The sequence below is a fragment of the Sitophilus oryzae genome, unplaced genomic scaffold, assembly GCF_002938485.1.
Source record: "Sitophilus oryzae breed Bouriz unplaced genomic scaffold, Soryzae_2.0 scaffold_1420_pilon_pilon, whole genome shotgun sequence".
In the NCBI taxonomy this organism is placed as follows: domain Eukaryota; kingdom Metazoa; phylum Arthropoda; class Insecta; order Coleoptera; family Curculionidae; genus Sitophilus; species Sitophilus oryzae.
Genome location: NW_022146083.1, coordinates 62,213 through 206,391, shown reverse-complemented (window position 1 = coordinate 206,391; position 144,179 = coordinate 62,213). Strand labels below are relative to the sequence as shown.

At 31.6% G+C, this 144,179-nt stretch overlaps 1 protein-coding gene across 1 annotated transcript; it reads right to left on the bottom strand.

The window, feature by feature from the left end:
* Nucleotides 1-31,389: 31,389 nt before the first annotated feature.
* On the bottom strand, nt 31,390-137,250 carry LOC115876212. The gene is made up of 33 exons (XM_030891911.1): nt 137,047-137,250; nt 124,788-124,915; nt 115,117-115,247; nt 113,874-114,012; nt 111,578-111,749; nt 110,190-110,300; nt 108,012-108,090; nt 105,473-105,618; nt 103,430-103,554; nt 100,865-101,029; nt 100,544-100,710; nt 88,788-88,933; nt 86,911-87,050; nt 86,689-86,824; nt 84,644-84,791; nt 83,173-83,274; nt 82,908-82,992; nt 82,220-82,332; nt 81,981-82,112; nt 81,696-81,842; nt 78,603-78,766; nt 76,513-76,747; nt 74,262-74,435; nt 73,977-74,123; nt 70,196-70,359; nt 68,092-68,315; nt 59,568-59,685; nt 59,343-59,469; nt 55,288-55,442; nt 49,895-50,122; nt 38,745-38,956; nt 35,858-35,956; nt 31,390-31,426 (listed from the first exon to the last, which is right to left on the bottom strand). Exons 2-33 carry the CDS (start codon nt 124,894-124,896, stop codon nt 31,410-31,412), a joined length of 4,557 nt encoding a protein of 1,518 aa, XP_030747771.1. The 5' UTR covers nt 124,897-124,915; nt 137,047-137,250; the 3' UTR covers nt 31,390-31,409.
* Nucleotides 137,251-144,179: the final 6,929 nt, after the last annotated feature.

Here is a 144,179-nt window from a genome sequence, read left to right as displayed (position 1 = left end):
AACATCATAAGAGCTAGTATCCCAGTTGGTTGTTTTACATAAGTGGCTGAACTTTTGAGCATTCTTTTCTGAAAAAATACGGCATAATTTACGAGGGGCATTTTTGATTTTGGACTTCATCGAAAATTCAGTTAAAACTGCTTCATGATCAGAGAGACCCGAGCTAAAGACGTTGGTCTTTCCCCAAATGCTCTAGCTCCTATTCCTTTAGCGGTCTTTGACCCATCTGTATACCAGGTTAGTCCATCCTGAAGGAATGTTATATCTGTCCACATTCCTCGATCCATTTTGTTCACCTCGAATGGTTTGTGGTAATGATAAAAAGGGGTCATTTGGTCCGATCTCATTTGGAGTAGAGATCCCCGATACAATCTCCCATCTTTAAGTGTCCTGTTTCTGTCCCATTCTTGCCTCCGTCTGGATCACTATGTGAAGAGGCGGAAGGTCCAGAAGCGCCTCCATTGATGCAGTGGGCGTTGATTTCATCGCCCCAGTTATGCTCAGACAAGCCAGTCTTTGCACCTTGCTGAGGCTGAGCATTATTGTTTGTTGCATTACCTTAGGCCACCATACCAAGGGTGCATATCAAGAAATACTTACTTTCTACCTTAAAAGCTTTTCTCGTAGTGCTGAAAGAAAACACTCTCACCGTGGTCACAAAGCCCTTTTGAACGACAAGGCAAAACCTGCACGTGAGTATAATGATGGAAAGTGATTAAAATCCATAGATTTAGGAAGAACAGATATCACATTATGCATTTTAACCCGATCAAACATTCGGAGGTTGACTACGTACTGTAAAAATCAACTGAGATAGAGAAGGCGACATTGCCACATATCAAATTTGCGCCTATCTACTTAGTTTGATTTGCAGAAAAGGTGACTTTAAAACCTTCACCGGATATCAATAAATCTCAATTTCTTAATTAAATTAATAGTTTATTTTTAAAGAAGTATGCGTAATAATATGTTATTAACGAGAGGATATATGCGTTACTATTTAAAGACATGTTTACTGTTTAATGTGCTGAAACGTCTAGAACTACTGGCAACGTCGCTGCTAGTCTTCCAGAATGAAATGAGCCGTCCGTCCCACCACCCCTCGCAACGGCCCATGGTCCGTTATAGCGTACTACGTTTAGCTTACGGTGTGTTTGAAGTCGGAATCAAGTCCGAAGTGAACTTTTCAGTGTTTTTCAGTAGTTTTTGTTTTTGTTTAATATACTTTTGAATCTGCGAATTTTCAATATGGTACGACGGTGTCAAATGTGTGGACAAATAAGCTCAAATTACCCGAATTTGACTTTTCACAGGTAGGTATTGTTTCCGCCGCGCCGTAATCGTACATAGGCGTCCCACAAGGGAGCCTCTCACAATTAAAATAATTTCTAATTATATTTGTTGAATTTTGATCTATTAAAACAAGAACGTAGTAGCCGGTAATTGAATTATAATTCGTCTCAATTACTACTTAACTGTTGTAGATCATAACAAATTTGAATATAAGCGTTACATTTGAAACTTTATTATAAGCCAGAAAGTGACATTTTTTTCTTAAAATTGCGTCCTATCGATGCTTCGGCCTTGTTTAGACAATTTTTTACCACCGTACAAATACATCTTCCTAGAGTTATTTGTACGGTGTGTTTAACTTTTTTTAGAATGGGACAAACTGTAAATAATTCTTAGGCTACTAGTTTTATGCATACCTATATAGAGAGCGACCCAGGCCTCCAAAAAAGCTTTTTACCTATTACGTTTTTGGTTTGTGATTTTTATTTCAATTTTTTACATAAGAGCCATTGTAACGCACAGTTTCAAAATATTTTTGTCAACATACAGGGTGATTCAAACCGCAATACATATGCTTAATACAGTTCATGAAGATTAGGACATTTAACTAAAATTTGATTATCTGATGAAGCTACCTTTAAAAGTAATGGAGTTGTAAATAAACATAATAGGTATTCATTATTATGCGACAGAAATCCCATACTGTAGCACACAGTTTTTATACTTTTAATGATAAATGCCTTCTATTGCGAGACTAAAAGGCAATTGCCTCGTATCAGAGCCATCATAATACAAGAAGAAGACCGAAAGTCAAATCTTGTCTTATATTTTCAAAAAAAAACACAATTTTCTCATTAAATATTGATTTTAGGTATAGGAAGTTATTAATAATACAAGATTAAACAACTTTTACACAGTACTTCACAGGAAGCTATCGATTGCGAACTAACTAAATCGTTACTAATTAGGTACTAATTTTGAAAAGTTCTTTTTAAGATAAAAAAAGGTAAAACTAAAACCTAAACTATCATTTGAGATTAAACGGAAAGTTCTAAATAATGTTGCCTATTCTAAACAAGAAAAATTTATTTATAAGTTAAGTTTTATAACATTCCTAATTAAATTTGGACGAAAAGAATATCTCTGTTTGCTGTAGGTAATTTTCTCAGGGAAAATACGTAAATAAAAATGACTTTTTAAGTCAAAAAGACAAGTTATTCCAAAAAAGGACAAGTGGCAACCCTAGGTATTTCTGGAATGGAAATTTAATGGCAAATCTACAACTTTGGTTTGAAAATATGTTCCGGCCACCTATGTTTACAAAAATGTCTAAAATGTGCCTAAATGCCTCCATATTCTGAAAAAAAAACTGAAAGAAAAGTCACCAACCACAAACCTAATAAAGAACTGTTTCGGAAGCCTGAGTCACAAGTCAAGTAACTGAAAGTTTAAATTGAAAATCGACGTTGGAGTGATTTTCGAAAACTACTAACGTTTCAACATAAGTATATGTGGGATATTAATTGTATTATTATATTAGACCTTATAACAAAACTCATCTGACGAAAAAGTGTTAATGTAGTATATTAATATGGAGTAAAAATTTTACTAATTACTTTACTTTTACTTTACTAATTAAATTCGTTCCAAAAAACGATACGCCACTGGCCATTAGAACAATCCCAAATGCGCCTAGTTGCCGGGGTCGGAAATTTTAGACTTCTCTGTCTCTTCTGTCCTTGTTTGACACATTGGAATGTTTGATACACTACCAACGAGCATTTATGAATGAGATGTTCGGTCTATCTTTATAATATCTTTGTTAAAATCACTTTTAGTTCATGTACCGGCGGGCGGTACGGCATCCAGGTTTCGCCTCCATATAACGTGGCGATTATTATTGGCTCGGTACACTGCAAGTCTCGTTTTTGTGCTCCAGTCGTGATTGTAGAAAACCATGTCTTTTAATTTCCAGAATGTTCTTGAGGCGCTGTAAATTTGTGCTGAATTTCAGAGTCAATATTGGCCTTTTCCGAAAACAAACTGCCGAGGTAATTGAATTCCGCTACATATTTCAATACTCCGATTTGTATAGTATTGTTGTGATCTCCCGAGGTAGTGTACATGATTTTAGTTCTATCGATGTTCAGGTTAAGGTCCGGAGCCTCGTATGCCCATGTATAATGTGTTAAGCATTTCATGTAATTGCTGCATCGTTTTTGCCAGTTCTGCGATAACTTTTGTACGTGTTTTTTCCCTGAGTTTTTTTATGTTGAATAGACGGCCGTCGTTTCTGTATCTAATGCCCAATCCTCTTTCTTGCAGTTTGCTGTCCACTATAATAGAGAGCGCTGCCATGATTACATTGAAAGTTTCTTCAATGGCGTCTGTGAGACAGACCTAACTGACTATATTAGCCAGAATTAACGAAAATAAAATCTAATAAATGTCAGAAAAGAACTTTTATTTGTTAATTCAACAACTTTTGTTTAACTTCAATTTATTTACGTTTCAGAACTTATCCAAGGTGCCCATCTTATTTAGTTTTTTCGCCAGAACTTCAAGTGCCACACTTTTACTTTTTCTACAGCAATTCTACTTTCGGAAAGTTTCTAACGAGGTTTCTAGGTCGTTCGAGTTTTTGCTAAGTAACACACGCAATAGTTTTTTGCCTCTCCTAAGAGCCGTAATTTGATCAAAACTAACGTTATTACGACTTTTTCACTACTTTTTCGGCCATTTATTTCTAAATCTACTTTTTGAGTTACCAATATTTGTCACGTCGCACGGTGGAGTATTAGCATGAAAAAGGTGATCGAAATTCGAAAAAGCAAGTGTGTTTAAGATTTCCCAAAAAAAGATAAATGATAAGTTAAATCATGTCTGCCATGAATGGCATTGCTTTGGGTGTGTTAAGTTGCATTCATTTGTTTCAACGAAATGTCAAAGTTGTTACTTTTCAGAGATAAGAGGTAAATGGCTAAATTTTATGTTTAAAATTATAAATTGTTGTTGTTCTTGTGCTCCTTTTACGTTTATATTATTGTTTTGAATGAAAATGGCTCAGCAAGCTGCAGGTATGTATCCTACAAAAGCATATTATTTATTTTGAAAATATATTGAAAGACGATCGGTATATACAAATACACGGGTTTAAAACAGCGCACCAATGTATACGTACCATAACACTGACGAAGGCTGTATTGTGGGCCGAAACGTTTGTCTATAGAATAAATTTAGTTTTTTTTAACAAGATGAAAACATAATTTCAGTGTTTTCGGAACCTAAATGTCCCAAGAAAATTAATTTAAGAACTAAAATACTTAAATAACATGACAAAACCACGATTTTAATATTATTTCAATGCGATCAATATTGGAACTGTGTGAAATACCGAGCGAGAACTTCTAATTTCTGCCATACCGAGCGCTGCGATAGGAATTTTTAAAATCAACCGAAATTTTCAGTTGCACTCTCAGAAAATGTTTATGTCAATTTTTCAAAGTAAATGACGTCTCGAGATCGACTTGTCGCCTCTTTTTTTGTTCATACGGTATATTTAGTACAGGTACAGTAATTGTTAGTAGGTATACATTGAATCTACGAAGTAATCGAATAAAACGTGTTATACGGATAATCAGAAAAATATTGGATTCCAATTTAAACAAGAACTAACCCAATTTATTTGGATTGTGTTGCAGTTCGTACAAACTTAATTAAATTAAGGGACCGGAGGTTTAATTATCGGGAAGATCCAGAAGGAAACGCGATAGGAGTCTGGCCAAGGTGTCATAAAAAAACCGTCGTTTCCTTGTTCAATTAGAGCGGCACAGTCTTTAATTGATTTCGATTCAGATGGAGAAAAATTCATTATGAACGGTAATTTGTAAAATTAGGCAAAAATAAAATGGTATTATATTTTTAGTAAAATTCATGTTTTATGGTTCTGTGCCTTAAAAGGAACTTTTTCCTTTCTCCCATCACTTACCCCCGGTGTTTTCAGGTTCGGATAGCGTGTTATAATCTGCCAGATATATCTTATTAGACGGATAGCAGAAAAATGCGTATCTTCACTTATAGATAACGGTATCTATTAGATAAATTAAACTTATCTCCCAGATACCCTATCTGGCGCCCGAACTGCCAAACAGTGCTTTATTTGTCGGATAAAAATTTGACGCATGAGCACAGGCATGAGGAGATATTGATTTTATTTGATATTTGACAAAATTGCTTAACATAACCAAGACATTGTTATTATTGAAGATTTCGTTTATTCCAATAAATTCGATTTTAGATTATTTGGAAAAGACTTACCTATACTGTATGTAGGCTATAATCATTTTAGAACGTATGGGGTATAAACACCAATAAACACATTGAAATGGTGCAAAAAACTATTGTTGCTAGTGCCGGACTTTATAAGGACTGTTACAAAATAAAGAGAGTCTCTGTTCTGTTAGAGCATCAGAACGAAGAGAATGCATTAAGTTAGGATAATAGTGATAAAACAGTAATTTATAAATTATTTTATTTAAATCCTTTCAATTATAAACCATTACTACATATTATATAAAATGCTAATGTTTATCTGTGTCGTCTCTACTGATGTAACGACTTGCTCTAGAAAGTTGCTTTTTTACTAAAAGATACCTAAATGGCTCTTCTAAAACTGTCGTCGCCGGATTTTTGGTTTTTCGTTTAATTAAAAAAAATAAAAAAGTATTTTTTTCCTGATCTCGTGGCGGATGCGCCAGGCTTCAACTAGTTTTTTAATAAAGCTCTAAAGTAGGTAAAAATAAAAAAACTTTTTAAATCAAACTATTTATTTCATTTTTAATTCGCATATCTTAATTCATTAATATTATAACAGGAACCTTATAAAACCTGTTATTCAATTCACATTTGCTTTTATTTCTTTTGTGTTACAATTTTAGTTTAATTTCTTGCACTATGTACCTTATACCGAATGATCGAAAAAAAAACGGCATCCAGTTGGCTGGGAAATGATGTTCGATGATATTTCCCATATAAATTTACATATGAAATGACAGCAATCTTTATTTCATAGCCATTGCTGACGCCGAATTTTTTTCGATCATACGGTACATCTCTTCTCCATGCTGTTTTTTAAGTAACTCTCTAGCTAAACCTTGCTAAAACATCTGTATTGTGGTCCTTTGAATTCCAGTTAATTCAACTTTGTTTAGACAAGATTTTTCCTTTATTTTTTCTTTTTTTTCTGAAGTTCCATCACTTTGAGTTCTTAAAAATAAAAGTAATATGACAAAATTGTTTTTATTTAATTTTTTTTATTAAATAATTTGTACATATAATGTGTAAATGTAGCAATTATTATAGGTACTATTCATTTATTATTATTAAGACAAAAGTATAAGTGCATTTATCTATTTTATAAAATAAAAACTCAACTTAATTACTATCATTGATGCTATCCTACCTATTTCTTTACTATGAGAAGCCCTAGAACAACATATTTGTTATTACTAACAGTCTTATGCTATTTTTAATTTTCAATATTAATAACTTACCAGATGGCGGTTTTAGGATTGGTTTATAAATCTCTGCTTGCACTTTACCTGCTTCTTCCATATTTTCTATTATCAATTGTACTAAAATGTTAATATAATAAATATAACAGAATATCATGTAATTAAACTATAAATTACTTACAGATTATTTTTTCTTGTTTTAATTTCTTATAAATCGCATTCCATCAATAGATCTATTGCACCACCACCACTGCTGAAATTGAATTATCTTTCCCTTTTTCCATAAAGGTAAATTTAAATAGCCTATACCATAATAGGACTAGTTGGAGTTGAACACAAAATATATTTTAGTTGAATTTTATTGTTTTTATTTTCATTTTGACGATCTTTTGACAACTGAACAATAACCTCACTTTTTAATCTAACGATTTGAAATTCCGAGTTTCTGTCTCTGTCTGTTGTATCGACTTTTCATATATAACCATCTCAATTTCATATATCTTATATTGGCAACACTTTCTCTACGGAGTGTCTACCGGTCCGTAGGCGGCCGTCCTCCAAATTGTTATCTATTGGATTATTTTGTATGAAAATACCTAAATGTTATATCCTATAGATATCAGGCTCTAGATTGTTTATCTTTTAGATGGTTATTTGTTAGATAAAAGTTATTTATTTATAACTGAAGAGACCGCGCCTAAGGAACAAATGAAAACTTAAAAAATATGTCAGGTATTTTCAATACATTGGAAGCTTTCGTAAGGTGCGAGATCTGCGAATTTTAAATTATTATTTGTCTTCTTCTTCTTCTTCTTTTAGAAGGCGTATAGTTCCGGTTTCCTCCTCGTCTAAGCAACTCTTGCGAGATTGACTGCCAACTGTCTTGCCAACGTTTAGGTGGTCGTCCAGTAGGTCTTCTGCCATGGGGTACGTTGTTGCGAATTATTATGGCCATTCTGTCGGGGCCCATTCTATTGACATGCTGGTTCCATTCTCTTCTTCTCTGCCTTATCCATCTGACAACGTCGTGTGTTTTGCACTTTTCTCTTATGTCTACATTTCTTTGTCTGTCCCTCAATGTGTATCCAGTTATCATTCTTAAGGTCTTCATTTCAGTAGTTCGTAGGATTCTCTTTGTTACTGATGTTTCAGCTCTGGTTTCCGCACCATATGTCATCACTGGTCGTATGCAGGCTTTGTATATTCTTGACTTACATTCTGTACTCAAATGTTTGTTTTTCCATATGGGATATTTAAGATGTCCTGATATTGCGGCAGCTTTATTGGCTTGTTTCCTTACTTCTTCTTCCAGGAATCCTGAGCTTGTAATTTTGCATCCGAGGTATTCGAACGACATTATCTGATCAATGGTTTTGTTTTTTATTACCAATTTGCACCGGAGAGGCTCCTTTGTAATGGTCATGCATTTGGTCTTATTTGTGGAAATTTGCATGTTAAGTTTTTCTGCCTGTCTGTTAAAAGCTTTTAGCATTCTTTGGAGGTCGTCCTCTGACTCTGCAATAAGTACTGCGTCATCGGCATAGCATAATATGTTTACTTTATGCATTCCCATTCGATATCCTAATCCAGTATACTTGACGGTTTTTATTACTTGATCCATGATTGTGTTGAATAACAGAGGGCTGAGACTGTCGCTTTGGCGAATACCAGTTGTAGTTCGAAGATGCTGCGTTAAGGTAAAATTTGTTCTTATTTGGGTTGTTGTGTTTGTGTTTAAGTCCTTGATAAGTTCTGTGAGTTCTTTCGAGACATTACTGCTTTCCAAGATGGTGATGATGTCTTTTAGTTGGACTCTATCAAAGTTAAATCTATAAAACATAGATAGGCTGGAGAGTTATATTCTAAGGATTTTTCAACTAGCTGCCTGAGTATGAATAGTGCATCGGTAGTTGATCGGTTTCTTCGGAATCCTTGTTGTTCCTCGCTTATTGGCACTATTGAGGAGATTTTGTCCGCAATGATCTTAGTCAGAAGTTTTAGCGAGGTGCTCAGTAATGTTATTCCTCTATAGTTTGCTGGGTCTGTTTTATCTCCCTTTTTAAAAATGGGTATTGTTATACTTTGTTTCCATTCTTCTTCTTTAATAGAAGAAAGAAATTATTATTTGATGGTTTATAATTTTACTTTTTTCATGTCTGCCTTTTATAGTAAAAATTATTTAAATAAAAAAAAGTTGCTTGCACCTCTAGATACAACTGACTAATGCAAGCTGTTGCTAAGATATTCTATTAATTTTAATTCTGTTTTTTAAATATTGTAAACTAAAAAGTATAAAGTGTAATAATTGAAACCACTAATGTATTCCTTCCACCAATTGCGCCGAATGAATCTTTAATCATTGATAACAAGTAATAATACTTGTAGAAAATACGGATTAATAATTTGGTCCATATGGTGTGATTGGCATATAGCACATACTTTCATAGTAAAACCAACCAAAGCATTATCTTGTTTGATTTATGTAGAAATATATAAACATATATTTCTACACAATTCCCTGAATAAAAAAGAAACGTAGAACGTATTAAGCCGTGATTGCGATAAAAAATCCCTATTTATATTTACTCATTTCACCATAAATATATTCAATTAGTATATCCTGATAAACTTGCAGACTAATTCAATCAGATTTATTGAAGTATTACAAGCAATATATACTGGAATCGACGACCATATACCCCCATCTGTCAATAATTTTAATAATAATGATAATATCTTCTTTGCACAACGTTAACAGGCCTTTTGCCTACCAAGTCAATTTGCGACTTGTCAATTGAAAGCATTTTATAAAAAATATATAGAGTTCTACAGGGTGTCCTAAAAAACGTTAAGCATCAAAGTTGTGTTTTTGATAATGGAACACTCTCTATACTAATTGATGTTTGTAACATGCATTTATAAACTAATCCAATTTATTGATCTCATATAAAGACACTGAATACCACTAGACAAACGTCAGAAGCCTACTTACAATCACGTTTGACATGGTAATCCCGTTAGCTTTAACGAAAGTCTTATCTATGACACAGACTTAATAATTAATTAGGGAAGTTAGGTGAGATTCCAGTCTAATATGCTCCGCATAGATATCTAATATATCCTCTAGTCAGATAGTTAGCGCGTGCAAGTCTGTCCTAAAATATGTTTTAATCTATTAATACTATAGTGTCTTCTAAGATGATTTGTTGACATTAATTTTAATAAAAAATGTCTATACCGATGTGGCGGATTCGTCTCTCCAATAAAACTTAATATATGGGTATTAGCGTGTACCCGCGACTTCGTTCGCGTCGAATAAATCATTTGTAATGGTGATGATAAAGCAAAGCAAGCATTTCCATTAACATACAAACTGGATAAAATTTTCTCACATTTATATCACCATGAGAAAAAACAATATGGCGATATTATTATCATATAACTCGGTAATATTTGAGGGGTAGTTTCATCTCGTTGGAATTTGACTTTCGAAAAAATCCGTTTGCCAAAAATAAGCTTTTTACGTCAAGCAGTTTAAGCAGAATCGTGCTTAAGAAATTACCCACCTATTTGGAACACTGTGTATGATTTTTTAAAAAATTTCAAAATATGAAAAAAAAAACTAAATAAATTATGCTTGTCCAAGCATTTTCCCGAAAGACTAACCGTTTTTTAAATAACAAATATTGTAATATTTGAGGGGCGTTTTCACCCTCTTGGAATTTGATATTCGAGAAACCCCTCCATATCGAACCTCTACACCCCACAGTCAATCCATTTGCCAAAAATCAGCTTTAAACGTCAAGCAGTTTAGGCAGAATCGTGATTACTCAATGGTCATATTTTATGAAACGCCCTGTATAAAAATTCTTAAAATATGTAAAACAACAAAATAAAATATACGTGTTTAAGAGTTTTTCCGAAAAACTCACCGGTTTTTAAATTAAAAAATATTTTAGTATTTGAGGGATAGTTTCACCCCCTTAGAATTCGAGTTTCGAAAAATTCCCTCTTATCGAACCTCTACACCCTAAAGTCAATCCGTTTTCCAAAAATCAGCTTTTTACGTCAAGCGCTTTAAGCAGGATCGTGATTAATCAATGACCAGATTTTTCGAAATACCCTGTATACATTTTTAAAAAATCTTAAAATATGTAGAAAAACAAAATAAAATATACGTGTTTAAGCGTTTTTTTGGAAACTTGACCGTTTTTTAAATTAAATATATTGTAATATTTGAGGGGTGGTTTCACCCTCTTGGAACTGGAATTTCGAAAAATCCCTTCTTATCGAACCTCTATACCCTACTAACCTGTATGCCAAAATTGAGCTTCTTACGTTGAGTGGTTTGAGCAGGATCGTGATTAATCAGTATGTCAGTCACTTAAGGATTTTATTATTGCAAATCTCTCATAGCAAATATATATTTTTTAAATAAATATAAATACAATACTACATATCGTATTCTGCTAACATAAACCTAGAAATCGTTAAACTATTTTAACGACTTTCAAGATAAAGCCTATTTGTTTGGCTAATAAACATACATTTGTATCTTGCTTGGAATACTCGACGGGTTTGTAATCTGTAAATGCCAATATCCGGCGTAACGACATGGCAGTTAACACCTTGTTTTCAACATTCCCATTGATCGGAACGACATTTTAAGACGTTTAAATGAAAATGGAATGTCTTGTGTTTGTTTTCTTGGGTTAAATAAACCACTATTTGTTTTTGTTCGTCAGTATACAAGATGAGTCTTAAATAAGTGCAAAAAATATATTTAGCAGTAGTATATTTCGACCCCGAAACACGATTACGAGGTTTTTTTCGAGAGAAAAAAATTGAAAATTTGGAATTTTTTGGAGGGGCAGCGAGGGATGAATTTGTTTACATGGACGATAATGCTCCTTCCCCCCCGCCGCACTTTAGCGGTTCGCGAATTTTGTGAGGAAGAGGGTATAAGAAAACTGTGGTGGCCACCGATATGTCTCCAGATATGAATGTGATCGAGCATGTTTGGGACATGCTAAAACGCCATATTGCCAAAAGGAATACTCGCTCAGTGGGCACCGAGTGGGCGTGGCAAAATCTAGCCAACCGAGTCAGAGCCTACTGAGCGTAACAGTTAGATTTCCGCCACTAGAGTAGTAGGAACAAAGAACTTGAAGGAATTGGACCGTTGTCTCTGTTCATACTATCTTTACATTTATTAATTCTGACGGTTTCTTATGCATCTAATTGCCTGTAATTTGAGACTTGTTTAATTAATTTTAAATTATTAAGATCTATACAATGTTCTTTATCAACAATATGGTCGGCAACGCAAGATTTATCCGGTCGGTCTACCATATTTTATCTGAGCTAAATGTTCTTTAAATCGAGTTAATATTGATCTTCTAGTTTGCCCAACATATTTCTGATTACAATCTTTACAAGAAATTTCATAAATACCCGACCTTTCCAGTGGAGGTGTTTTATCCTTTGGATTACCTAATAATTGTTGTAATTTATTATTAGCACTATACACAAGTTTATAATTGACATTCTTAAAAATTCCTTTTAGACCACGGGATAACTCTCTATCAAACGGTATCGAAAAATATTTAGACGTATCTTTCTCCACTTGAAAAGTCGAAAGTGGGAAACTAAGTAATCTATGAACTAAGAAATTTAAACTAGCCATTTTATGTTCAACACTATGATGTGATTCATTAGGAATATATCTGCGTGTGGTCGTATTTTTCCTATAGATATCAAATTCCAGGCAATTATTAGTATTTCTAATAACTAATACATCTAGAAATGGTAATCTGTCGTTGTTCTCAATTTCATGCGTAAATTTAATGGAAGGAAAACGATTATTTAACTTAGAAATAAAATTATCTATGGTGTCTGAATGTGTGTCAAAAACAGCAAAAATATCATCCACATACCTAAACCATACTCTTGGAAAATACTCAAACTGATTCTTAGCCTCCACTTCAAACCTGCTCATGAATAAATTAGCCAAAAATGGAGACAATGGATTACCCATTGCTGTACTTTCCCGCTATCCAAAAAAGTTGTTATTAAATTGAAAATAATTTTGTTTCGTACATAACGATGTAAGCTCAATATATTCAATCACAGTTTTGTTGTCGAGACCATTTGCGTTCAGTAATTCCTTCAAGTAGCCTAAAGTAAAGCCATATTAGGTCCAAAATAAAATAAAAATACCGTTATATGCAATAATTTCGGCCATTCTATATATAAAATATCCGAAAATTCAACGCTCGAAAAAGATATGAAATTTGTTCAAAAATTTTAACGCAAAAATATTAATTTAAACAGTCTTTTCTTATGCATAGGCACATCGTTCGATTAAAACTTATAATTGACTTGTTTAAAATTATCCGCGCCTTGTTTTCCTTACCAAAGGTTTTAATTAATACCGGAGTTACTAAAATTGTTCTCATAGTTACACATCAATTGCACGCCAGCCTAAACTTATACTTATAATAATTCATCCCTTAGGGCCCAAAATGGAGTAACTAAGTCACAGGAAACTTGTCGAGATAAACTAGGAGTTTAAGAAACAACATCTATTTGCCTATTGTCTACGAGCTGTGGTCTTGTCCTGGGGTAAAAGATGAATATTACTAGATTATCATACTATTTCCGAGCTAAAAAGAACAGTAAAGATAAAGTGAACTGTCTGGAAGGAATGTGCCCCAACTGTCATACCCTTCTCTATTTTGTCTGTCTGGCATTGAATGTGCTCTGTCAGATTTGTATTTATTTATATTTCATTTTCATATCCTCGAGGAATACAAAGTATCTATTATTTGGGGTCTCTCAAAAAGATATGTACAAGATGTCTTAAGATATTTAGTAGAATGTACAGGGTGAGTCAAATTCGACGCTTCTAAATGGAAACACCCTTTTCTATAGGAGATAGACGAAAACTAATATCGGTGTCTGGAGCTCAATTTTCATCAAAAACATGATGGTGAAAACCGCACATCAATATCTGTTAAGGTTTCAGAGTTACGGGGTGTTTTTCAAAAATGTGCATTTTTAACAAATCGCTGTAACTTTTTTGCTATGGAAAATTTTGTATTTCTATGAAAACATTTCCAAAGCACCTTTTTACGTAGAATTTAATGATTTAAGTATAATTTTTTTAAAATTAATTATTTAAGAGTTATCAACAGAAAAACTGATTTTTTGTTTGGGACACCCTCTATATTTTTAATTAACTGTAAATAATTTAAAATTACCTTTCCAAAAATATAGCACACTTGATATTTTCTTATAATCCCCTTCGAAATACAGCATTTTTAAAAGTTCGTCACTTTTAACTAGTAGGCTTTGGACCCCTTATTGATGATATGCCCTTAATGGAACCCGAAAACATATTTTTCCAGCAAGAAGAGGCACCGCCTCAGAACGCTGAAGTGAAATTTATATCTCCGAAACTAAAGTTCCAAAAAAATTCGTAATATATCTAGAAATTCAAATACCCACTAGTAGTTATAAAAAGCATTTTTGGTAAACTCTGTCTCAAATAATTTCTGAAAAATAAAATTAATTTTTTTAAAAAGGTCCGATTAAATTAATATCTCCGAAACTAAAGTTCCAAGAAATGTCGTAATATATCTACAAATTCATTTACCCACTAGTATAAAAAGCATTTTAATATATCCGAAACTAAAGTTCCAAGAAATGTCGTTATATATCTACAAATTCATTTACCCACTAGTAGATATAAAAAGCATTTTTGGTAAACTCTGTCTCAAATAGTTTCTGAAAAATAAAATTATTTTTTTTTAAAAGGTCCGATTAAATGAATATCTCCGAAACTAAAGTTCCAAAAAAATTCGTAATATATCTAGAAATTCATTTACCCACTAGTAGTTATAAAAAGCATTTTTGGTAAACTCTGTCTCAAATAGTTTCTGAAATATAATTTTTTTTTTTTAAAAGGTCCGATTAAATTTATATCTCCGAAACTAAAGTTCCATAAAAATTCGTAATATATCTAGAAATTCATTTACCCACTAGTAGTTATAAAAAGCATTTTTGGTAAACTCTGTCTCAAATAGTTTCTGAAAAATAAAATTATTTTTTTTAAAAAGGTCCGATTAAATTAATATCTCCGAAACTAAAGTTCCAAGAAATGTCGTAATATATCTACAAATTCATTTACCCACTAGTAGATATAAAAAGCATTTTTGGTAAACTCTGTCTCAAATAGTTTCTGAAAAATAAAATTAATTTTTTTAAAAAGGTCCGATTAAATTAATATCTCCGAAACTAAAGTTCCAAGAAATGTCGTAATATATCTACAAATTCATTTACCCACTAGTAGATATAAAAAGCATTTTTGGTATAAATGAATATCTCCGAAACTAAAGTTCCAAAAAAATTCGTAATATATCTAGAAATTCATTTACCCACTAGTAGTAATAAAAAGCATTTTTGGTAAACTCTGTCTCTAATAGTTTCTTTTCCCTGTACAGGGTGGGTCAAATTCGACGCTTTGGGGTGGGCCAAACCCACATCAATATCTGTTACCGTTTTGAAGTGACGGGGTGTTTTTCAAAAATGTGCATTTTTAACAAAACGCTGTAACTTTTTTGGCATGGAAAATTTTGAATTTTTGTGAAAACATTTCCAAAGCCATCTTTTAACGTAGAATTTAATGATATTTTTTAAAATTAATATTTTTAAGCCAATTTCCAGAAGAATAATTGAATAGCTAACCAAGATCTCAGCCGTCGAGGCCGCCGGACTTAGTGCCTGTTATTCTTAGTGGATTTTTATCTTTGGGGAAGAATAAAAGTTCTTAATATTATATTGCCCGTATAATCTAAACTTTCACTTCCACTGAGTTAATGATTTTCACGAGAAAAAACGGTCCCGTCTGTTCATAACAGATGTCAAACACCTGTAGCAAAATCTCACGTCTCGGTTTGCTATTAATTTTTATTGTTATTGGGTATAGTTTAAATGTGTTGATGTTGTTAAATATAGTTTAAATAATTGTTATAAAATTCTGCATCTCTCATTGCAAATATTATTTTCTTTTTAATTGCTGCTCACAGCTAGAATTCTTTTGCATTACAGCCAGCGCCGTTCAAAGCCTACTTATTCAATGTAGGCGAATTTTTAAAATATTCTATATCTCGAAGAAGACTTGAGCAAAATATCAAGTGTGCTATATTTTTGGAAAGGTAATTTTAAATGATTTTCAATGAATTAAAAATATACAAGATATCCCATATGAAAAATCAAATTTTCTGTGGATAATTCTTAAATTATTAGTTAAAAAAAAATATACTTAAACCATTAAATTCTACGTAAAAAGATGCTTTGGAAGTGTTTTCACAAAATTACAAAATACCATCGGAAAAAAGTTACGGCGATTTGTTAAAAATGCAAATTTTTGAAAAACACCCCGTAACTCCGAATAATTAAATAAACCAATAATTTCTTTAAATATTTTTTGTTAATGTCGATATTCCTAAAAAAATATAAATTATTATCTGATTTGGAATTAATTAAACATTTTTTAACAATTTTTCAGAAATGTCGTACTTTATTTCTTAAAAAGTATAATTAATTATATTTTCAAATAAAATAAAAATATTAGAAAATAGCTATTATCAACAAACTCCTCAATAAATTAGTATCAATACCTTTAATCTTGCTATAGCCAATTTATAGCACTGCAGTTTTCATAAATATCTATTATAACAAGCTTAAAAAGCAATTCAGAGTTATTACATAGCCCTGGAATAATTTCTAATAAATTTAAGTATTAGGCCTTATAAAATTTATACAGGGGATTTAGGCAACTCAGACGCGTAATTTACATTTAGCTTCCCTGATAAACTGTCATATACAGGGTCTATGATATGTATGGGAACGGTCGATTATTATTATTAGGTAAAATATAAGAGGCACCGCAAAAAGGGAAAAAGCGGGATATAAATTTAAGTATACAGGTTCGGTCATAAAGTCGTGGCACATCAAAGTTTCATATTTTTTAAATGGAACCCCCTGTATATTAATTATTGCCGTATTTGAGTTCTTCCTTCAATTCTAAGCAAAAATCGAGATGCACACAATGTACCTCAAATCAACCGTTTCCGAGTTTTTGATTTTTGAAAATATCACTTAAACAACAACAAAATATTATGTGTATTACGATTATGTACAGGGTGAGTCAAATTGGACAATTTTAAATGCAAACATTCTTATCTAGACGAAAACTAATAACGGTGTCAAGAGCTCAATTTTTTAAAAAACATGATGGTGAAAACCGCACATCGATATCTGTTGCTGTTTCGGAGTCCGAGAAATGTGCATTTTTAACAAATCGCTGTAACTATTTTGCTATGGAAACATTTCCAAAGTACCCTTTTACGTAGAATTTAATGGTTTAAATGTAATTTTTTTTGAGTTATCAGCAGAAAATTTGATTTTTTATTTGGAACACCATGCATACAGTGGTGGCCAAAAGCATGGAAACTTTTTTAATTTGTCATTTATGCTGGGAAATTAAAATATGAAATAAAACGACTTATATAATCGTGACCTACAAATAATTTCCTACAAAACCTAATACATTTAAATAAAAAATTACAGCTATCAAAAAATATATAAAAAATTATGAATATTTTCTTGGTCAAAAGTATGGAAACTTAAGAAGAATGTTTATTAAAATTCAAGATAATATAAAAATTACTAATATTTAGTGGAATATCCCTTTGAATTAATTACTTCTCTACACCTTCGTATCTTCGTGGCATCGAATCGATCAATCTCGTACAATCTTTACTGGAAATGGCCGCCCATTCAGTTTTTAGCACTTTCCTTAACTCATTTTTATTTGAAATAGAATGGCTTCGAATTTTGCTATCCAAATGGTCCCATAAATTTTCTATGGGGTTAAAATCCGCAGACTGTGAGGGTCAATCCATTAGTGGAACATTATGTTCATTTAACCAATTTTGGAACAAACCGAGATTTGTGCTTGGGATCATTGTCTTGCTGGAACAACCATCTGAGTGGCATTTCTTCATCAGCATTTTATTCTCCAATATGTCTTTGTACAAAAAACGGTCCATTATCCCATCAATTTTAACAAGAGGACCAACACCTGAGCGAGAAAAACACCCCCATACCATTATACTCCCACCCCCATGCTTTACTGTGGGCATCTGGTACTTATGGCTGTACCGTGTACCTTTTGGTCTTCGGACATAACGTCTCCCGTCACTACCAAACAGTTGAAACTTGCTTTCGTCGCTAAACAGTATAGTATTCTATTTCTGATAAGATCAGGTGAGATGATCTTGAGCAAATTTAAAGCGGGCCATCCTATTTTTCTTTGATATTAGTGGATTCTTCACCGCAACTCTTCCAAAAAGTCCCATGTCATCCAACCTTCTTCTCACCGTGCTTGCAGACACCGATATTCCCCTTTCACCATTTCTCGAGAAATGTCTGTGGATGTTTTTCTTGGATCTCCCATTGATATTCTCTTCATTACTTTCATTGTCCTGTTGCACAACTTTCTTGGTCTTCCTGACTTAAAAGCTGTTGAAACGTTCCCTGTTTTATTAAATTTACGAATTATTTTCGAAACGGTGCTTCTTAAAATGTTTAAATTTTTACTTATTTGAATTTGTTTATAACCGCTCTTGTATAATTCAACTATTTTATTTTTTAAATCCGTAGAGAAATATTTAGACTTGGGCATGATGTTTATATTTATCTGAAGTAAGTCGTACCGTTTATCAGCTTAAACTAAATAATTTTAATGTATTTATTTATGGTTTCCATACTTTTAGCCACAAGAAATCTATTGTTCTCCTACAAAAACTGCTAAACAGATTTTTTTCGCTGTGTAATTTTTGGAATACTTCTATTTGCTGATAAGCTGTTCATTTATATTCCTGAGAGTTTAAGCATAGCAATATTTTCTGTGATATTTTAAAAAGTAAAAAGTTTCCATACTTTTGGCCACCACTTTATTTTTAATTAACTGGAAAGAACTTAAAATTACCTTTCCAAAAATATAGCACACTTGATATTTTGTTATAGTTTCCTTCGAAATACAGAATTTTTAAAAGTTCGCCTATTTTAACTAGTAGGCTTTGGACCCCTTATTGATGATATGCCCCTAATGGATCTCGAAAACATATTTTTCCAGCAAGACGAGGCACCGCCTCAGAACGCTGAAGTTATCAGCAAATTTTTGCAGCCAATTTAAAGAAATTGAATAGCTAAGCAAGATCCCAGCCGTTGGCCGTCGAGGCCGCCGGACTTAGTGCCTACGGGTCTAATCCTATGGATATCTTTGCAGAAGAATAAAGGTTCTTATTTTTAAATTGTCTCTATAATCTAGACAAGAGATAGAAATACTTAGCAGTTATGCAAGGGTATCTTTCACCCCTACTTTGTTAATGAATTCCGCGAGAAATGTTCAAAAACGGCTCCGTCTGTCCATAACAGAAGACGGTCGATATGTTCCCTTCATAAAAAAATTATTATATATTAAATATTCGAGTTGACTAGTGGGACTTAGAAGCAGTGAAAGCTAACCTACTAGCCTCTGTAAAACCGTCTCAGATAGAGGCTTTTAAGACAATAGATCTATAAGTCTCCATACAATCTACAAACTAGAGAAATACTATTGTATTCTATTCAGTTTAAACAATCAGTATAATTCTATTTGAAATGTTCTTTTTATTGAAAAGTCCTCTATTTTAAATTAGAGTTTCAATCAGAGAATATAGTCGATTGTTTCAAGGAGAAGGAAATAAATTGGATAGTTGTTTGTTCAAAATGCCGTCTATTCTGTGGTCTTTATCGAAAATGCGTCGTTAGTTTCTATTATTTTACGATTTAATTCCCTGAATATCGTCGTTGTCGTTAAGACTTGAGTCGAAATCATTGATATTGAAAGTTATAGACTGAATGGACTCACACAAAAAAAATGTTCCTCTTGTAAAGACAATCCGGGGTTATGTTGTATATTTTTTATATGATTTAATATCTGATTTAATTACAAATGTACAGGTGGGTCAAATTTGACGATTTTAGATGGAAACACCCTTTTCTATAGGAGATAGACGAAAACTAATATCGGTGTCTGGAGCTCAATTTTCATCAAAAACATGATGGTGAAAACCGCACATCAATATCTGTTACCGTTTCGGAATTACAGGGTGTTTTCAAAAATGTGCATTTTAACAAATCGCTGTAACTTTTTGCTATGGAAAATTTTGTATTTTTATGAGCATTTCAAAGCACCTTTTTATGTAAGAATTTAATGGTTTAAAGTATAATTTTTTTAAATTAATAATTTAAGAGTTATCAACCGAAAAATTGATTTTTATTTGGGACACCCTCTATATATTTTAATTAACTGAAAAGATTTAAAATTACCTTTCCAAAAATATACACACTTGATATTTTGTTATAATCCCCTTCGAAATACAGAATTTTAAAAGTTCGCCACTTTTTAACTAGTAGGCTTTGGACCCCCTTATTGAGGATATGCCCTTAATGGAACTGGAAGATATTTTTCCAACAAAACGATGTACCGCCTAAGAACGCTGAAGTTATCAGCAAATTTTTTGCAGCCAATTTTCGAGAATAATTGAATTGCGTAACCAAGATCCCAGCCGTTGGCCGTCGAGGCCGCCTGACTTAGTGCCCATGGATCTAATCCTATGGATATATTTGCGGAAGAATAAAAAGGTTCCTTATTCTTCCGTATAATCTAGACAAGAATTAGAAATACTTAGCAGTTATGAGAGGGTATCTTTCACCCCTACTGAGTTAATGAATTCCGCGAGAAATGTTCAAAAACTGCCCCGTCTGTCAATAACAGAAAACGGTCGACTCATATCTTGGTTTGCTATTTATTTTTATTGTTATTAGATATAGTTTAAATGCGTTGATGTTGGTTAAATATATTTTAAATTGTTATAAAATCCTACATCTCTCATAGCAAATATTATTTTCGTTTTAATTGATGCTCACAGCTAGATTTTTTTTTGCATTACAGCCGGAGCCGTTCAAAGCCTACTTATTTAAAGCGGGCGAATTTTTATATACTCTATATCTCGAAGAGGAATCGAGCAAAATATCAAGTATGTTATATTTTTGGAAAGGCAATTTTAAATTCTTTTCAATAAATTAAAAATATACAGGGTGTCCCGTATAAAAAATCAAATTTTCTAGTGATAATTCTTAAATTATTAATTTTAAAAAAATTATACTTAAACCATTAAATTCTATGTAAAAAGGTGCTTTGGAAATGTTTTTATAAAAATACAAAATTTTCCATAGCAAAAAAGTTACAGCGATTTGTTAAAAATGCATATTTTTGAAAAACTTTTTTTGTAACTCCGAAACGGTAACAGATATCGATATGCGGTTTTCACCATCATGTTTTTGACAAAAATTGAGCTACAGACACCGATATTAGTTTTTGTCTATCTCCTATAGAAAAGGGTGTTTCTATTTAAAAGCGTCGAATTTGACCCATCCAGTACAGTTTGCAGATTTTTCGCTATACTTGTAGTTTGTAGTCTTCTTCTTTTACTTATTTAAGATCTAGTCGATCTGTTAATTTTAAGGTTGCCTCTGTATGAGTTCTTGGAAGATGGACTGGCCAACTGTCTTTACATCTTTTTGGAGGTCTTCCCGGCTGTCTTTTACACATGGGTTTCCCTTCAAAAGCTATGCGTGGTAACCTGTTTTTTTCCATGCGTTTTACGTGTGCGAACCAGTGCCTTTTTCTTTGCCTACCCCATCTCACTACGTCTCACTACCCTGTACACATTTTCAATAATTAAAATTAATTATTCATAAATTAATGAGCGAATTAATGATACGCCACTGTTTCATGACAAAATTGAAGAAACTAAACTAAAACTAGTTTTAGGGAACCCTAATCGACATTTGATTTCGGAAAATCGACTATAATTGTAAAATTTCCAGGGATTTTGTGCCTAAACGGTTGACTGTAGCGAAAATTTTTATAAAACCTTTTTTATAGGAAATTTTATTCGCTTTAAATTTGCTCTTCACAAATTTTCGCGAAAAACATATAGTTTTCGAGATATTCACAAAATACCGATTTTGGTCGCCATCTTGGCAAGATGGCGGCGCCGGTGGCAAATCTGGAAATGTGCATTTTATGGATTTGAGTTAGGGACCCCAAAACCTTCCAAGCAAAAATCCCCAATGACTGAACTATGGTACCCACGAGGAATTAAAGGACCAAGAAGAAGACCAAATCTAAGATGGGACTTGGAATATCAGGAAATGAACAGAGATAACTTGGACACGCATAGATAATGTGTTTTCGAGACTTTGTATCTTTTACATTTTATGTTTTTGTCGGGATCTATTTAAATTCAAGTCATATTTGTTTTGCTTAAAACGCTTTTATACGCGCATACGAGATATTCTAATATTGATTAATTAAATTATGATATTAGAAATTCCTAGAGAACTATTTCTAATTATCGTGAGAAACAGAAATACACCCCAGCATACCGGAACATTCCATAGGTGAATAAAACCGACAAATACAGCTTTTCCTTCTTTAATATTAGCATCATATGGACCGTTTATTTTGAAAGTGGTGTAAGTCCATTTTTTTAAAAAAATAGATGTGACATAATTTAAGCTTAATTTAGTCATTTAGTGTAAACTTTTTTTTAACTAGTTAGTATTTTGAGTATCTTAAAAAAATTGGACAAGTGCAATACAACATTAGACACTATATTATTACAAACTTTTTTTCCGATTTGGCTGAAATTTTGAATGCTCGTATAAGTAATTTAAAAAAAAAATGAAGAAACACATTACTAAAAATTGTATTAATCAATAATAAATATGTAAAAAGTAAAAATAAATATGTAAAAATATATAAAAATTAAAAAAAAAACGATTAAAAAAATGTCGCCTTGACTAGGATTCGAACCTGCCTTACTACGGCTCCAACATCATAGCAGCGTAAAGTCCTAACGCTTTAACCACGCGGCCACAGAGGACTTGAAAGATTCTATGTAAAATTCTTACTTAAAAGATAACAAGCTTTTTCCCGCGACTACGTTCGCGTTACACCTCGAATCGTTCTTGCATTGATTTAAATGATTGTTTACTTCTTTATAGATAGAGCTAGTGTGAGCCTTACAAATGCAATATTTAAACTATGTTTTTAAGAGTTTTAGAGCTACTCGTATTTTATTGGAAAGTTAGCAATTGTCGAATTTGTTATTTTAATTTAAAAATTTCAAAAAAAAATTTGCTTAAATTTTGAGAACCACTGGAGTTTTTCGTTTTTTTCTGTCTGGTAAATATAAACTACTACCTATGCTTACTGATTTATTGATTTATTGATTTATTGATTTATTGATTTATTGATTTATTGATTTATTGATTTATTGATTTATTGATTTATTGATTTATTGATTTATTGATTTATTGATTTATTGATTTATTGATTTATTGATTTATTGATTTATTGATTTATTGATTTATTGATTTATTGATTTATTGATTTATTGATTTATTGATTTATTGATTTATTGATTTATTGATTTATTGATTTATTGATTTATTGATTTATTGATTTATTGATTTATTGATTTATTGATTTATTGATTTATTGATTTATTGGTTTATTGATTTTATTGATTTATTGATTTATTGATTTATTGATTTATTGATTTATTGATTTATTGATTTATTGATTTATTGATTTATTGATTTATTGATTTATTGATTTATTGATTTATTGATTTATTGATTTATTGATTTATTGATTTATTGATTTATTGATTTATTGATTTATTGATTTATTGATTTATTGATTTATTGATTTATTGATTTATTGATTTATTGATTTATTGATTTATTGGTTTATTGGTTTATTGATTTATTGATTTATTGATTTATTGATTTATTGATTTATTGATTTATTGATTTATTGATTTATTGATTTATTGATTTATTGATTTATTGATTTATTGATTTATTGATTTATTGATTTATTGATTTATTGATTTATTGATTTATTATTGATTTATTGATTTATTGATTTATTGATTTATTGATTTATTGATTTATTGATTTATTGATTTATTGATTTATTGATTTATTGATTTATTGATTTATTGATTTATTGATTTATTGATTTATTGATTTATTGATTTATTGATTTATTGATTTATTGATTTATTGATTTATTGATTTATTGATTTATTGATTTATTGATTTATTGATTTATTGATTTATTGATTTATTGATTTATTGATTTATCGATTTATTGATTTATTGATTTATTGATTTATTGATTTATTGATTTATTGATTTATTGATTCATCGATTTTTTGATTTATTGATTTATTGATTCATCGATTTATTGATTTATTGATTCATCGATTTATTGATTTATTGATTTATTGATTCATCGATTTATTGATTTATTGATTTATTGATTTATTGATTCATCGATTTATTGATTTATTGATTTATTGATTTATTGATTTATTGATTTATTGATTTATTGATTTATTGATTTATTGATTTATTGATTTATTGATTTATTGATTTATTGATTTATTGATTTATTGATTTATTGATTTATTGATTTATTGATTTATTGATTTATCGATTTATTGACTTATTGATTTATTGATTTATTGATTTATTGATTTATTGATTTATTGATTTATTGATTTATTGATTTATTGATTTATTGATTTATTGATTTATTGATTTATTGATTTATTGATTTATTGATTTATTGATTTATTGATTTATTGATTTATTGATTTATTGATTTATTGATTTATTGATTTATTGATTTATTGATTTATTGATTTATTGATTTATTGATTTATTGATTTATTGATTTATAGATTTATTGATTTATTGATTTATTGATTTATTGATTTATTGATTTATTGATTTATTGATTTATCGATTTGTATTGATTTATTGATTTATGGATTTATGGATTTATGGATTTATGGATTTATGGATTTATGGATTTATTGATTTTTTTTATTAGGAACCTTTATTCTTCCGCAAATATATCCATAGGATTAGATCCATGAGCACTAAGTCAGGCGGCCTCGACGGACAACGGCTGGGATCTTGGTTAGCTATTTAATTATTCTTGAAATTAGCTGCAAAAATTTGCTGATAACTTCAGCGTTGAGAGGCGTTGCGTCGTCTTGCTAGAAAAAATGTGTTTCCGAGTTCCATTAAGGGCATGTCATCAATAAGGGGTCCAAAGCCTACTAGTTAAAAGTGGCGAACTTTTAAAAATTCTGTATTTCGAAGGGAATTATAACAAAATTTCAAGTGTGCTATATTTTTGGAAAGGTAATTTTAAATTCTTTTCAGTTAATTAAAAATATAGAGGGTGTCCCAAATAAAAAATCAATTTTTCTGTTGATAACTCTTAAATTATTAATTTTAAAACAATTATACTTAAACCATTAAATTCTACGTAAAAAGGTGCTTTGGAAATGTTTTCATAAAAATACAAAATTTTCAATAGCAAAAAAGTTAAAGAGATTTGTTAAAAATGCATATTTTTGAAAAACACCCCGTAACTCCGAAACGGTAACAGATATCGATATGCGGTTTTCACCATCATCTTTTTGATAAAAATTGAGCTCCAGACACCGATATTAGTTTTTGCCTATCTCCTATAGAAAAGGGTGTTTCTATTTAAAAGCGTCGAATTTGACCCATCCAGTACAGTTTGCAGATTTTTCGCTATACTTGTAGTTTGTAGTCTTCTTCTTTTACTTATTTAAGATCTAGTCGATCTGTTAATTTTAAGGTTGCCTCTGTATGAGTTCTTGGAAGATGGACTGGCCAACTGTCTTTCCATCTTTTTGGAGGTCTTCCCGGCTGTCTTTTACACATGGGTTTCCCTTCAAAAGCTATGCGTGGTAACCTGTTTTTTTCCATGCGTTTTACGTGTGCGAACCAGTGCCTTTTTCTTTACCTACCCCATCTCACTACGTCCTGTATTCGACATTGTTATCTGATATTCGTGTTTCTAATTCTGTCTCTTCTAGTCTTCCCCATTATGGTTCTAAGTTCTTCATTTCAGCGACTCTTAACATGCTTTTGTTCTTGTTTGTTTCGTCTCGTATTTCTATGCCATATGTCATTATTGATCTGATGCAGGTTTTATAAATTATAATTTTGCTGCCTGTTCGCACGAAGGAGTTTATCCACACTATTTGCCTCAGACATTCTGACATGGCCGTTGCTCTGTTTATCTGGCTTCTTAGATCTTTCTCTGGATCATGGTAGTGCGACATATCTATTCCTACGTATCTGAACTCTGATACTTGCTCAATAATTTTGTTTTCTACTACCAGTTTGCATCTTACCGAAAGTTAGAGTACAAAAACATTTCAAATTTATAACTTCAGTCTAATAACTATTTAGTCAATGTTCAATTTATGACAATGATGACAGGTATTGACAATTTCGATTCCAAATATCTCGAGAACCATTACTCATAGCGATTTTTACCAAGAGACTTTTTGTACGTGGAAAACGTCATAAATGTATATTTTTTTACTCAGTTGTTTTATACAGGTACGGACGAAAAGTTATTAGTCATCAAACCATTTAAAAATATATATAGGTGGCGCCCTCTGCAATTAGAAGACATATTGACATCAAAATCAAATTTCTCATGTCAAAAACACCAGTTTTCATCCAAATATTAATGTTACTTCAGAAATTATTTGGAAAAAATCGAAATAAAAATGAAATTTCTACACCCTGTATATCCGAAACGCACCATTTTAGGATATACATTTATACGAACTTTTTACTTATTTTTATCTGCAGAATATGCTTCTGAAGTTTTCGGAATACAGTTGGGACCACCCTGTAGAATAAAAATTCAATGGAAAATTAGAAGGTAAGTAAAAAAAATCGGTAAAAAAACTTTTAAGTTAAACGGTTTTATCTTATGTGCACTGAAAACTAGAAAATAATAATAACAATTAGGTATTTTGAACTTCTAGTTTAAAAATATTTTAGTACTAGGCAGAATAGCTTTTAGGCATATTAGACTAAAATAAAAACGTGGGGCCCATTAACTATTATTGTAATACTTTCTTCTATACTAAGTGTGGATTGCATCGACTTACTATAATCGTAACTGGAGATTTTGACATATTGATTGTCAAGCTGTGGCGGCTTCACCAGCGAACGCCGAGCTCATGATCTACCAAAGTATAAAGATATGCTTTGCCATAGGAAGGAGTTCAGGAGGGCCCACGTTTTTATTGCAGTCTAATATGCCTAAAAGCTAAAATATTTCAAAACTCATATTTCTGAACTAGAAGTTTAAAATACCTAATTGTTATTATTATTTTCTAGTTTTCAGTGCACATAAGATAAAACCGTTTAACTTAAATGTTTTTTTACCGATTTTTTATTTTCTAGTTTTTAGTATTTAACGGAAATGCCTACCGAATATTCCTCATTCTATTTAATTAATTTAGTGCATCATTATTACATGGTTTTTTACCTGATAGTTTATTACAATCTGACGCTCAGGTGTTTCTGACGCTAACAACTCTCTCTGTCTGTCGCGTTCTGATGCTAGCCTAGACTCATGACGCTCAGGTGTTTCTGGCGCTAACAACTCTCCTTGTCTCTCTCGTTATGATGCCAGCCTAGACTCATGACGCTCAGGTGTTTCTGCCGCTAACAACTCTCTCTGTCTGTCACGTTGTGATGCTAGCCTGGACTCATGACGCTCAGGTGTTTGTGACTCTACCAGCTGCCTTTGTCTCTCACGTTGTGCTATTAACCTGGCATCATGTTGCTCAGGTGTTTCTGTTGCTAACCGTTCTCTTCGCTTCTGTAGTCGACTATAGATTTCATTTTCACTTTCTTTTGCACGTTTCGTTCTATACTTTTCTTTCGCCTTTTCGAGCCTTCTTTTTCGTTGTGTAGCAGTTTCGTTTTTATTTTTGTTTGTTTTTTTTTTATTGTTTCCATGTTGTTCCCACGAGTAATGGACATTTTAACGGTCGACCCCAGAGGTCCAGTAGAGGGGCAAAGCTATAATATACAACAAGAGGCGCCCAATCTTGAGGGGAAACGCTTGCGACATTACATTTTTAGCCACCCTAATGCCATACAGTCCTCAGCACATTTTAACCTATTACCTTAACTTGGGTGGTAAAGCTACCGCTAACTACGTAGATACATCTAATCACCTATTTTTTTTATCTGTCCTTCTAACGTCACACAATCTTGGACACAACTGTTCTGGACACGACTGCTCATGCCCTCACCTAATACGCCATTTTGTAACGACGTCCATCTTGGATTTTAAATTTTGTCATAATCACAGTATTCTACTTGTGTAGCCCTTTCATTTGATACCCATATTGAGGGGGTTGTGGAAAAATATGAAATCCGCCATTTTGTATCGGCGGCCATCTTAGATTTACAATGTTATTGATATTACTATATTGTATTGTCATCGGAACTAAAGGTGTGTACCAAATTTCAGATCAATCTGACAACAGGAAGGTACTTAAATTTCAATTTCTAATTTTACCCAAATAAACAAACATATAAATAAATACCGTACGGGTCGAGCTAAATAAAACCGTTTAAAAATAAAAAAATGTAACCTTCACCTAAGAATCACAACACGTCTGGTAGAAATAAACTAAAAAATAAAACTAACAAAAACCTACTATACCTAAAAACTGCTGTTTCAACGCTGTATTATATTATTATCTAGATCAATTAATTTGAGTGTGGCGCGACTTAAATTGTTCGAAATAAGGCTTCGTTAAGTAAAATTAGATGTTATTAGTCACATTAAGGGCTAGTTTGTTAAACTAAATGACCCGAAAGTAATCAAAATTGCCTGCCCAGTATTCTATATAGGCTGGTTTAGAGTGTATTAGCTAAATTTGTTTTGTTCCAAACTCTAAGTACAGCCAACAAAATATTCTCAGATTAAAGATAACTATGTTAACTATGTGTTAAGGAGAAATATGTTTCGAAAATAAAGTTTACTATGTATCTATACAGGTTGATTCTAGGGTTTAGAGTAGTAGTGGGAACTATCGAATGAATACTATCAAAACATTCGATAGTTGCAATTCATTCGAATAATTCGATAGTTAGTAAGAAAACATTCGTTGAAAACTATTCGAATAAAAATTATCGAATAGATCCGTCATCTGCCTTGAACTATTGTATTCTAGTAATTCGGCAGCAAAAACCATTCATTTATACAATTCATTCATTTATGAAATTCATTTATTCGTCAGGATCGATTATAATAAAATATTAACTGAATTTTAGTTGTCGCCCGGCGACGTAGGTTTCTTTCCGAGAAACCCGACAGCAGTCGGTGGCAATGCTATGAAAGAAGCCGGCATCTTTGATTTTTTGCGGAGTCAGATATAGATAAGGACACATTATTTTTTTTATTGAGGTGCTAGTATTTACACAGAAAATACATTATGAAGGGCGCTGTTGCCATATTTTGGCATTAGTTGATATTAGCAAAGAATATTATTGTTTGGCTTTAGTTAGTTAGGGATAGTATGTCTATATATTCTGCATTTTTTTTTATTAATATTCTGTTGTTACACTGCAATAATACTTGTTATTTTGGATGTAAGAACATGAAAGTGATTTTTAATGTTTTTAAGCAAAGACTGGTTTAATAAATAATAATAACAGTAATAATTTGTTATACCTATTAACAACAAAATTTAAAATGATTTAATATCAATATTTTTTTAAGTAGTAGCAAAATATAAACAACAAATTAGATGTCAAAATTATTTATATTAGATCCTATTTAAAAATAATATAGTCTTTAAATTTTTTGGCAACGTTGGTTTGTTAAATAATAATAATTACAGAACTAATTTGTTATATTAACAACAAATTTTAAAATCATGAAATATAAACATTTATTAATTTTCTAAGCATGCAGTGTAATGGAACGAAAATATAAATAAAAAATTAGAAATCAAAATTATTTATATTAGGTGCTTTATATTACTGTTTAAAAATTATATTTACTTTTACTGGCATTTACTTTAAAAAACAAATGAAATATTTCTTCGCAAAAAACTACATGTAAGAGAATTAGCATAAACAAAATACAAACATCGTTAACTTTTTTTTTAAATTGGCACTGGTAAAACTTTCATTTTAATTTTCTCACCTCATAGTTTGAGTTCGATAACCATTTACTTAACCACATTACTTAAATATGATTATTAAGTTCAACTAATTCATATTATTAAAACATCTAAAATACAAATCTGTATTTTTAAAATTAATTGTAAGTTCATCTCATCTCTCTTAAAAATTGTTACTTCTTAAAATTTCCCATTAAAAAATAGACCATATATCATATAAAATTAAATAATTGAAAGATCGGACTACGGAAAACCACACAAATTTTCTGCACATGCACACAATCGTCAATAAATACAATTAAAAAATAACAACTATTTTAGTATTTTAACTATTTTAATAAACGCAAAAATAGCACAGTATTTTACGGCGAAGTTATAAAAATTTGGAAGAACTAATAATGCACTGACGCATACAAAAATCAAACGAATACTAAATTTCATTTATCAAAAGCATTCGATAGTCGTGGCTCAACGATAACCATTTAGTCGCACGGCGAGGTTGTCACATATGCTTTAGTATACAAATAAATGAATGATTTTATTCGAATAAAACCATTCGATAGTTGAAATCATTCATTCATTAAACATTCGATAGTCTATTCATTCGATAGTTCCCATCCTTTAGTTTAGAGGGTTCGATAAGAAGGGATTTTCGAAATTCCAGTTTCAAGAGGTGAAACCACCCCTCAAATATTACAATATTTTTTATTTAAAAAACGGTCAGAGTTTCCGAAAAAAAACACCTAAACACGTATATTTTATTTTGATTTTTACATATTTTAAGATTTTTAAAAATGTATGCAGGGTGTTTCGAAAAAATCTGGTCATTGATTAATCACGATCCTGCTTAAAGCGCTTGACGTAAAAAGCTGATTTTTGGAAAACAGATTGACTTTAGGGTCTAAAACTCTTAATCACGTATATTTTATGTTGTCGTTTTACATATTTTAAAATTTTTTTTAAAAATTTATACAGGGGTGTTTCATAAAAATATGACCATTAATGCTTAACGTTTCGGGAACATTTTTTTTAATTATTTTGTGTTATTCAAAATACTAGTAAGACAGATAGATATATTAATATTAGAAATAAACATACATTTGTATATATTTTAACTTGTAACGTAGGTTTATTAAACAATCTCAATAATATAAAACAAGTCATATACAATATTTAATAAGTTTAAAAAATATCACAAGCTTGTTGCAAACATTACAAATAAAATGTAACTTTTAATACTGTTCTTCTACTTTTCCCAGTTCTCCAGTTTTCCCATTAAAAACACTATATCGCCGGTTTTAAACATTTTTCGTAAGGTTTTTCCTCCCACATAAAGGGTAGTCCGTATTCTCTAGGCCACGACAGCACCTAAGGAAAAATTGTGCATTGTTTTCCGAATGAAGAAGAAAAAAATCAAGAATTCAATTTGAATTTTACTGTGTACCTATATTGCTGAAACTCCTGACAGTGATTCTAACAGATGATGAGTTTACAGATGATTACTTTAACCCACGAAATCCACAATAATAAATGTAAAGATAGTATGAACAGAAGACAACGGTCCTATTCCTTCCGGTTCTCTGTTCCTACTGCTCTAGTTTTAGAAATTAATTGTTACGCTCAGTTTGGCTAGATCTTGTCACGCCCACTCGGCACTCAGTGCCCACTGAGCCAGTATACAGGGTTGTTCACCACATACGACACGGAGTATTGTAGCTAAACGATGAGATTTTTACAAATTGTAAGTTTTGGGTTCGATGAAGGACTATTAGAGGTACAATTTAAAAATAATTTTACAGGATACAGAGTGTCCCAAATAAGTAAAAAATATCAAAGTTGTATTTTTTAAATGGAACACCCTGTATATTATTACATTTTTAGTTTCTACGATTAAAATAAAGGTAAATTTGATTAAGGTTTATTATACTTAAACCTTACCGGTTTTGAAATATTTTCAATTTTGTGAAATTGCAGTTAAAATTTTAAGGCTTCATTTCTCCAAGGGTATCAAAGTTTTTAATACTAAATGTTTACTGAAGTTTATTTACTGATCAGTTATTGTGTTGCAATAATAAAAATAATACTACCTTATACAGAGTGTCTAAAAATTTATTTTAAATAATTATTTGCTTCAAACGGCAATAACTTGTTTAATTTAAATGGAACACCCTGTATATTTTACGAGAATCAGATGCACAATTTAATTCTCTATCAACTTATATTATACCATTTTTTACCTATCTCTTTAAGTTTCCGTAGAAAATGCATTTTCTTGTAATTTAGAACTTATTTATCAATATACCCATGGACTATTGACATTTTAGATTATTTTTACAGATGTACCAAATTTTTAAAGAGTACAGATACTAATATTGTCGGTATAATTCATTTATTTCATTAAAAAAATAAAAAAAAACTGTTTAAATATTTGTCGAAGGGGACCAATTAATATGATTCCAGTATTCAAACTACATTAACTGACTGTTTGCGTTGATTAATAATAACAATTGCTCCAAATACTAAAAAACTGAATTTTGTATGGGCATTAGACAGTGTGATAAAAAGTAACACCTTAAAAATGATATTTCATTTTTTAATAAATGCTTATTTATAACAACAAAGACTTTAATTTGATAACTTATTATTATATTGATTTCTGACTCCACTGAAAAATCCACATTTATTTATAATAATTTATTAACGAACACAATTAAGTATGTCATTAATTAGTATATGGGCGGAAATAATGGTGTTATATTTAATTAATGGTATACTCTTTTATAAAGATTTAAATAGTTTTCGTTTTGCATACAAATCGGCTAGTAATATTATCGTTTTGCTAAAATATTAACATGTTATCGTTTTGCTAAAAACGATAATATTACTAGTCTGTACATTTTGTACATTTTTTGCTTTAAAAACAATCTAAAATGTCAATATTCCATGGATATATTGATAAATGAGGTCTAAATTATAAGAAAATGCATTTTCTACAAAAAACTTGAAGGGATAGGTAAAAAATAGTATAATACAATTTGATAGACAATTTAATTGTGCATCTGATTCTCCTAAAATATACAGAACATTCCATTTAAATTAAAGAAGTTATTGCCGTTTGAAGCTAATAATTATTTAAAATAAATTTTTAGACACTCTGTATAAGGTAGTATTATTTTTATTAATGCAACACAATAACTGATCAATAAATAAACTTCATTAAATATTAGTATTAAAACTTGATGATATCCTTGGAGAAATAAGCTTTAAAATTTTACTGCAATTCACAAAATTAATATTTCAAAAACAGTAGTTTAGAGTATAATAAACACTTAATCAAATTTACCTTTGCAATCGTAGAAACTAATGTAATAATATGCAGGGTGTTCCATTTAAAAAATACAACTTTGTTATTTTTTATTTATTTGGGACACTCTGTATCTTGTAAAAATATTTTTAAATTGTAGCTCTAATAGTCCTTCAACGAACCCCAAACTTACAATTTGTAAAAATCTCATCGTTTAGCTACAATACTCCGTGTCGTATGTGGTGAACAACCCTGTATAAACGCTCAAATTGTAGATATTAGTTTAGTTTTAATCATCTGCTGGTGATGCTAACATGGTTCTCGAAACGCGCGTTCAGTGTAAAAGTAAAAGTGTTTTGGTGTATTGTGGTGATTTAGTGTTTTATTTTGATGTGTAATACCAAAGGTTCTAACCCCTATCTGTGATATGAGAGCAATGAATGACAATGAGAATAATGAATGCCATCCCTCAAGTGACAATGTGCAGGACCACAAAAATTACTGTATGGAACCCATGAGGAATTGAGAGACCTAGAAGAAGACCAAACCTGAGATGGGACCATGATATTAGGAACACAACCTAACCGAGAAACGGCTTATTAGATGCGGAAATGTGTTGGTACACGGACGGATCCAAAAACGATAAAGGATCTGGCGCAGGAATTTACTGCAGCACTCCAAAGACTGAGATCTACCACAGTCTTGGAAAACATACCACAATTTTCCAAGCTGAACTATATGCTATTGAAACCTGTGTGCAACTGCTGGTAGAACAGCAATACACCGGGAAAACAATAAGCATATTTTCGGATAGTCAAGCCGCGTTGAAAGCACTTGAGGCAACGAAAAGCACGTCTATGACGATTCTTCATTGTAAGAAAGTACTCAATAGATTAGGAGATAGGAACAAAGTATCGCTAATATGGATACCGGGACATGTCGGCCCAGAGGGAAATGAACTCGCTGATTCCCTCGCCAAAACTGGTGCAGGCTCGCCATTCGTGGGCCCAGAACGGACTCATAGCGTACCAAAAAACCTCGCAAGAGACAGGCTCTGTGAATGGGTTAGAGTTGCAACGTTTCGGGACTGGTATGACAGTCCCGGACTGGAACATACCAAGACAATCCCTAGCAGGGCCATCCAAACATAGAACAGATGAACTCCTAAAGGCTGGTAGGAACGGAGCGCATACGCTTACTGCAGTATACACGGGCCACTGCCGGCTGAGATCACATCTACAGAGGATGGGACCGGTGGAAGACGCCGAATGCCGACTCTGTATGGAAGATGACGAAAAATGAAGCACGTTATGTGTACCTGCCCCGCTGGGGGCAGGGCCAGGTTTGAGGTGTTTGGCAAACCCACGCTAGATCTATCAAACCTAGAAGACATATCACCCTCGGACATAACGGCCTATGTCAAAAGGCTGTGACTTGAGGGTGAACTTTAATGCTCTTTTTTTTATTAAAAAGCTTGTAGAAACTGAGCCACAATAGGCCCTCGCGGCCGCAGTGAAGGGTCCCACCTAGGACCCACTCTTAGAAATTTAGAATTTAGAATAAGTGGGAGGGGGTTAATCTCTGCCACCTTAGAGATCTATTGTGTCAACCTTTCTTGAGTTATAACTCATCATACAGTCCCAGGACTTCCTACGGAGACCCGTGTCCCTCACAGTCGAGGAGCTACGACCCAGGCCGGGTAGACAAAACGGTAGTTTGTGTCGCCTGTTGGGTTTAGAGGTAGGAGGTAGGCTCCCGACCCTTGGAGGAGGTGGTAGCTTGTATGCCACTTGCGGAGGATGGTCTCACCCAAGTGTCAGCCACCTTTCCTGTAGTTCTCTTTGGGTTTGGCCCCTTGGAACTTTCATTGTTACTGTTCCCAGTGTCGCTAGGGGGTTTCCCCACAGCTTCACCGGTGATGTTTTTATTACTATTATTACCAGATCTCATAGTGTTCCTATGAGTCGCTAGGGACAGTCGGTCCACTTCTACAGAGCCCCGCATGTAGAAGTAAGGGGTAAAATACAATGGGGTGCCCCCCGGTGCCCCAAGGTTGAGGCTGTCCGTAGCCCCGCCCGGTATCGTTATATGTCTTGGTGCAATTCCCTGGATCCACCAAACCAAACCATGACACTACAGTCAGGGACAAGACGATGAGTAAGATGCTTCTTAGACCAAGCCAAGTGCTAGGGGGGATTCCCCCCAGCACCTGACCAGGAGCTTCCCCACCAACGACAAGGTCTTGCATCTCCTAGGGGAAGAGGACCCACTCTTAGTCAAATACAATTATGAATTAGTCAAATATTTAGTCAAATATAATTATGAATTACGAATATTAGGAAATTAGCGGGGATAACTTGGGCCCGCATAGTCAACAATAGACAGCAATGGGCCCAACTACAAAGAGAGTCTCAAAATATGCGAGGGAAGCTACACCATAATTGGAAATGGTTGAATAAGCTGAAAATGATGATGATGATGATAGAATTACCTACCGTGTGATACTAGCCCACCTAATTCAGTAACAACACCAGATAGCATGGGAAAATATGGAGACCAACCAATATCTGTAGAGTATGTAATCAGTATATCACCTGAAATAAAAAAAATCCATTTAAAATCGAATTATTCATCATTATTTCCTTAAAACTGTGGAAAATTAAACAAAAAATTGGTCAAATGCGAGTCGGACGAAGGGTTCCGTACCATTCATTATCTATACAACATTAGATACTATATTATTATAAACTTTTTTCCGATTTAGCTAAAATTTTGAATGCGCGTATAAGTAATTTAAAAAAAATGAAGAAACACATTACTAAAATTTGTATTAATCAATAATAAACATGTAAAAAGTAAAAATAAATATGTAAAAATATGTAAAATTTAAACAAAACGATTAAAAAAAAGTCGCCTTGACTAGGATTCGAACCTGCCTTACTACGGCTCCAAAGTCATAGTAGCGTAAAGTCCTAACGTTTTAACCATGCGGCCATCCAGGACTTGAAAGATTCTATGTAAAATTCTTACTTAAAAGATAATGTTTAGTGAAAGTACTTTTTTATTTATAAACGTTTATTTAATTCTGTTTTTAGTATTTGAGGTTATAGGGGCAACATAGATACACTATCTGTGAAAATTTCAACTGTCTAGCTATAACGGTTCATAAGATAGACTTATTAATAGGGTTCTTAGTAATAGGGTTCCCGTTTTTACCCTTTGGGTACGGAACCCTAAAAAAGAAACTCACACTACAGACTGAAGAAAAGTATACAGGGTTGTTTACCACATACGACACGGAGTATTGTAGCTAAACGATGAGATTTTTACAAACTGTAAGTTTTGGGTTCGATGAAGGACTATTAGAGGTACAATTTAAAAATAATTTTACAAGATACAGAGTGTCCCAAATAAGTAAAAAATATCAAAGTTGTATTTTTTTAAATGGAACACCCTGTATATTATTACATTTTTAGTTTCTACGATTAAAATAAAGGTAAATTTGATTAAGGTTTATTATACTTAAACCTTACCGTTTTTGAAATATTTTCAATGTTGTGAAATTGCAGTAAAAATTTTAAGGCTTCATTTCTCCAAGGGTATCAAAGTTTTTAATACTAAATATTTACTGAAGTTTATTTATTGATCAGTTATTTTGTTGCAATAATAAAAATAATACTACCTTATACAGAGTGCCTAAAAATTAATTTTAAATAATTATTAGCTTCAAACGGCAATAACTTGTTTAATTTAAACGGAACACCTTGTATATTTTACGAGAATCAGATGCACAATTTAATTGTCTATCAAATTATATTATACCATTTTTTACCTATCTCTTTAAGTTTCCATAGAAAATGCATTTTCTTGTAATTTAGAACTTATTTATCAATATACCCATGGAATATTGACATTTTAGATTATTTTTAAAGATGTACCAAATTTTTAAAGAGTACAGATACTAAAATTGTCGATATAATTTGTTTATTTTATTAAAAAATAAAAAAAAAATGTTTAAATATTTGTTAAAGGGGACCAATTAATATGATTCCAGTATTCAAACTACATTAACTGACTGTTTGCGTTGATTAATAATAATTGCTCCAAATACTAAAAAACTGAATTTTGTATGGGTATTAGACAGTCTGATAAAAAGAAACACCTTAAAAATGACATTTCATTTTTTAATAAATACTTATTTAAACAACAGAGACTTTAATTTATAACTTATTATTATATTGATTTCTGACTCAAATCCACATTTATTTATAATAATTTATTAACAAACGCTACAATTAAGTATGTAATTAATTAGTATATGAGCGGAAATAATGGTGTTATATTTAATTAATGGTATACTCTTTTATAAAGATTTAAATAGTTTTTCTTTTTTGCATACAAATGGGCTAGTAATATTATCGTTTTGCTAAAAACGATAATATTACTAGTCTGTACATTTTGTACATTTGTTGCTTTAAAAACAATCTAAAATGTCAATATTCCATGGATATATTGATAAATGAGGTCTAAATTATAAGAAAATGCATTTTCTACTAAAACTTGAAGGGATAGGTAAAAAATGGTATAATGCAATTTGATAGACAATTTAATTGTGCATCTGATTCTCCTAAAATATACAGGGCATTCTATTTAAATTAAAGAAGTTGTTGCCGTTTGAAGTTAATAATTATTTAAAGTAAATTTTTAGACACTCTCTATAAAGTAGTATTATTTTTATTATTGCAACACAATAACTGATCAATAAATAAACTTCATTAAATATTTAGTATTAAAAACATTGATACCCTTGGAGAAATAAAGCTTTAAAATTTTTACTGCAATTTCACAAAATTGAAAATATTTCAAAAACGTAATGTTTAAGTATAATAAACCTTAATCAAATTTACCTTTATTTTAATCGTAGAAACTAAAAATGCAATAATATACAGGGTGTTCCATTTAAAAAAATACAACTTTGATATTTTTTACTTATTTGGGACACTCTGTATCTTGTAAAAATATTTTTAAATTGTTGCTCTAATAGTCCTTCAACGAACCCAAAACTTACAATTTGTAAAAATCTCATCGTTTAGCTACAATACTCCGTGTCGTATGTGGTGAACAACCCTGTATATGAATATAGTGATAATTTTTACTAAAAATGTATACTGACCTTCATCATTCGTTCAGTAATACTGAATAATTCAGACAGCATCAAGCTCTCGAAAACTGTCAAGATTTAATCTTTTCTAATAAGCAAGAGCAAGATGACACATATTTGTAATCAAATTGGGACACTCTGTACAACGGATAGCACCAAATAATACAGGATGTAACAAAAACTCACAGTTTAGAATAAAATTACTTCTTTTCTGGAATTACCTTTTTGTAACTGGCCAATTTCATCCAAGTGTGTGATGACGCAGGCCCTCGCTTGGACGTTGCCCATACATGCAGTGGTACCAACGCATTTGGTGCCAGACTTCAACTCGATGGGTATATCGATTTCGTTGATCGGCTGTGGAACACCGTAAATCACTTCTGGGAACTTCAGTTCGGTCCATTTAGGGTACAACCTTTGCCGTTGGATTGCTCTGAGAAAAAAAAAGGAAAAAATGTCTATACCTATGCGGCGTCTAAACAGATACGTCTACAAGAAATCGTACCACAGAACGTCAACGATTTCTTGTAGACGTATCTGTTTTAAAAAGTAAGGTGTTCTCGAATAGTTCAATTTAAATATCTTAAATAGTTTTTTTCTTGATTCTTTATATTTTTTTTGCTTCCGACGACGGAAAGAAAACTTTCCGAAACGTTAAGCATTTTTTTCTTTGTTAGGCAAATTTTTATTACTGTAAACACAACTTCTGACAAGCAGCGTCCGTTTAGGTTTAACGCAGAAGTGTTTACAAAAAATAACTATTTTATTTTGTAGATTTTTCTTGCAGTGCAGTGGCGAAAAACCCATAAGGATTTTTTTGGATAAAAAAAAGGACTTTTTTATTAATGCAATGTTAAAAATATTGTTTCTAAAATCTATACTAATATATAAAATCCTAAAGTGACTGATTAATCACGATCCTGCTCAAACCACTCAACGTAAGAAGCTCAATTTTGGCATACAGGTTGATTCTAGGGTGTAGAGGTTCGATAAGAAGGGATGTTTCGAAATTCCAGTTCCAAGGAGGTGAAACCACCCCTCAAATATTACAACATTTTTTATTTATAAAACGGTCAAGTTTCCGAAAAAACGCTTAAACACGTATATTTTATTTTGTTTTTTTACATATTTTAAGATTTTTTAAAAATTTATACAGGATGTTTCATAAAATATGACCATTGAGTAACCACGATTCTGCTTATTCAGCTTGACGTTTAAAGCTGATTTTTGGCAAACGGATTGGCTGTGGGGTATAGAGGTTCGATAAGGAGAGGTTTTTTGAATCTCAAATTCCAAGAGGGTGAAAACGCCCCTCAAATATTACAATCCCAAGTAGCAAAAAGAAATTCTAAAAGGATTGAATTATTTTATAACAGTCGAATAGCGTTGTTTTAAGGACTGCTTGATTTTATTAAGCGTTTGGTTTCGACCATTCTGTTTTTTAATTAAAGTTGTCATATTAAACTATTTTCTAGTAAAAAAGTAGAAAAAAGACTCAAAGTCTCGGTATGCCTTATATGATAAAATTGTGATTAACAAAATAAATTCGCTGTAATATCTGCATTATAAAACTGGTAATTTATAATATAACCTCATTTTAAATTAAATGGTATACGTAGTTATTTATTTTGTTATTGTTGTTGTTGTAAAAGTAATATCTACGTACGAGTATAATCAATCACAGCTATTATGAATTCTGGACAAAGTTGGAAAAAAGTTAACAAACGCAGTGGTAGTTATAAAGGGCATGTCAGAAAAAACTCCTCGAAATTACGGTAAATAATCCCCAGACTTCCCTGGGTTCTCAAAAGCCAAAATCTCTCGGGTTGTCTGGTTTCTTCAAAGCATTGTTGCCACGTTGATGTAAAAGTTTTACTGTAGTAATGTTTGTATTGTTTTATTGTTGTTTGCATGCAATGCATGAAATGCATTGCGTGCACGAATCCATGAAAATCTGATCATGTTTGTTAGTTTAAATACTAATCAAATGAGATTTGGCCACATCTATTTGTCACAAATCTCAATATGTCCAAAATAGTTCTATAGTGCCTGGAAATTCTGCGTAATGATAGATATTTATCCTATACCGTTTTATTTTACAACAAAGACTTATTTAAGGGATTCATTTATAATAAAATGGTTGCATTATAATTCGCCATGTTTAAGGCAGAATTTTTGTATGGCCTATGGCCGCCATTATATGAGCAAAATTAAAAACACCAGAATAAATTGTAAAATGTTATTTTTGAGAACTATTTTGTGATAAGATTCCCACAGACAGTAAGAAAGCGGTTAATTAAATTAAAAACAAAAATTTTTGAAAATTTTATTTTATTTTATTGTTTAAATTTATACGTAAACCTTAATCGAAATTAAAGCGCTTTAATTTTTTGCCAAATACATACTATAATCTACCAGTAAAATTTTCTGCGCAACAAAAATTGTCCCTACTTTTCAAACCCTATTAATGATTTTTTATATTACATATTTGTTGTACCTTCTGGCTCTACCCGCCATTTTCATTGTCGAGTAAAGTCTCCTTTTTAACAATCCACATCCTCTAGATTCATTTTACGATACGCTTAAAATATAATTTGCTCCTAATATTCTTCGGTAAAAAATAATATACTCTTTTACCTCGCTAAATGATCAAATGTTTTTATTGTTCTGTTTCTTAGATATGACCACGTAATACACAATAAAACAAGTTTTATAATAGTTATATAACGCTGTGTAAAATAGTTGCATAAGAGTTGTATACCCTTTTTATAGAACTTTTATACTACTAAACGGTTGTATAAAAATGGGCCTTTTTTGGTTGTAAAGCTGTCATATTACGGTCTTATAGCACGTTATATGAATTGAGGTATCCTATAAAAATTATCACATAGCTGTTTATACAGCCTTTATAAAATAAAATTTGCTACTTGGGATATTTGTTATTTAAAAAACGGTTAGTCTTTCGTGAAAACGCTTGGACAAGTATAATTTATTTTGTTTTTTACATATTCAAAATAAAAAATCATACAGGGTGTTCCTAAAAGTGGGGTAGTTGATTAACCACGATTCTGCTTAAACTGCTTGACGCAAAACGCTTATTTTTGGCAAACGGATTTTTCAAAAGTCAAATTCCAACGAGACGTAACTACCCCTCAAATATTACCAAGTTATACAGGGTGTCCCAGAAATAAGTGCAAGTATATTAAGGGGTGGTAGATCTCGATAAAAGAAACATATTTTCTCTTTATCGTTTTTCAAATAAGTCCAAAATAACGGAGTTATTTTACTTTGAAAGTTTCAAAATAAAATTATTTTTTGCTAAAATTTTCAGAATCACTGGATCTTTTCTGGATTTTCTTTCTTGTAAATTTAATCTAATACCTATGTTGCCATATTATCAAGAAATTATGTTTTTTAACTAAAAACTAAAAAAATTTCAAAAAAATTTCGAATTTTCACTTTTTTTTTGCGAAAGAAACTCATAGGCGTGTTTCTGGGGTTGAACTATCCTACCAGTTAAAATACTTGCACTTATTTCTGGGACACCCTGTATAATAATATCGCCATATTGTTTTTTTTCTCATGCTGACATAAATGTGAGAAAATTTTATCCAGTTTGTATGTTAATGGAAATTCCTGCTTTGCTTTATCATCACCGTTACAAATGATTAATTCGACGCGAACGAAGTCGCGGGTACACGCTAGTATATTATATTAACGTTATGAAGTTTAGCTTTTTTAATATAAACTTAAAACAAAACATTTTCATAACCCAGTGCATGCTTATTTGAAATATACTGTAATAATATATTGCAAAAATAGTTAATTTACTTTACTAGCCTATTCGAATTACTGTCCGAGTTTACTTTAGTTATAACATTATTGTCTTCTTGTTTCTATAAATAAATTAGTTTCGCCATGTATACTTGATGTATTGTTTCAAATAACATTTCTAAATCGATTATAGTGGAAATATTCGAATTTCAAATTTATGCGACGTTCAATTGGTTAGGTTATATATTCGGAACCAATAGCCAGAACAATATTCTTCATTAAGTAAAATATGCAGAATTAATTTATTTAACTACACTATAACAGAATGATCTAATATTTCATGGGAATAGAACTACCACGTACTATATCTACCTACTCGATTTTGACGTTTGATTGGGCAAAAATATTTTTCGTTGGTCAGCTTTTCAGAAGCTAGGCGAGCTGGCGTCTTTTTATAATAGACAAAAATGTAGTAAGTACTAGAATAGTGTTTTTACAATAATTATATCATGTCATCCTGGAATAGAATTGTCAGAAAGCTGTTGTCAATTCCATAGACGATCTTCTGTTTTAACTGTGGTTAGCAAAAGGTAAAGTAAATTACAGTTGAGGGTTGGAAATGGCAAGTATCCAATCCCTCATTACCAAAATTGTATGCTTTGCCAAAAATTCATAAACCGGACAAGTCTATGCGTCGAATTGTTTCGGCTGTAGGTTCTCCGACTTATAATTTGGCAAAATGGTTATCAAGGGAGTTCGAAAATTTACCTGATCATGAACCTTCTTTCTCAGTTAAAAATAATATTGAATTCATTAACAAAATTAAAGATATAACATTCCATGAAGGTGAAATTTTGGTCTACTTTGATGTATCTTCGTTGTTCCCAAGTGTTCCAATTCCACATATTTTAGGCTACTTAAAGGAATTACTGAACGCAAATGGTCTCGACAACAAAACTGTGAGTGAATATATTGAGCTTACATCGTTATGTATGAAACAAAATTGTTTTCAATTTAATAACAACTTTTTTGAACAGCGGGAAGGTACAGAAATGGGTAATCCATTGTCTCCATTTTTGGCTAATTTATTCATGAGCAGGTTTGAAGTGGAGGCTAAGAATCAGTTTGGGTATTTTCCAAGAGTATGGTTTAGGTATGTGGATGATATTTTTGCTGTTTTTGACACACATTCAGACACTATAGATAATTTTATTTCTAAGTTAAATAATCGTTTTCCTTCCATTAAATTTACGCATGAAATTGAGAACAACGACAGATTACCATTTCTAGTTATTAGAAATACTAATAATTGCCTGGAATTTGATATCTATAGGAAAAATACGACCACACGCAGATATATTCCAAATGAATCACATCATAGTGTTGAACATAAAATGGCTAGTTTAAATTTCTTAGTTCATAGATTACTTAGTTTCCCACTTTCCAACGAAAGATATGAAATAGAAAGATATTACATTAGGAATGTAGCTGAGTGTAATGGATATTCTCCTTCACTAGTTGATAAATTAATTAGAAAACGTAGGTATAGGTTAATGATTTCTGAAAATTCGACTTTTCAAGCGGAGAAAGATACGTCTAAATATTTTTCGATACCGTTTGATAGAGAGTTACCCCGTGGTCTAAAAGGAATTTTTAAGAATGTCAATTATAAACTTGTGTTTAGTGCTAAGAATAAATTACAACAATTATTAGGTAATCCAAAAGATAAAACACCTCCACTGGAAAGGTCGGGTATTTATGAAATTTCGTGTAAAGATTGTAATCAGAAATATGTTGGGCAAACTAGAAGATCAATATTAACTAGATTTAAAGAACATTTAGCTCAGATAAGATATGGTAGACCGGATAAATCTTGCGTTGCCGAACATATTGTTGATAATGAACATTGTATAGATCTTAATAATTTAAAATTAATTAAACAAGTCTCAAATTACAGGCAATTAGATGCATATATACCATTGAATGTATTGATTTATATAGTTTTACATGCTTCTGGGAAATTAAATCTCTATCATACAGGGTAAATAAAAACGAGGTCTGTAACAAATTGTTAGGAAAATTCCAAGATACAAACTCTCTGGCAAATAAGGAAGATGAAAAAAAGAAAATTGACCCTTAAGGGAAGGCTTCAACAACAAAAATAGAAGTAATTTCTAGGGAAAGCTCGATTAATAATTTAATATGCGGAACTTGGTGCCGTTTAATTAACTAACTTTTGCAACATTTTTCTCTATTCCCTTTTTGAATTTTCTTTTTTAAAGCAATTAGTGCCGTCCCTGCTAGCAAGTTCTTGTAACAGTCAAATTTCCTCGCTACGACCTCTGTCGTATATACAAATAACTATTATTTTTGCATCATGTTTACTATAATTTTATTGTTAAATATTATTTTATTTAAATTTTACGATTATGCAACCCGATATACACCGCGATATTATACAGCTACAGCTACACAATATTGTCACTTGATACGGCCAGCAGCAGTAGGATTTTTGTCTCTTTATCTTTGATCATCGCCTGTCCGTCACCTGTCACTGTCAGATTAAATCAGATGTTTTTAGATTTATTTATCCTTTGTTTTGGTTATTAAAATTTTATAATTATCAGATAAAATTTCGTAGTTAAATTGGTTATTTTTGATGTGGATCACAGTGTGCAATTCGTTCATTTAATTGTGGGAATTTTTGAGTTAAGTTCGTTCATTGACCGGATATGGAATATGGTATGTAGAAAATATTCTAGAACATCGTTTGTTATTTATGCCTTTTTGTGAGTTGGACTAGAGTAGGTATATAGTTCGCTATGTATATCCTGGAGGGAGATTTCCGGTTGAAATCTGATTTTGTGAAGGAAATCGAATCCTTGCATCACTTCTTGTGTATCCACCGACCGGGTATCGTCGTGAAGAACTGGCTACCGTTTCGTGAAGCATTCCCTGTTGGTAGTTAGCAGGTCTTCCTAGAGAAGGATTAAGTCTTCCGGAACATATTTGGTCAGAGATGTATTTTGTGATTTGATGGACCGCCGACCAATTTCCGTAATGGGATTAAAATTGCCTTTTTCCGACCGATATTCCGATTCCACGTGCCCAAGAAGTCCCCGAATAGTTCCAAGGTATGCTATAATTCTTCTGCCTATTCTAAGTCAATGCTCAACTGATTTTTGTTCATATTGTTGTCTGGTTTCCGACTTTTCCACGCCCACGTGGTGTAGAAAGATAAGTTGAGTGTTATCTTTCTTAAATCTTATTTGGTTGTTCGTAATTATAGAGCAAGAAGTCCGATACAGATCGTAGAGCACAGAACAGTCCACAATTCCATCCGTTCCTGATTGCCCGTGTAGAGGTACCCGTTGGACATCATAAACCCTCGTTGAGGTAAAGTTCAGATCTAATTAGTCCTTCTTTATTACCTTTACTAACTCCTGCACGTTGTGCTAGTCCTTGTTCTATAATTGTGGCCCTTTTCTAAGACAACCAATATTATTTAGGGTTTTTATGTTCATCATTTGAAACACCTGCCTTGCATCTGTACCTTTGCTGACATCGGTGGGCTCCAGTGACAGTACACCGAGCTGCTGTACCCTGCTGTAGCCACCCCATAGCTATACACCGTAGCTCAGCCGGAGGAACTTCCGAGTAGTTTCAAGACTTAGAGTAAGGATTCGGTTTGCTATTTGTAATCCACCCAGGATATTGTACTTAACTTAAGTAAGGGGGATTATGACGTCATACTTTTAGTTAGTTCTTATTGATTTAAATTTCATTTCTCACACATTATTTCATTCTTTTCCTTATACGTTTAACTTTTGATATTTCAATAAATTGCTTAAATCTTTTTAGTAGTATTATTTGCAGTCTAGTCTCATAGTTAAGTTACAGTCACTCAACAGTTCGAGCTTAGTGTTGAAGTCTACTAATAGTAACATCTTTCATGCCGAGTTCATTAGAGTATAATCCCGTGGCTCCCTTATATTAAGATCTTTGTGGCCTCTATGCAACTCATCCCGATTAAATAAACTTTGTGTTTTATTGAACTTCAATTTAGAAAAGTACGCGGCATTCTTTCTTGAATACATCGTTCCTAATACAAGGTATAAAACAGCCATCTAGATTTTATCAAATAGTAACTATCTACTGACATAAAACTAATCATCATAAAAATGGAAATCAAACTACAAATCATATAAAAAATCGGTAAAAAACTTTTAAGTTAAACGGTTTTATCTTATGTGCACTGAAAACTAGAAAATAATAATAACAATTAGGTATTTTGAACTTCTAGTTCAGAAATATTTTAGTACTAGGCAGAATAGCTTTTAGGCATATTAGACTAAAATAAAAACGTGGGGCCCCTCTGAAATCCTACCTATGGCACTTTACTTTACTTTTTCGTATCCGGACCATATAGGTACATAATGTACAATTATAATTTAAAATTCTTTAGCCCAGTACCGGGCGACGTCTAAAGCATTTTCATCGGCGTTCCATAAATTTTCAAGGGTACATGTATGAGGGCATCTTATGCATGACAGCACATGCTCCATATTTTGGATTTCGCCGCATTCACATTTTGTGTCTTCATCCGTGATAAGTCCCCATTTCGCTTTGTTGGTTTTAACAGGCGCTACTCCTGTTCTGATGCGGTTTAGGGACTTCCACGTGACCCAATCAAGATGTTGGCCTGCAGAATCTTCTTCTCTAAGAGGATAATCAAGCGGTGGATCTTCTTGAACAGTTTTTAAAAGTTTTTTCCGAGATCGGAGTCTGCTTGATCCTTGGAACTCGCCAAAAAGCGGATGGCGCTCGTCGAACATCTGTTTAAACTTTTCAGTGTGTTCAGCCGCTTTGCGCCGCTGTGAGGGAGCTGCAAATCCGGAGGCTCTGTAAAGTTGAAATAAGCTTGTTGCTTTCATACACCCTGTTGTTATTCGGCACGTTTCATTTAAAGCAACATCAACTTGTTTGGCATGGCTCGATCTATTCCATACAGGACAGGCATATTCTCCCGTTGAAAAACATAAAGCCCGTGCAGTTGTTTTTAAGACAGATGGATTTGCGCCCCACTTGCTTCCAGTAGCCTTCTCAAAATGTTATTTCTAGCGCTGACTTTCTTGCGAGTTTTCTGACAGTGGTACCTATATGTTAAGGTCCTGTGTAGTATCACTCCGAGATACTTCGGCTTTTCTGTATGCTCCAGTAAACTATCTCTCCACCAGATATTAAGTTTTGTTGCAGCGTCTCTATTGCGTAGTTGGAAAGCGGAAACCTGCGTCTTGGAAGGGTTGGGTTTAAGTGAGTTCCGGTCGTAGTAACTAGCCATTGTGTTAAGTCCACCTTCCAGTTTTTGTTCGACGCTGGGAAAGCTGGTATCTTGTACAGCTATTGCCAGGTCGTCAGCATAAAGAAAATGTTTTGAGTAGGCAGGGAGAGGTTGATCGTTGGTATATATATTAAATAGCATTGGCGCCAAGACGCTTCCTTGGGGCAGCCCATTCCTTTGAGTTCTCCATCTGCTCTTACTATTGTTCAGAGTGACATAAAAGCGTCGGTTCTGCATCATTGTCTCGATCACTTTTACCAGGTTATAATCCTTAATTGTAGCATATATTTTAGTTAGGAGGTGTTTATGAATGATGGTATCATATGCGGCGGTTAAATCGACAAGAGCGACTCCAGTGATCAGCTTCTCCTCGTATCCCCTCTCGATATGCTCTGTAAGAGCCAAGACCTGCCCAGTGCATGATTTTCCCGGCCTAAAGCCCGCTTGCTGAGGAATAAGTTTCGATTCTACGATTTTCTCCATGCGTCTGAGAATCATTCGCTCGTAAACTTTGTACAAATGACACAACAGGGAGATCGGTCTGTAGCTACTAGCCAGTCCTGGATCTTTAGCCGGTTTCAGCAGTGCTACCAACTGTTTTTTACTTGATAATTTATTACAATCTGACGCTCAGGTGTTTCTGACGCTAACAACTCTCTCTGTCTGTCGCGTTCTGATGCTAGCCTAGACTCATGACGCTCAGGTGTTTCTGACGCTAACAACTCTCTTTGTCTCTCTCGTTGTGATGCCAGCCTAGACTCATGACGCTCAGGTGTTTCTGCCGCTAACAACTCTCTCTGTCTGTCACGTTGTGATGCTAGCCTGGACTCATGACGCTCAGGTGTTTGTGACTCTACCAGCTGCCTTTGTCTCTCACGTTGTGCTATTAACCTGGCATCATGTTGCTCAGGTGTTTCTGTTGCTAACCGTTCTCTTCGCTTCTGTAGTCGACTATAGATTTCATTTTCACTTTCTTTTGCACGTTTCGTTCTATACTTTTCTTTCGCCTTTTCGAGCCTTCTTTTTCGTTGTGTAGCAGTTTCGTTTTTATTTTTGTTTGTTTTTTTATTTATTGTTTCCATGTTGTTCCCACGAGTAATGGACATTTTAACGGTCGACCCCCCCAGAGGTCCAGTAGAGGGGCAAGGCTATCATATACAACAAGAGGCGCCCAATCTTGAGGGGAAAACGCCTGCGACATTACATTTTTAGCCACCCTAATGCCATACAGTCCTCAGCACGTTTTAACCTATTACCTTAACTTGGGTGGTAAAGCTACCGCTAACTACGTAGGTACATCTAATCACCTATTTTTTTTATCTGTCCTTCTAACGTCACACAATCTTGGACACAACTGTTCTGGTCACGACTACTCATGCCCTCACCTAATACGCCATTTTGTAACGACGTCCATCTTGGATTTTAAATTTTGTCATAATCACAGTATTCTACTAGTGTAGCCCTTTCATTTGATACTCATATTTTGGGGGTTGTGGAAAAATATGAAATCCGCCATTTTGTACCGGCGGCCGTCTTAGATTTACAATGTTATTGATACTACTATATTGTATTGTCATCGGAACTACAGGTGTGTACCAAATTTCAGATCAATTTGACAACAGGAAGGTACTTAAATTTCAATTTCTAATTTTGACCCAAATAAACAAACAAATAAATAAATACCGTACGGGTCGAGCTAAATAAAACCGTTTAAAAGTGGAAATATCTAGGAAAATATTTGTCTGAGGGATAGGCAACCTTAATAGTATTTTAAAGAGACATGAATATCGGAATAATATACTGAGTGTTCTATTTAAAATAAAAGAGTAATTTGCTTTTAGATGGTACCAATGTTCAACATTAATTTTGACTCAACCTGTATAAGTTTTTGGGCCAAGTTTTAATTTAATTGAAAGTGCAATAGTTATTTTAACTATATATTAGGTTATACCGGGTAAATTCCAATTTAGGTTAGGCTTTTATTGCAATTTAAAAAGTGTTCTGAATTAACCTACGCGTGCTCACAACATTTCATTTTAATACAAACTGTCGTTCTCCTTGGAGCCTCCGCGTCATATGAGAGGCGTCACCCTGTATAAAGACCTTAAGGTTTGTTATTTAGAGAGATGGGGGATGGGGCTTAAGTGTAGGTATCACCGTGTAGGTATATTTACGAAACTAGCCGTATTAAACGAATCGTTTTTGTATATATTCGGTACTAAAAAGGGGTTAACCTTAACCCTCTTAACAACTTACTTCGTAACTAGACCCACGTTCCCATTCTGGATAAGGTCGTTCAGTTCGTGATCCGTTAAATGAAATATCAAATCTTCGCCGGGCAGCAGACCGTCCCTGACCATTCTAACGGCCAATTGCCTGTAAGCCAATCGCGTCTTGTGGACGCCTAGTATAACGGCCGATTTAGTTTGTTCCCTAAGACCCACGGCAGTTCGGAGTCGGGCCATGACAAATTTCAGCGCTCTTCTGTAAACATAGACAAAATTAAATTAAAAGAAGTATAATATATAGCAAAGTAATAGTTATTTTTTATACAAGACGATAATGCAATGTTACTGTCGTGTATAAAACATTTTTTTTTCCATGGCAAGTTACGTTTTAAAAAAATATTCAGAAATTATTATTTCAAGGAATTTATTACTAGTAGAAAAAATATTGTGCTGGGTTGGCGATGGTTTCTATGTAATTTGACAAATAAATGAAGCTGTCTCTTTAGTTGTCAGTTTTGAGCATAGACTTAAGAAATTAAATGGCAAAGAGAGGGACAACGTTCCCGTAGCGCAACACAGAACGCAAAATTTCGTTCTATTTATGTTGATCTGCGCATTGCGTCTATTGGGCCCACTATCTCATTCTAATATAACAAGAGAGAAAGAAGTAACCATATAAAACGTAATTTCTAAATAGAAATTAGAACAATCGCCTTTCGTTTTCGTCATCATGACAACCAAGATGACAATATCATGACAATTCGTCAGGTTTGTTAATTTTTCTTTTGGTGATTTGCCTTTTTTTTTCTAAACTCTCCATTTTATTGACTTATGAATATGGATAAGGAACAAATTCCTTTATTACAGATAGGTATTTATATTTTGTTACTTATAATTTTAGGTTATACTATTTGTTATTTTATTTGCTGCAGGAGCCAGTATCATCTATTTTTTATATGTATTGGTGCCCACTTTCTCTGATAGATATGTTAAAGACACCCGGTAAAATAGAAATAAGTATGTTATATTTATCAACCTATTAAGAAAAAAGTAGAAGTAGTAGTGTCAAAAACATTTCGAACCTCTCTTAACATAACAAATTAATACAATTAATTTTTTTCATTTTTTGGGTAGTTTTATAGCTGGTTTATAGTAACCAGAAACTTTATTAATATACCTATTTTACTTTTGTTTTAGGATTAAAACTGGACTTGAAAATGGTTCAGGATCATGATTCTCGTAAAGTCTTCTTTGCTTGGATATTCACTTTGTTATTGCAAATTTATTAGGCAGTTTTTTCGAAAATAAGATTTTTAATGCCCTTTAAAAAAATTGGCCGATCGTTTCCTGCAACAGTCAGTTTTTCTGCATTTAAAATTGGTAGGTGGGTGGAATAAACACTGTTATTTATTGTTATTATATTATAAAAGGTTTATTTATTTTTATGTATAAATAAATATGTTTATAAAACAGTACAATTTTTGCTTTTTTATAATTTCCCTTATAATAGTAGTATACTTTCGTTCTGAAAAAAACTGCAAATTTTCACGTAAACTGATTTATTCCCTACACCACGTTCCCTTTACGTGGTATAGGGTATAAATTAGTTTAAGTGAAAATTTCACACCTCTACTTTTCAACCAATAACATGCTTTAATGTTGACTAGTTACCATGGCAACTGAAAAAATTTCCGGAAATTTTTTCGAGGCGCCACGAAACTTTAGTGGAAATTTTTTGACAGTTGAAAAGGTAAACATAAGATCTACAATCATAATGTGAATGAACTACAATGTCTATATATATTGAAATATTACCCATTTGAATACCTTGGCCAACTTAACAAATTGAAATTATTTTAAAATGTCATGTTGGATTAATATTTTTTTTTTCAAATTTAGGTGTGAAATTTTCTTACCGAATACCACGCAAGCTTAAATTATTCCTGGAAATTTTCTTTCGGGCACGAATATTTTAGGAAAAATATCCCTCGTCTTCGACTCGGGATAATTTTCAAAATATTCGTGCCCTCAAAAAAATTTCCGAAAATAATTTAAGCTCTTGTGATATTATAAGTGAAAATTTTCAGTTTCATAATCAAAGAATACGATACTACTAATAATGGCTAATTTAAATTTTCGGCCAGCCAGAATGTGCGATAATGTCTTACGATACGTTTTATACCTATCTCTTTCTTTTTCATATAAAGCACACATAATAAAGAAGGATAGCAATAAAGACGTACGTCCTGCCATGGTCCTGCTAGTTGGTTTCAAAATTGTTATTCTGAGTTGCGCTACGGGAACGCAGTCCCACTTTTTACCATGGGATTTGTCAGTCTCTTTTTATTTGTTTGTCTATGACCTGATCGTTCAACCTTGTGCCAAGTGAAAAAATGCGTAAACATCTAGAAATAATAAGAAAAAACAGCAAAAGGGTCGAAGGAATTTATCCTTATCATTTACTCTGATAAATGTTTAAATAAACTCTTTTTCAATTTCAATCCTTCATATTTTCTCAATGATTCGACCGATTGTCAAAAACGAAGCCGAAAAGTATAGAGAATAATACCCTTTTCATTGCGGTACAACTTGAGCCCCCTTCCCATTTGAAAAAAATTGGGGGTTGACACCCCCGCTTAGAGGGTTGAAGATTTTGCAATCATTTTTGGAGCAAAAGATGTCGCCTTCACAAACAAAATTGACGTGTTTTTGAATTTTCTGAAAAAAAAATTACCCTGGCCGTTATCCCTTGCGGAACGTTTTCGATGGGCCACCCTGTATAGCAAAACAATAGTTATTTTTTATACAAGACAATAAAATGGTATATCATCGACCGAAAAGATCACAGAATTAATTTCACGAGTAGAAAAAATATTGTACTGGGTTGGCGTTGGTTTCTATGTAATTTGACAAATAAATAAAGCTGTCTCTTTAGTTGTCAGTTTTGAGTCAATATTTTTTAATTCTCTTTCGTGTCGATTGCTGATTGAATCGAAGCCAGAATTGGCTCAAAACGAAATCAGTTAATTACCAACAGATATTCAGGCTGAGGCGTCAAACGCCATATCCAAACTATACTTGTATTCATTTAAAACTTCCCAATATGGCGGACTTCAGTATGGGAGACTTAAAAAACGAAAATCTCTAAACTGGAATCGACTGTACTTCAAATCGCTCAAATTGATAATCTGTGGTAAATCCAATTGAACTCTGACACTTGGCTGACATTGACGTTTACTGTTCCTTTTTCTAAATATTTTCATTATTTTTTGAGTTTTTATTCACAAATTCTACTTGATTTTGTTCTTTTATTTAACCTGCAACTTGCAGTACTAATTATATAGTTATAAATAATCTTTTCACCGATCAAGAATTGACGAATAGGCTGGAAGATATTCAAAATGTGTAAAACGCTTAAAAACGTATTAGAAAACATTGACTCGTTCACAAATTCGTGAAAATAAATTAGTCCAGATGTTTGTAAAAAGGTCTCTAATTATTTTGAGAAGTTTCCTCGTATCAGTAATTTTCAGGTTTGTAATATATGTACTATATGATAATAAATAGATTAAAACCTATATTTCAGGAAACAGCGCGGGCATTACAAATTGTTGTAAATCAGTTTTAAAATATAAAGAAGGTTTAAAACAGGTTTAAAAGTTGAGTTAGTAGAGAAGACCTAAATAAGGTAATGTTGGTAATGGGACCAAACATCAAATAACACTTGAAATATATAATTATGTACAATAACTGTAAGTAGTTTTTATGAATCTGTTTGATATCTATTGCATTGTTTTTATATTTCTTAAAATATATATTTTTTTACTTTACCAAACCAAACCAAACCAAACCAAAGAATAATAAAAAATACAGTTACTCACTAAAAGCACTTAAGGTTTGTAATAGATGTAGTTAGAATATCAATCACCAAACCAAATCAAAAATTATGTTTTATTTTACTGGTATTCCTCACATTTGAAGGGAAAGTCATTTCATAAATAAGCAGGACATTGTATAGTACACTCTATATTAATCATTGTTTTTTATCCTATACTTGTTAGTTAACGCATCACTTACTAGGTATAACATTTAGTACTGATTAACCTATAGTTGTGGTTATGATATATTCTGATGTGTTTCTGGCAATTTAAAATAAGTTAATATTTAAACAAATATTTCTGGCTTTCCTGACAGGAGTGTGGACACAAATTTAATAAAGGTATAATGTGGATAATGTTCTGATTATTACAGTTTGCATGGATGTTTTTGTATGTTGTTATTTTTAATAAAGTATATTTAATGAGTTTTTGAGTATTTCTTTTTCCTTCAGAGGATTGTGTTCTAATCTTTATATATTATAAATTTTCATAAATTATATCTACAAAATTTATTACCTTATAACTATTTAAATAAGATGTTTGAAAATATATAGCTGTTTTTGCACACATCAATTCAATTTGTGATTAACTGTACTGAAATAAAAACAAATTAAGAGAAATGGGGTGATCTATCAACTATAACATGAAAAAAATCATCCTATTTCCAAGTCTTCTCTTAATTTCACTTATTGAACAACTATAATTATTCAATAATCTTGATAATTCTAGGAATTCTCAGATATCGTCAAAACATGAAAACAAAAATTTACTTCCTATAGTTCTTACGTCCCTTTAACTGAAATATAAGAAACAGGGGAGTTAATATTCTCACTGAAAAAGTTTATAAAATACCTTTAAGTAAAATATCTTCCCTATCTGCGGTAAAATACCTTTATTCTTATTTAAATAATTTCAATAATCTATGTTTTTATTTATGACAACCACCTAATAACCTAACTTTAACGTCAACTTGACAATCCTGAAAAATATTATTGTTAACCGAAGAGTAAATCAATTTCTGAGGAACTTTTAAAAGAATAGTACCATACTTCCATTAAAATCCCGAATAACTTATGAAAAGAATACAAAAATTTTTAAAAATGGAAGCAATTAAAAAACGTGCGAGAAGAAAGATCAAGTGAAAACATACTTTTAGCATATTTTTCTGAAAAATCAAAGAAAATGCAGCCGTGCAGTTTCTGGTCGTACTATTCAAAGCTAAAGAGTACAATACTGGTCACTGAAAACATTGATATTTCAAGGTTAAGGATAAGCTATACCGTTTAAATTTCCGTAGTAGTATAGTAACATCTAAACTTTGTAGTTATAGCAAGCTCATAGCTTTCATGAATACAAATAATAATGATGATTCTTTGTAATTTGAATATTTTTAATACAGAATTGCAGAATAAAGTTTTTAACTTATCCTCGCTGTTAAAGTACCATTTAATCTACCCTTGGAGTTAAAGTACTATTTTATCTACAATTTTTGATAGATATAAGGCAATTTTAACAGTTGCTATGGAAAAAATAATATAATTACTTGTTTCCTGAAGTTAAAGGTGATACCAATTGACTGATAATTTCATCGGTTGACTTTTGTTCTTTAACAAAATCGGTCATATGAAGAGTGTTCGCTTGGATCATCGGAATGACTTTTGATGGCTTGATTCCCCAAGTTTCAACAGAAAGCTCAAACTGAAACCAACAAAAAATATTAAATTAGAAAAATTACTATAGAAAATTATAAGGTATAAGTGAAATTATTTTTTTACTTTTAGTTAAATATTTAATAAACCACTTTTTTGTTAAAACCAATTTCTTTTGTTAACCCAAAACAAGAAAAAATAAAAATTGTTAAAAAATGTTCAAATAAAGAAGTGTCTCTGACATTTTATAACTATAAGAAGTTGCTATAAATTTACAGGGTGGTCCGAACTGTATTCCGGAAACTTCAGCACCATATTCTGCAGATAAAAATAAGCAAAAAGTTCGTATAAACGTATGTTCTAAAATGCTAAGTTTCGGAGATACAGGGTGTAGAAATTTCATTTTTATTTCGATTTTTTTCTGAATTAACGTCAATATTTTGATGAAAATTGGTGTTTGGGAGTTTTTTGACATGAGAAATTTGATTTTGATGTCAATATGACTTCTGCTTGTAGAGGGGGCCACCTACATATTTTTAACTAGTTTGAAGAGCAATAACTTTTTGTCCGTACCTGTATAAAACTACTGCAAAATAAAAACACTAAATCACCACAATACACCAAAACACTTTTACTTTTACACTGGACGCGCGTTTCGCCAACCATGTTAGCATCATCAGCAGATGATTATAAACTAAAGTACAATCTACAAGTTGAGCGTTTATATACTCGCTCAGTGGGCACCGAGTGGGCGTGGCAAAATCTAGCCAACCGAGTCAAAGCCAACTGAGCGTAACAGTTAGATTTCCGCCACTAGAGTAGTAGGAACAAAGAACTTGAAGGAATTGGACCGTTGACTCTGTTCATACTATCTTTACATTTATTAATTCTGATGCTTTCATATGCATCTAATTGCCTGTAATTTGAGACTTGTTTAATTAATTTTAAATTATTACGATCTATACAATGTTCATTATCAACAATATGTTCGGCAACGCAAGATTTATCCGGTCTACCATATCTTATCTGAGCTAAATGTTCTTTAAATCTAGTTAATATTGATCTTCTAGTTTGCCCAACATATTTCTGATTACAATCTTTACAAGAAATTTCATAAATACCCGACCTTTCCAGTGGAGGTGTTTTATCTTTTGGATCACCTAATAATTGTTGTAATTTATTATTAGCACTATACACAAGTTTATAATTGACATTCTTAAAAAATTCCTTTTAGACCACGGATAACTCTCTATCAAACGGTATCGAAAAATATTTAGACGTATCTTTCTCCACTTGAAAAGTCGAATTTTCAGAAATCATAACCTATACCTACGTTTTCTAATTAATTTATCAACTAGTGAAGGAGAATATCCATTACACTCAGCTACATTCCTAATGTAATCTCTTTCTATTTCATATCTTTCGTTGGAAAGTGGGAAACTAAGTAATTTATGAACTAAGAAATTTTATGTTCAACACTATGATGTGATTCATTAGGAATATATAACATGGTTAGCGAAACGCGCGTCCAGTGTAAAAGTAAAAGTGTTTTGGTGTATTGTGGTGATTTAGTGTTTTTATTTTGCTGTGTAACACCAAAGGTTCCAACCCTCAACTGTAAAACTACTGAGTGAAAAAATATAGAATTCCATGATTTTCTACGTAAGCCAAAACGACCCCTACAAATAGGAGTCATATTGACATCAAAATCAAATTTCTCATAACAAAAAAACCCCAGACTCCAATTTTCATCCAAATATTGGCGTTAATTCAGAAATTATTTGGAAAAAATCGAAATAGAAATGAAATTTCTACACCCTGTATCTCCGAAACTAAGCATTTTAGGACATACATTTATACGAACTCTTTTACTTATTTTTATCTGCAGAATATGCTGCCAAAGTTTCCGGAATACAGTTCGGACCACCCTGTATATTTCAGAAAGCGCACGTAGGAAGGAGTATCTCGATTTTATAATTAAGTAATAAGTCGAAAATTCTCTAAACTTAAAAAAAGCTTAAAATGTTTAAAGTTGTTTTTGAGTTTTTATTGTATAATAGATACACAGAATTATTATATTACACATAAAATACTCCTCTATACAGGGTTGTTCACCACATACGACACGGAGTATTGTAGCTAAACGATTATATTTTTACAAATTTTAAGTTTTGGGTTCGATGAAGGACTATTAGAGGTACAATTTAAAAATAATTTGACAAGATACAGAGTGTCCCAAATAAGTAAAAAATATCAAAGTTGTATTTTTTTAAATGGAACACCCTGTATATTATTTCATTTTTAGTTTCTACGATTAAAATAAAGGTAAATTTGATTAAGGTTTATTATACTTAAACCTTACCGTTTTTGAAATATTTTCAATTTTGGGAAATTGCAGTAAAAATTTTAAGGCTTCATTTCTCCATGGGTATCAAAGTTTTTAATACTAAATATTTACTGAAGTTTATTTATTGATCAGTTATTGAGTTGCAATAATAAAAATAATACTACCTTATACAGAGTATCTAAAATTTATTTTAAATAATTTCTAGTTTTAAACGCCAATAACTTCTTTAATTTAAATGGGACGCCCTATATATTTTAGGAGAATCAGATGCACAATTTAATTGTCTACCAAATTGTATTATACCATCTTTTACCTATCCCTTCAAGTTTTCGTAGAAAATGCATTTTCTTATAATTTAGACCCTATTTATCAATATACCCATGGAATGTTGACGTTTTAGACTGTTTTTAAAGCAACAAATGTACAAAATGTACAGGCTAGTAATATTATCGTTTTAGCAAAACGATAATATTACTAGCCCATTTGTATGCAAAAAGAAAACTATTTAAATCTTTATAAAAGAGTATACCATTAATTAAATATAACACCATTATTTCCGCCCATATACTAATTAATTACATACTTAATTGTGTTCGTTAATAAATTATTCTAAATAAATGTGGATTTGAGTCAGAAAATAATAATATAATAATTATCAAAATTAAAGTCTCTGTTGTTATAAATAAGTATTTATTAAAAAATGAAATATCATTTTTAAGGTGTTTCTTTTTATCACACTGTCTAATACCCATACAAAATTTAGTTTTTTAGTATTTGGAGCAATTATTATTAATCAACGCAAACAGTCAGTTAATGTAGTTTGAATACTGGAATCATATTAATTGGTCCCCTTTAACAAATATTTAAACATTTTTTTTTTATTTTTTAATAAAATAAACAAATTATATCGACAATTTTAGTATCTGTACTCTTTAAAAATTTGGTACATCTTTAAAAATAATCTAAAATGTCAATATTCCATGGGTATATTGATAAATAAGTTCTAAATTACAAGAAAATGCATTTTCTATGGAAACTTAAAGAGATAGGTAAAAAATGGTATAATATAATTTGATAGACAATTAAATTGTGCATCTGATTCTCGTAAAATATACAAGGTGTTCCGTTTAAATTAAACAAGTTATTGCCGTTTGAAGCTAATAATTATTTAAAATTAATTTTTAGGCACTCTGTATAAGGTAGTATTATTTTTATTATTGCAACAAAATAACTGATCAATAAATAAACTTCAGTAAATATTTAGTATTAAAAACTTTGATACCCTTGGAGAAATGAAGCCTTAAAATTTTTACTGCAATTTCACAACATTGAAAATATTTCAAAAACGGTAAGGTTTAAGTATAATAAATCTTAATCAAATTTACCTTTATTTTAATCGTAGAAACTAAAAATGTAATAATATACAGGGTGTTCCATTTAAAAAAATACAACTTGTAAAATTATTTTTAAATTGTACCTCTAATAGTCCTTCATCGAACCCAAAACTTACAATTTGTAAAAATCTCATCGTTTAGTTACAATACTCCGTGTCGTATGTGGTGGACAACTCTGTATAGTATTTATATCACTATTTTTACTTACCTCTCCTACTGCTCTGTGACCATGCTTTTCCAAAAACTCCTCAAATAGTATATAAGATTCTGGACATTTTATTCTAAGCCAATCGACACCAGATTCAGCTGAAACTTCACTAAACTCTTCAGCTAATCTGAAAAAATAATATTTAATACCTTTCTATATTAAAAAAAAATTTAGTACATATGTAAAGATCTTTTTGGAAATATTATAGCGTATTAATATTATTACCCTGCATTTCTAACGACTCTAGCAATTTTTTCCAGGTATACAGGTACCTCAGCAGAAACGACATCGTCACACGACATGAGTATGTTAGCAAAATCTACATGATGATCCTGATGCAACTCTGAATAGATAAAAGCAAATTAATAGTAGTAATTACAAAATATCTACTGCATTTTAATATTAAATACTAGTATGCTAAAATATTATAGTTATTTATGTATCAACGAAGTTAATAACACTTTATAATTCCTGTAGTACATGGTGGACCATTTTGGTTGTTTCTATAGGGTATCTAGGAAACCGTGAGAAATATTCAAATTTTGATACTGCAGTCTCAGGGTTCTTTTTTGAAAAAATTATAATCGTGGCTATCTTGATCGGTTTCGAAGCTACAGGAGGATTCTCAAATTTTGTACTTTTTGAAGATGTTCGATAGTTTGTTTATTTCAGCAACCACGGAAAAATGAATTATATATTCTAAAGGCACTTTTCTGTGTAGAATGCAGTGGCGTAGTCAGACTTTTTTCGAAAAAAATATTTTTTGAGATATCAACTATACTTATGTTTTTTTAAATTGAATCCCCTGTATATTTTTAAATTTTCTTATTCAGCTTGGCATGGGCTTCTCGAAAATATATAACACTCTATATTTATTTTCACTATTAACCTCAATATTTCAAATTTTTCTTAAAATGTCCACTTAGTGGATAGTAGGCCGCGCCGAGGAACAAAGTAAACGGTTGTCGTGGTGATCGGAACATACCTTTGATGGATGCGGGACATTTCATTTCAACAGATTGAAGTGTGTGTATTTTAAATAATAAAAGAATGAGTATGATGAAAACTGAATATTGATTTACTCCATCTTCTTTCTGATAATTTTTTGGGACGCGGTTTTTGAAAAGATCCAAAATTGATTAAACTGTCTTCTAACCTTTTAAAAATGGCGGGGTAACCAAACCCAGAGCGCGAGCAACTAATATAAATCAGCTGCCATTTGCTTATGTTTGTTAGACTCAATATAACATTCTAACATATTATATTTCTCAAAATTTTCAAATTTACTCATTTTTTTATTATTTAAAATACATCAATCTGTTGAAATGAAATGTCCCACATCCATCAAAGGTATGTTCCGATCACCATGACAACCGTTTACTTTGTTATAGTTAATATCTCAAAAAATATTTTTTTCGAATAAAGTCTGACTACGCCACTGCATTCTACACAGAAAAGTGCCTTTAGAATGTATAATTCATTTTTCCGTGGTAGCTGAAATAAACAAACTATCGAACATCTTCAAAAAGTACAAAATTTGAGAATCCCCCTGTAGCTTCGAAACCGATCAAGATAGCCACGATCCGTTTGCGCCATTGTAATTTTTTTCAAAAAAAGAACCCGAGACTGCAGTATAAAAATTTGAATATTTCTCACGGTTTCCTGGATACCCTATAGAAACAAACAAAGTTGTCCACCCTGTACATAGATAATTTAATTTCTTACTGAATTTAGTATATTTCGTCCCATTTTAAAACGACACAAACGTTGCATTTATTAATTTTCCGGTATATTTCCATTAACTCTCGCTGTTAAAAAACTAGGAACTGTGTTTGTTGCCAGGTTACCATTGTATTAGATGACCTCACGGGGGTGTCACTTGTATGGGAAAACAGGCAACAGTCAGATTTAAACGTGCCAGGACCAACGACAAAGAAAGCAACATCTGCCGGGCATTGACTTTCTTTGTCACTCACATTGCTTAAATCATGATACCGCGGCCATTTTGCCAACAAAGAAGCTGGCCGGCTGTCCTGGCAAGTGATTTAAAACAATTTTGCTTTTTTACAATATTAAATTACCATTTGGATATATTTAATGCGATTATTCAGTTAACTGGTAAGTCAGAAATTACACACAAATACTTTATTCGTAAATACAACTAAGATGTAAACGTATTTTTGTATTTTTAGATTTCAACTTTTGCAAAGACCCGCCGATAGAATTTGCCTGGCAGCGTACCTGATTAGCTAAACGTATTATTTCCTGATAATAATATCAAAACACGTAAGTACCTCTATAATTTATGATGAAAAATGATTTCGATTATGTTTTATATTATTTAAATACTTTCTAACCTCAAATAATAGTAAGATCCTTGTTTATATCGCACAGCCCGTTCAAAACTGTATTGTCTTCAAAAAATCTTTACAAAACATACAATTATTACAAAAACAATGTCCTTTTTAATCTGATTTATACCTCAGAACGATGCCAGTAAAATTTTATTAAATCAACATTATATTATTTGGCCATTAATATGCAAAAAGGAGCATATTGCTTTAACTTAAATTTTCTTTTACTTCTCTTGACAATGTTCTCTATATTCTCTATTTTGAGTTAGTAAACTTTTGAATGGAATGTGCGATATATAAAATACATAATATATCCATGAGTATGAACTGATAAAAATATTTTTTGATGTATTTTTTGGTTGTTTATGCACGTTGGCTTGGTTTATGTTTTATTCAGCTTATATTTATATGGTATAACAGTTTTTTTTGCCTTTGGAATGGCATGCATTGAGGCTAGATAGTGTTTCATTAGATCATTAAAGGAATTTAAATTAGCACATATTTTTGTGATATTATTGTGCTATTATCATACAACTACTACGTAGTTGTATCATAGTGCTTTATGCATGTTATTTACCTATTATATACTTATGTATTATCAGGAAATAGATGATAACATACTACTAAAATGTCTTTTTAATAGTATGTTTATCTTTCCAATTCACTAGTTATTTGCAAAATGTATTTTGAACTAATTTAAGTCATTAATTGATCATCTTTCTTTTTCAGGTTCCGGGATATTCTTTTTCATTGTTAAAAAAATATATATATTTAAATATTATTGTAATATAAATCGCAGCTCTAAAAAATAAATGATATTGTTTACTAAATGTGTAATATATTTACTATGAATTTTCTCTGAAAATAATAAGTCTTTAATAATATCATTGATTTGCTGTGTAAAGTTAATAGACATATTTTTTAGTACTTTAAATTATATTAAAGTAATAAAAAATATGTTTATTAACTTTAAACAGTAAGTCAGTGATACTTATAAAAATATTTTTTTTTAAATTTCCCCTCTTTTAAGCCCCGCCCCTCCAATTCCCCTCAATTTAGCTAGTACTGCCAGGCTACACAAGGTGGCGTCTGTTTCCATTTTTTAACATGAAGTTAGCATTTCTTTAATGTACCTATTCTCTGAATAACCTGTTGATCGACGGTTATGGTCTGATAAATTGACGGTTATGGTCCCTCGAGTTCATTTTTTTTTCCAAAAAAAAAGACTTTAACACGAATGCGGCACACGTTTAGGTACGTTCCTATTAAAATGGAGGGGATATTAATAAAAGCTGAAGAAGCACGACAAGCGCTAGTTCTACCTAAAAGTGAATCCATTTGCCAAAAGGAATATTAAAAATACCTTCAGTGGTTGAGACAGAAAAATATTGTACCAGGGGATGTCGACGAAACTGTACTCTTTTAAATTTATTATACAGGGTGAGTTTCCTACGATGTTCTCTATGGGCATCTCGGAAACTACTGGAGATAGAGAGTCGGTTAAATGAGGAAAGAATTGCAGTTCTGTGGGGTCATAAATATGCGCCTTTCAGATTTTTGAAAAAGTTCATGGCTTACTAGATATTAGTGCTGTACATCAGATCCGGATCCTTTTTCAATCAGATCCGGATCTGATCCGGACCCCACAAAGTGTACAATCCGGAACCGGATCGATCCGGGTATAAATATTCAGATTTAAGATCCGGATTTAAGACCCCGATTTAAGATCCGGGTTTAAGTCCGGATTTAGGATCTGGATCCAAGATCGTCGTATTCGTATTCACTGTTGCCACTGTTGCCAGTCGTCGTTCCATGCATAACATGCGCATGCCGCATCCGCATACTTACCGGTTGTATTTTTTGTTTTGTTTGAAAATTAAATATCTTGTGCTGCAAATTAAACTACTTTTTATGCCCACACTGATAAAAAGATAGACTTGAACTAAAGTCGTCATTGTTCTTGAAAAAAAATAGTGGCAAGAAAATTTATTTTAGCGTAAAAGAAAATATTTTGCTTGAAGAAAAACTCTCTTAACTCAAGAAAACTGGTTCTCTTGAAAAATTCGAAAATTGCTACTATCGAGAAAAATATTATCACTTTATCAAAAAAAAATCCTTATGGGTTTTTCGCCACTGCACTGCAAGAATAAATAATATAACATAATAATAATATCACTTTACTTACTACTCTGTAGTAAGTAAATACCAGGAAAAACCTAAATTTATCAGAAAATAATATACCTCGTAATATGCCTGTATATGATGTATAGACTCTCTTAGGTCAAAATAAATTTTAGTTGAGTCAATATTATTCGCTATTGGTTTAAGAAAAGTGTCTCTTTAATCAAGAAATGTCCCTTTTCATTCAAGAATTTTTGCATGAATCAAAGAGACTATTGTTCTTGTAGCAAGAACTTCTTTGCATATTCATTTTTGGGTCAAGAGTGAAATGCTTTTGACAGATAGATTATTCTATTCTCTAAAGTAATTTTTTAAAGCTTATGAAAAGATAGTTAATGCTTTTTTTGGGCAAAAGAAACGTTGTTCTTGGCCCTATTGAAAAGCGCCAATCTTTTGGGTCAAAGTCATATTCATTTCGACTGAGAGATCCTTTTTTTCAGTGCATAATTTATAAATTACCCTCGAAATTACCATAACCGGGGTATGGGATCCGAATTTGAGATTCGGATTTCAGATACGATTTTAAGATCCGAATCTCAGATCCGAATCTTAGATCCGAATCTCAGATCCGAATCTCGGATCTAGATCCGAATCGCATATTCAAATCCGGATACGGATAAATCCGGATCCGGATTTTTTTAAAGAATCCCCGATCTGTTTAAAAACTCGGATCCGTACAGCACTACTAGATATTTTGAAAAAACCAAATTTTGGCTATTTTAAAAATGGTCCCTAATTCCATTATAACCAATTTTAGACAAAAAGTTTTCAGATAAAAGTTTTAGATAATCACATCCCTAATGAGACTGTGTTCTCCGATTTTTTCTAAAGCCTGTCATTTTTGATATATGACACAAACATATGTTTTTTTAAATGGAAACCATAGTTGGCCATGACTTCATAAAAAGCGCCATTTTTTAAGCTTTTCAGCGATATAAGCTATAATATGTTTCTCTCACAAAATTACTGAGTTATAGCCAAGTCGTATATTTCTTGACTAATTTCGCTTAGTTAGCCATGAAAATAAGTTCAATCGTCGTTAGTCTCAGAAATGTGAAATTGTCATATCCAATCTTTGTAAATTAAAATAAATAAAAATTTCAAATGAAGAAAGTGTGTAGGATTATTATTGGTTCCAACTTTTCATGGCCATACAGTTTCGAGGATGCGTTGACCGGTGAAAGTTACTTACGTTTTTTAGAGAACGGTTTTCAATGGTGTTCTAATTTTGTTATGATTTATAACTTATAAAATGACAAAATATATTATTAAACGGCTCTTTATAATTTACATTATACAAACTAAAACTTAAAAAATAATATCACTACACACACTTTAAGTTATTTTAGAAAATGCTCAAAAAATCTGCAATTATTATTTTGAGTACATAAATGCATCTTTTTAAAACTGGATTTCTAGCTATTGTCACAGAACGACCGGTCGACTTAATTAAACTTCTCCTGTTCCGCCTCTTCGAGTGCCCCTCTTAATTCATAAGTTCTTTTGTAAACCTTGTTAACCATACCGCATAAAAAAAATCTAAAATGAATAGGTCAAGTGACCGAGGAGACCCATGCAATTGGTCCACCTCTATCTATCCCTGAGTCTACATAATTATGATATAAATAATTTTTAACATTTCTTTATTGTGTGGGGGGGGGTTTGGTGTGTCACTTTGAATAAGAAGACTAAGGAAGGAGCATATCAAAATCTTAAGTACACCGCGATGGGCCTCAAATATGGCCGACTTAAATTCCGGTTTATCAGTGTCGTTCTAATTTTATTTAAAAAATGTAAAACTATGATGTAGGGTAGACGTGGGGTAGACTCAATAATTTGTTGTTTTATTTTACGTTGTGAATAAATGTTGGTAGTTATTAAAATTGTTATAAAAATATATAATTCTAATAAAATAGATAAGTTATAATAAGTATTTATTACCACAAACATCCGATACGCTACTGAAGCTTAGAGTAAGTCAAATTAACGTATTAAATTCTTTGATATCTAATCTTTGACAAGTAATAAATAAAAGCTAAAATGCGAGAAAAAATATATAATTTAGTAAATTTAAGTGAATTTCATAAATGATCGGTTTACTACACGTATGTATATTATATAGTCACTTACTAGCGAAAAGTTGTTCCATTATTTCACTCAATTTTTTGCCGAGATCTACCGCACGCTACACAACCAACTATTTTAGAGTCTTTTTCGATAAATCGCGATAGTGTCACTGTTAATTTAAGCGCTGCCACAATTTCCATCTAGATTTACTACCTTTATACAACTATCAGTAGTAGAATAAATAATAAATAACATAAAATAAGCTCCTTAAAGACTGACAAATCCACAAAATTTCAAATCAAATTCAAATGTGTCAAATGAATCGTCAAACAGAACTGTCAAGGATCCCCACCCTAGAGTGCTTTTATGGCGCTTTTTCCGCCCACCATGCATGAATACATGGATAGCATTATGCTCCTTCCTTAGTTTTCTTATTCAAAGGGTGTGTCATAATGAAAGTCATATTGGAACCACTCTATTAATGCGCGAATATCAAAATTTAACTTTTCTAACATGTCTTGAAAGCCGTTCTCTAAAAAACGTAAGTAACTTTCACCGGTCAACGTATCCTGGAAACTGTATGGCCAGGAAAAGTTAAACCAATAATCCTACACGCTTTTCTTCATTTGAAAAACTCTTATTTACAATTTTTGTTTATTTTAATTTACAAAGATTGGATGTTTTCATGGTCTAAGTGAAATTAGTAAAGAAAGATAAGAATTTGCTATAACTCAGTAATTTTGTGAGAGAAACATATTATAGCTTATATCGCTGAAAAGCTTAAAAAATGGCGCTTTTTATGAAGTCATGGCCAACTATGGTTTCCATTTAACAAAACATATGTTTATGTCATATGTCAAAAATGATAGGCTTTAGAAACAATCGGAGAACACAGTCTCATTAGGGATATCATTATCTACAACTTTTATCTCAAAACTTTTTGTCTAAAATAGATTATAATGGAATTAGGGACCATTTTTAAAATAGCCGAAATTTGTTTTTTTGTCGAAATATCTAGTAAGCCATGAACTTTTTCGAAAATCTGAAAGGCGCATATTTATGACCCCAGTAGTTTCCGAGATACCCATAGAGAACATCGTAGGAAACTCACCCTGTATGTGACATTAATGATATAAATAAACTATTAGAACAGTTAGATGAGTGTCAATTTTCATTTTATATGATTACTCAGAATCTCTATTGTATTTAATGGTTGTTACCTGTAAAAGGTAGAGGAAATTATAACATCTTAATTCCCGTTAATAATATCGCAACGGAGTTATGACCCTAGATCGTATATATTTACGTGGATAAGTAAATCACTATGAAAACTGTCGCAAACATATCAGCAACTTCCATTTATCTTCTTTTTTTTTGCACACGCGGTGCTTCTACTCTATATCTAATCTTGTCGAGGACCCCTATCGTCCACGCGCCAAATTTGAACATTAATTTAAAAAATTTAATTTGTAAAATACATATATTTGAGCAATTAATTGAATGTTTACTATCACAAGAATTAAATTATATAAAAAATACATTTAGTCACTCCGCGTACGAATATCAGTATTCTTAAGAAATCTAACCAGAAAGTATCCATGTTGTTTAATAAAAATAAAAGAACAACTGAATACTTTACATGCCTATGAAAAGATAATTCGGGGACCTTTATATTAGAACTTCCACACACCAAACACATTCTAGTCATTTTTACGGGCATTTAGGAAGTCCAACGAAAAAAAATAGAAATATAATAAATATTGCACTAACTTAAAATTATTTTTTTAACACACTTGCATCCTTGGCTATATAAAAACGATCGATAAAACAGTAATTAATTAAATTTTTAAAATAAAAATGCAAAAAACAAGCGTCGTTACATAGTGGAAATAAGATTATGACATATGATTATAACAATATTATGACATGACTATTCAGTAAGAAATAACATATCATAAAAGCATCCATGCAATTATTTTACTTCCATATTTTTGATTGATTCTATTGATTACTATAATAAAACTTCATAACCTTAAGATTATTAATTTTAACTTACGTTAGTACAGTAGTACAACAAGTTACAAAAGAAAACATTAAAAAGAATGTATGTGAAAATGTTATGCACAATTTTCAATAATATGATTCACCTTTTGTTTTTCCTATTAGGATATTCATACAGATTATTTGGTAGAACACTGAGACACCGGAAACAATACTGTGGTAGTAACTTAACGTTTGTAGAGAGTTAAATCCTGCACGTAATTTTTCTCGTATCGTCTGAATATCGTCCTCACTTCTTACACCGTAGTCCAAAACTAAAGAAAGTTCTTTGGCTTTTTTTGCCACACCACTTGCAGACCATGCCTTCGATCTAATATGAAAAATAATTTGGGTATTAAAAATAAAATTGTCCTGGGGAAATTAAATGGTTAGATTATACAGGATGTTTCAAAAAACATGTGCTATCTCTCGTGGGGAGATTCCTCATTTAAAAATAAGATTTATTTTTTGTTTTAACATAGGTCCGGTTTTGCTTTGTTTCAAATGAGTATAAGAGTTAGTACCAAAACTCTTTCGTAGGGGGTTAAAGTCTTATATTTTTCTAGCTTTATTATAATATTCTTCCAAGTGCTTTTTAATTCGAATGAAATTTTGCGGGTAGAAGTTACTATTTGATGTTACATATTTTATTACTAAAAAAGTATCCACAGATTCATCACATGTACGTCATATGATGATGTACATATGATGATAAAATTATAATCATTCGAAAAAATATTAAGACCCTGTATCTACGAAACAAAGCAGAATCGGACTATATTGATATAAAAAATAAATCTTATTTTTATGTGAGGAATCTTTTTTTTTGTTTGAAGTGGAGGCTAAGAATCAGTTTGAGTATTTTCCAAGAGTATGGTTCAGGTATGTGGATGATATTTTTGCTGTTTTTGACACACATTCAGACATCATAGATAATTTTATTTCTAAGTTAAATAATCGTTTTCCTTCCATTAAATTTACACATGAAATTGAGAACAACGACAGATTACCATTTCTAGATGTATTAGTTATTAGAAATAATAATAATTGCCTGGAATTTGATATCTATAGGAAAAATACCACTACACGCAGATATATTCCTAATGAATCATATCAAAGTGTTGAACATAAAATGGCTAGTTTAAATTTCTTAGTTCATAGATTACTTAGTTTTCCACTTCCCAGCGAAAGATATGAAATAGAAAGAGATTACATTAGGAATGTAGCTGAGTGTAATGGATATTCTTCTTCACTAGCTGATAAAATAATTAGAAAACCTAGGTATAGGTTAATGATTTCTGAAAATTCGACTTTTCAAGTGGAGAAAGATACGTCAAAATATTTTTCAATACCGTTTGATAGAGAGTTATCCCGTGGTCTAAAAGGAATTTTTAAGAATGTCAATTATAAACTTGTGTATAGTGCTAATAATAATTACAACAATTATTAAGTAATCCAAAGGATAAAACACCTCTACTGGAAAGGTCGGGTATTTATGAAATCTCTTGTAAAGATTGTAATCAGAAATATGTTGGGCAAACTAGAAGATCAATATTAACTAGATTTAAAGAACATTTAGCTCAGATAAGATATGGTAGACCTGGCAAATCTTGCGTTGCCGAACATATTGTTGATAAAGAATATTGTACAGATCTTAATAACTTAAAATTACTTAAACAAGTCTCAAATTACAGGCAATTAGACGCATATGAAAGCATCAGAATTAATAAATGTAAAGATAGTATGAACAGAGACAACGGTCCAATTCCTTCAAGTTCTTTGTTCCTACTACTATAGTGGCGGAAATCTAACTGTTACGCTCCGTGGGTTCTGACTCGGTTGGCTAGATCTTGCCACGCCCACTCTGTGCCCACTGAGCGAGTATATAAACGCTCCAATTGTAGATTGTACTTTAGTTTATAATCATCTGCTGATGATGCTAACATGGTTAGCGATACGCGCATCCAGTGTAAAAATAAAAGTGTTTTGGTGTATTGTGGTGATTTATTGTTTTATTTTGCTGAGGAATCTCCCCACGAAAGATGTCTCAAGTTTTTTTAAACATCCTGTATTTTAGAGATTTTCTAGGGTTGTTTTTAGTAGTCGCAATCAGAGACAGTGCTACTAAGTGACACTAATTTGAGGTTTGTTAATAGTATGAACCTGGAGAAAACACTAGTTGTAGTACTGAAGAATATAGAAATAACTTACACCATCTTGTAGAATTCCATTGCCATAGTTATAGATGTTGTGGGTCCCAGTCTATCCAAAACCATTTGGTTAATACTCTCGTTAATGACAACATGTCCAAATATTGCCAGGTCCAGTATTTTCGAGGCCATTTCAATTTCATGTTTGGCATTTTTGTGTAGAGACTATAAAATACATTGATCATAATATAACGAATAGATAACATGTATATCCAGTAAAAATATGTATATTTTATTGATAGCTGTTTGTTGTCATTTTAATTCAAAACTAGATACGATTTTTTTATAATTATTTAGAATGTTATCTATCGAAATCATATGAGGCGTCAAGTTGCAAAACCCTCCTTATCTATTTAAAAAAAATGGCCTAATGACATATATTAATTGCGAACCCTAAAATATACATAAATATAGTCAAAACTCCAGCAACAGTCGCCTATTCCTATATAAAATTCACTACAAATTAAGTTTCTGCAATAAAATCTATCCTGTAAAATAGCAAATCTAATAAATCAGAAAATCAATGAATTCAGAAGACAAAATCAATGAGACAGAAAATTGTAGAGAGAAACAAGCCATATAACATAGGATACAACATTTTAATGAACATGTGCTTTCCATAAAATCAATGAATTGAAAAATATACGAAACAATATACATGTACTGATTTCTTTCGAAAATCTACAACTATGAAACTATGATCCCTTCCCCGACACAAACGGTACATTGTGAGACAGAAAATTGTGGAGAGAAACAAGCCCTATAACATAGGATACAACATTTTAATGAACAGTACTTTCCATAAAATCAATAAAATGAAAAATATACGAAATCATATACATGTACTGATTTCTTTCGAAAATCGACAACTATGAAACTATGATCCCTTCCCCGACACAAACGGTACATTGTGAGACAGAAAATTGTGGAGAGAAACAAGCCCTATAACATAGGATACAACATTTTAATGAACAGTACTTTCCATAAAATCAATAAAATGAAAAATATACGAAATAATATACATGTACTGATTTCTTTCGAAAATTGACAACTATGAAACTATGATCCTTTCCCCGACACAAACGGTACATTATGAGACTGGAAATTGTAGAGAGAAACAAGCCCTATAACATAGGATACAACATTTTAATGAACAGTGCTTTCTATAAAATCAATAAAGTGAAAAATATACGAAACAATATACATGTACTGATTTTGTTCAAAAATCGACAACTATGAAACTATGATCCCTTCACCGACACAAACGGTACATTGTCAGACAGGAAATTGTAGAGAGAAACAAGCCCTATAACATAGGATACAACATTTTAATGAACAGTGCTTTCCATAAAATCAATAAAGTGAAAAATATACGAAACAATATACATGTACTGATTTTGTTCAAAAATCGACAACTATGAAATTATGAACCCTTCCCCGACACAAACGGTACATTGTGAGGCAGGAAATTGTAGAGAGAAACAAGCCCTATAACATAGGATACAACATTTTAATGAACAGTACTTTCCATAAAATCAATAAAATGAAAAATATACGAAATAATATACATATACTCATTTCTTTCGAAAATTGACAACTATGAAACTATGATCCTTTCCCCGACACAAACGGTACATTGTGAGACAGGAAATTGTAGAGAGAAACAAGCCCTATAACATAGGATACAACATTTTAATGAACAGTGCTTTCTATAAAATCAATAAAGTGAAAAATATACGAAACAATATACATGTACTGATTTCTTTCGAAAATCGACAACTATGAAACTATGAACCCTTCCCCGACACAAACGGTACATTGTGAGACAGGAAATTGTAGAGAGAAACACAAGCCCTATAACATAGGATACAACATTTTAATGAACAGTGCTTTCCATAAAATCAATAAAGTGAAAAATATACGAAACAATATACATGTACTGATTTCTTTCAAAAATCGACAACTATGAAACTATGATCCCTTCCCCGACACAAACGGTACATTGTGAGACAGAAAATTGTGGAGAGAAACAAGCCCTATAACATAGGATACAACATTTTAATGAACAGTGCTTTCCATAAAATCAATAAAGTGAAAAATATACGAAACAATATACATGTACTGATTTCTTTCAAAAATCGACAACTATGAAACTTTGATCCCTTCCCCGACACAAACGGTACATTGTGAGACTGGAAATTGTAGAGAGAAACAAGCCCTATAACATAGGATAAAACATTTTAATGAACAGTGCTTTCCATAAAATCAATAAAATGAAAAATATACGAAATAATATACATGTTCTGATTTCTTTCGAAAATCGACAACTATGAAACTACGATGACTTTAAACATATCCTAAAACAGTTTTTGCATATTATCTCGAAACAAAGTTTTTGGGATAAGACGAGTTTTCAACTTAACGTTTCATTTATTTTATTTTACTATACCAAAAAAAATATTAAAATAAAAGAAATGTTTTTAGTGTTCAAAGAAAATATCAAAATGTAGCAAAATTCATTTTCTTTAAATTTACAATGCAAGGCAATATCAGCATTATACGAAGTAATATAAAATAGAAATAGCGAAAGGAAATATGAAAATATTAATATTCCATCTGAAATTTCTAGTTTCTGTATTTTCTTAAATTAAAATTATAATTTCATATGAATTGCAGAAGCAATAAAAAATAAAACTTAATAAAAATATATGTGCATAATGTTTGAGAGTATGATTCGCATTTTATATTTTGATTTTAATTTTAATTTATTACAGAAAACTTTTTGTCAGTAGTAAATCAATTGATATAATCGATATTTGATTGCAATAGAACTACATTAAAAGAATATAAAACTTAACATAAAAAAACGTACATAATTTTTGAGGATATGGTTATCCTTTTTATATATTATTTTTTATACTAATATATAAAATCCTTAAGTAACTGACTCACTGATTAATCACGATCCTGCTTAAACCACTCAACGTAAGAAGCTAAATTTTGGCATACAGGTTGATTCTAGGGTGTAGAGGTTCGATAAGAAGGGATTTTTCGAAATTCCAAGGGGGTGAAACCACCCCTCAAATATTACAATATTTTTTATTTAAAAAACGGTCAAGTTTCCGAAAAAACGCTTAAACACGTATATTTTATTTTGTTTTTCTACATATTTTTAAATTTTTTAAAAATTTATACAGGGTGTTTCATAAAATATGACCATTGAGTAATCACGATTCTGCTTAAACTGCTTGACGTTTAAAGCTGATTTTTGGCAAACGGATTGACTGTGGGGAGTAGAGGTTCGATATGGAGGGGTTTCTCGAAGTTCCAAGAGGGTGAAAACGCCCCTCAAATATTACAATATTTGTTATTAAAAAACGGTTAGTCTTTCGGGAAAACGCTTGGACATGCATAATTTATTTTGTTTTTTTACATATCTTGAAAATTTTTAAAAAATCATACATGTTCCAAAAATTTGGGTAATTGATTAATCACGATCCTGCTTAAACTACTTCAAGTAAAAAGCTTATTTTTGGCAAACGGATTTTTCGAAAGTCAAATTCCAACGAGATGAAACTACCCCTCAAATATGACCAAGTTATATAATAATATCGCCATATTGTTTTTTCTCATGCTGATATAAATGTGAGAAAATTTTATCCAGTTTGTGTGTTAATGGAAATTCTTGCTTTGCTTTATCATCATCATTACAAATGATTAATTCGACGCGAACGAAGTCGCGGGTACACGCTAGTTTTATTATATTACAGAAACCTACTTACCATTACTATATCAATCAATAGTCGATTGTGACTGCATATAACAGAAGACCTAGTAAACGTATTAGTCTTTTTTAGAGTTAATTGGACTCCTCTGTCAAGCATCTCAGCAACGGTTTGTCCCAGAGCGCTGATTGCCAACGGGTATACCTAAAATATATTAACATTGTAGAAGATCCTTTGACAATCAATAAAATGAGTGGCATTGGGAATTATGAGTGATATTTTCAGAGATAAAAAGGTGCCCATCAACCTAAATCCCTAATCTTTATAGTAAATAAAACATACCTCTCCTACGTTAGCCATAGTATAGACGCTGTTCTTTGTGTTCACCGGGTTGTCAAATTCGTGAGTGAGTTCATATTCCGTCCATGTAGTGAGTGTAGTGATCGGTCGTGATTGTAACAAGTACAGCCTATTCTGTAAAAAATCATTTGGTTTAGTTTTATTGTGCGTGGAAGAGAACGATGGAAAGATCAGCACAAGGAAACTTGAGGATGAAATAGGAATAGATCACACTACAGCGTTTCGAATTTTGAAACGACATAAATACTATTCCTTCAAATATGAAAAGCACCAAGAGCTACGAGATGGGGACGAAATACGGCGGCAGGTGTTTTGTTTTGATACTGACGAATACACGTTTACCATAAATAATGAACCCAATGTTCAGAATTATCGATATTGGAACAAAGAAAACCAACACAGGTTTGTCGAAACAAGGACGCAAAATCCACAGAAAGTAAATGTTTGGGCATGGATACTCGGACACAATATTATCGGACCATTATTTCTTACGCGAAATTTAAATGCAGAATATTATTTGGATCTACTCGAAAATCATATTTTTCCTGCTTTACATGATGCCGCTAGGGAAAATCATGAAGTTTGGAACCAAATGGATGGCTGCCCGGCACATAGTTCCCTGGCTGTTCGGGAATATTTAGACAATAGTTTTAACGGAAACATTATTGGCCTAAATCATACAGTAAATTGGCCAGAAAGGTCTCCTGATATTTCGCCAAATGATTTCTTTCTCTGGGGCTATTTAAAAAACAGGATATACCAGGATAAAAAATACCCAAATATAAATGAGTTAAAAAATGCTATTTCTGCCGAATGCAATAGAATTTCAATTTACCAACTAGCGAATGTAAGAAGAGAATTTTATGATCGCCTGGGTTATTGTCTAGCAGTCGATGGAGGAATATTTGAACATCTACTTAAATCCTAAAGTTCTAACAATTTAATAGTACCTAAATTAGTAAGTTATTGAATATTGTAATAATACTATAATTAATCTTGTAATTGATTACTTTATTTTACTTTATTTCATATTAATTTGTATTTATAAATACATCTTTAAGATTTCCGATGTAGGAATGAGTTTTCCATAATAATAAAGCACTAAATAGGTAAATTTTAGAAGTGACAACTTCATTTGACAGTTATGATTTACCTTGAATGGTGCTCATAAGTAAATACAGGGCCATAAGAAAGGAGAAATATTTAAAAAGAAACCGGCGATAACTCGTAAACGAGCTAATCAAAAATATCTAAAGTTATTCTTTTGAATGTGGGTTTTAGTGCTCTTCAATAAACCTAAATAGAATTATTATCTAAAATAATTAGGCAAGTCAATAATTGACCCCATTAAAATTTACACGGGATTTCCTATGTCCCGTCCGACGATGCAACACCCGGTATACTTACGTGGATAAGTAAATCACTAAGGAAACTGTCGCAAACATATCAACGACTTCCATTTATCTTCTTTTTTTGTTGCACACGCGGTGTTTCTCCTCTATCTATCCTTGTCAAGGACCTATCGTCCACGCGCCAAATTTGAACATTAATTTAAAAATTTTAATTTGTAAAATGCATATATTTGAGCAATAAATTGAACGTTTACTGTCACAGAAATTAAATTGTATAAAAAATACATTTAGCCACTCCGTATGAATATCAATATTCTTAAGAAATCTAACCAGAAAGTATGCATGTGGTTTAATATAAATAAAAGAACAACTGAATACTTTACTTGTCTATGAAAAGATAATTCGGGGACCTTTATATTAGAACTTCTACACAACGAACACTTTCTAGTCATTTTTACGGGCATTTAGGAAGTCCAACGAAAAAAAATAGAAATATAATTATAGCACAAACTTAAAATTATTTTTTTAACACACTTGCATCCTTGGCTATATAAAAACGATCGATAAAACAGTAATTAATTAAATTTTTAAAATAAAAATGCAAAAAACAAGCGTCGTTACATAGTGGAAATAAGATTATGACATATTATGATTATGACAATATTATGACATGACTATTCAGTAAGAAATAACATATCATAAAAGCATCCATGCAATTATTTTACTTCCATATTTTTGATTGATTCTATTGATTACTATAATAAAACTTCATAACCTTAAGATTATTAATTTTAACTTACGTTAGTACAGTAGTACAACAAGTTACAAAAGAAAACATTAAAAAAGAATGTATGTGAAAATGTTATGCACAATTTTCAATAATATGATTCACCTTTTGTTTTTCCTATTAGGATATTCATACAGATTATTTGGTAGAACACTGAGACACCGGAAACAATACTGTGGTAGTAACTTAACGTTTGTAGAGAGTTAAATCCTGCACGTAATTTTTCTCGTATCGTCTGAATATCGTCCTCACTTCTTACACCGTAGTCCAAAACTAAAGAAAGTTCTTTGGCTTTTTTTGCCACACCACTTACAGACCATGCCTTCGATCTAAAATGTAAAATATTTTGGGTATTAAAAATAAAATTGTCCTGGGGAAATTAAATGGTTAAATTATACAGGATGTTTCAAAAAACCTGTGCTATCTCTCGTGGGGAGATTCCTCATTTAAAAATAAGATTTATTTTTTGTTTTAACATAGGTCCGGTTTTGCTTTGTTTCGTTGGTACTAACTCTTTCGTAGGGGGTTAAAGTCTTATATTTTTCTAGAATTATTATAATATTCTTCCAAGTGCTTAATAATTCGAATGAAATTTTGAGGGTAGAAGTTACTATTTGATGTTACATATTTTATTACTAAAAAAGTATCCACAGATTCATCATATGTACGTCATATGATGATGTACATATGATGATAAAATTATAATCAATCGAAAAAATATTAAGACCCTGTATCTACGAAACAAAGCAGAATCGGACTATATTGATATAAAAAATAAATCTTATTTTTATGTGAGGAATCTTTTTTTTTGTTTGAAGTGGAGGCTAAGAATCAGTTTGAGTATTTTCCAAGAGTATGGTTTAGGTATGTGGATGATATTTTTGCTGTTTTTGACACACATTCAGACATCATAGATAATTTTATTTCTAATCGTTTTCCTTCCATTAAATTTACACATGAAATTGAGAACAACGACAGATTACCATTTCTAGATGTACTAGTTATTAGAAATACTAATAATTGCCTGGAATTTGATATCTATAGGAAAAATACCACTACACGCGGATATATTCCTAATGAATCATATCATAGTATTGAACATAAAATGTCTAGTTTAAATTTCTTAGTTCATAGATTACTTAGTTTTCCACTTTCCAACGAAAGATATGAAATAGAAAGAGATTACATTAGGTATGTAGTGAGTGTAATGGATATTATCCTTCACTAGTTGATAAAATAATTAGAAAACGTAGATATAGGTTAATGATTTCTGAAAATTCGACTTTTCAAGTGGAGAAAGATACGTCAAAATATTTTTCAATACCGTTTGATAAACAGTTATCCCGTGGTCTAAAAGGAATTTTTAAGAATGTCAATTATAAACTTGTGAATAGTGCTAATAATAAATTACAACAATTATTAAGTAATCCAAAGGATAAAACACCTCTACTGGAAAGGTCGGGTATTTATGAAATCTCCTGTAAAGATTGTAATCAGAAATATGTTGGGCAAACTAGAAGATCAATATTAACTAGATTTAAAGAACATTTAGCTCAGATAAGATATGGTAGACCTGGTAAATCTTGCGTTGCCGAACATATTGTTGATAAAGAACATTGTATAGATCTTAATAACTTAAAATTACTTAAACAAGTCTCAAATTACAGGCAATTAGATACATATAAAAGCATCAGAATTAATAAATGTAAAGATAGTATGAACAGAGACAACGGTCCAATTCCTTCAAGTTCTTTGTTCCTACTACTGTAGTGGCGGAAATCTAACTGTTACGCTCGGTGGGTTCTGACTCGGTTGGCTAGATCTTGCCACGCCCACTCTGTGCCCACTGAGCGAGTATATAAACGCTCCAATTGTAGATTGTATTTTAGTTTATAATCATCTGCTGATGATGCTAACATAGTTAGCGATACGCGCGTCCAGTGTAAAAATAATAGTGTTTTGGTGTATTGTGGTGATTTAGTGTTTTATTTTGCTGAGGAATCTCCCCACGAGAGATGTCTCAAGTTTTTTTAAACATCCTCTATTTTAGAGATTTTCTAGGGTTGCTTTTAGTAGTCGCAATCAGAGACAGTGCTACTAAGTGACACTAATTTGAGGTTTGTTAATAGTATGAACCTGGAGAAAACACTAGTTGTAGTACTGAAGAATATAGAAATAACTTACACCATCTTGTAGAATTCCATTGCCATAGTTATAGATGTCGTGGGTCCCAGTCTATCCAAAACCATTTGGTTAATACTCTCGTTAATGACAACATGTCCAAATATTGCCAGATCCAGTATTTTCGAGGCCATTTCAATTTCGTGTTTGGCATTTTTGTGTAGAGACTATAAAATACATTGATCATAATATAACGAATAGATAATATGTATATCCAGTAAAAATGTGTACATTTTATTGATAGCTGTTTGTTGTCATTTTAATTCAAAACTAGATACGATTTTTTTTTATAATTATTTAGAATGTTATGTATCGAAATCATATGAGGCGTCAAGTTGCAAAACCCTCCTTATTTATTTAAAAAAAATGGCCTAATGACATATATTAATTGCGGACCCTAAAATATACATAAATATAGTCAAAACTCCAGCAACAGTCGCCTATTCCTATATAAAATTCACTACAAATTAAGTTTCTATTAATTTCTATCAGTTTCTAAATCAAGTTAGGATGCAAATATCCGCGATATTCATCATACTGCAACAAAACTCGCCTTATCCGAATTATTTTTATATTTTTTTTCTTTAAAAATTAAATATTAATTTTTATTTCTAGAAAAAAAAGATACAAAACAATGATTCCACACAATGGACACGTTTTTTGTAAAATAGCGGTACATTGTGAGACAGAAAATTGTAGAGAGAAACAAGCCCTATAACATAGGATACAACATTTTAATGAACAGTGCTTTCCATAAAATCAATAAAGTGAAAAATATACGAAACAATATAGATGTACTGATTTCTTTCGAAAATCGACAACTATGAAACTATGATCCCTTCCCCGACACAAACGGTACATTGTGAGACAGGAAATTGTAGAGAGAAACAAGCCCTATAACATAGGATACAACATTTTAATGAACAGTACTTTCCATAAAATCAATAAAATGAAAAATATACGAAATAATATACATGTACTGATTTCTTTAGAAAATTGACAACTATGAAACTATGATCTTTTCCCCGACACAAACGGTACATTATGAGACAGAAAATTGTGGACAGAAACAAGCCCTATAACATAGGATACAACATTTTAATAAACAGTACTTTCCATAAAATCAATAAAATGAAAAATATACGAAATAATATACATGTACTGATTTCTTTCGAAAATCGACAACTATGAAACTATGAACCCTTCCCCGACACAAACGGTACATTGTGAGGCAGAAAATTGTAGAGAGAAACAAGCCCTATAACATAGGATACAACATTTTATTGAACAGTGCTTTCCATAAAATCAATAAAGTGAAAAATATACGAAACAATATACATGTACTGATTTCTTTCGAAAATCGACAACTATGAAACTATGATGACTTTAAACATATCCTAAAACAGTTTTTGCATATTATCTCGAAACAAAGTTTTTGGGATAAGACGAGTTTTCAACTTATCGTTTCATTTATTTTATTTTACTATAGCAAAAAAAAATATTAAAATAAAAGAAATGTTTTTAGTGTTCAAAGAAAATATCAAAATGTAGCAAAATTCATTTTCTTTAAATTTACAAAGCAAGGCAATATCAGCATTATACGAAGTAATATAAAATAGAAATAGCGAAAGGAAATATGAAAATATTAATATTCCATCTGAAATTTCTAGTCTCTGTATTTTCTTAAATTAAAATTATTATTTCATATGAATTGCAGGAGCAATAAAAAATAAAACTTAATAAAAATATATGTGCATAATTGTTGAGAATATAATTCGCATTTTATATTTTGATTTTAATTTTGATTTATTACAGAAAACTTTTTTTCAGTACTACATCAATTGATATAATCGATATTTGATTGCAATAGTACTACGTACATTAAAAGAATATAAAACTTAACATAAAAATACGTACATAATTTTTGAGGATATGATTATCCTTTTTATATATTATTTTTTATACTAATATATAAAATCCTTAAGTGACTGACTCACTGATTACTCACGATCCTGCTCAAACCACTCAACGTAAGAAGCTAAATTTTGGCATACAGGTTGATTCTAGGGTGTAGAGGTTCGATAAGGGATTTTTCGAAATTGCAGATCCAAGGGGGTGAAACCACACCACAAATATTTCAATATTTTTTATTTAAAAAACGGTCAAGTTTCCGAAAAAACGCTTAAACACGTATATTTTATTTTGTTTTTCTACATATCTTAAGTTTTTTTAAAAATGTATACAGGGTGTTTTGAAAAATCTGGTCATTGATTAATCACGATCCTGCTTAAAGCGCTTGACGTAAACAGCTGATTTTTGAAAAACGGATTGACTTTAGGGTGTAGAGGTTCGATAAGAAGGGATTTTTCGAAACTCGAATTCTAAGGGGGTGAAACCACACCTCAAAAATTAGAATATTTTTTATTTAAAAACCGGTGAGCTTTTCGGAAAAACTCTTAAACACGTATATTTTATTTTGTTGTTTTCCATATTTTGTGTGTTTCATAAAATATGACCAATCAATTGAGTAATCACGATTCTGCTTAAACTGCTCGACGTTTAAAGCTGATTTTTGTCAAACGGATTAACTGTGGGGTGTAGAGGTTCGATATGGAGGGGTTTCTCGAATCTCAAATTCCAAGAGGGTGAAAACGCCCCTCAAATATTACAATATTTGTTATTTAAAAAACGGTTAGTCTTTCGGGAAAACGCTTGGACACGCATAATTAATTTTGTTTTTTTACATATTTTGAAAATTTTTAAAAAATCATACAGGATGTTCCAAAAACTTGGGTAATTGATTAACCACGATTCTGCTTAAACTGCTTCAAGTAAAAAGCTTATTTTTGGCAAACGGATTTTTCGAAAGTCGAATTCCAACGAGATGAAACTACCCCTCAAATATGACCAAGTTATATAATAATATCGCCATATTGTTTTTTCTCATGCTGATATAAATGTGAGAAAATTTTATCCAGTTTGTGTGTTAATGGAAATTCTTGCTTTGCTTTATCATCACCATTACAAGTGATTAATTCGACGCAAACGAAGTCGCGGGTACACGCTAGTTTTAATATTTTACAGAAACCTACTTACCATTACTATATCAATCAATAGTCGATTGTGACTGCATATAACAGAAGACCTAGTAAACGTATTAGTCTTTTTTAGAGTTAACTGGACTCCTCTGTCAAGCATCTCAGCAACGGTTTGTCCCAGAGCGCTGATTGCCAACGGGTATACCTAAAATATATTAGCACTGTAGAAGATCCTTTGACAATCAATAAAATGAGTGGCATTGGGAATTATGAGTGATATTTTCAGAGAAAAAAAGGTGCCCATCAATCTAAATCCCTAATCTTTATAGTAAATAAAACATACCTCTCCTACGTTAGCCATAGTATAGACGCTGTTCTTTGTGTTCACCGGGTTGTCAAATTCGTGAGTGAGTTCATATTCCGTCCATGTAGTGAGTGTAGTGATCGGTCGTGATTGTAACAAGTACAGCCTATTCTGTAAAAAATCATTTGGTTTACTCTAAACAAAACGATAATTTGGTAGATTTTTTATGAACTCTTTAAGAAAATTAGACATATTTATTAATGTTCTTATTAGATAACCTTATAGAAAGCCCATTCAATGTCTCTTGGTCCTCCGAATAGTTCCTCTAGCATAAGACCAATTTTTCCCAGTTTTACCGCTTGTTCTTTGGTGATACTCCAGTTTTGATCACCTACAATTAACAAATAAATCCTGATAAATTCAAACCACATTACTTTAATTTGTTGGTAATTAAGGACTCTAATTTATCTCAGTTTATAATTTAATTTATACTGAAAGTGTGCTTAGCTGTAGGTTTTTTTTATATATTTCTAATATGTATTTGCTCTATGTAATTACTAATACTTTAGTCACAATAATGATTTATTGTTAAAAGTATACAGTGTATTTCAGGGATAGATACCGTATGATTAAAAAAAAACGGCGTCAAACACGGCTGGAAAATAACAATCAATGATAATTTTGCCGAGGTCAATCTCTAGACGGCCATTTACTAAAATTTGGCATTTTTAAATTTACTGAACACCATTTAAAAATCATCTTTACTCAGTATTAAAATAAGTAAGGGCCATTAAAAGATAATGAAAAATACGGACCAAGAAAATGATAATCTAGGACTTGACCTCACCAAATTTATCATCGATTGTCATTCCTCAACCGTCATTGACGCCGTTTTTTTTTCGAACGTAGGGAATTTCTAAGGTAGAGTTGCATAATTTTTTTAAATTTTACAGTAGTTCTACTTGCCATTCTTTTCAACCAACAGAAAACCTTCATTTTGATCGTTGATCGTATCAGTTTCTTTGGTACCATCATCACCTAATGTAATCACCTTGAAGAAAAACGGTAATATAAAGTATAATTGAATAAAATACGGCATTCAGTTGGCTTGGAAATGACAGTCAATGACTTTCCCCATATAATTTTACATAATATAAAATGATAGAGATATTTATTTCAAAGCCATTGCTGACGCCGTTTTTTTTTCGATGATATTGTATTATATACATACTTTGGTTTTTGATCCTATGACTTGATCTAACAAGCACACTTGTCCTGAGTAATTCCTATTTAAAATGAACGTATCTGGTTCCGATACTCCAGAGACAACACTCTGAAACAGTATAAAGGCAATGTAAAACAGAAGAGTACAATACATTTATAATGTACTGAACCCAGCACAGTAAAAACGTTGCCAAACGTATGAAATAAACCGAGAATATATGCATAATATGTGCATATTGCTAGGAGATGTGGAAGGGCATACAGCAGATTTGTCACGGTCGACCCAATCTAATTTCCTAAGTACTTAAAATTCTAGAGAAGGGTGTATATCATGCGTTCAGCTTTTTTCGATTTAATTGCGTCTCGTGATATTTTATTTGTTTATTTATTAACGAGTCCTTGTCATTTTCCCTACAGCTTGTAAATTTTTAAATGCAAGTTAGAAACACTTGCACTTTTGGTAAAAATAAGTGAAATTGAGTTGGTGTTTGACAGTGGTCGCGCTATTAGAACTCTGAATTCAAAAATCGATATCTCGAAATCGATTAGAAATAATAATTGATTGTAGTTTTTTTTTCAAAAACTTTCATAATATTTCTGCTATATTTTCTTCGCAGACAGTATGTGAAAATGTGTACAAATAAAAAAGTTACACGATTGAAAATGGCTATGCACTAAAAGTAAATGCACGGTTTTTTTTAAAAACTTTGAATTGAAAAAAACAAGCCTATCAATTATTTCTAATTTAAATACCTTATAAAAGGTCCGAACTTCAAAATAAAAAAAATGTTTCAATATCTAAAGTGGTTCTTGAGTTATCACGTGTTATGTGTTAGAAAGTTTTCTCGTTATAAAAAATATGGACACCCTAACGATATCCTTATAATTCCATTTCATATGCTCAGAAATCTAATGATTTTATCTAGTTATCTTTTCAAAAAAAAAGTCAGTAGGGGTAGAAGGCCGATTCTGCATCAGGAGGAGGAGGAGCAGAGGAGGAGGAGGAGGCGTAAATCAGCTAAGAACAGTTAAAATACGCTAATAAACAAGAATAAACAGGTTTGAACCGCTTTGAACAGCTTTAAAACAGAAATAAACGGGTCTGAACAAAAAATTAACAGGTCTGTTGTTTTAAGCTAAAAAGCCGTTCAAAGCGGTTCAAACCTGTTTATTCTTGTTTATTAGCGTATTTTAACTGTTCTTAGCTGATTTACGCCTCCTCCTCCTCCTCTGCTCGTCCTCCTCCTGATGCAGAATCGGCCTTCTACCCCTACTAAAGTCTTTTAAAAATAAGCGGTTCGCGATCGTGATTTTACTTTACTTGATAGGAAAAGACGTACCGGAGAAATGTGGCAACGCCGCAACAGCACACGATCGCGTTTCTCTCACTCCGACTTAATAAGATCTTTATGCTATTTACTTCCACACGTGTAAACACCGACACAAAAGTACGAGTTGCCAGCACGGTGTGTACTTACCTCGCCTAACCCATAATTTGAGGTTATGACCATCTGTGACGGATCGTTTGTAGAAGGATGCCAAGTAAACAAAACACCAGCCGAATCAGAAGGTACCATTTTCTGTATAACAACCGCCATATCAGTTCGAATTGGGAGTCCATGCTGCCTGATAAATAAATATTTATACAGGGTTCTTCACCACATACGACACGGAGTATTGTAACTAAACGATTAGATTTTTACAAATTGTAAGTTTTAGGTTCGTTGAACGACTATTAGAGCTACAATTTAAAAATATTTTACAAGATACAGAGTGTCCCAAATAAGTAAAAAATATTATAGTTGTATTTTTTTAAATGGAACACCCTGTATATTATTCTATTTTTGGATTCTACGTGTGAAATAAAGGTAAATTTGATTAAGGTTTATCACACTTTAACCCTACCGTTTATGAAATACTTTCAATTTTATGAAATTGCAGTAAAATTTTTAAGGCTTCATTTCTCCAAGGGTATCAAAGTTTTTAATACTAAATATTTACTGAAGATTATTTATTGATCAGATATTGTGTTGCAATAATAAAACTTTTACTACCTTATACAGAGTGTCCAAAAATTCATATTAAATAATTACTTGCTTTAAACGGCAATAACTTGTTTAATTTAAATGGAACACCCTATATATTTTAAGTGAATCAGATGTACAATGAAATTGTCTATCAAATTGTATTATACCATTTTTTACCCATCTCTTCAAGTTTTTATAGAAAATGAATTTTCTTATAATTTAGACCTCATTTATCACTATACCCATGGAATATTGACATTTTAGCTTATTTTTAAAGATGTAACAAATTTTCAAAGGGTTACTGAAATTGTCGATATAGTGGCTTATTTAATTAAAAAATTAAAAATACCGTTTAAATATTTTTTTGTTAAAGAGGACCAATTAATATGATCCCAGTATTCAAACTACATTAATTGACTGTTTACATTGATTAATAATAATTGCTCCAAATACTAAAAAACTGTATTTTGTGTGTGTATTAGACAGTGTGGTAAAAAGTAACACCTTATAAATTTTATTTCATTTTTTGACGAATGCTTATTTATAAAAACATAGACGTTTATTTTCATAACTTATTTTTATATTGATTTCTGGGCCAAATCCACATTTACTTAGAATACTTTATTAATTAAAACAATTTAAAAGTATGTAATTAACTAATTTTTGGTGTTTTTGGTCGCAAATAATGGTGGTATAATTAATTGGTTTACTCATTTACAAAGATTTAAATAGTTTTTTTTTGTATGCCAATGAACTTGCAATATTTACCACCTGTACATTTTGTACATATATGGTGCTATAAAAAATCTGAAATGTCAATATTCCATGGGTATAAATGAGGTCGAAATTATAAGAAAATGCATTTTCTATGAAAACTTCAAGAGATAGGTAAAAAATGATATAACACAATTTGATAGACAATTAAATTGTGCATCTGTTTCAGGCAAAATATATAGGGTGTTCTATTTAAATTAACCAAGTTATTGCCATTTAAAGCTAGTAATTATTTAGTACAAATTATGTATAAGGCAGTAAAATTTTTATTATTGCAACACAATATCTAATCAATGAATAATTTTCAGTAAATATTTAGCATTAAAAACTTTGATACCCTTGGAGAAATGAAGCCTTAAAATTTTTACTGGAATTTCATAAAATTGAAAATATTTCAAAAACGGTAAGGTTTAAGTGTGATAAACCTTAATCAAATTTACCTTTATTTCGATCGTAGAATCCCAAAATAGAATAATATACAGGGTGTTCCATTTAAAAAAATACAACTATAATATTTTTTACTTATTTGGGACTCTCTGTATCTTGTAAAAATATTTTTAAATTGTAGCTCTAATAGTCCTTCAATGAACTCAAAACTTACAATTTGTAAAAATCTAATCGTTTAGCTACAATACTCCGTGTCGTATGTGGTGAACAACCCTGTATACAAGGAGCAAAATAAATGAAGTTTCTACATTATCAATCTTAAAATTCTTACTTACCATCTATATTGAACGCTTTGGTACGTATACAGCGATGCCCAACAAGTTAAAATGGCTTGTTTCAGTTTTTCTTCTGTGGTGCATCCTAGAACGGTCTCGTTTTGACCAGCTGCTGATAATTCTTCAGAATCTTCACCTAAAATATTCATTTATGTCAGTTAAATTCTATAAAAAGTTGTAAAATTGGTATGTAGAATGTAAAATGTAGAAAGGCATACTAACTTATAGCTGAGGAACGTACTGCCCAACTTATACTACCAGTTCCATCTTCACTACAACTCCGTTTTACATCATCAAGTCCTTTGTTAATAAATTTTAGTAACTCCACAGAAATATGTCCTTTCTTAATAGCATCCGCAGCCCTTTTAAACATAAGTTCTATTAAAAACTTTATTTAAAGCCATAACATTAATATTTAAATCAGTGACGTTCCTCAATAAATCGGATCCGGATCGGGCCGGATCTACCTACGGGCTGTTTGGGCTGCAGCCCAGGGCCTCGAGGTTACAAGGGGCCCCCAGGCCCCGCGAAAAGCAATAGACCCATAGGTGGGAACTGTTGAATCGTGAAATAAAATTAAAATTCAGGTTAAAAGTTTAAGCCAGACAAGATGGCCTTGCCACTATGATGCTGTCAAAGCCTTAAAAAATAATTATGATGACATTATGAAAATGTTCAAAAGTTTCAGCGAAAATGAGGTTGAGAAAGTTGATTTCCGGAAAGAGGCACGAAATTTATTCAATAAAATGGCGAAACTCGAGACTGCAATTTTGATTATCTTTTGGGAAGAAGTTTTGGAGAGATTTCATTTAGTAAATAAAAAATACAGAGCCCTGGTTTAGACATTTGTGAAGGCAACAAGTTAATTGTTTCTTTAAAAGACTTTGTGAGCAACAAACGACATCAGTCAGATCAAATGTTACAGGAATACGACGAAAAAGCTAAAAAATTAAGTACTAGTGTAATAATAGACTACAATTACATAAACAATAGACGCATTATCCCAAAATTTTCAGATAAGTCTACAGGTGAATTCTCAGTATACGGCGCAGAAAGATTTAAAGAGACACGTTAAAAGTTGCGTTGGATAAGCTGATTATGGATTTAAATAAAAGGAGACAAGTCTATGAGACATATAGCAAAAAATTCAAATTTTTAATGGATTTGCAAGACAAAAATATCGAAAACATAGATTTGGAAATTGCACTTCATATTATTGATTACTATCCCGATGACGTAGACGAGCATTTAGTGAATGAGTACATTCAATTAAAATCGTACTTACTCCAATCTATGTCTGAGTCTTACACCTCTTGCAGTGACATTTTTATGCTCATGTATGAAAATAAACTTATTAACTCCGAAACGGTAACAGATATCGATATGCGGTTTTCACCATGATGTTTTTGACAAAAATTGAGCTCCAGACACCGATATTAGTTTTTGTCTGTCTTCTATAGAGATGGGTGTTTCCATTTAAAAGCGTCGAATTTGACCCACCCTGTACAACAGTAAATAACCCATAATAACGCTTAGAATAACCTTCATAATGGACTAGTTTTTGCCAATATGAGGTAAGTAAAATAAGTTATAAAACAAATAAATCAATTAATTACTAAAATATTAGTTATTAAATTAAAAATAAAACGTAAAAATCTTAAAAAAATTATATAATAAATATATTGTTTGTCACTTTTAAATTAAGATTCATCTCATAAATCCATCACAATCTGGCAGCGCTGTCGCCATCGCTTGTCACTCAAAGTTGATTACGTGCATCGGACATTGTTTTGCGATTACCACAGAACCCACTACAAACGTAACAATATTGAGGAAAAATGTAAAATACACTCCGCCACTGATATAATTATACGAAAATGTAACCAAAAAGCCAGAGAAATCATACTTAAAACTTGCTGTAAAGGTAAAATATTAATATTTAACCACAGTTAATTACAGTTAATAGCAAAAGCTCAATTTACAAAAACAGTTTCCGGTTAAGAGCATCCAAAAGCTGATTTATTTTAAAATGACTTCGCTGAAGGTTTATAAAGTTTTAATTTAAACGATTCGATTTCAATTTGCGGTGAAGTACTTACTCGGCACAGGCTTCTTCCCGTTTGCCTTCGTTTTTCTTGTAAAAGACGTCTTCAATGTTTTGAATTACTCGGTTTAAGTGGGGATGCTCTGAAAGGTGGTGTTTAAAGGCGTTTACTGTTAGTATTATACCAGGTGGAACAACAAACTAAAATAAATACAGAAAAAATAATATTAACAATGGAAATAATAGAAGAAAATACAGGATGGTCCGAACTGTATTGCGGTAACTTAGACAGCATATTCTGCAGATAAAAATAAGTAATAAAGATCGTATAAGTATAATATGTCCTAAAATGCTTGGTTTCGGAGATACAGGGTGTTGAAGTTTCATTTTTATTTCGCCTGTTTCCAAATAATTATTGTTGAAGTAACATCAATATTTGGATAAAAATTGGTGTCTGGCAGTTTTTTGATATGAGAAATCTGATTTTGATGTCAATATGACTCATATTTGTAGAGGGCGTCACACAGAGTGGCAGAATTTAAAAAAGGTGGTCATAACTGGTTTCCGAATTTTATCAGTAAATACATTATTTTTAATCTAAATCGGGTCACAAGGCATCTACCTTTGAATTGGTACAAAATATTTCTCATTTTTTATCAGTTTAGTATGTCCATTATTTTATCAAGCGTGTTTGCTAGTGAACATCGATAGATTTCGAATTTTGATACGCTTGATTCAAATAATTAAAAAGTGGTAGCCGTTTATTGTTTAGAAATGGATATTACAGCGCCAAGTAAGTTATAGTTTTGTGCCCAGAAGATCAATCGTATTGATTCATAGAAAACTTTCTCAGTTCAACTCATTATTCAAACAGAAATATGAAGCAGCCCGGTACATACGGGAAAGACTTATATCTCAAAACCAAAGCTGGTTAGAAACAGTTCTTGAATTTCCAATATTTTCACAAAAGTTTTGGAATGTATGTAACAATAACTTGTAATGTAAGTAACAGGCATAGACCAAACGGTTATTTATCGTCAAAAAGTGATACTTCAAACTCTATCCAGTTCATTTCATAAAAAAACAGATTTATTTAAAGAATACTGACTAGATACAACTAAGCTGCTTATCTAGACGTATCCTTGGTACAATATGCCTACTACAGTGCATACAAGTATTATATCACTCTGCTGAAATAATAGATTCGTTTCTGTTACTTATTGGTCAAATGACTGAAGAAGCGCAAGCATTGAACAAAACGATAAAAAAATACCGTGAAGGGTTCTCCCGAAGATTTTCCAGGAAGCAAACTATGGAAGATGATTTTAATAGACTCTTATTATCATCTGACCCCTTATCTTAGGAAGCTACCAAAAAAGAAAATTAGATCTTTCGACGGGGAAGTTATAAAAATGTTAGTGCCTCCTGCAGTTGACGATTCTGAAGGTCAAGACCAGGAAGATTTCGACAGTGATGTTCAACATAACAAATCATCAGATTGTGAAAATACAGAAGAAAGTGAAATGGATGTGGATTAAGCTTTATTTTTTGGTAATCTATTTTTTATTCCTATAAATTTTCACCATTCACACACAATTACTCATTTCGTATTAATCTTTGAAAAAACCAGCGATGTAGCTATTTTCCCAAAGATTGACACCAAATTCAATCACTTTTTTCCTACCCACAGTTCTGGCCAGGTTTTTTTAATTCTGCCACTCTGTGCGTCATCTAGAAGTGTTTTAATGGTTTTGAAAAGTAATAACTTTTTGTCCGTACCTGTATAAAACTACTAAGTGAAAAAATTTACATTTTCACGATTTTCTACGTGAAAAATATCTCTTGGTAAAAATCGCTACGAGCAACCGTTTTCAAGATATTTAGAGTGGATACATGGCATTATTGAGAAAAAATAAACAAGTTGAGTAGAAATTTTGAAACATTTTATTTTTTTAAATTAATTATAAATTTTTCTTCGAAAAAATGATGATAAAACAGTTTCTGTTGAACTTTTGGCATAAAATAGTTGTTTTTTATATTGTGCTGGGTTGGCGTTGGTATCTATGTAATTTGACAAATAAATAAAGCTGTCTCTTTAGCTGTCAGTTATGAGTCAATATTTTTAATTCTCTTTTTCGTGTCGATTGCTGATTGAATTTGAGCCAGAAATGGCTCAAAACGAAATAAGTAAATTACCAACAGATATTCAGGCTGAGGCGACAAACGCCATATCCAAACTACTTCCATTTAACTCCCGAATAACTTACGAAAAGAAATAAACAAATTGTCAAAAATGGAAGCAATTAAAAAACGTGCGAGAAGAAATGAAGTTTTTATTAAAGTACTATTTTATCTACTATTTTTAATAGATATAAGGCAATTTTAACAGTTGCTATAAAAAAAACGTTTCAAATTTATCATTTCAGTCTAATAACTATTTAATAAAATGTTTAATTTATGTCAATGATGACAGGTATTGATAATTTCGGTTCCAAATATCTCGAGAACCATTACTCGTAGCGATTTTTACCTAGTGACCTTTTTTTACGTAAAAAACGTCGTAAATGTATATTTTTTTACTCAGTAGTTTTATACAGGGTATAGTGTTTAGTTATTAGTTTTATACATATCTGTAGAATATGCTGAAGTTTGGTTTGGTTTTTTGGTTACTTTCCTCTGTGGAAATTTGAAAAGCATAAACAGAATTAAACGTTTTAAAACAAACAAAAAGTTCTACAAAAAAAAATCCTTAATAATAAAGATTTCCCTCTTGTAGAGATGATCGGGAGACATACTGTATATTAATGGTTCCATTCAGTATATAAATTGAATGATTTACTATATCCGGGTGTCTGTTCAAATGTGTTACACCAATAATTCTCTATCAAGCAATCAAACAGCATTTTTCTCTGGACTGTCAAATTACGTGACATTATTGCAACACGTGACATTTTAGTATTTCGCCTATATCCCAGGGAATCAGCGTATAAGTCCAGTGAGTCTCGCATCGAAATTCAGAACGGCATTTGTAGAATCACTCCCGCATGTTATTTTTAGCGGTGGAGATATTAAGGAAACATATAGGAATGATTTAAACATTAAGTTTTGATACTAACAGATTTGTGTTTAAAGAAAAACGTTTTTTTTTCAAACGTCACAAAAGTAGTAATTTTTGCGACGTGATTGACAATATCAAAATAGCTATTTATGTAACAAGTTGCGAAATAAATGTGTTTTAATGTGTATTATTGATGAAATTATTTCATTTTTGTGTGATAATAATATTCCTAACATATCGAAAAAAAAGCAAATTGAAAATTTTGTTTATAAATGGTCAGAAAAGTGGAGGAAATGTAATTATACTTGGAGCAGTTTTATTTCCAACAGTTGTCTTTGGCAGAATAAAAATTTACTTCAAATGGAAGAGAATCAATCTTTTGATGACCCTGGCCCTTCAAGAAGAATCTTTTTTCAGAATTGTCCAAGTCCCAAAAAAATAAAGAGACCAAAGGTATACAGGGTGTTTCAAAACAAATGCGAAAAACTTTAGGGGGTGATTCCTTGTTCAAAATAAAGGGTAGTTTGCTTTATAAACGTTGGGTCAAAAGTCAACCATTAGGGAGATATCGCGGTACAAAGATGGCGGAAAAATAATGTTTTTATTTTTTATCTTGAAAACGAAAAGAGATAGACTAATGAAATTTTATGGAAGCATTACTGTTATGAAAACACACTTTTAGGTAATTTTTTACTTTTTAAATGAGTGGAAGGGGGTTGAAATAAACTACCCCTATCATTCTTGTTAACGAAATTTAAAGAAAAATCTTATCAAACACATGCAAAAAATTAATTTGGATAGTTTAGTTTGTTTAGAAACTTTTTTACCTCTTGTGTTTTTTGATAAAACTCACCGATTGGAAATTAAAAATAAAATGTAAAGCATTACATGTCAGGACAAAAAACATTTTTAGATTAAGAATCTAGTGATAATAACGATAATAATAATCATCTAGATCATAACGTATTGCAGTAGAGTAATGTCAAATAAAATAATATTAGGAACATCCTAAAAAGTAACAGCGGCCGACTAGATTTTTTCCTAAAAAAATTACAGCAGCCCAGTAGATTTTTTATCAGAAAATGTTTTTTGTCCTGACATGTAATGCTTTACATTTTATTTTTTAATTTCAAATCGGTGAGTTTTATCAAAAAAATACAAGAGATAAAAAAGTTTCTAAACAAACTAAACTATCCAAATTAATTTTTTTGCATGTGTTTGATAAGATTTTTCTTTAAATTTCGTTAACAAGAATGATAGGGGTAGTTTATTTCAACCCCTTCCACTAACTTTAAAAAAGTGAAAAAATTACCTGAAAGTGTGTTTTCATAACAGTAATGCTTTCATAAAATTTTATTAGTCTATCTCTTTTCGTTTTCAAGATAAAAAATAAAAACATTATTTTTCCGCCGTCTTTGTACCGCAATATCTCCCTAATGGTTGACTTTTGACCCAACGTTTATGAAGCAAACTACCCGTTATTTTGAACAAGGAATCACCCCCTGAAGTTTTTCGCATTTGTTTTGAAACACCCTGTATATTGCCAAGGAATTAATTTATAATATCTTACAGAAAAAAACATGTTTTTTTATCTACATAATGCTGCAAATATTGCATTATTGCTTTTAATTAATGGCAAAGATTAAAAATCAATTTATTTCTAGAAATTAGAGATTCTTACACCTCGAAAGTTCTGGCATATGCTACAGTTTCTAATTTAAGGAAGGAACATAAAAATTAGACGGCAAAAGCAGTCCAACTACGGTTTGAATTTCCAGAGAAAGTAGTCGCCACTAAAAATAGGTGAAGATTTACCCGCCGATGACACTCATATGGCAACAGAATATTATTGTCATCAGATAGTAAAGAAGAACTAGAAGAAAGTGGTGGTGAATCATGTCATGAAGAAAATGAGTTTGAAGACTCCATTTAACGCATATTGCAATTTATGTTTTTTTCTTTAATTTAGACCAGATAACCTAATGGGTATTCTTTTTTTAACTACGTTCGAAGCATTTTTCAAACCTTTTAAAAACTATAATTTTTGAATAAAATTCATAGAAAATCCTCCTTTTTTAATATTTTTATACTAAACAAACATAGTCTGAAATATATTTTGTTTATTCCTTGGACTATCTTTGTCATGTTAATAAATCCGCCATTAAACCTAATAAGTCTAGAATTTGTAATAAAATTAAAAATATCCTATGCGCCACTTTTTGGCAATCTGAACCACTGTGCGTCGTCGTATTTCCTACAAAGTTTCGTAAAAAAATGAGTGATAATGACGAGTCTTTGGATATTCAACAAGCTGCTGAAACTGGGCTATCCACGTTAGTGCCCGAGAAGTCGAAAAACTTATACGAGACCACCTACAACAACTTTGAAATCTGAGTCAAAGAAAAAATTGTTGAGAATTACACAGAAAAGGTATTGCTAGCCTATTTAGCCGAGAGCTAATTACTCCGAACCAATGGGCACTTACCCTAGTATCCTACAGGCAGAAATCTACGCTATCGAGAGATGCGTACAACTTATCTTAGATAGGAACTATCGGAAACAAGAAATAGCCATCTTATCTGATAGTCAAGCAGCGTTAAAGGCGATCAACTCAGTATCAATCAATTCGAAATTGGTCAAAGAATGCATAGAGAAGCTGAATAAATTAGGCAAAGAAAACAAAGTCCTCCTACACTGGGTGCCTGCTCACCAAGGGATAGAAGGCAATGAAAAAGCAAATAATCTAGCTAGGAAAGGAGCGAACACTCCACTAACTGGACCAGAACCGTTCTGCTTTCCAAGTGGTAACCAACTCAAGGCGGAACTCAAGAACTTGGAAGATTCCATCCGCAACCTGGAATGGAAATCTTGCAATGGTCTAAGACACTCGAAGAAGTTTCTGAGGGCTTATGATCAAGAAAAATCACAGATCTTCCTGGGTCTGAGTAAGAACAATCTTCGGATTGTCACGGGGTTCTTAACAGGACACTGTCTCCTCAATGAACACCTCAGTAGATTGAAACTAAGAAGAAACGGCAAATGCAGATTCTGTGGGGAAGATGGGGAAACACCAGTACACCTCATCACTGAGTGCGCCGAGACGACAACCATTCGTGCCATGAATTTTGGTACGACTGATATTGGAGATGGAGAACTACCCTCTATAAAACCGTCCCAGATACTGGCTTTTGTCAAAGCCCTGGGACTGTATGATGAGTTATGATTCAAGAAAGGGGGACACAATGGATCTGTAAGGTCGAAGTGATTAACTCCCCTCCCACTCATTCTCTAATTCTCTAATTCTCTCTAGCCTATTTCCTGAAGTTATCCACTACCTTAAAGCCGTCAACTCGGTGGAGTAAATATTCGATGCTCCGCCACATGATTTACCTGAACAGAAACGTAGATATTAGCAAATTCACAAACCTTATTGCATTTTTAAAAAGTAAAGCTTCCGGATATCAGGCAAAGGAATCAAAAGAATTTACAAAACTGGAAATAGAACGCTTAATGAAAGAAGCCGATGACAAAGAATGCCTGTTAGCTAAAGTTGCCTTAATCCCACGAGTATTTGGACCATGTAGGAGGGAAGAAATCACGTTTTTGACCGTAGATGCCATTAAAGATTGTCAGTCATTTATTAGTGTGAAGATTTCGAATATTTTTAAGTGTCAAATTCAACGAGCGTAATCATAGTTTCTCGATATATAATTACTTACAATATATTACTTTTAAACCTTTTTATTTTATTTGGCACGTTTAAAATTGTTTAAAAAATTATTTGTCGCGTTTAAAAAAATAGCATGTTCTATTCGGAGTAAAAGCCCTATAACTTTTTTATTCTTTCAGATAAAAAAAAACGAGAATTGGTATGTTAGTATATGACATAAATTAGGATTGATTGACGTATTCGATTGTTTTTTGGTCACTTCCTGTTTCACCGGAAACGACTACAAGTTTTGATTTCTAAATGGCAAACTCGGTGTATTTTTACTTTATTCGATAAAAAATGACACTCGTATTTTATATCGAATTTTAAATTTTAGGCTAGAGTGTGACTGTGTTAAAAACACTAATTTTTAATCAAGGAGCCGTAGAAAAACAGATTTGATCGTCTAATCTTTTTCGTCTCTTGTCCTAGCCGGTTAAAAGATTTCCAAATCCTATTTTTCATCATATCCCAATTTTTTCAAATGAAAGGAGGTTAGCTCGTTAGTATATTTGGAAAAAGCATTTTTCAAATTTTCGTTATGAACGGCATGTTACAATTTTAAGTAAACCATATGCGAAAATGTCAATAGTTGACATATGATATGTCATTCTACTCAGAGTGTCATTTTATATCGAATAATGTAAAAAAATACGAAGGTTGTCATTTAAAAATCAAAAGTTATATTCATTTCTGGTGAAACAGGAAGTGAACAAAAACAGTTGAATACGTCAATCAATCTAAATTTATGTCATATACTAACATACCAAATTTCGTTTTTTTTTCTGAAAAAATAAAAAAGTTATAGGGGGTGAATCACTTTCGAGACTCACCCGGTATACAATACAATTATTGTTAATTTGAAATTGAGTATTAACTATTTTCATTTTTTAATAGACTTTGACACACAATAACTTGCAGGAAAATATTTTTAAACCAGAGAACTTTGTATAGAACAAAATTTTTTAAAACTTCAAGTGAAAGCTATGAAGAAGTCAATGTCAACAACAACTCAAAAATCGAATAATTTATCTCGTCCCTTCAAATTATTCATCGACAGCATAGCATTCTCTACCATCATTGGTTAAAATTTCGAGAGGTTAACTCAAATTGAACCAAACAAATCAATTCAAACTAAACTAATTACTTTTGCTGGCCAAAATTGGCTTAGTTTGCCCATCGCAAGCACTTCTAAATCCTAACAAGGACCAAAATAAATACGCGAACAACGAATTGCTTTAACTGATCTGCAATAATTTGTATTTTGTTTTAAAAAAATGTCAATTTTCGACAGAAATTTATTTCAGAAAAAAATTATCAAGGTAAATGAATTATTCAAGTTTATGAACAATATTAACATTATACTGTAAATTTGCCTAACAAAGGATAACTAACAAAGTAAAGATGAATATAAGATAAAATATTCAAATTTCATATTATTCAAGACTTTTATATGGATGAAAAAAAGATATTAAAATAAATTCAAAAATTCGATTTGTCTTGTTATAGCTAATAAGGTCGTTTGTAGTATTTTCTACTTCTTTGATCGTATCGAGAAGGTCAATTTAAAAGGCTTATTTACTTTAACATCGTTACTCTAAACATTTCTGGTTAATAATATCGAAATTAAAAAATATTTAATGGTACTTTCTATTTAATGGTACATATTTGTCTTTTTTTAATAAAGAAAATGATTTTTTACATAGCAACTGTTAAAATTGCCTTATATCCATAGACAAACAAATAAAAAAAGACTGACAAATTCCATGGTAAAGAGTGGGACCGCGTTCCCGTAGCGCAACTCAGAATAACAATTTTGAAACCAACTAGCAGGACCATGGCAGGACGTACGTCTTTATTGCTATCTTTCTTTATTATGTGTGCTTTATATGAAAAAGAAAGAGATAGGTATAAAACGTATCGTAAGACATTATCGCACATTATGGCTGGCGGGAAATTTAAATTTGCCATTATTATTAGTATTCTTTCATTCTGAAACTGAAAATTTTCACTTAAACTGATTTATTCCCTATACCACGTAACGGGAACGTGGTGTAGGGAATAAATCAGTTTAAGTGAAAATTTGCAGTTACTTTCAGAACGAAAGAATACTTCTATTACAAGGGTAATTATAAAAAAAGCAAAAATTGTACTGTTTTATAAACATATTTATTTATAAATAAAAATAAATAAATTTTTTATAATATATTAACAAAAAATAACAGTATTTATTCCACCCACCTACCAATTTTAAATGCAGAAGAACTGACTGTTACAGGAAACGATTGGCCAATTTTTTTAAAGGGTATTAAAAATCTCATTTTCGAAAAAACTGCCTAATTGCAATAACAAAGTGAATATCCAAGCAAAGAAGACTTTACGAGAATCATGATCCTGAACCATTTTCAAGTCTAGTTTTAATCCTAAAACAAAAGTAAAATAGGTATATTAATAAAGTTTCTGGTTACTATAAACCAGCTATAAACTACCTACCCAAAAAATTAAAAAAATTAATTGTATTAATTTGTTATGTTAAGAGAGGTTCGAAATATTTTTGACACTACTACTTCTACTTTTTTCTTAATAAGATGATAAATATAACTACTTACTTTTATTTCACCGGGTGTCTTTAACATATCTATCAGAAAAAGGGGGCACCAATACATATAAAAAATAGATGATACTGGCTCCTGCAGCAAATAAAATAACAAATAGTATAACCTAAAATTATAAGTAACAAAATATAAATACCTATATGGAACAAAGGAATTTGTTCCCTATCCATATTCATAAGTCAATAAAATGGAGAGTTTAGAAAAAAAGGTAAATCACCAAAAGAAAAATTAATAAACATGACGAATTGTCATGATGTTGTCATCTTGGTGTATATGATCTTGGTTGTTATGATGACGAAAACGAAAGGCGATTGTTCTAATTTCTATTTAGAAATTACGTTTTATATGGCTGCTTCTTTCTCTCTTGTTATATTAGAATGAGATAGTGGGTCCAATAGACGCAATGCGCAGATCAACATAAATATAACAAAATTTTGCGTTTCGAGTTGCGCTACGGGAACGTTGTCCATCTCTTTGCCATTTAATTTGCCAGTCTCTTTTTATTTGTTTGTCTATGCTTATATCTATCAAAAATAGTAGATAAAATAGTACTTTAACCGCATTGGTAGATTAAATGATAATTGATCAACGAGGATAGGTTAAAAACTTTATTTCTTCTCGCACGTTTTTTAATTGCTTCCATTTTTGAAAATTTTTGCTGATTATCGATTGTCAAAATCTCCAGTTACGATTATAGTAAGTCGATGCAATCCACACTTAGTATAGAAGAAATTATTACAGCAATAGTTAATGGGCCCCACGTTTTTATTTTAGTCTAATATGCCTAAAAGCTATTCTGCCTAGTACTAAAATATTTCTGAACTAGAAGTTCAAAATACCTAATTATTATTATTATTTTCTAGTTTTCAGTGCACATAAGATAAAACCGTTTAACTTAAAAGTTTTTTACCGATTTTTTATTTTCTAGTTTTTAGTATTTAACGGAAATGCCTACCGAATATTCCTCATTCTATTTAATTCATTTAGTGCATCATTATTACATGGTTTTTTACCTGATAATTTATTACAATCTGACGCTCAGGTGTTTCTGACGCTAACAACTCTCTTTGTCTGTCGCGTTCTGATGCTAGCCTGGACTCATGACGCTCAGGTGTTTCTGCCGCTAACAACTCTCTCTGTCTGTCACGTTGTGATGCTAGCCTGGACTCATGACGCTCAGGTGTTTCTGCCTCTACCAGCTGTCTTTGCCTCTCACGTTGTGCTATTAACCTGGCATCATGTTGCTCAGGTGTTTCTGTTGCTAACCGTTCTCTTCGTTTCTGTAGTCGACTATAGGTTTCATTTTCACTTTCTTTTGCACGTTTCGTTCTATACTTTTCTTTCGCCTTTTCGAGCCTTCTTTTTCGTTGTGTAGCAGTTTCGTTTTTATTTTTGTTTGTTTTTTTATTTATTGTTTCCATGTTGTTCCCACGGGTAATGAACATTTTAACAGTCGACCCCCCCAGAGGCCCAGTAGAGGGGCAAGGCTATAATATACAATAAGAGGCGCCCAATCTTGAGGGGAAAACGCTTGCGACATTACATTTTTAGCCACCCTAATGCCATACAGTCCTCAGCACGTTTTAACCTATTACCTCAACTTGGGTGGTAAAGCTACCGCTAACTACGTAGGTACATCTAATCACCTATTTTTTTTATGTGTCCTTCTAACGTCACACAATCTTGGACACAACTGTTCTGGACACGACTACTCATGCCCTCACCTAATACGCCATTTTGTAACGACGTCCATCTTGGATTTTAAATTTTGTCATAATCACAGTATTCTACTAGTGTAGCCCTTTCATTTGGTACCCATATTGAGGGGGTTGTGGAAAAATAGGAAATCCGCCATTTTGTACCGGCGGCCATCTTAGATTTACAATGTTATTGATATTACTATATTGTATTGTCATCGGAACTAAAGGTGTGTACCAAATTTCAGATCAATATCACAACAGGGAGGTACTTAAATTTCAATTTCTAATTTTGACCCAAATAAACAAACAAATAAATAAATACCGTACGGGTCGAGCTAAATAAAACCGTTTAAAAATAGTGACTCAAAACTGACAACTAAAGAGACAGCTTTATTTATTTGTCAAATAAACCAACCAACGCCAACCCAGCACAATATTTTTTCTACTCGTAATAAATTCCTTGAAATAATAATTTCTGAATATTTTTTTTAAACGGTAACTCGCTATGGAAAAAGATATTGTTTTATACACGACGATAAAATTGCATTATCGTCTTGCATAAAAAATAACTAAAAAACAGTTGAGTTTGATGCTTTCTTACAATCTACTATTTGTTTCAAAATTCATAAAAATATCTCAATCATACTGTAAAAGTTGATTTACCGGATTTGTAACGTAAATATATAATTTCTTTAAAAGAGAACATATAAAATTATCATATTTTCTTACCTCTTCAGTACTCATTGTTGCCAAAAGTGCTAAAGATGTCCCTTTACCACCTGTTAAGTTTAGTATCTTTGCATTTTCATCTTGAATATTAACCACTAAATCTTCAGGCAAGTTTTTCACTTTTTTCTCAAGCAATAGTGGTTTTATTTGAGGAAGTATAATGTTACCTAAAAGATGTAAATAATAATATAATTTTTATCAGGAGAAAAATAATTGTTATGACGTAAAAAAATAAAAAATGTGTATAAGCCTGATCGCACACAGAAAGAACAAAACCGTTTTAAAACATCTAGCCTAAGATCAAAAGATTTGTATACTCACCGCTTGTATTATAGTACCAAAATTCCGCTAAACTTTTTCCCTGTCTGCTATTAATGTTACATTCCGCTGGAACACTGAGTAGTTCAAAATCAGACTCATCTGATCCCACAGAAGAGATTGCGTTTTTATTCAAATCAAGGGCACACAAATATTCCTTTGTTTTAGCTAAAAAAACATAATATGAATTATTTCGTATTTTGTAAACATATGAATTTAAAAAAAGTTTTTTTATTAATCTTAACTTAAAATTAAAAAACATATTCCTGTGTATTATCTGTATAATAAACTTTTATTTGGTTTATATTCTTAAAATTCTCTTAAAATAAAAAAATGCAGAACGAAAAGAATATTTCTCAACCTTTCTATAGAAATCCATGCAAGTATATTTTTCTGGCTTTGCCTTAAAAAGATTTATTTCAAAAGAAAGAAAGTATAACTAATCCTTCAATTTATGGCGTTCGAAGAAAAATGTTTTTTACAAGTCTATCTTAATACAAAAATATTTAAGCAACAAACATAATATGAATTCTAAAATAGCAAAAAGGTTATAAAAAATTAAGATATGTGAATCATATATTGAAGAATTATGAACTCATATCATATTACGTATTGTTTGAAATATATAAAAAAAATAGTAAATCTAGAAGCATATTGTGATAGAACTTACATTAATAGTGATATTATTGCAAATTCCACAAAAATACTGTAAAATAATTATTAGTTGTGCAGTGTGTGATGATCTCGGTTAAAAATGGAGATAAATAAAAGATTTATAGATAGAGATAAAAATAATAATTTACACTATAGTAAGCATCTACCGGGTGGTGTAGTATCTACCATCTGTCAAAGTCAGAATCTGTAAAAATTATAAAATCTTTTAAAATTTAAACTGCCCTCATTGAAAAAATACCGAAAAATGTCTTAAGCCTCCATTTACAAAGTAATTATTGCTATCTTGTGAGTTTAATTTAAATTGCATTTACTCAAACCCGTGATAATTGTGCAAAAGTGGCATTAAAAACTTAAGAAGCTGTGGGAACTGTGAACTGCAAAAATCATCGTGGATCGTGGCATAACGTCGGTTTCCAATATTTCATAGGTATTTCATTCATGGCCTTGTATAAAATAAAGTTTCTTTTATGCAACACACTGTATTTTATTTAAAAAATTAACAGAAAATAATAATAAATTTGAATAAATAACTTTTGGCGACATAATTCCGGAAAAAACTCCAAAACTATCAAAAGTTCTGGAGAGCAACCGCTGTAAAAATAGCGCCAAGTAGTATTTCCATAGTTCTTATCTTTGAATAAGAAGACTAAGGAAAGAGCATAATGCTATCCATGTACTCATGCACGGTGGGCGGAAAAGCCACCATAAAAGCTCTCTAGGGTGGGGATCCTTGACAGTTCTGTTTGACGATTCATTTGACACATTTGAATTTGATTTGAAATTTTGTGGATTTGTCAGTCTTTACGGAGCTTATTTTATGTTATTTATTATTTATTCTACTACTGATAGTTGTATAAAGGTAGTAAATCTAGATGGAAATTGTGGCAGAACTTAAATTAACAGTGACACTATCGCGATTTATCGAAAAAGACTCTAAAATAGTTGGTTGTGTAGCGTGCGGTAGGTCTCGGCAAAAATTGAGTGAAATAATGGAACAACTTTTCGCTCTAGTAAGTAACTATATAATATACATACGTGTAGTAAACCGATCATTTATGAAATTCACTTAAATTAACTAAATTATATATTTTTCTTGCATTTTAGCTTTTATTTATTACTTGTCAAAGATTAGATGTCAAAGAATTTAGATACGTTAATTTGACTTACCTGCTTCAGTAGCGTATCGGATGTTTGTGTTAATAAATACTTATTATAACTTATCTATTTTTATTAGAATTATATATTTTATAACAATTTTAATAACTACCAACATTTATTCACAACGTAAAATAAAACAACAAATTATTGAGTCTACCCCACGTCTACCCTACATCATAGTTTTACATTTTTTAAATAAAATTAGAACGACACTGATAAACCGGAATTTAAGTCGGCCATATTTGAGGCCCATCGCGGTGTACCTAAGATTTTTGATATGCTCCTTCCTTAGTCTTCTTATTCAAAGGTTCTTATGGGCATTTCCAATCTAAACTTGTTTCTTTTATCTATGTCTAAACGTTAGGCTTTTGCCTCATTCGAACCAGTTTAATTTTTTAATTATTAGTATTATTAACAAAAATACACTTCGGGAACACTAAGCGTAGATACATGAAAACAGCACAACAAATATCATCAGGCAATGATATAAATCATAGGTAGATAAGTTAAAATATGTTGACGTTTGACTGGTTTTGAATGGTTACCTTGTTCAGTTTTAATTTAAAAATAGATACAGGTTTGTTTGACAAGGATGCACTACCCAGTATATCCAGAGAGTACAAATATAGTACAGGCAAAAAATAAAAAAAATCGTATTTTCAACTAAAACTACCCTATTAGCACTAAGTACCTTTAAAATTAAAAAGGGTCAAAATTTCTATTGTTCATACTCACTATTAATATGCACAACGATCAAATCTGGCACCGATTTGTTCCCACCAACGCACTCGATGCGTAAATCTTGCCTCGTTATTGGTACGGTTTCATTGTATTTGTGTATCACATGACCATAATTCAAACTGAAACAACAACGACACACGGATACAATAAAATAAAGGGGATTCCCCCAGCAGCGCAAAGCGACCTCTATAAAATTCAATTAGTCAAGCTTAAACGTGACCAACCGCTTAGGCATTGTAGCAATTTGTTGGCCTGTGAGCCAAAAACCAGAATTTTATCGAATAAATTATAATCTTTCTTTTGTGTGTGGATATAAAGGTAGTCACACACATACCGTTTTTTTTTCAAAGGCATAGCTGCACAGTCAAGGCTGGTGAAGTCATTATCTGACTATGAAAAAGTTTTTGAATTGAACAAAGAGAGGACAGCAAACACGTTGCCAAACGTATGAAATAAACCGAGAAACTGTGCACATCGCTAAGAGACGTGGAAGGGGATATACAGACTTGTCGCAGTTGACCGGTCGACCCAATCAATACCTCTGTCAGTACTCAAAGTTTCAGGGAAAGGTGTACGTCATGCGTTCAGCTTCACGATTTAATTAAGTCTCGTGATACTTAATTTGTTTATTTATTAACGAGCCGTTGTAATTTTCCCTATAGCTTGAATTTTTTTAAGTGCAAGCTAGAAACACTTGCATTTTTGGTAAAAATAAGTGGAATTGAGTGGGTGTTCGATAGTGGTTGCGCTATTAGAACTCTGAATTCAAAAATCGATATCTCGAAATCTATTAGAAATAATAGATTGTAGTTTTTTCAAGAACTTTGTTATCATTTCTGCTGTTTTTCAGCTGTAGGCAGTATGTGAAAATTTTTATCAATAAAAAAAATTACACGATTGCTGAAAATTGCTATGCTCTAAAAGTAAATGGATGGATTGTTTACAATTTTTGAATGGAAAAAACAACCTTATCGAATTTTTCTTATGTAAACATATATCCGATCTTGAAAATAAAAAAAGTTTCAATATCTAAAGTGGTTCTTCAGTTATGGCCTGTTATGTGTTAAAAAGTTGAGTTTTAAATTATCGCTATTAATGACGTTTTCTAGTTATAAAAAAAATTATACCCTAATCATATCCTTATAATTCCATTTCAGATGCTCAGAAACATGTCTAATAATCTTATCTAGTTATCTCTTGAAAAAAAAAAGTCTTTTACAAATAAGCGGTTTGCGATCGTGATTTTACTTTACTTGATAGGGAAAAGCGTACCGGCAACGCCGCAACAGCACACCGTTGCGTTTCTCTCACTCCGACTTAATAAGATCCCTATGCGCTTTACTTCCACACATGTAAATACCGACCCAAGAGTAACAGTTGCCAGCACGGTATAAGCACACAACTTTGCAGAAAAATGTCAAATCCAAGAATGTTAAATTTATCTCACTCTCCCAACATAAAATCCATCCCTTAGCGATATTTTTGTTCTTATTTATTTACACTCAGTATAATTTATCAATTTAATCTTGAATATTTAAAAAAATATATTAACATACAAAGTTTTTTTTTGGTAATATGAAAAACTTATTTGCATGAATATGCGAAAAGCTTTTCATGTACGTTATATTTTCCCCCAAAAGCTTCAATAATTCCTTTTTTATTGAATAACGTTTTGATACGGTTGATATTTTCTGTATGGTAAATATTTGCTGAAGTTTTACGTAAATATTATATAAAAATTGGTTTTTAATAGTTCTTTTTGACCGTAAATTACTAGAAAACATCCTGTTAAGTTTATATTATTTATTTAAATAAATTTTTAAATTGGTTTTTATACAGGGCGTCCCAGTATTACGTGGAAATAGAATAATTACATAATTTTGAAAACAAAAAAAAATTAATTAATTTAACCAAATTTACTTCCTATATAAAAACATATTTTCAGTAATAATATATTAAATATGTTTTTAACAAGATTGTTTTAAGAACCAATACATTCAAAACGCCCTGTATTTAATTAATTAATTTAATACTTACTGAGTGTCCCCATTTACATATAGTTTCAAATTTAAATTAATTAGTACACCATGACTATCCACTAAAAATATATTTACACTTCTGTTTAATAAGTATCTGTCATCTGGTCCATGATATTTTGATCTACACGTTGGAAGATGTAAAACCTAAAAAAAAACAAATATAATCCAATATGAGAAAAATAAAGTTTTGATAAAAGTTTTTGCTTTTTGTGAAATGGTTAACTCTGTTTCCATACCATTTTATAAAACTATTAAAAAATATAAAAATTTAGTTGAATTTAAAAGTTCTCAAAATAAAAAAAGTTTCTAGGGTAATATCATTTCGTTTTCGTTCTTTGATAGATTGTTATTATTAATTTTGATTAAACGTCATTTCAATGTTTTGCTGTTTTAATATGTTAAATAAGCAGAAAATTTATTTATTTCAATGCTTCGATGGAAATGGGGATTATAGATTTTGTGCATCTTTTATATCTTAAAATAGCAAAAAATACAACGTTAATCAAAATTAACAATAACAATCTATAAAAGAATCTAATAGTTATTTTTTATACAAGACTAGATATAGTGTAATAACCACAGATAAGTGTAAATAACTATATTTTGGCTTTAAAAAAAATTAAATCAGTAAATTTGAAGAGGAAGTTTTAAAAGGGCAAGAAGGGCCCTCTTAATAAAAGGGCGGACTGAATATATGGCCCATTAAAAGGGGGCCGAAATCTGTGCAAAAACGACTGAAAATTAATCCAGTAAATCATGATACGGGGTGGAACACGGAAAAATTGATAGCAGCCACATAAATTATAAATCAGAGCCGCTTTCCGTGAAATCAGAAAGTATAAATCAAGAAAAAAGTGTGACTTCTTGGTAAAGTTTTATATTTCAACCACAAAAGTTTAGATTAATTTAATATGGATTGTATTATACTATACGATCGAAATAAAACAGCGTCAAAGACGGCTGACAATCGATGACAATTTTGGCGAGGTCAAGCCAAAGTCTTTGGTGTTACTACAAAAAAAAACACTAATTCACCATAATGCTAGAAAATACTTTACTTCTGACATTGAACGCGCCCAAGTAGCATTTTCACGACTTGCGACCAAATGTTTACTAAACACAACGTTGGATTAGTTACAAAAAATAGTTAGCTCCGTACCTTGGGTATTAAAATATAAATGTAAACGTTGTTGTAACGTTGTGCCGACGTTGAACTAATACTACAACAAAGTAAAAGCTTCTGCGACGTCGAATAAACGTTGTCTTGTAACCTTTTTTGCTTAAGTGATCTTTAGGTGATTCGGACAACGTAGTTACAATGTTGGGCAATAAAGAGTTTTCCGACGTCACTTTCAGGACCTATTCCAACGTTATGCAAACGTCGTCTGTTTTACTAATTCCAGCGTTGTTTAGATTTCCTTATTCTTACGTTGGTAGGACGTCGAGCCACTACCTTTTTGCAACTGTATTGAACCATAACCTTAAATCTTAAATTTTCACTTCATTGTTCTGTTCAGTCAGACAGTTCAGTGCTGTTTTTGTTTTTATAAAAAAACTTAATTAAAATGGGACCTAAGAAAGGTACATATAAAACTAAATTTAAAGATACATCGACATATTACCGATACTTTATCCACTCCCTCGTTTATTTAGAATATAGAGGGCGGCACAAGCTAGACTCTAGGATGACTAAATTAGGCAATCTTGCGACTAGTATACTACCTGTTAAGGCTGAACTCCGACTTTATTAGTCCAGTATGCGACTACTCGAACTACTCATCTTAATCTCCAAAACAACAAAGTGAAAGCCGCCATGTTGTTGAATAAGAAAACGTTTCGTTCGTAAAATAGCAATTCCTGCTTTTTGAACATATTAACTTGACATATTTGACCCTAAACTACACGCGGAAACAATTTTTTGACTGTAAATAAATTATTCTCATTTTACAAAAAAAAATTCAAGAAATTTTTTAAAACTTCTTTAATTTTAAGGCCCATTAGTATTTTTCAAAGTAGAAACAATACATTTATCAATAAAGTTGTTTGCGTTTAACTTTTTTGCCTTGGGTAACGAGTTACAGAGTCGGTTAATGTGTTTCAATAATTATGATCTTCAAACATCCTCCATACTTAAATACTTTTGTTTTATTTTCCTTTACTACCATCTGGCATATGTCTCTAACTAAATCATAAAAATAATATTTTTACTATAATTATCCCAATTTAGGATAAAACGCGACTTAGACGCCATATTATTATAGTTTTGTATTTCTGTGAATTAGGATTTTAAACAACGTTGCAGTTTGTACTAAATTAGGCGGCTAGCCAACGTCGGTATCCAACGTCGTTTCGACCCAAAAATTATTCTCCAAACTAGTGCAGACTAGGGTTGGCACGAGGTTGTGCCGACGTTGCGCCCCGACGTTTGGTCGCGTGACACAACGTTGTCCCGACGTCCAAATGCTGCTTGGGCGCGTTTCACTAGTACGTTAACATCATTAACTGATGACTAAAACTCTTCTAAACTTATTACTTACATGATCTTCAGAAAAAGCATCTCCTTTGACAAAGCCTATAAGCGCACCGAATTGTTCATAACCTCTTGCCTGCTTTCCTCTGTAAATGAAAAATACTTTACCGAAAACAAATTATAAAAGTTACATAAAATTTATAGCATGTTCTTTATATTTTTAAAAAAACTTTCTGAATTAAGGTGTGATCACACATATCCGTTCCGTTGCCGTACTGTCTCAGTATCAATTTTTAGTCAACGTCTGTGACGGATAGTGGTATACGGGGTGTCCCAAACTGAGCATGCATTAGAAGTTACTAGAGAACTACAATATCTAGATGGGAGATTTTTTGCAAATCATTTTTCCGGAAATACCGAAAGTTGACAGCAACTTTCTTATTTTAATTGGGTACCACCATTTTTTGTTACATGGAAACCCACTTTTTTTTATTTCACTAATGAAATGGTTTTTTAATTCGCTACTTTTTGATTATACATGTTCCTATACCTAAAATAAATCTGTTTTAAGTTATTTAACATTTACTTTTAAAGCATAAATTTTTCTTGATTTTATCTAGTTTCCTTTGAAATTAAGTGTCAAACAATCAGAGAATTTGTTTCTTTCTGTCAAAAAACTAATTATTTGACAATCGTATACTATAAATACTGCTTATAAAACTTTATAAAGTGTATTTATAAAAATATATCTCGTATTTTAGTGATATCTAATTACCATAACATTATATCTATCGATCATACGTTATATTAATAAATATGATCGAAAAAAAAACGGCGCAAAGTTGCCTTGGAAATGACGATCGATGACATACTGAATTTTTAACAAAGTGTCGCAATATAACATGGCCAGATATAAATAGATAATATACAGGGTGTTTCAAAACAAATGCCAAAAACTTTAGGGGGTGATTCCTTGTTCAAAATAAAGGGTAGTTTGCTTTATAAACGTTGGGTCAAAAGTCAACCATTAGGGAGATATCGCGGTACAAAGATGGCGGAAAAATAATGTTTTTATTTTTTATCTTGAAAACGAAAAGAGATAGGCTAATGAAATTTTATGGAAGCATTACCGTTATGAAAACACACTTTCAGGCAATTTTACTTTTTAAAATGAGTGGAAGGGGTTGAAATAAACTACCCTTATCATTCTTGTTAACGAAATTTAAAGAAAAATCTTATCAAACACATGCAAATGCTTTAATTTTGATAGTTTAGTTTGTTTAGAAACTTTTTTACCTCTTGTGTTTTTTTGATAAAACTCACCGATTGGAAATTAAAAAATAAAATGTAAAGCATTACATTGTCAGGACAAAAAACATTTTTAGATTAAGAATCTGGTGATAACGATAATAATAATCATCTAGATAATAACGTATTGCAGTAGAGTAATGTCAAATAAAATAATATTAGGAACATCCTAAAAAGTAACAACGGCCGACTAGATTTTTTCCTAAAAAAGTTACAGCAGCCCACTAGATTCTTTATCAGAAAATGTTTTTTGTCCTGACATGTAATGCTTTACATTTTATTTTTTAATTTCAAATCGGTGAGTTTTATCAAAAAAATACAAGAGATAAAAAAGTTTCTAAACAAACTAAACTCCAAGTATTACATGTGTTTGACCTCGTTTCTTCGCTTCGTTAACAAATGAAGTAATTTATTCAACCCCTTTCACTCGGCTAAAAACCGAAGATGTTTCGCTAACGGCAATGCTTCCGCCAAAATTCGTGGTCTCCTTTCGTTTCAAGATAAAAATAAAACCTGTGGTGACGACAACGTTATAAACAAACCTGCTATTTGAACAATTTTAATATAATAGAATAAAGTGGTTTCAAGGCTTGAAAAAAATATTTATGATAAATTTTTAATAGCTCAATTCCATGACAGCTACGACTAAGATTCTATGACATTCAAAAAATTGAGTTTTTGAAATAGATAGCCACATGTCTTCTCTTTTTGCCGCAGTGACTGTGGTAATCATTAAATTTGACGTTTAAGCTATACAAATTTTTTTGACAGGCAGTTTTTTTCGTCCAAAAATTTTAAATATTTTTGGCCTACTGACATATCCGTTGAAATTAAATGCAGCGATATATTTTTATCGTAACTGAGACTGTTTGACGCAACGGAACTAAGACGTAACTGACATGTGTGAATTGGCCTTTAATCTGCATTTTTTACTTACAAGAAAGTCTTCCAACTGGCATCCTTCCACACACTTGTTGCTAATGCTTCCGTCAGCAAACCTGAATCATAATTGTCGGGAAAAAAGTATGGTTCTGAACAGCAGTTAAATCTATAATTGAAAAAACAATAGTTCGTTTGATATACAAGATGTCCCATATAAGATGCGCACTACAGGGATCTACCAAATTTAAAGAGATACAAAAATAATTAAGTTATTGAAAAGTTGCGCCTTGCTCAACTCTACAACGCTGTGTTTCGAAATCTAGAAAAATTCAATTTCTCGCATCCCTTTGAATAAGAAGACTAAGGAAGGAGCATATCAAAAATCTTAGGTACACCGCGATGGGCCTCAAATATGGCCGACTTAAATTCCGGTTTATCAGTGTCGTTCTAATTTTATTTAAAAAATGTACAACTATGATGTAGGGTAGACGTGGGGTAGACCCAATATTTTTTTTTGTATTTTACGTTGTGAATAAATGTTGGTAGTTATTAAAATTGTTATAAAAACATATTATTATAATAAAAATAGATAAGTTTTAATAATTATTTATTAACACAAACATCCGATACGCTACTGAAGCAGGTAAGTCAAATTGACGTATCTAAATTCTTAGACATCTAATCTTTGACAAGTAGTAAATAAAAGCAAAAATGCAAGAAAAAATATATAATTAGTTAATTTAAGGAAATTGTATAATGATCGGTTCACTACACATATGTATATTATATAGGTAGTCACTTACTAGCAAAAAGTTGTTCCTTATTTCACTCAATTTTTGCCGAGATCTACCGCACGCTACACAACCAACTATTTTAGAGTCTTTTTCGATAAATCGCGATAGTGTCACTGTTAATTTAAGTGCTGCCACAATTTTCATCTAGATTTACTACCTTTATACAACTATTAGTAGTAGAATAAATAATAAATAACATAAAATAAGCTCCATAAAGACTGACAAATCCACAAAATTTCAAATCAAATTCAAATGTGTCAAATGAATCGTCAAACAGAACTGTCAAGGATCCCCACCCTAGAGTCCTTTTTCCGCCCACCATGCATGAATACATGGATAGCATTATGCTCCTTCCTTAGTCTTCTTATTCAATCGTAATAGGGTTCCCGTTTTTACCCTTTGGGTACGGAATCCTAAAAACGAAACTTCCCGATTTAATTTTTATTTTATTCTAACTTTGAAAAGAGATGACAATTCAAATTTTACACTCTCATTGCTACGTTCCTTGCTCTACCAATTGATATGTTATTAGATTTTCAATCAAAAAGTTTCGTAAGATACCATCATCAACTTAATAATTTTTTGAAAATATGTACCAGAATTTTATATTTAATTTTTTTTCTGTTACTAAAAATAATGCGTTACTTACATCAAATTGAATTGCACATGCTCAATTTTCTCATAGCTCGTACAAGAGATGTCTTGTAGAAGTCCATTGTACACTATCCTTAGTCTGCGATATGGTTGTAGATTGTCAATGAGCAAACCATTGATTCTCCACTGATTTTCTCTGATACTTTGCACAGAGATTTTTTCTGAACCTAGAACAATGATCTCGATATATATTCGATAGAAAATGACACTCTTTACAGAATGACATATCGCATGTCAACTTTTGACATTTTCGCTTAAAAAGCGTATTTTAATTTGTATTTTATTTTTATTTTTTTTAATTTTTATTATTTTTATTTTTATTTTATTATTTTTTATTTTTTATTTTTTATTTTTTATTTTTTATTTTTTATTTTTTATTTTTTATTTTTTATTTTTTATTTTTTATTTTTTATTTTTTATTTTTTATTTTTTATTTTTTATTTTTTATTTTTTATTTTTTATTTTTTATTTTTTATTTTTTTTTTTTTATTTTTTTTTTTTATTTTTTATTTTTTATTTTGTATTTTTTATTTTGTATTTTTTATTTTTTATTTTGTATTTTTTATTTTTTATTTTTTATTTTTTATTTTTTATTTTTTATTTTTTATTTTTTATTTTTTATTTTTTATTTTTTATTTTATTTTTATTTTTTTATTTTTATTTATTCTTTGACATTGTAAATATTTATATAAATGTTTATTTTAAACAATAAGACGGACAATATTATTTGTATAATGTTTTGTATTATCTTTTGTTTGTTTGTTTGTGTACCTTGTTTGTTTACTTTATCTTTGTCTATAAATTGTAAAATTTTTTGATTAACAAAAAATAAGCACGTTGAATATAGTTATTTGACTGAAATATGTACTACATTTTTATTTTTTTAAATTAATCATATATTTCTCTGGAAAAAATAATGATTAAACAGTTTCTGTCGAACTTTTGCCGCAAAACCATTTCAAATTTATGATTTTAGTCTAATAACTATTTAGTCAACATTTTTAATTTAACTGAATGATGACGGGTATTGGAAATTTCGATTCCAAATATCTCGAGAACCATTAATGGTAGCTAAATCGGAAATACAGGGTGTCCGGAAATTAATGCAACAAAATTTGGTCATAGATTCTTGAAAAAAAAATAGGTGACCCGTATTTTTTCTTTTTGGCGAGTGGCTCCCCTTTTCGGATTTACAGCCCCCTGAATTTCGCCCCTAAATAGAGTTTTTTTTTTAATATCTCAGGGACGAAAATCACTAAATTTGGTACACGTTGTTTTACCATAAAATGACATTTTTTGATGCTAGTAACTTTATTTTTATCAGTGGCGTCCCTATGGTATTCAGTGGCGTCCCTACGGTACTAAATATTATTGAAGGAAAAATGGTACGCCACTGGTTTTTTTTAAATAAAAATTATTTTTGAAATCTACATTAAATTTGCAACAAATTTGATCTCTTGACATTTTTTGGTACGACGAACCGTTTTCACGTAAAAAAATAAAAACCATTTTCATACATGACATAAAATTTTACTGTAAATTTCAATGGCAAACTTTTTAAAACGGCAAACTTAAGTTTAAAATAATTTTTTATTTTCCAAAATCTTGTTTTTATTACCTAAGTGCGAAACAAAATGTCCAAAAACCTAAATTGCCGTTTTTTAAATTTTGGTCATGTATAAAAATGGTTTTTATTTTTTTACGCGAAAACGGTGCGTCGTACGAAGAAAAGTCGAGAGATCAAATTTGTTCAAAATTTAATGTAGATTTTAAGAATAATTTTTATTTAAAAAAAAACAGTGGCGTACCATTTTTTTCTTCAATAATATTTAGTATATAGTAAATTATTAGTATATAGTAAATACCGTAGGGACGGCACTGATGAAAATAAAAAAAAGTTAATAGCATCAAAAAATCTCATTTTATGGTAAAACAACGTGTACCAAATTTAGTGATTTTCGTCCAACAGGGCCCTAAGATATTGAAAAAAAACTCTTTTAAGGGGCGAAATTCAGGGGGCTGTAAATCTGAAAAGGGGGGCCACTGGCCAAAAATAAAAAATACGGGTCACCTAATTTTTTTTCAAGAATCTATGACCAAATTTTGTTGCATTAATTTTTGGACACCCTGTATAACTTTTAGATGTGGAGGTTCTACTTAGTATAAATAATAAAGTACGATTTTTAATGGACTAAAGTTTTTAATAGATTTAAATTATTTTTTAAATGATTTAATATCGGGATTTCGGGGATAAACATACCCCGAGATTGGGAACCCTAGTTATGACCTACCTGGTATAGTGTATATTTTCCCATTAGATAGCCGCAGTATCAGAATTAATTCGGCCACTTTGCTCGGCCGGACAGTCAGTTTTAATGTCAGTCCATTTCCCGTTTCGTCCATTGCACGGAAACTTTGGAAATACGACCACTGAAACCAGACAAACACGGACAAATTTAAAAAATGCATCAAAGGGAGCATGGATAATCTGCACAAAGTTGGAAAATTCCGGAAAATAGAGAAATCTGTCTCCTACATTCAAATTTACGCTCGAAAACAGAGCACATGGCTTTAAACTTGTTCAACTTCGTGAGCATACGCTGCATCAATATTTAATTCAAGTTTAATTATGTAGATCTATGTAAAATAAGATTTAAGCTTTCTGTAATAATCTTTTAGCTATTCGCATGCAGTTTATTTTTATAGTTATTTATGTATCATTGCTCGTGCATCTGTAGATGTTAGTAATGTATGGCAATCGCTTCTTTGATTTTAAAGGAAATAACATAAATATGTGGGTTTTATTAAAGAAGCATATACCTAAAATCTAAGGATTTTGACATAATTCACATTTTGTGAAAATGAAGAGTAAATTTTAAATTTCGATAACAGCTACCTAAATTTTAGTTGACCTTGTATAGCCTGATATTTAATTACACTAACCATTGTGTGTTAAACCAAATTGAAATTTGACCCGAAAAGTTATACAGGGTGAGACAAAATTAATATGGAACATTAGTCACTTTTAAAAGCAAGTTACTCCTTTATTTTAAATGGAACACCCAATATATTTTTCCGGGGTTCAATGGGGAATTTATATATCTTCAAAATATTGTTAAGGTTGACACCCTGTAAAACTCTTTATATTTTTAAAAAGTGGTCTTAATTAACGTAATAAGACTTTTTTGGAAAGATATAAGCCTATATTAATGCACTAAGAGATAAAATTATTTTTTTCTCAAAAAAAGGTATTAAATTTGGGGATTCATGTGCACATGTCTGATGAGTAAATTATCGATGAACCGCCACTGTTTGTACGTTATCAATACCCAAACAGGCGTTAATAAAAATTGTGTCCGCTTCACTGTCTATATATTTTTTTAGTTATTATCTTTGACCCTTCCGAATTTATTTTGACGAGGGTTTTCAACACTTTTTAGGGAATATTTCAAGCTACATTTCTTTTAGGGTCAATATTTATTGATATAAAAAAGAGAACATATAATAATAGTACTCAAAACTAATGAAAACTACCTGTTCATTGTCAAATTTCTTGAATTCCAACTCACTGCTGTATCCATATTTTTGTCTCTTTTTCTTATTTCTATCCTGAAACTGCTTGACTATTTTTCTGGATAAGTAGTATTTGACTGGATAAAATATATCTGAAATTTAAACACGATTACCTACTAATTAAAAACAGTCCGGACATCTTGGCAATTCTTAAATAAAACACTCTACAGGGTTGTTCACCACATACGACACGGAGTATTGTAGCTAAACGATGAGATTTTTACAAATTGTAAGTTTCGGGTTCGATGAAGGACTATTAGAGGTACAATTTAAAAATAATTTTACAAGATACAGAGTGTCCCAAATAAGTAAAAAATATCAAAGCTGTATTTTTTTAAATGGAACACCCTGTATATTATTACATTTTTAGTTTCTACGATTAAAATAAAGGTAAATTTGATTAAGGTTTATTATACTTAAACCTTACCGTTTTTGAAACATTTTCAATTTTGTGAAATTGCAGTAAAAATTTTAAGGCTTCATTTCTTCAAAGGTATCAAAGTTTTTAATGCTAAATAATTACTGAAGTTTATTTATTGATCAGTTATTGTGTTGCAATAATAAAAATAATACTACCTTATACAGAGTGTCTAAAAATTTATTTTAAATAATTATTAGCTTCAAATGGCAATAACTTGTTTAATTTAAATGGAACGCCCTGTATATTTTACGAGAATCAGATGCACAATTTAATTGTCTATCAAATAATATTATACCATTTTTTACCTATCTCTTTAAGTTTCCGTAGAAAATGCATTTTCTTGTAATTTAGAACTTATTTATCAATATACCCATGGACTATTGACATTTTAGATTATTTTTAAAGATGTACCAAATTTTTAAAGAGTACAGATACTAATATTGTCGATATAATTCGTTTATTTCTTTAAAAAATAAAAAAACTGTTTAAATATTTGTTAAAGAGGACCAATTAATATGATTCCAGTATTCAAACCACATTAACTGACTGTTTGCGTTGATTAATAATAATTGCTCCAAATACTAAAAAACTGAATTTTGTATGGGCATTAGACAGTGTGATAAAAACTAACACCTTAAAAGATATTTCATTTTTTAATAAATGCTTATTTATAAGAACAGAGACTTTAATTTGGTAACTTATTATTATATTGATTTCTGACTCAAATCCACATTTATTTATAATAATTTATTAACGAACACAATTAAGTATGTAATTAATTAGTATATGGGCGGAAATAATGGTGTTATATTTAATTAATGGTATACTCTTTTATAAAGATTTAAATAGTTTTCTTTTTGCATACAAATGGACTAGTAATATTATCGTTTTGCTAAAAACGATAATATTACTAGTCTGTACATTTTGTACATTTGTTGCTTTAAAAACAATCTAAAATGTCAATATTCCATGGATTCAAAAATGGATTCAAGTAGTTCGACGAGACAAGTGAGTAAACAAAGTGCACGTTACATAATCAAAAAATTAAATAGAAATATACTATGAGGGAATAAAATATAATTTGCAATATTAATGGCATACTTTTTTTAATCAACTAAAGATTAAAGATTATTATGCAAAACGCAAAGATTTTTCTAAAGGACTATAAAAAAAATTTTGATCGTGGATTGCTTCATACAAAACCAACCGGTCGCCCCAATGCTTGGCTTCTAACAATCAGATTTTCTAAATTATTTATTTAGCAATAAATATTTGGTAACGCCTATGGTTTACTTGGTATTTATGATCTCTTACTTTATACCGATTTTATACTACCAAATTGAATTCGTGTGCACTCAAGCATCTTTCGAATTACTACAAACGAGATTCTAATAGACTATAATTTGAACATCGTCACAATTAAGGAGATACTTCATACGCTTGGAATATTGGATTTTGTGGAGTCTATAAACAAGAGCTAAATTTTCTATATACCGGGTGCGTCTCGAAAGTGGCTCACCCTTATAACTTTTTTATATTTTTTTCAGATAAAAAAACCTAGATTTCGTATGTTAGTATATGACATAAATTAGGTTTGATTGATGTAGGTATTCAATTGTTTTTGGTCACTTCCTGTTTCACCCGATATGACTACAAACTTTTAATTTCTTAATGGTAGCCGCAGTATTTTTTTACGTTACTCAATAGAAAATGATTTCGAACTTTTGACATTTTCGCATATGGTTTATTTCAAATTGTAACATGCGGTTCATAACGACAATTTGACTCGAAATACCAAGTGGGTGGTACCAAATTATTCGTAAAAAATGCTTGTTTAATTAGGCAAAAATGTCAAAAATTGACATATACAGGGTGGCCCATCGAAAAACACGTCAATTGTATTTGTGAGGGGGACAACTTTTGCCCCAAAAATGATTGCAAAATCTTTAACCCTCTAAGCGGAGGTGTTAGCCCCCAATTTTTTCAAATGGAGGGGGGTCAAGTGGTACCGCAGTGAAAAGGGCTTTCTATTCTCTATACTTTCCCGTTTCGTTTTTGAAAATCGGTCGAGTCATTGAGAAAATATGAAGGATTGAAATTTGAAAAGTTTATTTAAACATTTATCAGAGTAAATGATAAAGGTGCGTATTCATTATGAACGAACGAATGTTCGCTAGTGGTATGGACGGGGACCGCACGATAGAACCGCACGAGAAGACCGCACGCATTTCTTCATTCGCGCGCCAGTTCAAATCGTCAATATATTGTTATAAACCTGTTTTTTTTTTGTTTATATACCGTCATTGAATTATCGCTAAGCAAGTTACTATGGAGCAGTGCATAGGAGTCGGGCTAGGAAGCGAGAGACCGGAGTTCGAATCTCGGCCGGAACATCACTTTTATATTTTTTTTAAATACTGTTGTATTCTATAGTTTATTTTTGTAGTATAAGAAAAAGAACTATTTATTCTGTTATTTTTAATCTCCGTTATTAATATAAATTGATTGTTAGTACAATACCTCATTTAATATAAAATAATATTCTACTTTTTGAAATGTATCGGGCCCTAATTGTACCTAAAAGTAATATATTTTTAGTGATATACCATATTGTAAACTATTTAATATTTCAGTCACTTAAAAAGTTAATTTGCATTGAATAATTGCCTACCATTAAAGGAAATTTGAGCTATATAATCCTTGATGGGCATATTCTGGGTATGCAAATACTTCCTTTAAATTTTGGGTGTCGTTCAACCGATTTATTCTCAAAACCAGAAACATCTACATATAAAAAGAAGCACAGGTCACTAATTATAATAAACTTCACCCTTGGTATTACTTCCACTAATTATAATAAACTTCACCCTTAGAATTACTTCTATCACAATTACAATACGTTCATCTGCATTGGCATTTTCTACTTTTCGATGGGAAACAATAAACTTCCCAACATTTTTTAAATGATGTAACAATTCCTCTTGTGGTTACTTTTCCATAGATATCCTCAACTCTGTCCTCATGTGAATTCAGAGGCAATGAAAATGAAAATTATTTACCATAAACATCGCAAACTAAAAACCGAATAAACAATTTTATACCGAATATAGAAATAAATTTAGTATTTTTACCTATTATCGTCCAAATCCATGTTAATATATAATTATTATTCTTAAATATATTTTTGGAACTGCTGGTTTTAGTAATTATTAAATTAAACGAACTAAAAAGTCTTAAAAATAAAAAATTCTTAACCATAACCTCAAAAATGCAGATCTCCTGTCAACTTTCTTTATTTTTTATTTATTCCTCATTTTCCTAGTGACGTCACAGGTGGTATGCGCGAACTGAACGAAATTGGAGCCGCTATCGATCATACCGTGTATTCTTTGTACCATGACGTCTAAACGCCTTTGATGTACCGACTCGAAGCGGATGGTCGAGCGCACGAACGAACGAACGGCCGCATGCGTTCGGTCCCCGTCTAAATATACCGCACTTTCATTCGTTCGTTCGTTCGGATAATGAATACGCACCTTAAATCTGAAAGCGCACGCAGGCGAACGCCTTTGATGTACCGACTCGAAGCGGATGGTCGAGCGCACGACCGAACGAACGGCCGCAGCGTTCGGTCCCCGTCTAAATATACCGCACTTTCATTCGTTCGTTCGTTCGGATAATGAATACGCACCTTAAATCTGAAAGCGCACGCAGGCGAACGCCTTTGATGTACCGACTCGAAGCGGATGGTCGAGCGCACGAACGAACGAACGGCCGCATGCGTTCGGTCCCCGTCTAAATATACCGCACTTTCATTCGTTCGTTCGTTCGGATAATGAATACGCACCTTAAATCTGAAAGCGCACGCAGGCGAACGCCTTTGATGTACCGACTCGAAGCGGATGGTCGAGCGCACGACCGAACGAACGGCCGCATGCGTTCGGTCCCCGTCTAAATATACCGCACTTTCATTCGTTCGTTCGTTCGTTCGTTCGTTCGGATAATGAATACGCACCTTAAGGATAAATTCCTTCGACCAGTTTGCTGTTTTTTCTTATTATTTCTAGATGTTTTCGCATTTTTTCACTTGCCACAAGGTTGAACGATCAGGTGCGGCAGTTGCTAGATAGCTGTTCTGTGACTTGTGCGTTGAAGTTTTTCTCAATGTCGTTAAACTTTTTAACAATTATGGTGTACTCACTTGCATAAAAAGTGGAAATAATCGAACTTTATTTTAAAAATAATGAATGTATCGGATTGCGCAGATAGTCAATGAATGCCATCCTGACAAACACCTTTATGGCAAAATTGTTCCCTAGTTAGTAGCAAAATTTCGTGAAACTGGTTCCGTTATGAATAAAAAGAGGCAGAGAGAAAATCCTGTAGTAAATGAAGCTATGGAGGTATTCGTATTGGGCCAAGTTGCCATGGATAGTACGCTGAGCTGTGGCTGAGTACAAGAAAATTTGCCAATAAGACCGGCGTGAATCGTACAAGTGTCCAAAGGATATTAAAAAACACAAGTTCCACCCGCACAAAATTTAGTTGGTACAGGAACTCAACGAAGACGATTTTGATCGTCGCTTGCAATTTTGTAAAACTATGAGTGAACGAGTGGTGAATAATAATAATTTCCTATTCGATCTGTGTTTTTCAGATGAGTGTACTTTCTTTTTGAACGGTGTAATTAATCGGCACAACTCTCGGTACTGGACTGAGGACAACCCTAGGGTTTTTCACGAGGTGCACACACAAAACCCTCAGAAATTAAACATGTGGGCTGGTATTTTTGGAAATTCTATTGTGGGTCAGTTTAACGATATTGTAATAGAATAATATCAAGCTCTGTAAAATTTTATCTTTTTGGTTTGTTATTCTAAGATGGGACCATTTCAGTTTACGAAGTTATCAGTTGACATAGGCAAACGAATTTTAAAAGGCCTAAGCAAATAATCTAATGATATTCAAGACACATAAACTCTCTAAAAGTACGCATATATCCTGAGAAACTAACTGAGCAAATAATACAATCTTCTAAATAATTTAAAGTCACATAAACGAGGGTAAAGTAGAACAAACATTCATCCCTTATTATCAAAACTCTATTTGACAGAGTGGTACCAGTTGTGTGTACCCTAGGGATAACTCAAAATAAACAACGCAGAAAAAGCACGTAGGCATGCTTAAGGAAATAAGTAAAATTAAATCATCCCCTCGCTAGAGGTTTTAAATTGAAAATTAAAAGTATTAAATATATGTTTTAAAATCAGAATCCAAATGTTCACGAGATGAATGTCTGAAAATGATAGAAATAGGATTATCTTTTTTCTGTTCCTAGAGTTAAATAGAAATAGACAAATGAATAAAGAAATAAAGATTTCATTTCTAGGCGGTTTTTTTAAGGTAATCCTATGTCACGATATCATTTGTATTAGTTAAGGTAGATTATGAATGTTTTTCAGCAAATTGGTAAAAGAGTAAGATTTACACGGAAGGGTTTAAAAATTACATTTAATTAATAAATAGGACATGCTGATGCCCTCTCGGGACAAGGACCAGAAACAAGGGTGAAAGAAGTCTAGGGATCTTTCGGGGAAGGAGCCCTTCGGCCAATTAAAAGGTGCGAAATATGCATTTGGATGGGTATTCGAAGGTTCCTCAAACAGGGTCGTGCCGAAGATGTAGTAACGCCTTTCCGAGATAGTACCAGCATCAGTATTTTCATCTTCAAAATTAGTTCGGTACTGACTTTTAAATTAGACGGTCAAATTTACTCCGTGTAGATCTTATATTATCCAGTGGTCTTTTTAATTGATTTAGTAAGTTCTCTATCTAAAGATTTTCTCAAATAAATTCTCAAGTTAGGAAATTCTAAACTATTCATGCTTACAGTATTTTAATTGTTGTTTTTAGATTTTCTCTAATATTTTTCTTTATTAATGATTTAAGACTTTCTGTTTGTTCTAAAGGCTTTAGTAAATTTTAGATGTCATTGCATAAGTGATTATTTTGCAATTGTTCTTTTTATTAAATTCTAATTTCAATTTAATTGTTCAGTGAATATTTTTTTAATATATTAATATTTTGCCAACGATAATCCTAAGAGAGATTTGAAAGTGTATGCGAATTGTAGATAATTTAAATTGGACTAATAAGAAGAATATTTTGTATTTTTTTTTAACTTTCATATCTATGAGTTTTAATTTCAATTCTCTAATTGTCATTAATTATTTTTGATTCAATTTCTTTCTTTTTCATTAATTATAAATGTTTTGTTGTTAAATCTTTTTCTTTATTTTTTATTTATTTATTTCTTTATATTAAATATAGTTAGGTGTTGTGAAAAATCGGCATTTTATTTCTTTATTTCACCTAATCACTAAAATATTAAGTTATTTAAAAGAACACTGTGATAACCGGTCGAGTGGTTCAATCCAAAGTATGAGTCCTGAAGAGGTAGATCTACAAGGGGATCAATGAAATCTTCGACAGGTTCTTGTTGTTGATGTATTGCTGATGGATGTTGACGTAATAAGGTAAGTGGCAATAGAGTTTATAGTAACTGAATTTAGAAAGAGCCCTTGCCATAAAAGTGCGATGCCTTAATTTCGATTTTTAGCTGGTTATATTTTGTTTTTATATGTAAAAGATAAACTATATTTACGCTCTGAAAGGTCGGTGTTCTCATTATCCAAGTTCTGCCTACCGCTCAATAAATTATTTTAATTATAATTATGTAAAGGCCACACTACCATGTTAACGGACAAATCTGGAAAGTTTTGTCACAATATTGAGAAGAACTTCAACGCACAAGTAACAGAACAGATATCTAGCAACAACCGCACCTGATCGTTCAACCTTGTGACAAGTGAAAAAAGGCGTAAACATCTAGAAATAATAAGAAAAAACAACAAATTGGTCGAAGGAATTTATCCTTATCATTTACTCTGATAAATGTTTAAATAAACTTTTCAAATTTCAATCCTTCATATTCGACCGATTTTCAAAAACGAAGCGGGGAAATATAGAGAATAGAAAACTCTTTTCATTGCGGCGCCACTTGACCCCCCATTTGAAAAAAGTTGGGGGATGACAGCCCCAGAGGGTTGAAGATTTTGCAATCATTTTTGGTGCAAAAGTTGTCCCCCTCACTAACAAAATTAACGTGTTTTGGGATTTTTTGAAAAAAAAAAAACGTTTTCGATGAGCCACCCTGTATCTGGTGTCTAATAGTCAACAAATTAACTACTCAATTTAATTAGAATTTTCTCGTATCTACTAGCATTTCCTGACAAATTTTAAAACCTGATCAGTTTGAAACTGAATCAGTGTTCCATACAACACGTTGATTAAATCTAAGCGTCAAATATCCATTTCACGTCAATCCAATCTCTAATTTTAATTACTGTCGTTTTTTATCAAAAGCTTCGATTACAGGGAAACTGTTTATAACGTTGTGAAAATAGGTTTTTCTGTTTGTTCGATTTTTTTGGAGCTTGGTTTTATTTTTTAAAAGTAACAAGCGATTATCTACGTGATTATATAGGAGGATAATTTTCAAATGAATCCACTTTATTCAAGTATTCTACATATACCGGGTGCGTCTCAAAAGTGGCTCACCCCCAAGGATACTATAGAGATAAGGATAGTTCGGTTCCTATCTTCCTGCACTGTCAGTTTTTTTACGTCATCTGGAGACCGAGTTGAAGTTGGCGCTAAAGATTTTGGACAGTGACAGTTATTTTTGCATTTGACGGACGAGCGCACAGTGCGTTGGAAGATAAATTTAGCGGGACAAAAGCGTTTGGTTAGAAATAAGCCAAAAAATGTGTACTGTAAGAATAAATAGTAGACATTCCAATCGATATAAAAATGCATGAATATTCTTTGTATTTCGATACATTTTTATCAACCAAATTTGGTCGTTTTCTGCTCAGCAAGGCAGAGATCATACGAAAACAAAATATTTACAAGTGCTTTTATACATTTTATTCCAAAGGCAAATTATGTTGAAGATTGCCAAAGGTATGTACTTTTCTACTGTACGTATATTATTTGTTAAAATCCTTCGTGCCTTTGTTCTGCAGACATCAAACTTTCACTTTTTTTCAAATATCGATATATTGAATGATGTAGATCTTTTGAGTTACCAATAGTTACCAACACAGGTAGTTATAGTCACAGGGAGTTCAAGCTAAACAGGTGAATGCCCAAAAAGTTTCATTTCAATCGGATAGTATAAAAACAAAACAACTCCATCAAAAGGCACTGACTTTAAAAAAAATTGTCTTAGATACTTACTATATATGAATTTACAATTACCGAGTGTTAAAATTAAAATTAAAATATCTATCTTAATTAATATTTTTAAAATAAAATATAATTTTTTAAAATAAAATATAGAGGGTGTCACAAGATTACAAAGTAATTAAAAAATAACTGCTAAAGAGTTTTTTGTAAGTATTTCACCTGATATTATAATTTTATGTATTTGGCAATAGTTTACAATACGGTTTTTGTGTGTCATGTATAATATCATAGTTTTATTACCTTGTATTTATTTATTGATAAATTAAGTTGTTAATAAATAAATAAATTTAACCATATAGTTGCCATATATTAGACCATTTGCTACGTTCTTAGATTTTAAGCCCCAAACATTGCTCTTGAGATTTTGTCCCGCTAGAATAACCATCCGCCGCACTGTGGAGCGCTGGTCAGCGCGTGACGTAGCATTCCATGGCGACTACGACAGCGGCGATTGGACGCGATCGAACACTCCTTTAGAATATATACAGTCCTTGGGTTTCACCCTCTTGGAACTGGAATTTCGAAAAATTTCTTCTTATCCAACCTCTATACCCTAGAATCAACCTGTATGCCAAAATTGAGCTTTTTACGTTGAGTGGTTTGAGCAGGATCGTGATTAATCAGTATGTCAGTCATTTAAGGATTTTATGTATTAGTATAGATTAATACAATTTTTAGTAATGTGTTACTTCATTTTTTTTTAAATGACTTATACCCGCATTCAAAATTTCAGCTAAATCGGAAAGAAAGTTTATAATAATATAATATCTAATGTATAGATAATGAATGGTACGGAACTCTTTGTGCGCGAGTCCGACTGGCACTTGACCATTTTTTATATTATCACGTCACAAAAAATACTACTTTTCTGACAACGTTTTAAAAAAAAATATATTTTTACCTCTGTTCGTGTAGAGACTTCTTCCATTAGGTTTTCTAGAAAACAGTATGTAAATCACAAAAGGAACCAACAGGAAGGCTTGCACATTCAAAAAACTGTAAAGATCCATTTTTCACTAAGACCCTAACCTAGAAAGAGAATCAAAGTCATTAGTTTTACATTGCAATATTTCTAAATATTTTACTAAATGATATTATTAACTATAAATTATTCTATATTTGATAAAATCTTATAGACAATTATTTTAATAATTACGGTATAAAGTTCGTTAAAAAACGAATGAAAACGACGTCACAGTAAGCAAATAGATAACCTTTATATGACTACTAATATTTCGAGTAGCTATTCTATAAATTATTGTTTATAATTGTGGCGTCAAGTTGCAAAACCCGCCTTCTCCATTTAAAAAAATGGCCTAATGACATGCATTAATAACAAACCCTTAAATCTACACAAACATAGTCCCAAACTGAAGCAATAGGCGTCTATTCCTATATAAAATTCACTTGAATTTAAATTACTGCAGCAAAATCTGTCTTATCCACATATATTTATTTGCTTTTTATTGTCATTATTGTTGCAAATCCCGCATTTTTGATAAATCAAGTTAGGATGCAAATATCTTGCCGCAGCAAAACCTGCAATATGCATCATACTGCAACGAAACCCACCTTATCCGAATTGTTTCTGTGTTTTTTCTCTTTAAAAATTAAATATTCATTTTTATTTGTAGAAAAACGGGGACAAAATAATGATTCCACTCAATGGACACGAGTTTTTTCTGTGAAATAACTCTTCAAACATTTGCTATAAAACAGTTTTTGCATATATATTATCTCGAAACAACGTTTTTGGGATAAGACTGGTTTTGAACTTAACGCTTCAATTAGACTTATACTAATTGGTTGTTCGAGTTGATTATATTGTGTGGGTTTTGGTAAATTTTCTTTATTGTGATTATTTTTAATGTTATCACAGCACACTAATAATAATAATAATAATAACGTTTATTAAACATTTTCTCTTGAAATTAAAACAGATTACAATTTAACTAACTAAACAAGTACAATTTAACTAAAACTATATTTAAATTTTAAGAATCAAAATAAACGTTAAAAGAATTACCACAAAGTAATAGAATTACTTGTATGTGGAAAGGAATACAATTTAATTATGACAATATATAATGTTCACTGGCATTTATGAAAATTTATTTTGTATATTTTAAGTTAACTAGGTCATTAAATATATCTCTACCTCGATCAACCATCCATTTGCATACCCCTTTTTTAAAACCAGAGTAACTTTTAACATCCTTTAGGAAGGTTGGTAAGATGTTATATAATCGAGGTGCAAAAAACTTTGAAGATCTTTGTCCAACAGTTTTAGAGCATAAACTAGGTTTGTTAAACGCCTTATGTCTAGTTTCATATTCATGGTCAACATGTTCAATAGATATTTTCCCCTGATAAATGAATTTTAAAACATCTAGGCAGTATAGCTGACGTATATCCAGTAGATGCGCCTGCTTAAAGAGAACGTTTGAAGAGAAAGTTTTCTTTTTATTGTAAATAATTTTTATGAACCATTTTTGAACAGAATACAAGCTCTTTAAATGACATTCAGCCGCACCACCCCACCCTAGAATTCCATATGTCAAATGAGATTGTACAAGGGATGAGTACAGGATTCTAAGCTGTTTGACGTCCAAAAAACTTTTCAAATAATTAAATTTCGGCAACAATCCTCGCAATTTTTTAGTTACATTATTAATATGAATATTCCATTTAAGATGTTTGTCGATTGTAACCCCTAAATATTTTATAAAATCACATTCCGGTATTACATTATTATTGGTTATTTGTAATCTGTCCCAATCTGGTTCATTATTTTTATAAATAGAGAAGGATATATATTTGGTTTTGTCATAGTTTAATGTTAATTTGTTTTTGATAAACCAGGTATTAATTGTCTGAAAGTCTTCCTCTGCTAATCTTTTCAAATTCGACCAAGAGTTAGATTTATAAAATATCGCTGTATCGTCTGCGTAGCTAAAAATTTCTGCTTTTGTATTAATTGTAAGTAGATCATTAATATAAATAACAAATAATAACGGACCCAACACAGTGCCTTGTGGTACACCATGCTCAATCCTTCCTGGCTTGCTATTAATATCTCCCAAATTAACATATTGTGATCTGTTCTTAAGGTAACTTTTTAAAATACTAAGGCTGTTTCCTCGTATTCCATATCTCTCTAATTTGTCTAAAAGTATTTTGTGATTTACCGTATCAAGTGCTTTAGCGAGATCTACGAATATACAGAGGCTTCGATGTCCCGAGTCTAGAGCATCATAGATTGATGATGTCAATGCATGAACGGCATCCTGTGTTGATTTGCCTTCTAAAAAACCAAATTGATTTTTTGATATTATGTTAAATTTTAGAAAGAATTTTAACAAACGTTTTTTTATAACTGTTTTTTAGAAAAAACTGATAATATAGATATCGGTCTATAATTGCCTATATGCTCCTTATCACCCCCTTTATATAATGGTTTAATTACACCTACTTTAAGACAGTCCGGAAAACAACTGCCAATTTACCTTACATCGAATAAACGGTTTATATCTGTTTCATATACGTAAGATCGTTAGCAACAGCAATTAGATAGAGTAAAATCAAAATAACAAGGTTGTATATGAAGACACAGACCAAAATATGTCTGCTTTATTTTTTTAAAGCAATTAGTGTAACCACATCGTTAGACAAGCTGATATTTTTAGCTATATCTATTGACTAGCGTGTACCCGCGACTTCGTTCGCGTCGAATTAATCATTTGTAATGGTGAAGATAAAGCAAAGCAAGAATTTCCATTAACATACAAGCTGGATAATGTGTGGCGATATTATTATATAACTTGGTAATATTTGAGGGGTAGTTTCATCTCGTTGGAGTTTGACTTTCGAAAAATCCGTTTGCCAAAAATAAGCTTTTTACGTCAAGCAGTTTAAGCAGAATCGTGGTTAAGAAATTACCCAACTTCTTGGAACACCCTGTATGATTTTTAAAAAATTTCAAAATCTGTAAAAAAACCAAATAAATTATGCTTGTCCAAGCGTTTTCCCGAAAGACTAACCGTTTTTTAAATAAAAAATATTGTAATATTTGAGGGGTGGTTTCACCCTCGTGGAACTGGAATTTCGAAAAATCCCTTCTTATCGAACCTCTACACCCTAGAATCAACCTGTATGCCAAAATTGAGCTTCTTACGTTGAGTGGTTTGGGCAGGATCGTGATTAATCAGTATGTCAGTCACTTAAAGATTTCATATATTAGCACAGATAACACATTATTAGTATAGATTCTGCATAACGCTTGTACAAAATTTAAGAAAACTGGTATAAATAGTATTTTAATGAGTCTTTATATTCATGCGCCATAACGCTTGGTAATATTCGAAGTTTTATTCTGGCAATTTTAAGCTGCAGTGACATCACGTTAAGCTAAAAAATCACTTTAATTTAAGGTAATTATTCCCGCAGTTGTTATATTAAACGAAATTTCGTATAAAAACATACATTAAATACAAAAATTCTAGTAACAGGCTTTTTATTAAACCATGTTTCATTAAATTTTATAGTCATAGTCCAAAAAACATATTTTATATAGATTTCCCTGAAATTTTCTAATAATAGCACACAAGATAACATAATATGGATTAGTTTTCTAAAAATATTAAACGAAATTTAATATTTACTGTTCTTTTTTAGCTTGAATTAATAATTTAGATTTAATTTTTCAGTTTATTTAATGGCATCAGTTGATATTGGAATAAAATGAAATTGCTGTGAACAATTATGTGCTAAAAATATTTTAAAAAAATGAGAAAGAAAGTTTGAAAATATTTATTTTTTGATCTAAAGTCAAGTAGAGCACAACCTTAAGCAGTATCGTACTATTCTCGAAGCAATTCATTGTACTTTTGGACCCCTTGTATACAAAATGAAAATCAATTAAAAGATAAAAAAACGTTGCTGAGACTATCAAAATGTTGATCTAATAATAATTTTAAGTTTATACTATTAGATCAAAAGCATTTTTAAAAAGGGAGATAAAACAGACCCAGCAAACTATAGAGGAATAACATTACTGAGCACCTCGCTAAAACTTCTGACTAAGATCATTGCGGACAAAATCTCCTCAATAGTGCCAATAAGCGAGGAACAACAAGGATTCCGATGAAACCGATCAACTACCGATGCACTATTCATACTCAGGCAACTAGTTGAAAAATCCTTAGAATATAACTCTCCAGCCTATCTATGTTTTATAGATTTAACAAAGGCCTTTGATAGAGTCCAACTAAAAGACATCATCACCATCTTGGAAAGCAGTAATGTCTCGAAAGAACTCACAGAACTTATCAAGGACTTAAACACAAACACAACAACCCAAATAAGAACAAGCTTTACCTTAACGCAAGTAGGGGTAGAAGACCGATTCACCATCAGGAGCAGTAGCAGAGCGCACTGCGCATGCGCGTAAATCAGCTAGGAACATGTAAAATACGCTAATAAACAAGAATAAACAGGTTTGGTTTGGTTTGAACAGCTTTTGATCAGCTTTGAACCGCTTTTTAGCTTAAAACAACAGACCTGTTCATTTTTTGTTCATACCTGTTTATTTCTGTTTTAAAGCTGTTCAAACCAAACCAAACCTGTTTATTCTTGTTTATTAGCGTATTTTACATGTTCCTAGCTGATTTACGCGCATGCGCAGTGCGCTCTGCTCCTGCTCCTGATGGTGAATCGGCCTTCTACCCCTACTAACGCAGCATCTTCGATCTACAACTGGTATTCGCCAAAGCGACAGTCTCAGCCCTCTGTTATTCAACACAATCATGGATCAAGTAATAAAAACCGTCAAGAATACTGGATCAGGATATCGAATGGGAATGCACAAATATGCCGATGACGCAGTACTTATTGCAGAGTCAGAGGACGACCTCCAAAGAATGCTACAAGCTTTTAACAGACAGACAGAAAAACTTAACATGCAAATTTCCACAAATAAGACCAAATGCATGACCATTACAAAGGAGCCTCTACGGTGCAAATTGGTAATAAAAAACAAAACTATTGATCAGATAATGTCATTCGAATACCTCGGATGCAAAATTACAAGCTCAGGATTCCTGGAAGAAGAAGTAAGGAAACAAACCAATAAAACTGCCGCAATATCAGGACATCTTGAATATCCCATATGAAAAAACAAACATTTGAGTACAGAATGTAAGTCAAGAATATACAAAACCTGCATACGCCCAGTGATGACATATGGTGCGGAAATCAGAGCTGAAACATCAGTAGCAAAGAAAATCCTACGAACTACTGAAATGAAGACCTTAAGAATGATAACTGGATACACATTGAGGGACAGACAGAGAAATGTAGACATAAGAGAAAAGTGCCAAACAAACGACGTTGTCAGATGGATAAGGCAGAGAAGAGAATGGAACCAGCATGTCAATAGAATGGGCCCCGACAGAATGGCCATAATAATTCGCAACAACGTACCCCATGGCAGAAGACCTACTGGACGACCACCTGAACGTTGGCAAGACAGTTGGCAGTCAACCTCGCAAGAGTTGCTTAGACGAGGAGGAAACCGGCACTAAACAGGCTATACGCCTTCTAAAAGAAGAAGAAGAAGATCAAAAGCAACTTTTTTCCAAAGCCTATACTATAACTTCACTGAGCCATCGTTTCTTGTTCACTGTTATTAACATCTTAATTATTAGATATTAATACATCTGGTATTATGGTATTCTTAGTTTAAGATAAACCAATTGTTTCTATCTTATTTTTTTATTACAATTGGCATATTCAAGAGGGCTACTGATACCGTGTTATAAAAATTAGGTAGGTAATTAAGGGCTTATTTTATGGTATTTATTATAATTTTGCTAATATCTTCGGTTTGAAAGAAGATATCAAGATGCGGTTTTCGCTGACTTTTTAAGCTTTTACTACTCTTTACTATCAGCTAAAATTACATTCTATTGTATTTAATTTTTTTGAAAAAACGCGCAATGTTTGTTAAATTGTAAGACAGCGCCCCCTAGCGTCTACATTCAAAAACTTATTGTTATTATTTTTATGGTATAAAATAGGTTAAGGAACGCTCTTTTAAACGAACCCTCGTTTGTTGGATTCTGATCATCCAGTCCGGAGTTATTAATATTTAAATAAAGCCAGCTCTACCCTTCCCCCACCACTTTATTTTAGCAGATAGAGGAAAATGGTTCTGACAAAAAAATCCAAAATTTACTGAATATTATGAAGCTATTATTGATATTACCCATTATCTAGGCAAAATGTGTAAAAATTCTATTTTCTAATTTTCCATAGCAGTTTTGCCCTCTAGCGGCCGTTTTACAAGCTTCAAAATAATTTCCAGCAATTTTTCATGATCTCTTTAGTTATAAATATTTTTTCCGCAAGCCCTACGACTAATACTTTCCGAGATACAGCCGAGAGCTATTCATAGTGGGACACCCTGTACACACGGCTTTTTAAAGAAATTAATATTTTTCGCAGTCGCATACAAAATACAAAGTTCGAATTTACTAAAATAAAGATAAGATTTTAAGCTTAATCTAAAAATGATAACAATATTGCAAGGCCGCATGTAACTTTAAAAATAGATAATTTATATGGATAGACTACGTTTTTAAAAGACACTTGCTATAACTCAAATCGTTTCCAAAAATGGATTTTTCTGGAACGGAATATTCAATTTTAAACCGGATATTAAAGTTCTAGAGTTATTATCGACTGCTATAACATCATATACTACCTATTTATAAACATTTCTTTGGTATTGATATAAGCAAGATAAACATATAAGAAACAATTATTTTAAACTAATTAAGATATTTACACGAATTAATTCCAGTTTTTTTTTTTCATTTTAAGGCAATAAAATCGTCCTTGTAAGCCTAAAGAATGTGGTGTCCTTCAGGGTTCAGTACCTGGCCCTATTTTGTTTCTTGTGTTTATCAACTACATTGCAAATCTATTTTAGACATTAGCGGTAAAATCTGCCTCTTATTGCGGACGATACTAGTTTCACTTGGAGTGGCCCAGATGTTACGGCACTATATAATACTATATCCAGTGACTTAGGCATCATTAGATCTTGGTGCAATTCCAATCTCCTATGCCTCAACCTACCAACCTAGGTTACCCAGCCATTTTTAAAAGGTTAGAAGACAGTTTAATCAATTTTGGATCTTTTCAAAAACCCCGTTCCAAAATATTATCAGAAAGAAGATGAAGAAAATCAATATTCATTTTTCATCATACTAATTTTTTTATTATTTAAATTACACGCACTTCAATCTGTTGAAATGAAATGTCCCGCATCCATCAAAGGTATGTTCCGATCACCATGACAACCGTTTACTTTGTTCCTCGGCGCGGCCTACTATCCACTAAGTGGATATTTTAAGAAAAATTTGAAATATTGAGGTTAATAGTGAAAATAAATATAGAGTGTTATATATTTTCGAGAAGCCCATGCCAAGCTGAATAAGGAAATTTAAAAATATACAGGGGGTTCTATTTAAAAAAACATAAGTATAGTTAATATCTCAAAAAATATTTTTTGGAAAAAAGTCTGACTACGCCACTGCATTCTACACAGAAAAGTGGCTTAAGAATGTATAATTTATTTTTCCGTGGTTGCTGAAATAAACAAACTATCGAACATTTTCAAAAAGTACAAGATTTGAGAATCCCCCTGTAGCTTCGAAACCGATGAAGATAGCCACGATCCGTTTGCGCCATTATAATTTTTTCAAAAGAAGAACCCGAGACTGCAGTATCAAAATTTGAATATTTCTCACGGTTTCCTAGATACCCTATAGAAACAACCAAAATGGTCCACCCTGTACAATGCCAAAAAAATGTCCAATCATCTGCCTTTGAATATCAAGTCGCTTTCGTTCTTTTCCGCATTTGGCAAAGGTTATTGATACGCCTTTTTGTGTTCTGCAATGTTCATGTATGTTCTATTTGTAATTTTAATGACGTAATTTTTTTTGAATTGTATGATTTGTATTGTATAATATACTTTTTGTATATTTTTTGTACTTTTGTTTGTTTTGTAAATGCCTTGTCTATGAAGCTATTTTGGCTTTTTTTACAATAAAGCGTTATTTAAATTGAAAAATAAAAAACTACTTAGTACCAAATCAGTTCAAAATACGTACAATAATAATATATGTCCTTGACAGTAACATCGTGTTTATTTATTTTCATTTCATAATAATAACACACTAATTAGTAATGGCTCTCCGAGTTTGCGGCCTTGAAAACATCTTTCCTGCATACATACAGAGTGATCACTTATAATTACAATTCATTTGGACATTAATCTAACTTAAAAAAGTGCTTCTATCTCGCCAACATTAAGAAAAACTGCCGAGTGCGTTTGCCTGCGTATTCCAATTGCCGAGTGCAGCTCAAATCTTGCTATGTTTTACAATATTTTATCAATAAATGAAAATGGTACACTTCCACAAGAAGTTTTTTTGCGTGTCTAGTGTCTATGTTTAGAAATAGACATTTTTCTGAATGAAAAACACAAACGTGATTTCATGTGACTGGTTTCAGCTATTCTAAAGATAAAAAACTGAAAATTATGCATTTTCGCCAAAACGTTTTAAGAGATAGGCATACACCAACCCACATAGCACATCAAATCACATTTACGATGTGTTTACATTACTAGATGTAGACACAGCGTGACACAATTCCCCCGATGTAAATATTACGTTTACACATTGCAGTTCAACACGTATGCACAAAGGTTAAACGTCCGCCTCACAATGTAGCCACAGTATAGCATTTACGTATACACAAAGTAAGGGATACACAGTATGCCGTAGGATACACAGTGCTTGTGTATTACGTTTAAACTCGGTTTACACATTGCAGTTGTGACTACCGCGTGTATACGTATGTATTTTGCTTCGTATATACATCTTGTGCTAGATGAAACTACTTCTTATGAACGAATTTAGGAAATAATACAAGTTTTGATGCCTAACTTTTCGTTCTTTTTAAGAAATATTTATCCAATGATACCAATTATATCTTTTTAGAACGAAAATTAGGAATGCAAAACTTTGTATTTTCCAAAAGTACAATATTGGCCATAAGTGGATGAACTTTGTTAAAATAATGGGTTTTTCCTAATATGTTTACAATTAAAATTTGAGCTATATTTACTTGAAGTCTAGTGTCAGTGCTATAAAAATAAATAGCATTGTTTTTTTTAAAATGTGCTTTAATAAGGTAGCAAAAAATTTAAATTGAAAAAACTATTGGACAAAAGTAGATGAACAAAATATATATTTAATAAAAAAAAATCTTATGTTAACAAAAACTGAAAAATTAACTTATAATTTACTAGTACTTAGTGTAATAACCCATATTCTTAATTACTTTCAAACATCGCTTAGGCATAGATCCCAGAAGATTTTCAATTATAGAAAAATCGATATTTTTCCAAGACTCTTCCAAAGCTGCAAATAATTCTTGCTTATTTTTGTAGAATTTGGTCCTAATGTGTTGATCCAAAATTTCCCATAAATTTTTTATTGGATTCAGGTCTGGGGATTGCGATGGCCATTTGAGAACAGTCACCATTTCATCTTCCAAAAACCTTTTAACCAATTGTGAGGCATGTTTAGGGTCGTTATCATGTTGGAAGTAGTGTACAACTGACATTTTTCCTCCAAATAAGGCACTAAAGGTTTTGTAAAATGTCTCTGTAGCCAAACCGATCCATTATGCCCTCAATTTTATGGAGAGGCCCCATCCCATACCCAGAAAAACACCCCCATACCATGATTGAGCCCCCACCATGTTTTACAGTGGGTCGCGTGTACTTTGGTAGCAATCGTGTGTTGGGAGGTCTTCTTACATGTTGAATTCCATCTGATGACACCAAATTAAACTTTGATTCATCACTAAAACAAACTTTCTTACATTGTGCTACAGTCCAGTTTTGATATTCCTTGGCAAATGCTAATCGGGCCTTCAATTTTTTTTTTGATAGCAGTGGTTTCTTTGCGGGTCTTCGGGAAAACAACTTCTGGTCAACTAATTTACGTCGGATCGTCCTTGTACTCACTGGTGGATAGCCCATTTCTTCAAGTTTTGCTTTTATCTTCGTTGACGGCAAAAATGGATCTTGTGAAGAAATTCGTTTTATGGCTTTTATCATATTGGGACCAACTTTTTTAGGTCGTCCTGGTTTTCTTTTTATAGAGACATCTCCTCTCTCATTATATCTCTTTAAAATATAATGTACCGCTGATTTTCTAGGCGTAATTGCTTAGCGATTTCCGATTACTTCAAACCATCCTTAAAAGCATTCACTACTCGCAACTTAAGATTTGCAGACAAGTTAATTCCACGTGGCATGATATATCACAAGAGCTCAAATGTTTTTAAATCGCAATTGTTCATAAAAGCAGAACAAATGAAACTAACGATTTTAAAAATATTTGGTTCATCTATTTTGTCCAAGACAAAAAGCAATATTTGCCAATTCCTATCTATAAATGATAAGACTAACAGAAGAATTTATATTTGTTTGTAGTATTTTGGTGAGAATGTATTAAACTTTTAACATACAGAGGTACATAAAATAATTTTGATATTTAACACCTCAAATCTGATTTTCTTCGCAATTATTGGTATTGGTTCATCCACTTTTGGCCAATACTGTATCTCGATCGTAAGTTCAAGAGAAGTAGCCTTAAAATTGTTCCATTTTTGTTTTGTATTAAATGTACCATTTTTCTTCCATAAAATGGATTAAGTGGTTAAAAAATAAAATTACATATTATATTTCTTTATATCATGGAACGTAATAGCGCAAATAACACAATAATAATAATTATTTACACTGCAGAAACCAGAAGTAAGAAAACACCGTAAAAGAACAGAATTTGTATCAAAATGTATTAAAAATATCCTAGTATAACAACATACTAAAATGGTAAACACTGGTATATCGCCACGATTTAGTGGACCTCGTTTAGTCATTTTTTTCTCCTCTTTTCCCTCCAAGCAGTTGGTTTATTAGCATACTCATTCATCGAGCAGTCTGTTGGACTTTGTAGTATTTTATTTGCAGATTAACAATCTCACCCTTAAATTTTATATGAAACTGATTATTGAATATTAAACATATCTGTATATCGATCCATCAATAACTTACCGAATATCAGTTTAAGAAGTTCTTTGAAGCGTTTAAATCTTTCTTTCTCTGGTCCATTTAGATTTTTATTATTTCCAAATTAAAAAAAAATGATATTGCAGAGCTAACTCAGCTAACCTCTTTATCATTATACGAGAATATTTGGAGTTTTCATTCATTGGAGTCAAAATTTGGTAAATTGGGTTATCGAGTAAGGGAAGAGTCGCTGATATAATATTAATAATACTCTTAGGAAGATGTAACAAGATAATTAAAAACTTGTACTTACCTTAAAATCTCTTTTAAACTACACACAAACAGAACATTTATATAGAGCTTCCGAATGATAAAACAATAATGGCTGCTAACACATACCACTCCTAGAAAGGAGAAAGGAGAGGGACACATAAGATACACTTGGTCGGTGTATCTACGCTGAGGCTATCCGCGCATGCGCACACCTTCATTTCATGCTAGAATTTAGACACAACAGTACACTATTACAAAGTGTCTATATAGATATTTATATTATGTGTGTACGTCACATTTTTACAAGGTGTGTACTATAGGCACAACTATGATACGAAGTATCACACATACATATGACTTATACATTGTGTGTCTCATATACCGACGTCAGATTTCATCATTTTAATAATTATTTGTTACGTTACACAAAACTCTTTAGAATCTTGAGTGCATACGGTATGCAACTAGTAAACACTGTATCACACAATTCTATCTATGTATATGTTAGAAGTAGATGAACACTTAGGTTCACTTTAACATATGTTATTTCTCATGTGTCTCCCTTGTAGAAACGTAATTTTATTTGGACGTGCTATATGGGAAAGTTCCCCAATAAAAATGATACACTTTCATACCTACTATGACGTCTTTTTTTATTTTATTACACCGTATACCAGATATAGGTCTATAAAAATTTGCAAAACTCAATACAAAAAAATAATTTACTTACTGAATTTTTACTAAGTTTTTTTCTTCTGAATTTTCTCGCACTAAAATAAAAATCCTAATAGGACTTCACTCACAATAAATCACTATGAATTTCTGATAGACCAAAAGGAATTGAAACATAAACAAACTAAACTAGCGCGTGGAAGATGCCGAGAACGTCTAACGTATTGCTTGGTACTGCTATTAATGAAAATTTCAAACTCATTTTGTAACATTAATCATTACAGATTGTTTTATCTATCTACAATACTGAACCCAATTGACACTTATCTCAAGCATAATTGTCTACTGCGTGTTTATTTTTTAATATTGTATAGACAATGTACAGGGTGTCCCATTTTAGTTGAAATCATACGGTATCTCCGTTATTCGTGAAGATAGAAGGGTGCGGTTTGCACAAACCGTTTGACAAGCAACTTTTTTGTCAAACGGAAGATGCTGTCAACAAAATTTTCATAGCCCTCTTCATTTCTAAGCTACAGGGTCTTTTTGAAAATTTTGCAATTTGGGACAGCCCCCGTATCTCCGTTATTGTGAAAGATATCGAGAAGGTGAAAACTGATTCTTGTAGGACTTTTTACGTAGAATACAGTGGCGTAGTCTCAGACAATCATGTCAGCATGAGAAAAAACAATATGGCGATTTTATTATACATATAACTTGGTAATATTTGAGGGGTAGTTTCATCTACGTTGGAATTTGACTTTCGAAAAATCCGTTTGTCGAAAATAAGCTTTAACACCGTGCATACATTTTTAAAAACTCTTAAAATATGTCGAACAATAAAATAAAATATACGTGTTTAAGAGTTTTCCGAAAAACTCACCGGGTTTTAAATAAAAAATATTCTAATATTTGAGGGATAGTTTCACCCTCTTAGAATTCGAGTTTCTAAAAATCCCTTCTTAACGAACCTCTACACCCTAAAGTCAAATCGTTTTTCAAAAATCAGCTTTTTACATCAAGCCCTTTAAGCAGGATCGTGATTAATCAATGACCAGATTTTTCGAAACACTTTGTATACATTTTTAAAAAATCTTAAAATATGTAAAAAACAAAATAAAATATACGTGTTTAAGCGTTTTTTCGGGAACTTGACTGTTTTTTAAATAAAAAATATTGTAATATTTGATGGTTTTACCCCCTTGGAACTGGAATTTTGAAAAATCCCTTCTTATCGAACGTCTACACCCTAGAATCAACTTGTATGCCAAAATTGAGCTTCTTACGTTGAGCGGTTTGAGCAGGATCGTGATTAATCAGTGAGTCAGTCACTTAAGGATTTTATATATTACTAGCGCAACGACTTTTTTTGGAACACCCTGTATGATTTTTTAAAAAATTTCAAAATATGTAGAAAAACCAAATAAATTTTGCTTGTCCAAGCGTTTTTCCGAAAGACTAACCGTTTTTTAAATAACAAATATTGTAATATTCGAGGGGTGTTTCACCCTCTTGAAATTCGAGATTCGAGAAACCCCTCCTTATCGAACCTCTACACCCCACAGTCAATCCGTTTGCCAAAAATCAGCTTTAAACGTCAAGCAGTTTAAGCAGAATCGTGATTACTCAATGGTCATATTTTATTAAACGCCCTGTATAAATTTATAAAAAATCTTAAAATATGTAAAACAACAAAATAAAATATACGTGTTTAAGAGTTTTTCCGAAAAACTCACCGGTTTTAAAATAAAAATATTTTAATATTTGAGGGATAGTTTCACCCCCTTAGAATTCAAGTGTCGAAAAATCCCTTCTTATCGAACCTCTACACCCTAAAGTCAATCTGTTTTCCAAAAATCAGCTTTTTACGTCAAGCGCTTTAAGCAGGATCGTGATTAATCAATGACCAGATTTTTCGAAACACCCTGTATACATTTTTAAAAAAAAACTTAAAATATGTAAGAAAACAAAATAAAATATACGTGTTTAAGCGTTTTTTCGGAAACTTGACCGTTTTTTAAATAAAAAATATTGTAATATTTGAGGGGTGGTTTCACCCCCTTGGAAATGGAATTTCGAAAAATCCCTTCTTATCGAACCTCTACACCCTAGAATCAACCTGTATGCCAAAACTGAGCTTCTTACGTTGAGTATTGAGTCAGTCACTTAAGGATTTTTTTTATTTATTTATTTATTTATAAACATGTACAATTATTATAATAAACTACAAACATGTTTTCAAAATTATCCCACATAAGCTTGAGAGCTTGTGCGTGGGAATAATGATAGTTAATAAAAAAACAAAATTTGTTGCGTAGACTAAACTCTAGCAGTTACTTAATAAGTTCACTATGTATAATCAAAAACAAGAAATAAAAAGAGTTACTAATATATTACAAGTCAAATAAATACTACCGATCTTGCCAGCACTACAAGGCACGGATACCAGAGAGTCACCAACAGAATAGATATGTTGGTATTTAGATAATATTGCGAACTGACAAGGTCTTTGACAAATCCTTGACAAATACTTTATGTATTAGTATAGATTACGGAATTATAAAGTGTTAATAATCTCAGACAATTATTGTCCCTCGGTCTATAGCCCAGAAACTTTGCTCTCAGTAATATTAACACCCTTATAGTTCCCTTGATACATAAATAAATGTAAAAATGCACGTACTAAAATACAAATAAAAAAACTCCATAGCAAAACTAAACTGAAAAAAGTTCATCAACATTTTTAAAGGTATAGATTGTATGAGTGAGAAGAAGTTAATCACCGCGACCTTATACAGTGTGTTTCAGAAAACATGCGGTCCGATTTTGGTTTTTTTTCTTAGTTACAGGATGTTAAAGTTTTAATAATCTTTCGATTTATTATAATTTTGTTCCAAGTATTTTTAGTGATTCAAATTCAGTGATTCTATAAGTATAACATATTTTAATGGCTAAAAATTTATCGATAAATTCATCAGGGACCGTGCATACGAATATTTTTCAAAAAAAAAAACATGTGTACCGGTGATTCTTTTTTTATGTCAAAATTGTGTAAATGCCAACTATGGTTCTGGTGCCATGCTTGATTTATCTCGACAATCGTGTTCTTTAATTGCATAAAACAATGTAATAGTCTGTTATCAGACAGTAATGTGATAAGAAACACTTAAAGATATTAAATGTTTGTTTTTTAACAAAATTTTCCAAAATTGTTACGCTCTTATCTTTAATTATTAGGAATATATCTTGTATATAAATTAAAATTATATTTTGTTTTTGGTAAAGCGAATTTTGATGTACCTACATCCAAAGAGTCCACTCATTCAAAATACTTTTTGGAAGATTTTTGGAAAAATTCGACTATACGTACTAATTCCATTTTTGAAGTGAAACTTATTTACGCGCTCTGGCAAGGGCGTAGATAAGGGGGGGGTACTGGGGGACAGTACCCCCCCCCTGACGCTTGACGAGATACGAGAATTGAAATAGTCATTGACTATGAAAGGATTTTTTTAAATTAAAATCCGACATATAAGAACACTTTGTATGCTTTTAATTATGTTGATTTATCGTTTATAATATGTTCGACCTAATTAAAAGCACACAAAGTGTTCTTATTGGCCAGGACAGATTAGTGGGGCTAACTCTAATCAATATCCATAAAGATATTGAAATAGATGTTGATACTGTTATTGATAGGTTTTCCAAACAGCGTACTAGAAAATTTGATTTTGTTTTGTAGTTTTATTTATAGTTTATAGTTTTTATAGTTTTTTTGATAGTTTAGAATTTTTTTTTATAGTTTATAGAAAATTAACTAATAAACGTCGTTGTTTCATTTTTGTTTATGTTATTTAAAAATCTATATTTTAATTTTTGTGTTATGTTTTTATATCTTTTTGAAGACAAAAAAATCGCCGTCGTTTTAATTCGACAAAAAAATTCCGACGGTGATTTTTTTTGCGACTTAATCATAGTACCACCCCCATAGCATACACCTATCTACGCCCCTGTCTGGCAGTACAATTTCAAGGTCGTGACACACGAGTTAGTGGAAAAGAAAAGTTGTAACGGCTTAGAAATATGTAGTGACACGTTATTTTTTTTATATGATTGTTACACGTAAAAAATACGTTTTATTAATTTTTATTTTACACGTATCAAACTATTTGTTACACTTAAAAAACTATTTGTTACACATAAAAAAAACTATTTGCTACACCCAAAAAAGTTTATTTATTGATCAGATATTGTGTTGTTGCAATAACAAACAAAATTACTAGCTTTAAACGGCAATAACTTGTTTATTGTAAATGGAACACCTTGTATATTTCATGTAACAAATTTTCAAAGAGTACAGATACGAATATTGTCGATATAGTTCGCTTATTTCATTTAAAGATAAAAAGCAGTTTAAATAATTTTTCCCATATGTTGCTTTTTTTAAATTTTTTGACACTCTGTATAAGATAACATAATTTTCATTATTGCAACACAATATCTGATCAATAAATAATCTTTAGTAAATATTTAATATTAAAAACTTTAATACCCTTAGATAAATGAAGCCTTAAATTTTTTACTGCAATTTTACAAAATTGAATATATTTCAAAAACGGTACGGTTTAAGTGTGATAAACCTTAATCAAACTTACCTTTATTTCACTCGTACAATCTAAAAATAGAATAATATACAGGGTGTTCCTTTTAAAAAAATACAATATAATATTTTTACTTATTTGGGACACGCTGGATCTTGTAAAATTATTTTTAAATTGTAGCTCTAATAGTCCTTCAACGAACCCAAAACTGACAATTTGTAAAAATCGGTAAAAAAACTTTTAAGTTAAATGGTTTTATCTTATGTGCACTGAAAACTAGAAAATAATAACAATTAGTATTATATTAGTATTTAGTAATATTTTAGTACTAAGCAGAATAGCTTTTAGGCATATTAGACTAAAATAAAAACGTGGGGCCCCTCTGAAATACTACCTATGGCAAAGCATATCTTTATACTTTGGTAGATCATGAGCTCGGCGTTCGCTGGTGAAGCCGCCACGGCTGGTTATTGATCAAAATCTCCAGTTACGATTATAGTAAGTCGATGCAATCCACACTTAGTATAGAAGAAAGTATTACAGCAATAGTTAATGGGCCCCACGTTTTTATTTTAGTCTAATATGCCTAAAAGCTATTCTGCCTAGTACTAAAATATTTCTGAACTAGAAGTTCAAAATACCTAATTGTTATTATTATTTTGTAGTTTTCAGTGCACATAAGATAAAACCGTTTAACTTAAAAGTTTTTTTTTACCGATTTTTTATTTTCTAGTTTTTAGTATTTAACGGAAATGCCTACCGAATATTCCTCATTCTATTTAATTCATTTAGTGCATCATTATTACATGTTTTTTTACCTGATAATTTATTACAATCTGACGCTCAGGTGTTTCTGACGCTAACAACTCTCTCTGTCTGTCGCGTTCTGATGCTAGCCTAGACTCATGACGCTCAGGTGTTTCTGACGCTAACAACTCTCTCTGTCTGTCGCGTTCTGATGCTAGCCTAGACTCATGACGCTCAGGTGTTTCTGACGCTAACAACTCTCTCTGTCTGTCGCGTTCTGATGCTAGCCTAGACTCATGACGCTCAGGTGTTTCTGACGCTAACAACTCTCTTTGCCTCTCGCGTTGTGATGCCAGCCTAGACTCATGACGCTCAGGTATTTCTGCCGCTAACAACTCTCTCTGTCTGTCACGTTGTGATGCTAGCCTGGACTCATGACGCTCAGGTGTTTCTGACTCTACCAGCTGCCTTTGTCTCTCACGTTGTGCTATTAACCTGGCATCATGTTGCTCAGGTGTTTCTGTTGCTAACCGATCTCTTCGTTTCTATAGTCGACTATAAGTTTCATTTTCACTTTCATTTGCACGTTTCGTTCTATACTTTTCTTTCGCCTTTTCGAGCCTTCTTTTTCGTTGTGTAGCAGTTTCGTTTTTATTTTTGATTGTTTTTTTATTTATTGTTTCCATGTTGTTCCCACGAGTAATGGACATTTTAACGGTCGACCCCAGAGGTCCAGTAGAGGGGCAAAGCTATAATATACAACAAGAGGCGCCCAATCTTGAGGGGAAACGCTTGCGACATTACATTTTTAGCCACCCTAATGCCATACAGTCCTCAGCACATTTTAACCTATTACCTTAACTTGGGTGGTAAAGCTACCGCTAACTACGTAGATACATCTAATCACCTATTTTTTTTATCTGTCCTTCTAACGTCACACAATCTTGGACACAACTGTTCTGGACACGACTGCTCATGCCCTCACCTAATACGCCATTTTGTAACGACGTCCATCTTGGATTTTAATTTTGTCATAATCACAGTATTCTACTAGTGTAGCCCTTTCATTTGATACCCATATTGAGGGGGTTGTGGAAAAATATGAAATCCGCCATTTTGTACCGGCGGCCATCTTAGATTTACAATGTTATTGATATTACTATACTGTATTGTCATCGGAACTAAAGGTGTGTACCAAATTTCAGATCAATCTGACAACAGGAAGGTACTTAAATTTCAATTTCAATTAATTTTGACCCAAATAAACAAACAAATAAATAAATACCGTACGGGTCGAGCTAAATAAAACCGTTTAAAAATCATATCGTTTAGCTACAATATTCCGTGTCGTATGTGGTGAACAACCCTGTATAATAACTGGGCAACGCTGTGCCGGCCAAGCCTAACCACGTGACTGAAAGTTTATTAAGTATGAACTTTATATATCTCTACTCTATAAACGAGAAACCTTGTAAAACATACGAAAACGGAACACCCTGTACTCTATTCCTTTGTTACATGTATTGATAATAATTGAGACGCCACTGGTGGCACAACGAGCTGTTTCTTGACAAGGGGCAATGGGGCGGCAATAACACGTTGTTGGTGTTCTGGCTTAATTAATTGCTGTTCTGTCTCGAACATCTTCTCAAAGACTAGTTCGTCAGTTAGTCTTAGGGAAAATTTAATAAAACCCAAATTTTACACAATTGACTTATTTGAAGGATTCTTAAAAAGCATCAAAGTGAGATTCACTAAAGTTACAAAGAGAGTATTAAATTTTTGACATCATAAATCTTAGATTTTTAAGATTTAGAGACAAAGTGTCCCAAAAATAAGTGCA

Bases quoted from the DNA above. Each gene is read 5' to 3' on its own strand.
- LOC115876212 (XM_030891911.1), bottom strand. From the start codon at position 124,896: ATGGATCTTTACAGTTTTTTGAATGTGCAAGCCTTCCTGTTGGTTCCT. The intron at 111,750-113,873 runs GTAGGTCATAAC...TCATTGTTCTAG, and splicing joins GAAAATATACACTATACCAG to GTTCAGAAAAAATCTCTGTG. The intron at 78,767-81,695 runs GTAAGTAGGTTT...TGTATTTTATAG, and splicing joins TATTGATTGATATAGTAATG to TCTCTACACAAAAATGCCAA.